This window comes from Cryptomeria japonica, chromosome 11 (assembly GCF_030272615.1).
Source record: "Cryptomeria japonica chromosome 11, Sugi_1.0, whole genome shotgun sequence".
NCBI classification, from domain to species: Eukaryota; Viridiplantae; Streptophyta; class Pinopsida; order Cupressales; family Cupressaceae; genus Cryptomeria; species Cryptomeria japonica.
Window position 1 is genome coordinate 735,973,701 of NC_081415.1, and position 144,179 is coordinate 736,117,879.

The 144,179-nt window shown below is 37.5% G+C and overlaps 1 protein-coding gene across 3 annotated transcripts; it reads left to right on the top strand.

Annotated features, from left to right (window-relative positions):
- Positions 1-30,008: 30,008 nt before the first annotated feature.
- Positions 30,009-110,750, top strand: LOC131030312 (uncharacterized). Of its 3 annotated transcripts, XM_057961043.2 has the most exons (4): positions 30,010-31,195; positions 32,232-32,744; positions 32,856-32,921; positions 110,250-110,750. In XM_057961043.2, the coding sequence occupies exons 1-4, from the start codon at positions 30,123-30,125 to the stop codon at positions 110,683-110,685; spliced, it is 2,088 nt and encodes a 695-aa protein (XP_057817026.2). In that variant the 5' UTR covers positions 30,010-30,122; the 3' UTR covers positions 110,686-110,750. The 3 variants fall into 3 exon arrangements, with proteins under 3 accessions (XP_057817025.2, XP_057817026.2, XP_057817024.2); XM_057961042.2 differs by having other exon boundaries at positions 30,009-31,195; positions 32,241-32,921; XM_057961041.2 differs by having other exon boundaries at positions 30,012-31,195; positions 32,232-32,921.
- Positions 110,751-144,179: the final 33,429 nt, after the last annotated feature.

The following is a 144,179-nucleotide window of genomic DNA, read 5'->3' on the forward strand; positions in this document are numbered from 1 at the left end:
GTAAACCCAAGTATATTTGGGATAGTTGTCAATGAAGGTGAGTACATACTGATCCTTACTAAAAGACAAGAATGAAAAGGGAACCACTATGTCACTATGAAACTAATTGAAGGACTTATGAAGCCCTCTAAGACTTTCCTTCACTAAACTTATTCTTTGCATGATTTCCCATAGTACAACTTGAACACACCATTTTAAAAATTAATACCAAGGAGTCACATGACCATATCTTATGAACTAAGTTATTGGAGATATTGGTAGTTGATATAGCCAAACCACTCATGCCATAACTTAGTCACCGAGTCTAAATGAGTGAGCAAAGATATAGGAGATTCTGACATAAAATGAGAAATTTCATATAGTCAAGACCTGCCATCGACCTTCCCCACTGCAACTAAGGCAGTGTCCTTAAGATCTCTAATCATGATTGAAGCAAGCATGTAAACTCCTAAAATTCACCTTCAATAATTTTTATTAATTTTGCATCATTCTATCCCTAATTAATTAAATAAATAAATTTAATTAACTATATCAAATATTCTCCTTGTATTAATTTTTTTATTTAATATTTAAATCAATCTCACTATTATTCTAACATTAATATGACTGATGACTTGTATACTATTAAATATGTTAATTTAAATTAATCCCATTTGTTAGGGTTAAGGTTCCATCTACCTTGTAAATCCTATGACATGTTTCCAACATCCTTGGAAAGTGTCCTAAGGCACTTAAAATGTATTGGAAAAATATTTCATAATATGTATTTTCACTATTGGTTGTAATGCATTTATAAGGGGTGATGGATTCTACCGACAATGGTTAAGTTGGGTCATGAACATAATTATTTAATATTATTTTCCCCACATGTTGACACCTTGAATGAGAAAATCAATGACTTGGGATGCGGTCAAATGAGTGACCTTTGGGCTTCTCCAAGTGGGCGATTGCAAGAGACAATGTATGTATATTGGTTACAATCACCCTTATAACATAACTTGTTGGTCAGTCGAATCCATGTCATTTATATGAATCACCCCACATAACATAACTTGTTGGCCAATAGAATTCATAGCTTCTTTATGGATCATAAATAACATAACATAATTTAGTAGTTGTTGGACCATGAAACCTTTTCTCATCACAAATTGGTTTATGATCTTGTAATCTTTTTAGAAGTCCACTTGTGCTTTTGCAATAACATTATGAGTGGTTGAGATAATTTTGATATCAAGGTCTCTTCACCTAGTTGACTTGGAGCCTTTTGTTTGATTTTGTTGTTTTCTTTATCCATGTGTATCTTACTTTGAATATTTTTGTTTAGATTAATAGGATCCTACGTTTGGGCGCTTACACCTCCCTCAACTAAGTGCCATCCTATCCTTTGTATGTCCTTCTCTTAGCTACTCTCTCTACTTTATTGTGAGCATGAGTGTAAGTTTATACTCTCACTAAAGTGGGGTCTAAAATTAGTGCAATAAATTATATCCATTTACAATTTCACACTCTATTTGGGTCCCTACTTTAGTGCGCCTTTTCCTAAATCATTTAAAGCACATTAAGGCCCTACCTTAATTTAATTGTTAAACCTGCAAATTAATTATTGTCATATGCTAATTTTGAGACCAGTTCCTATGTTCTAGATCCTTGCACATAACCACCCCTTTTGCTAGCACCTTATTGAGTGTACTAGGGTGTCTAAGTACCTCTAAAAGGGGTCCAAGTTCAAATGTGTGAGAATGCGACCTCTGTAGTTTGTGATTCGATTTTGATATTTTCATTTGACCATTGGTTATTAGCCTAAATTTAGAAATGCCTTGTGAACCCTATATAAACAACATCTTCTATCATTCATAAGTTGCAAGTGATATTTTAAGAAGACATTATTATTGAGTAAATATGTTAGATCTAAGTACTCAATATTGAGCAACAAGCTACAACACTCTACATTCAAGTATGATTTCATGTTGATGATGTTTTTTTCTCATGTTATTACATTAACACTTGGAGGATTAGTTTAAAGAGCATTGCATAACCACCATTTTCATTCCTAAGATATAATCTTGTTATTTCAACATTTCCATTATTGATTTAGCCTTTTTTTTTTAGGATAAGCTCTCTTTTTCATCAATCATTTCTATTATGAAGGTGGGAACACCAACATGAGGTTTGACTTAGGTAGGCACCTATACAACACAACCATTTTACTCATTTTTGTGTGTGTAGGTTCAAGTCTGACAATAGAAAAGGTTAAAGGAGTGCAAAGTAGACAGTGATGGTCAGTTCCAAATTTTGAATAGGTACAAAAATTAGACTAGGGCGCCTAAAACCTACGTTTGAAACTTTTTAGCTAGATTTATACTTCATTTTGTCAGTCAAGACACCTCTAGAACTAGAGCAACCATCACTCATGTTCGACACTTTTAGCTTGAGATTGTGGCTACATGTCCCTCTCTAATTTTATTTCTAGATCTGATCTATTGTGTTATTTTTTGTTTTGTATTTCATTGTTATTATCAAAAGTCATATATTTTGCTATGATTTAAACTAGTTCATTCACACACACTTAAGAATTTGAATTCCATTGAAACAAAATAACATAATTCAAATGCCTAACTTTCCTTTCAAGGCTGATGTTAGGCCTATTCGTGTTTCAATTATATGCTATGGAAATTTGAGATCTTAGTTTGCTTCCAAAGACTTAGGATATCATTTCCATGCATATTAGGCATGGTCATCTATCAAAACAAACTAGAAGGGAGATTGTTGTCAAATATTATAGTTGAAAATGCTTTGGTTGAAATTGTTAGAGTGCGCATGTAACTCCCTGCTATGAGGCCTGGAGGACTAAAACTAAATAGACAATGAAAAAATGAACATTTTTGTTCTCTTTAAATAAAGACTACTTTACACAAGCATATAGATACATACAACAAAATGAATGAAGATACACATTAAACAATTAGCAACCATCCTCAAGGCCCCATAACGATGCAACACAAGGTTGAACATCATCCAATATATCCAACAAAGAACTGCTATACAAATTACAACATAGTTCATTTACATAGGTACAAGATACATATTACATTGCTTGAGAATATACATATGAACTTCAAATACATTACAATGGATCCACAAAGATACAAACTCCAAGAGTCCCATGATGGGATGAATACAAGAATCTAGTACAAAATAACTATCTTCAATCTTCTCACGAGCCTCCTTGAACATGGAGAAAGACGAGCCAAAAGCCAATGGAGGCAAATAGAATTCCACCCAACCGTGTGGTACCATAAGGTCCACCCTTTGTGCTAGGAGGTATCAACCAGAAGCACAAGGAGGAAGCGAAAATATACAAGGGTACAAATCATGACTCACAAAAGTATCAACGAAGCTATGCTTACAAGAGATTCACATGAGAGCCCACAAAATAGAATACACATAAGGCTCACAAAGAATTAACAAGACAAAATGCACATGACGCTCACAATAGTAACAACATAGGAGTCACAAACGGTAAACCACCAACTTCTAGAGGCTCAAAACAATCTACAGGAGAAAACATAACATAAGTTACCACTAGGAAGCAATAGGGAAGAGTGTCATCACTAGGGTGGCATGAGTTACCCTAGTAGGTTTTCACTAGGTCCCAACCCCCATCCTGGGTTACCTCGGTGACCTCTCCCGACCCCCAGCCCCCATACATACACTAGTGGACCACACCAACCTTTCGTGGAGACAAGATTGATGGAAGCAATTCTAGGCCCATCTCTACTCACCCCAAACCTATACGAGCATTTGCGGGTAAAAAGAGGCAACAAAGAATTATATTTTGTAATGTGAACTAGCTACCCACCCAAGTTCATTAATTAGATTTTCATTTGATTACAAACTCTCATTGAGTTACCCTGGTGGTACCAATCATGACTCACAAAAGTATCAACAAAGCTATGCTTACAAGAGATTTACATGGGAACCCACAAAACATAATACACATAAGGCTCACAAAGAATCAACAAGACATGATACACATGAGGCTCACAATAGTAACAATACAAGAGTCACAAGCGTTAAACCACCAACTTCCAGAGGCTCAAAACAATCTACAAGAGAAAACATAACACAGGAGAAAACATAACATAAGTTACCACTAGGCAACAATAGGGAAGAGTGTCATCACTAGGTTGTCATGAGTTACCCTGGTAGGTCTTCAGTAGGTCCCGACCCCCATCCTGGGTTACCCTGGTGACCTCTCTCGACCCCCAGCCCCCATACATACACTAGTGGACCAGACCAACCTTTCATGTAGACAAGATTGATGGAAGCCATTCCAGGCCCTTCTCTACTCACCCCAAACCTATATGAGCGTTTTCGAGCAAAAGAGGCAACAAAGAATTATCTTTTTTAATGTGAACTAACTACCCACCCAAGTTCATTAATTAGGCTTTCATTTGATTAGAAACTCTCATTGAGTTACCCTGGTGACCACTTTGGGTCCCGACCCCCAATGAAAGCCACTTCCCCTTGTCTTGCACCTAGGAATCAAAATAAATCACAAGGCCATGACACCCAAAAACATAAGGTGACAAGGTTTCAACCATAGCAAGGCTCAACCCACTTGCTAGAAGAAGGAAACAATCCTGTAGGTTCAACACAACAAGAAACAATCGAACCCATGCAGGACACCAATCTCATTACCATCCAAGACAGTGGGAAACCATGCTCAAATGGGAACACAAACATTATCCTAGCATCTAGAGTCTAAAAGCATCTAAACAACATGATCATGAATCCCACAATATTAAACAAAAAGTCAACCAGTGCCAAGGTCTCATCAAACCACATATAAAAGAGCCCATTCTTATAGTAATACCAAGAGAACGAGATCAACTTCTATATATAGAATAATTCAAATTTAAAATTAAATATCCAATAACCCAATTTAAATCATTATTTTTCATTCTATTCCTATTCTCACCCAAAAGATGACATTTCGTTACTCAATCATTTATGATAATAAAATACATTAATTACCATTTTATAAAATGATTTGATCGATAACAATAAGGAGAGAATTTAGAGCTCAAGGATTCATTATACCTACACACATGTACACACACACACACACACACACACATTATATATAACATCGAATTCAAATAACAACAAAAATCGACTGTAAAAAACATACAATATTAACAGACCATAGCACAACACGGAAAGCAAAGAGTGAGAGGTGGGGGCGGGGGGGGGGGGGGTGCCGTGGGGATTACTCACGGTTGTGGTGAGTCTCCACCCTCCCACGATAGTGAGGGATGGCTGCCCCCACAGCCCACACTGCCGTGGGTTTCCCCACGACTATGGGTTGGGCCACCCACACTGCCGTGGGTGGGCTCCCCACACCGTTTCCCCCCATATGCAACTATAAACATAACCCAACTTAGATTTATTTTGCTGAATACATATTTTGATCGATACCAAAAAAAAATGATATGTAGGAAATAAAATTTCATAGACAGATTTAATCCAAAATATATATATCTATATATATATATATATATATAAACAGACAAGGAATCACAATAAAATTGCTGCAGGGAAGAAGAAGAAAATATATTCTTTTCAAATCCAAGAATTTCACACGCATAAATACAATCTTAAGATTCTTCTACCCCCAATACTATTTTTCCTGATTCCCAATCCATGTTAAATTTAACTTAGATTCTCATATTCTTTTCAATAACCCCAAAACCTATTTGACAGACATTCCAAGAAGTTTTCTCCTTTCAGAAAATCAAACAAGCTATCCATTTCATATACTCGTATCAGTGATTCAACTCATGGGTTTTCAATTCTGTTGGACCCTTAAAAATTAAAATTTTTAAGGTTCCAGATTCATACTAGGAAGCAAATCTCTCTTTGCAATTATTTAGATCAAGTATCTATTCCACTCCGAGTTCCCTGCAACTTACTTTGATGCATGAACAAGGTGGTCGATTTCCGGGTATGTATATGGTTGCAAATACGGAATCAAGCCAAGTACGCCTTTTTGAATCATAACTTCTTCTCATCTGAACTATGTTATGTCAAATTAATTATTCCTCTGTATTTTATGTATATATGAGGACCTATGTTTCAAATTTTGAATTCATATGATATCGTTTGATATGTTTTATGAGGCTAATCTAAATACAATTTCTTCAAATTTGCAATATACAATTTCAAAATTTTGTCAAAATGATTATAGTAGAATACTAATAAATTTCCTTTTGCAGGAGTATCACGCTGAATGAATTATGAAAGCCATTTTATTTATATTATATTTATATTTTTCTTGAGTATAATATTAATTAGGAAGTGTTTAATTTTGAATATTATATTTTTCCTCCAATTAATATTATAGTATTTAAATTTGTAGACACCCAAAATTGTCTAGTCTAATTAAATAAATATTTTATCCTCTTATATAGAAGACACTATATGAAATGGAGGGATAAGATTGAGAGGTGTAAAAGGAGGTCGGCTATGATTAGAGGGTAGGTAAAAGAAATAATAAAATAATGAAAGGGGTAGGTAGTGTATGAATTAAGAGATGAATGACATGTGTCATGGGTAGAAAAGGTTAATGAATTAATTAAATAAATAAAGATTTATTTAATTAATAGAGGAAGTGGGATTAATTAAATAAATAAGATATTTATTTAATTTAGGAAAAGGATAATTTAAATAAATAAATATTTAATTATCTAAGCTTAATTCTTCTATTAATTAAATAAATCCTTATTTATTTAAATTATTCATTTATCCTCTTCTAGCCTTATTTCTCATTTAAATAAATACATTTATTTATTTAAATTATCCTTTTCCTAAATTAAATAAATATCTTATTTATTTAATTAATCCCACTTCCTCTATTAATTAAATAAATCTTTATTTATTTAATTAATTCATTAACCTTTTCTACCCATGACACGTCATTCATCTCTTAATTCATACACTACCTACCCCTTTCATTATTTTATTATTTCTTTTACCTACCCTCTAATCATAGCCAACCTCCTTTTACACCTCTCAATCTTATCCCTCCATTTCATATAGTGTCTTCTATATAGGAGGATACTTCCTTCATTATCAACCCTGACTAATCAATTTATGCACTTGACTACACTACGATCCTACTTGCAGCCACATTCCGTTCTTTGTTGAGCTCTTGTGCACATAAAATCTGAGAGCAAATATATCAAGCAAGATCAATGGAGATAGGAAAAATGGAGATCCAAACCCTATTGGACATGTGATGGTATAATCTTTGTGATTTCATTTGATTTGCATTTGTCTTAGGTAATCTTCATATGTTATGGTGGATCTTTGTTGTTGTTAGGCTAGGGTTTTGTGGTTGAATTCATTTAGCCTTTCAATATCGTTATTATTGTTATCCATTTTCACCATATACATTTTGGCACGCACGGTGGGACTCTTGTCCCTTTTTTTGCATTTAACATCCTTGTTGAAGATTTTGTGTTTTTGAAGCTGCAGATCTGACGTTTTCGACAACATTTTGATATTCTCGCGTCTACGTACTTTCGGATCGCGTTTTTGATTTTCCAACGTGTCTGCGACATCTGGAATCGCGTCTGTGTTATCGGCAGTATTTTATTTTTGCAGGTTCCAGAAATCGTGTTTGAGTTCCTCAGTCGCATCTGCGGTGTTTTTATCCGCGTCTGTGTCCAGAGGTCGCGTCTGCATTCTGTAGCCACGTCTGTGTCTCATAGAACCGCGTCTGTGTCACGAAGTCGCATCTATGTTGAGGGTAATCGCGTCTGTGTGCACCGATTTCAAATTTTGAGTTATTGATTTAGTTTTGGGTCTTTGCATTTAGGGTTTCAGATCTGGTTTATTTCGAGCTAACATTTTCAGATCTAACGAAATTGGTACAGCTTGTCTTGAAAGCAAAATCGTTTGGTTGAAGGCCCCTATTTTCACAAAGTCTTTTAGATCTAAAATTTACCTAACTTATGTGCTTGCAGGAAGGGGTGATTATTTCAAACAATCCAAACTACTAATAAATCTTTGTTGCAGGTCCTTGGCAAGGGTTTTCGGATTTTTATTATGTGCGTTGTTTTTATAGACTAGCAAACACTTCAATTGGTGCACTAAAATTGAATCATTGTTTTTTTTGTCTTGAGCAATAGGCTCTTTTTGTTTAATCTTTAGAGGGCATGTCTTCCCGTGTGGTCATTAGGACTACTAGTGAGAAGAGAACGACCCAAGTGGTAGCGAGGAAAACCCACCTCTTCCAAACCACTATAAACAACTGTATTCATGGTGAAAACTATGGATAACGTGTGCTGATTAGTTCTGTATGTGGGAAAAGCGGGTCGATAGAACTTAATATGTGAAAATGTTCTAGAATACTTGTCCACACACACACAGGACTTCTTGGTACAAGCTATGGAGTAATGAAGTGTCACTCAGCTTCCCAAGGTTGGTCCCATGGTTCTCTATCTTACAATGTCCCTCAAACCAATATTTTTGCTCTCAGATCACTGAGCAAAATGGTTTAGGAATGGCAAATGTAAGAATGAGGGATGCTTTTGATAGATTTTAGAATGAAATGCATCCTAAGCTGTGCATGATTCTAGAAACGCAATAAACTAACTATAAGATGACAAGATTAGTAAACAAACTATCCTTGCATGATATATTTAGTCTATGATTGAGCTAAATGATCAAGAAAGTATTCTAAACATGCATATTTAGACTAATTCCTGATTTCAAAGAGAGGCTAAATGATGAGCATAAAAATGATATATGAAAGCTTGAATGTATTTGAGCATAAGTGTGATACTACAAATTTGGAGGATGATTAAAATGGAGGAGTGAGAGCTCTATTTATAGAAAAAACAAGGCAATGGATGGCCAGGATTGAAAGGTTTAATCAAGGGTTGAGTTTGAAAGTTGGGGATCCATGTTTGTAATTGGCACCAATGAAATAGTGACAAGCGTCAACATAGGGTTGGGTTGAGAGAAGGGGTTGGAGGCATTAAATGCCTGAGAAGACCTTAGGGTTATCTAGAAGGTAAGGGTCAAGTCTAAGTTAGGCTTACCCATTGGATTAAGAGTTAATCCAAGGATAAACCCTTGTGCAAATGATTAAGAGATAATCATGGTCAAAGCATTAAATGCTTGATGAGACCCTTGGATTGGATGAAGGTTGAGTTAAAAGAAATTCATTAACCATGTAAGAGGGTTTGAGTTAACCATTAATGGTTATTGAAGACTTTGGGGAATTAAGTGGTTGAAGATTTGAAGCCTTTAATGGTTATCAAAGACTTTGAGGAATTAAGTGGTTGAAGGTTTGAAGCCTTTAATGGTTATCAAAGACTTTGAGGATTTGAGAAGTGACCTCCACTTGCTTAGGGATGTGACAAAGTTTAGAAGATGGGTTAGGCTAATTAGAAGCGATTAGAAGAGTTTAGAAGGGATTAGAAAGGGGTTTAGGAAGGCAAGTGGGAGATGTAGGATTTTGCAAGTGGATGGAGGAATAAGAGGATTTAATTGAAACAAAGTTAATTTAATTCAATTTGGTTGCAATTAAATAAATTAGATTTATTCAATTTTAGGATAACTATTTAATTAAATTTGAATTTAATTAAAAGTGGATAGGGGGGATTTAATTGAATAAAATGATTTATTCATTAAATGGGTATAGTGAATTTAATTTAAATAAATTGAATAATTTACTTAATTAAATAAAGGAATGCAGGTAATTTAATTAAATTGGATTTAATTAAATAGAGAAATGAACATAAAATATTCATTTAGGAATATGGTCTTTTTTATACGTCTACATTTTGCCCCTCTTTGAAGTGACGTGTGTGCACATGTTATTTCAAAGAAAATGATGCGTTATCATGATTTATGATCAAATGCAATTTTTGTGTCGCTCTTTTGACTTGCAAGTCGTGCCCCAGATTTGATTTGATACGTGATGCCCCAGATTTGATATTTGATAGTGATGAGAAATGTATGCGAGAAAAGCGGGTCGATAGAACTCAATATGTGAAAAATATTCTAAAAGACTTGTCCACACACACACACACACAGGACTTCTTGGTGCAAGCTATGGAGTAATGAAGTGTCACTCAGCTTCCCAAGGTTGGTCCCATGGTTCTCTATCTTACAATGTCCCTCAAACCAATATTTTTGCTATCAGATCACTGAGCAAAATGGTTTAGGGATGGCAAATGTAAGAACAAGGGATGCTTTTGATAGATTTTAGAATGAAATGCATCCTAAGCTATGCATGATTCTAGAAATGCAATAAACTAACTATAAGATGACAAGATTAGTAAACAAACTATCCTAGCATGATATATTTAGTCTATGATTGAGCTAAATGATCAAGAAAGTATTCTAAGCATGCATATTTAGACTAATTCTTGATTTCAAAGAGAGGCTAAATGATGAGCATAAAAATGATATATGAAAGCTTGAATGTATTTGAGCATAAGTGTGATACTACAAATTTGGAGGATGATTAAAATGGAGGAATGAGAGCTCTATTTATAGCAAAAACAGGGCAATGGATGGCCAGGGTTGAAAGGTTTAATCAAGGGTTGAGTTTGAAAGTTGGGGATCCATGTTTGTAATTGGCACCAATGAAATGGTGACAAGCCTCAACATAGGGTTGGGTTGAGAGAAGGGGTTGGAGGCATTAAATGCCTGAGAAGACCTTAGGGTTATCTAGAAGGTAAGGGTCAAGTCTAAGTTAGGCTTACCCATTGGATTAAGAGTTAATCCAAGGATAAACCCTTGTGCAAATGATTAAGAGATAATCATGGTCAAAGCATTAAATGCTTGATGAGACCCTTGGGTTGGATGAAGGTTGAGTTAAAAGAAATTCATTAACCATGTAAGAGGGTTTGAGTTAACCATTAATGGTTATTGAAGACTTTGGGGAATTAAGTGGTTGAAGACTTGAAGCCTTTAAGAGGGTTTGAGTTAACCATTAATGGTTATTGAAGACTTTGAGGAATTAAGTGGTTGAAGGTTTGAAGCCTTTAATGGTTATCAAAGACTTTGAGGATTTGAGAAGTGACTTCCACTTGCTTAGGGATGTGACAAAGTTTAGAAGATGGGTTAGGCTAATTAGAAGCGATTAGAAGAGTCTAGAAGGGATTAGAAAGGGGTTTAGGAAGGCAAGTGGGAGATGTAGGATTTTGCAAGTGGATGGAGGGATAAGAGGATTTAATTGAAACAAAGTTAATTTAATTCAATTTGGTTGCAATTAAATAAATTAGATTTATTCAATTTTAGGATAACTATTTAATTAAATTTGAATTTAATTAAAAGTGGATAGGGGGGATTTAATTGAATAAAATGGTTTATTCATTAAATGGGTATAGTGAATTTAATTTAAATAAATTGAATGATTTACTTAATTAAATAGAGGAATGCAGGTAATTTAATTAAATTGGATTTAATTAAATAGAGAAATGAACATAAAATATTCATTTAGGAATATGGTCTTTTTTATACGTCTACATTTTGCCCCTCTTTGAAGTGACGTGTGTGCACATGTTATTTCAAAGAAAATGATGCGTTATCATGATTTATGATCAAATGCAATTTTTGTGTCGCTCTTTTGACTTGCAAGTCATGCCCCATATTTGATTTGATGCGTGATGCCCCAGATTTGATATTTGATAGTGATGAGAAATGTATGCGGGAAAAGTGGGTCGATAGAACTCAATATGTGAAAAATATTCTAAAAGACTTGTCCACACACACACACAGAGGACTTCTTGGTGCAAGCTATGGAGTAATGAAGTGTCAATCAGCTTCCCAAGGTTGGTCCCATGGTTCTCTATCTTACAATGTCCCTCAAACCAATATTTTTGCTCTCAGATCACTGAGCAAAATGGTTTAGGGATGGCAAATGTAAGAATGAGGGATGCTTTTGATAGATTTTAGAATGAAATGCATCCTAAGATATGCATGATTCTAGAAATGCAATAAACTAACTATAAGATGACAAGATTAGTAAACAAACTATCCTAGCATGATATATCTAGTCTATGATTGAGCTAAATGATCAAGAAAGTATTCTAAACATGCATATTTAGACTAATTCCTGATTTCAAAGAGAGGCTAAATGATGAGCATAAAAATGATATATGAAAGCTTGAATGTATTTGAGCATAAGTGCGATACTACAAATTTGGAGGATGATTAAAATGGAGGAATGAGAGCTCTATTTATAGCAAAAACAGGGCAATGGATGGCCAGGATTGAAAGGTTTAATCAAGGGTTGAGTTTGAAAGTTGGGGATCCATGTTTGTAATTGGCACCAATGAAATGGTGACAAGCGTCAACATAGGGTTGGGTTGAGAGAAGGGGTTGGAGGCATTAAATGCCTGAGAAGACCTTAGGGTTATCTAGAAGGTAAGGGTCAAGTCTAAGTTAGGCTTACCCATTGGATTAAGAGTTAATCCAAGGATAAACCCTTGTGCAAATGATTAAGAGATAATCATGGTCAAAGCATTAAATGCTTGATGAGACCCTTGGGTTGGATGAAGGTTGAGTTAAAAGAAATTCATTAACCATGTAAGAGGGTTTGAGTTAACCATTAATGGTTATTGAAGACTTTGAGGAATTAAGTGGTTGAAGGTTTGAAGCCTTTAATGGTTATCAAAGACTTTGAGGATTTGAGAAGTGACCTCCACTTGCTTAGGGATGTGACAAAGTTTAGAAGATGGGTTAGGCTAATTAGAAGCGATTAGAAGAGTCTAGAAGGGATTAGAAAGGGGTTTAGGAAGGCAAGTGGGAGATGTAGGATTTTGCAAGTGGATGGAGGGATAATAGGATTTAATTGAAACAAAGTTAATTTAATTCAATTTGGTTGCAATTAAATAAATTAGATTTATTCAATTTTAGGATAACTATTTAATTAAATTTGAATTTAATTAAAAGTGGATAGGGGGGATTTAATTGAATAAAATGGTTTATTCATTAAATGGGTATAGTGAATTTAATTTAAATAAATTGAATAATTTACTTAATTAAATAGAGGAATGCGGGTAATTTAATTAAATTGGATTTAATTAAATAGAGAAACGAACATAAAATATTCATTTAGGAATATGGTCATTTTTATACGTCTACAAGTTCATACCGACACTATGTCTCCCCATAAACCCGTTTGATCAAATTTATTTGATCAGTTGTAGGGTGTAACCCCTACCGGCTGGGAGCCTTATGTATTTATAGAGCTGAAAGTGCCGCATGTATGGCCACATGAGCAGATGCCCTTATTAGCACCTTTTTGTTTTAGAAGCCCAAATCCTTCTAGTTGTTGGGGCAGGAGGTCGGACCTCTGGTAGCGGCCCACACACATACAGTTCTTAGTAGAGATACAAAGTTCGCCACGGGGAGTTTTCGTGGGGACTAATGCTTGGCTGACCCGAGAAGTGAGTGTCGAGGGTGGAGCCAATGAGGTCAAGCATCTAAGTATCCGCTCTAAATAGCATAGCCTCGGGGGTAAAACCCCATGTGGGATCAACAACTATTGTCTTAGCCAACCATAAGAATTGTGCTTGACTTATTTTAAACATTCAAACATTCAAGACCAAACTGCAAAACATTGTGTCTTTTGTGTTTTCAAGTGTATGCAAAATATTTTTACATCAAACAACACACTTTTCTTAGAGTCATTTTGAGTCTAAACACTTGCAAACATTGGGTCTTCATCAACACTGTGTCCTCTTGTCACGATAAACAGTCAAACAGTCAGATTTGGTCACAACAAAACAACTTCACAGATTGGAGAAAATTGCACAAATTTTGCAGAAACACGTCTGTGTCTAACATAATAGCGTCTGTGTTGTATAACCGCGTCTGTGAAGGGCAGAAACGCGTATGTGTTTCCAGAATCAACAGTGCATTTTACAAAAATATCAGAAGCACGTTTGTGTTAAACAGAACCACGTCTATGTCAGGCGCATCTGTGTTCAGAATTGAAAAACTTTTACAGTCCAGCAAACAAACACAGTCAGTTTCGGAATTCTTTAGCTTCCTAGGTCATTTCTCTAGGGTTCATCTAGCATTCAACCTGTCTTTGGGTCTCACAAAGTCCATCATTGCTTTACATCTTGAATTAAATTTACATTTGTCTAAACTTGAGTCAAAAGGTCACTTGCTTGTCCTCACTATACTTTGTCAACACACTACATACAACAACACTTTGCTAAGTGGTCCCTCATCAAGGTCTATCACCTTTGGGTCTCATTTGGTCTTACTTAGAGTCAAGGTCAACTTACCTCATCAAGAGAAACTATCCTCTTTGAAAGTCACACCTACTCTACTACATACATACTTGGTCTTACACTTTGGACATTGCAAGTACACCTCAGATTCATTTACACTCCATCCATTTCTTGGTCTTCCATACTTTTTCCATTTTCATCTAGTCTCACACATCTTGGTCAATACCTAGTTCATGGTTGAAATCCGTCTTCAAAAATCTAGGAGAGAAACTAAAGAGGCTCAAGAGTCCACAAACATGAGTTCTTATGAGTATGACAATGATATCTTTTTCAATACTGATCATAACACATTACTTGACATGGATGCCTATAGAAACATTCCAAATGTTGAGAACATGGACACTACAAACAACAATGCTACACATAATGACAATATGGACAACTTTTCCGTACATTCAGCAGATGTGGAAGAATCCATTATGAATCCCCATTTCAATCGATTGGTTGAGGAAATAATGAGGAGGGATAGACAATACTTCTTACAAATGATGGCACAAAGTGGAGCCAAGATACCTCATGATTTTGACATGTCTCAAATAATGGAAAATCGACCTTTGCACCAACCTCACTCCAACATGGATCAAAGGAGACCTAATAGTGGAGGCAATAGAGGACCACATATGGTGCCTGAATCACCATCATCTTTGTTTCAAAAACCAGAGCTCCCACATACACATGGTCAAGCATATGATACTCACCTTCGCAGACCATTATGGAAGTCTTATGCAGAAAGCTATGCTCAATCACATACCAATGCTAAGGATCAACCACCAAAGCAATTGGATATTCAAAGGCATGCTCAAAATTTGGACACAAGGAAACCCCGTGTCAAATTTGGGGGCAACACATTAGAACATGACATGCCTGTAGAGTATGGTATACATGGACAAAATAGATATTTCGTTCCTCAACATGAATCTATACCAAGTGGTCCATATATGCAACGATCTATACCAAGTGGTCCATATATGGAGCATCACTATAGACCTCCTCCATATGAACATGTGTATGATCAATATCATCCATATATGCAACATGCTCCTCCTGCAATTGGTGCGTCAAGCATAGGGTACGGTCCAAGAAGTCGATCTCCACCTAAGAGCAATTTGGAGCAACAAATCAGGGACTTACAAAAGAAAATGGAGGACATAAATACACCAAAGCCAACATACACAATGAGAGACATATGTCCCTATCCATTTGACAAAAGCATTCCAATGCCTCCATTTCCTACACACTTTGTGACGCCTAAGTTTGATAAGTATAGAGGAAAAGGGGATCCTAAGGCACACATAAGATAGTTTTTCACAGCTTGCATTGAGGTAGCAGCAGAAGAGACATATTTGATGAGATTATTCCCACAAAGCCTAGGTGATCAAGCTATGGAATGGTTCTCCCAACTTCCACCTGGAATTAAGTCATGGGTGACTTAGCAGAGGCATTTATTCAACATTTCTCCTACAATATAGAGACAGACATATCAGTCACTACTTTGTGCAACACCAAGAAAAAAGAGGGAGAGTCTTTTGCATCATTTTTACAAAGATAGAGGAATCTAGCCAGCAGATGCTCTTGTAAAATTCCACAAGAACAAATGGTAGAAATGTTCACCCAAAATGTTAACAAAGACATTGGCTATGATCTAAGGAAAGCTTGTTTGTCCACCTTCAAGGACGTCATTGAAAAAGGCTTAGCAACAAAGAAGGTCCTAATTGAACAAGGAGTCATTAAGATATTCAAGGAAAACAAAGATGACTTTAAAGGAAAAGACAAGCCGAGATTTTGGAATAAAAACAAGAACACAGTCAATGATGGTGTTGTTGACGCCAACACAGTGCGACCCAAATTCATTTTTTCTGGATCAAGTTCTAGAAACAATCAAGTGAATACTCAAACAACTTCCAGATCACGAAGGAAGTACACTCCATTGGGAGAACCACTTGAGTCAGTTTTCAAAAAGCTAGTGGCAAACAAGGTAATCACTATTCCAGATTTTCCTCCATATGAGCCAAAGGTCAAACCAAATTGGTGGAATGATGACGAATATTGTGAATTTCATAAGAGCAAGGGTCATAAGACAGGAAATTTCCATCGACTGAAGAACATCATACAAGATCTCATTGATAGGGGTGACATTGAGATTGAAGGGCACTCATCCAATCAAGAACATGAGATGTTTAAGGAACCATTCCCAAAACATGACAAAGGAAAAGCTAAAGTCACAGATGATCAAACCAACTATACCAGAGCATCCTACAACTATGATTCAACTATCAATCACATCTCGATGGACAATTATGTCTCTACCATTATCATCAAGGACAAAACCCCTGAGAATTCTACCTGGAGACCCAGAATTGTCCTAAAAGGTGTTGGATCTTCTTCCGAACCTACCTTTGAATGTAATGTCACAACTCACCGAGGTAAAATCACTTTGCAAGGTGCTCCAGCCAAGAACACCGCTTCCTCATCAACCAAACCTGAGTATGACCTTGTAGAACAGTTAGGGAAGACACCCGCGCTCATCTCCATTCTTGAGCTCTTACGTATATCCCCTGCACATAAAGCTATTCTTGACAAAATCTTGAGAGACACCGCCATTCCTACTGATCTGAATGTGGACCAGTTTCAAGCCATGGTGGGATATCTTTCCATTCCACATTCCCTTACATTCATAGAAGCCGATGATGCCTTCATAAGTCAGTCACATAATGCGCCACTACACATTGAAGCCTTCATTCACAAACATCAAATAAAACGAGTCCTGATAGATGGAGGAGCTTGTCTAAACATTTGTACATTGAGCACAATTAAACAATTGGGATACTCTGATAAAGCTGTGAATTCTACAAATCAAATCACTATCAAGGCATATGATGATGAAGAGCGTTCATCTAAGGGCACAGTCACCTTACCTCTCAGAATTGGGCCAGTTACGAAGGATGTGGTTTTTCAAGTCCTAGATCTGGATCTCACTTACAATATATTGCTAGGGTGTCCTTGGATTCATGAAATAAGCACAGTCCCATCTACATATCTTCAATGTATCAAGTTTCCACACAATGGAGTTGAAGTGACCGTCAAAGCTGACCCGAATCCATTCATATATTGCAACAATCTGCGACCTAGATCAGAAATAACAATTCCAGCTAATCGAGAAGTTGTTCCATCTTCAGCATATGTGGATCCAGAATCATTGAAAGCTTCTACATCAAAACAAACAGAGCTAAAAGAAAAATTCAAGATTAAAGACATGGGATGTGGTGAGTATATCTTTCATGTTGATCAACTCCCACTATCTCCTAAGACATTCAGTCGACAAGAACAATCTATAAACAATTTACAAGGAATTGGGTGTGAACCACCTAGTGTTGTGGCTACTGAGTCTGAATGCAAATCTCCTCCAGTGGTGCAAGAAACTCTTGATATCAATAGTCCTAAGAGTGGTTCCAGCGAAGAATCTATTGAGCGTATCGCCAGGCCTCTTGAGAACTCACATAGCTTTACCATATCATCCACTCATTCCATTTCCTCTCCGCTCCCAGACTTGGATCAACAAGAATTACAAAAGCCCTTACTCATTGGGGATGAAAAATCAAGCTTTGAAAAGAAAAATCTAAAAGTCAAAACTAAAGAAAAGTCCTTTAGTCCAAATCAAAATCAAAAGCTATTGGACTCTGCAAAAATCAAGGTCAAGGATAAAACTCCTATGAAGCAAAAAGAACAAGAGTTGATCTCCCCTAATATCAAAATAACTGGGGGCAAAAGTTCTACAATTTTAAGTCAAAAAGCATACTTGTTGATCCTAAGTCTCCATCATGCTATCCTACTTTCACTTCTTTTCACAATCATAAGCCTTCATCACTCATCCACTTGTTCCACATATCCATTCCCTTATGGCGATACATCATGGACCTTTAATGGAACTTCCTCGAAGGACTTTGTTGTTAGGGATGCCCAAACTTCTTCAAGTGACACGCATATGGGCCTACGTAGTCCACACACTAGTAATTCTATCTCAATTCCTTTATCAAGGAAGACAGTCACTCAAGTTACATATCATTCAATCAAGGAACGTTGCAGTTACAATCATAAGGTTAAGCCTCACACATTTGAGGTGGGTGCCTTGGTTCTTAGAAAAAATCCTAAAAATCAGCAAGACAAAGAGAAGAAGGGCAAGTTCGAACCAAATTGGCTTGGTCCTTACATCATTACAACAACATATGGATTTGGGGCATATCAGCTCTCAACTACAAAAGGTGAACCTTTGGAGGATCCTATCAACATCATGCACCTTCGCAGGTTTTACACATAGCTCTTCAAAGTATCCTAATTCAAAAATACAAAAAAAAATTCAAAAAATTCAAAAATACAAAAAAAAAATTATAAAAGAAAAAAAATCATTACTTGGTGAAAACCTGACAAACAGGCGCCTTGTGACACAAAAAAACATTGAAAAATCGAAAAAAGTAAAGAGAAATAATTTCATCCAACTGTGAAAACCACTTCGGTGGCGCCCTGGGCAAGTACCATGGTGAAAACTGGGTTACCAGCGCCATGCGTAGAGACATTGCTCCTCCCTCCTTTAGGATTCACTTTCATCCTTTCATTCTGCACACATTCACAACCTATTCGTTCATAATAAACTTACACATTCCCATCATGGCTTGTTATTGATCTACCCAAGATTGGTTAGCCATTCATAATAAACCTCCCTTTTCATCCCTTTCCATCCATAATAAATCAGCTCCTATCTGTGGCTAAGACAAATCCTACATCTAGTGATGGGTGTGGAACTGAGAACATCACATGTTTCGAGGAGTACAGTTTCTTCCAGCTTCCTTCAGTCTATCCACGCACAATCCGCAATAAAGCAACATTTGCATCGCCAATTTGCAATAAAGTTCCGTCTTTTCCGCAATAAAGTATCAGTTTCATGGATTCAGTCAGTTTCAGATGAGACACAACAACAACAATGGGCTTCAACAAATCAAATCTTTCAACAGACTCAGACAATATTATGGTTCAGTGCTATCTATCCTTTCTGTGAAAGTAAACATTGTGACCACAATCAAATAAGACTTATACAAGTGACAACGGACACTAAACTTGAGGACTACAGTGGATGTTGGTGTCGAGTCTTGGTTTTCTTTTGATTTTATCTTTTGGTGGCATGTCTTTTAGCTTTTCCAGGATGTCTCTGACTAGAGATTCTATCTCCAGGATGTCTTTGACTAGAAAGGCGAGGATGGGGTATCGTCACCTATTTGTATTTGCTGTCTGTGGATTGTCTTTTAGTAATGCTATGACTTATCCAAGGATATGAGGACACTGTGAGTCTAGTATGAACTGGGGCATTCTTTGTTTGCAACTGTCTTATCTCCATGCAAACAGGTACAATGACTTTCTAGGTTGAACATATGCCTCGATTGTCATAACCTACTTGCCATAATAAAGCTCAATGATGATAACGCACAAGAAGCTCTTTCACTTTCATATCTTCTATCTTCCATCCCCCTTTCTTGATTGACTTTCATCATCCTTCTTGGGTCCGCGTAGCCTGCTATCACATGACTGAGTATAATGACACACCAAAAACATTTGCATTTCATGTAGTTGCACCTGCATTATCATATGTTAGCATTCCATACATACATATAGATATCACAATTGCATCACATCCTGCACACACACAACACATGTTAACACAATTTACATTTGCATTATCATATTCATTTGCATTACATACATTCACATTTACATTTGCATACACATGTAAAACATAAAAGAACAAAAAAATATGTTGCATTGCATCATATACATATTTGCATCCATATCATAAGCATCACATAGAAACATACATCATGAAACATCTCATCACATAGGTACACATGCATATAGCTGCCACAAAGATGAATCATCTCATATATATATATATATATATATATATATATATATATAAAGTGTCATGATACAATGATGCCAAAATCATATGGCTACAAAGCACCCGAAGGTGTCTACATCATCATACAAGAATGGTACAATACTGATACATAGGGAGCCCTCTACGGCTATGATGAACTCCCTCCCTCGGAGCCGCCTGGCCTCGACGGAATCTGAGCCCCTGAAGGACCCGCCCCAGGATCATCCCTCCCGTCCCCTCTATCTGGTGGTGGTGGAGGACCCATAACCCCACCACTAGATGCCTGTCTCCTCCGGCTCCCTTCCATAGCTGTCGCTATCCGCGATGGTCTATGGAAGCTCCTCACCCGCTGATTAGCTGGCACTGCACCATAATAGAGATCCCACCAATAACTGATCTCCTCCCCTTCCTGTAGAACATAGGCATATCCAGCCCCAATGTCCTCTGCCGCCTACCTCTTAGCCCTCAATGCTGTCTCAGCCTCTGTGTAGCGCTGAATGGCCTAATCCCGCTCCCGCTCAGTATCTCTGAGCCGCCTCCTAAGCCTATCCCTCTCTCTCTCCAACTCCTGGATCTCATTTGCCTATCCCTAGCAGATCTCCCTCAGCTCCGTCAGCTCATCCTCCTCTGCCTCAGCCCCCTGTGGCTCTGCCCGTGGCTCCCCCTGCATGGGTGCCTACCCCTGTGCTTGTGCCTGTACTGGTGCCTGTACTGGTACCTGTCCTTGTATCTATCCCTGTACCTGTCCCCGTACCTGCACCTGTTTGGGACCCTATGCTACTGGCACCTGTAGCGGTAATCCATCGTGACCCCCAACCACCCGAGCCCCTGTGTCCTCTCCACCCTCCCTCCGCGGTGCCACCCTCCTCTCTCCAACTCCCCTGGATCCGTCAGGTGTGGGAATGGATGCTCAGCCCAGTATGTTGTGTACTCGGCATCCATGCTGGCATCCTCAATCTTTGGCCACATGTCCCAGGGTAGGGGCATCATCTCTACGAGCTGTGTCACAGCCTGATCATATGACAATAGGGGCCCAAACTGCGCCTGATCCCTGATGGCCCGTGCATACATGCCTGAACCCCGTGGCATCCGCTGAATCTTGTCGAACTGCCTGCCCACCTTGCCCACTAGCTGCCTCTCCAGCACATAGGGCGTCCGCCCAATCAGGTACCTACTCCGGAAGGTGTAGGGAAGCTCTACAACATCGTCCTCCCACTGCTCACATCCAAGGTATGGCCTCCATATGATCATATCAATGTCATCAATCACCCGCCGCCAGTGCTCTAACCTGCCAATCCGTGGCTGCGAGGTGATCATGTTGTACAAATGCACGAAACTGCATCTATGACCTCTGCCTCTGAAATGTATCGGTCTCGTCACTAGCAGATGCTCATAGGCCCACACCTGTAACAATGTGACCCCGCAGCCCAATCCCACTGACCCGTGGTACACAAACTGATGCAGCTCATAATACAGGTGTGCTAGCACACATGGTCCCCAAACATATCTGGTGTGTTGTGTCACCAGTGTCTCCAGTGCACCTCCCTAGCCCACAGCCAACCCTCATGTCGCTCTATCAAGACATAAGAACCCACTGATCGCTCCTCCTATCACCGCTGGCAGCGCTAATCCTGTGGCTGTCATGGTGTCCCAAGCCACGTGTCCAGTCCTCATCTCCAATCCTGGGTCCTGGAACACTCATCTCAAGGCCTCCCTGTCTCCATCTCGATCGTACGGAATCAGCTCCCCGTCGATCGGTATCCTCAGGATCCTGTATACATCCTCAAGGGTGACTGTCATCTCACCCATCGGCAAATGAAATGTGCAAGTCTCGGAGTGCCACCTCTCCGCCAGTGCAGTCAGCAGTCCCATGTTCGCCCGAAACTCAGGCACATATAGAATATGTCTCAATCCCATAGCCTCAATCGCAGCTTGGTCCTCGGCTGTCATCTCAGGTCGCAACCTCTGAGTCGATGGGAATCTCTCCCGTGACTCCAACATAGGCAAATACTCCTGCAGTCAAGCAAATCAATCATGTCAGTCATTATGGCATTCAATGTTCATCACAAAATGCTACTTTTTTATCTAAGTGCATATGGTTATCTATCCTAGTGACGCTCCTTGTTCATCACAAAGTGTTGCTATTTATCCTAGTGGTACTCCCTGTTCATCACAAAGTACTACGTGTTTGGCACTCCCTGTTCATCACAAAGTGCTACTCACATTTGCACTCACTGTTCATCACAAAGTGCTGCTCATATTTTAGTACTCCCTATTCATCACAAAGTACTCTATCTTGGTACTCACTATTCATCACAAAGTGCCTTGATCTATCTTAGTCTTCCCTCGAAGACCCGCTTGAGTGTATCCTCTCAGCAGCTTATCCAATCGACAACGTATGTTCATCACAGAACTGCCGATTTGACCTGGAAGACACAAATTCACATTTTTGGATACAAACGCGCTTACCTGACATAAACGCGCTTGAAGACTGCATAGACGCGCCTGTTTTACACAGACGCGCTTGAAAGACATAGACGTGCCTATGCTCTGCACACACGCGCCTGGGCGACACAGACGTGCCTTCTTGGCATAAACGCGCCTACACATCACAAACGCGACCACATTTGGCACATACGCATTTTCCATCATAGACGCGCCTGACACCAACATAGACGCGCTTGGCACCAACGTAGACGCGCGTGGACGTTTTTTGACATTTTTGGACCCTAACCTAAAGTGCATTTATTTCCCTATCTACCATGCATTAATGACAACAATAAATGCATCAAAGTACAAGGAGGTTTTGCGGTACTTACTGGCTCTCCTGCCTCTGCTGGCCTCTGGAATCGGCAAACACGATCGAATCTGTGAACAAAGGCCATCGCTGCTGACTGCTGCTGCTCTATTTTCACTCTGCACTCTGCTCTCGTGGATGTGTGGATGACAATGAGGATGTATTTCCCTCGTGGTCTATCTTATAGACTGCCCTAGTCCTAGTCCTAGCCCTCATTTCCCGAGTCAGTCTTCATTATCCCGTGACTCTGTCACTTTATCCGGTTAGTCCTTTCTAGCCGTTCCTTCTTATCAAGAGATTGTCTGTGATCTTTTCAGACATTTTCATCCAATCTCTCGAGGGGGCATATCATTCCCATCTTGGGGCAACTCTGTATCAGTTCATCTTATCTTCTTTGAAACAACGCGACAAGTCGCATTGTCTCAAAGAGGGGCAAAATGTAGACACCCAAAATTGTCCAGTTTAATTAAATAAATATTTTATTTATTTAATTATCTAAGCTTAATTCTTCTATTAATTAAATAAATCCTTATTTATTTAATTAATTCATTTATCCTCTTCTAGCCTTATTTCTCATTTAAATAAATACATTTATTTATTTAAATTATCCTTTTCCTAAATTAAATAAATATCTTATTTATTTAATTAATCCCACTTCCTCTATTAATTAAATAAATCTTTATTTGTTTAATTAATTCATTAACCTTTTCTACCCATGACACATGTCATTCATCTCTTAATTCATACACTACCTACCCCTTTCATTATTTTATTATTTCTTTAACCTACCCTCTAATCATAGTCGACCTCCTTTTACACCTCTCAATTTTATCTCTCCATTTCATATAGTGTCTTCTATATAAGAGGATACTTCCTTCATTATCAACCTTGGCTAATCAATTTATGCACTTGACTACACTACGATCCTACTTGCAACCACATTCCGTTCTTTGTTGAGCTCTTGTGCACATAAAATCTAAGAGCAAATATATCAAGCAAGATCAATGGAGATAGGAAGAATGGAGATCCAAACCCTATTGGACATGTGATGGTATAATCTTTGTGATTTCATTTGATTTGCATTTGTCTTAGGTAATCTTCATATGTTATGGTGGATCTTTGTTGTTGTTAGGCTAGGGTTTTGTGGTTGAATTCATTTAGCCTTTCAATATAGTTATTATTGTTATCCATTTTCACCATATACAAAATTATTTGTGTTACATGAAATTATATGATGCTTTTAAAACTAACACAATTTTTGAGCTTGTATAATGTGCAGGATTATTACAAAAATAAAATAAAAGATTTTACGTTTGAGCAAATCAAATGATCAAATACTTTATAGTTGGTAGAAAGAAGTAAAAAGTTTTTATCTCAAAGGGTGAAATATTAAATCAATTTTTTTAAATAAATGATTGGGATACATTAGGGCCCGACGAGTAAAAGCCATTGAATATCGACATAGGCATTTGAGAGCCCTCCCGATCCCCGATAGGGTGGCCAGGCCATTGTTGTACAACGGGTTGACAATGAACAATATATTCATTAATAAACAACATATACATGTTTCCTTAATAATCTATTGAGTGCTCAAGCTGAAGTATTATATATACATAATGTTGTGAGCTTTTACAGCACCTTAGCAAGAAAATGATTGGGGTGATGACAAGCAACAGTGAACTGTTAAGTATATGCGATCTTCATACATAATCAAGTAAGCTCAGCAAATATTAGAGAAGCGGAGAGGTTATGATGAGAAGTATCACCAACAGCAGCAAAAGTCCATTCACGTTTTTGCAATTCAGGCCATTTTTTGGGCTTGAATATGAGTTTTAAATGGTGATTTTTGTCTCTCAACAGAGGCCCAAACCATCCACCCTACTTTGAAGGCCATTTTTACAAGATTTTTGATATTTTTGGAGTGCCGGTAAGCTCAAAAATGGCCCAGATTTGAAAGTGACGGCCTGCAACATTTCAGTAAAAAATATATATTGTTTTATCCCTAACAAAATGATTTTTGATTTGTTAGTATATCTTACTATATTTCTTTTTTTTGTGAAGATTACATTCTCCATATAAATGATTTTAAAATAAAATATATTTTTACAAAAAAGTAGGGAGAGGGAGTTGAACACTCAACCTCTCAACCCGACCTTCCTAACTACCCATACCTACCCTCCCCTTTTACCAATTGCTCTATTGTATTATTTGAAAATGTTTATTAAGGTAAATTACTATGGATAATAATTTGCAAATATTTCCATAAGATTTTAATTTATTAAAGTAATCTTAAAATGTGGAAATACATTTTGAAATATGTGATTTAAATAAATTATTTTTACCCTAAAACATTGGTAAAATATGTATTAGGGTAAAATGTTATTTCATATAAATGGATCTTATTTTGAAAAATATGTTAAAAGGTGTAAAATGTAATAATGAAGAAAATTAAATTTTGATATTGTTATTACCCTTTTTACTCTCTTGTAAATTATTTTTGCCCTTAATCACTAAATTAAATACTTGAGGGTGAATTTTATTTATTAAGAGATTAATTAAAGGATAAATATTTATTACAATGTTGTTTTATGTGCAGAAAGCTAAAATTCTTGGGCAAACATTAAAAGGGAGTATTCTTCATGGAAGATTACATTTTGATATTTTTTTGATTACCAAAAGGTGAGAAAGTATTGTAACATTATCAGAAGGGAAGTATTTTCTTTTACTTACTATACAAAATCTTTTACCTTATGTTGTTTAATAAAAACTATTATTGGAATAAATAATTACAAGTGTTTAATACTTTGATTTAAGTGAATTATTGTAAATAGGTATTTTACATAGGGTAAAATGATTATTGCCTAATCTAAAGTGGAATATATTTAATTTTTAATTAATAAGGGATTTGATTGGTTTATTTTATGTGGAGGAGATATTGAATATTTACGGGAAGTATTATCAAAGCAGAGGATAAAGGATATATTATTAAAGCTTTATTTACTGTGTATTTTAGGGATTCAAATATAATTATCTCTGTAAACCAAAGGGTGTGTCCTTTGGAAAAACAACTGTCTGTAACTCCCTCCTGTATGCGAAAGGGTGTGTCCTTTCACATATATCTTTTGGATCAGGTATTTATAGGGAGTCTTTTTCAATTAAAAAAAAGGGGGAAAAATTCACAATCTGTTAGGCTGCCAGTAGGGGCTATGGGATGTCTGTATTGGAGAAGTCTGTAGGAATGGAAGTATCATTTTGAGCAATCACTGTGTAATGGAGTATATGTAAGTGTAGCTATTGTATGCATTCACTCTCCAAAAATTAATATACAAGATTCGCTGTTTCAATTCCAGAATTCGTGTATACTTTTGTGTTGATGAATTTCATTTTGTCCTCTTGATAAATCCGATAAAGGGTTTAATACAGTGTGCCACCACAAGCTGTTATAATTGAATATAAGATTGGCTTCTTTATGTTCTTATAGCACTTAATGGAACCTCTGTATTGATAGTCTTGTGTTACAAGTTGCCTGAAAACTGTTTCAAGAGTTTAATTGAATTATTTGTCCACAAAGTATCGTGCATATTCCTGGATAGAGGCACTAGTCTATTATTTATTTCTGAGATTTTGATTTGTATGCATAAGGTCCTTACAAGGAAACATTCTTCCATATCCTATTTGAACTAATCCTTGCATATTTCATTCAAGTCCTGAAAGCATTTCATTTTCAATATACAATATCTTTAACATACACTTTTATTCATATTCAGTTTTCAGTTTTCAAAGTATTAAGCTAAAGCACATGATATAGCATAGTTGCAGAACACTAATTTGCCAGTTGTGTAAACTTGCTTAGAGGCTTAAATCCACATTTAAATAACTCTTTTGTGCTTGAGAGGGAAGGGTACACCCGCCTAGGTCTTGTGGAGCTTGAAGTGCGGAGGGATTTGGTCTTTGACCATCCCTGTTCATTGGCCAAGGCTGATTGGATTTCCTAAGGAGTTGGCAAGTCTTTGGGTTTTCCAATCTGCGGTTTTGGGCACCAGCAAATTCAACCAAGGAGAAATTTTAACATGCAACAAGAAAGAACCATAATTTCCCTACCTTTTTAACGTTGTCCAGAAAAGAAAATAGAGCAGAAGCGACAATTGCGGGGTTTTCCAAAACAGTGAGCTCCAATCGAGAATATTCAAGCAATTCTCCCCAAATTTGTTTTTCCAGAAGCAAGACATTTTCCAAAAATTTTCCCCCAATTTCTTCTACCAAAACCCCTTAACCCAGAAAGTACATATGCAAAGAAAAAGACTTCACGGGAAAACCACTAGAAAACAACCCCCTCCAATATTTTCAAAATCAATAGATATGCTTTTCCCAAAACGTAACTCCCATACACATACAAGATTCCTAAATAATTACATTCCATTAATTTCTTTAGTTTAGTAACCCCCACACATGCAAACTGAAAATAATAAATAAATATTAATTATTTCCTTTAAAATTAATTTTCAAAACAATTAAGTAATAGTTGTATTTTAATAGATTATTAAATGTGTAAGGAGAATCCTTAATTAAATGTTTATAATTAGTCAAATGAGACAACTATAATAAATGATTAATTTAATTAATTAATCTCCAAATACATAAATAGATGTTATTTTTAATTCCCTTAATAAATACTTTTTCCGAATTAATTTAAATAATTTAAATCTTTAAGTTCCACAATTTCAACTCATTAATTAATCAAATAACGACATCCAAATATCATTAAAATATTATACTAATCTTTTCACCAATATTAGATAATTATTATACTACACACACAAGAGCAGCAAAATACAACAAATCAAAACATGGAAGACTAACTAGGCTAACAACTGACATGACCGAACAAACACTAACAAGGATACCTGACATGAGATTCATTCCATAGGAACAAGGGTACGATGGGGTCTGACTGATAACTCCAATTTCCACGTTACCATTGGGTCAAAGAGCACGCTTAGACCTAAAGATTCAGGTGGAATCGATGCTCGGTACCTGCAGTTCTCCATCACCGAGAAAACATACACATTTACATCTAACATATACATGCACACCAATGTAGGAGAGTCGTGATAGTCTATGTCCCTCCAAAGTGGGTGACGAAAGATCATCTCCTCGCACCCCATACAGACTCATACCCATACAAGTAGACTAACACAAGACATATCTCATACATAAATGAGATATGTTAGTCCAAGGTCAGTATATACACGTATAATCTAACATCTAACCGTCCTTCAAGATAAAAGACATAACCAACATAATAAAAACCATCACATAAGAGAGTATCATCCAATCACATAAAACACTGAAGAAATCAACCAGAGTCAAACTAAGTTAAACAGAGTCTGATCGAGGGAGGGACATTACATCATAATATTATTGCATATCTTTTTAATTATACTAGATTTATTACACCTAGGATAAGGTTTCTTAGGTGTTGACTAAAACAATGTCACATTGTGAGGAGCATTTACATTTAGTTTTTGCTAGTCAGGGCTTTTGGTTTGTTACCATAAACATGGTAGTTTGCTTAGACCACATTGCATGACACATAAACCAAATAAAATTGCACATAATATTAACAAGCCTCCATATTTTATTAAAGCATTTAGTTAATTGCCATTGCATTATGTTAAAGGATGCTCGTAAACATTTTTGATAATAATTTTATTTACTTATACGTGAAGTACAAAAAATTAGTAGATGCTTGTAAATTGTCACTAGAATTTAGAAGAAAGTTAATGTATATGATATAGTGGTGCAAATTTTTGGTATAAAAAAAATTAGAAGTCACCTATAAAATTTACTTTGTAGTGTTGCCATGAGATGTTTGTATTAGTTTTAAACTAATCAATTTATTTATACTAGATTTTCATCACCCTCTAATAATAAAATGAGATTATAAAGTTTTCTAAAATTTTAAACTATGAACAAATATTTTAATTTTTGCCTAATACAAATTTTCCATAGTAGAAACTAATAATAAATTATAACAAGTGCCATATAGTGGCGAGTACTTGCCTCTTGATTTGTAGTTGAAATAGTAATTTTTGTTATAGTTATTGAATTTCTTTATTAATTATATAACTAATATAGTGTTGGACTATGATAAATTACAATTTTTTTGGTAGATAACCTTCTTGCTCATTTAAGAAACAAAAAAATGTCATTAAATTTTTTATAACTTATATTACATGTGAATAAACTCATAATTTATATTATTATATTATAATGCAATAAATATTTTAGATCAATTTGTTTATGCTGCTTAGTCACAATGATTTAGTTTCATTATCCTCGTTTTTATAAGATTTTATGTTTTTTTTATTATATGATATTTTTTATTTCTAAAAGGTCGTCGAATTTCAAAAATCCTCTAAAATTTAGTTTATTTTGATTATAAATTAAAGAAATTTTAAATATAATACATATTTTTAAAATATATATATTTTTAATCTTGTTCATACATTAAGCACTTATTTTAAAGAAAGAAAAATAATTGCTTTTCATTAGTCTAAATAATTTTTTTTAATAATCATATAAGTACAACAAATGAATTTTCATTACAATAATATTGCCTAACGATAAGTACTAATAAATATAAACAATAAAAAATTACAAAATATAACATCTAATTTTAACTTAAGCAAAATAATAATATACTTAATCAATATTTAGTTGGAAGAAATAATTGACCAAGACTCTTAAAGAAAACATCGCATGCGCAAAGCTGAAGCTATCTGCCAAACGAGGGCCCGGCCGCGCACCCGACAATTTCCAAGAAAGAAAGTTCAAATTGCGTTTTAATTTAAAGAAAATGTTACCCACAGGACTTCAAAATCCGTTATTTATTTACCTTCGATAAGGGCCAAAAGAAGAAGGTAATAAAGGTCCTAAACGCACATTCAATTGAATAATATTTTCTGTCCTAGTCATAGTCCATTCAGAGAGGCAGCAGACACGACATGAACTTTGATTACTTCACCTCAAAGTCTTGTTTGAAAACTAGCATAGAGGAGTACCTATTTTCATGGTGTTCGAGTTTTATCCCCAGACAATGAAAGACACGATCAATGCATGGATGACTCTGAACAAGGAAGGTGCAGAGGCCTTTTCTATCAATATAATTGAGACACAGAAAGAATTTGTAAAGCTGGAGACGGGCGGGTACACCATTTTGCTCACAGTACCCCCTACCTTCCATGATGCGTCCTCCCGTGACGATTCTTCTGTTTTTGTGGCTGTACAATCAGAAGAAGAAGGACAACAAATGGATGATACCATCAAAGAAGTCCTCCTAACGTTGAACGAGAAGTTAGAGAGAGTGAGAATTGGGCACAATTGCCTCAACAATGTACTTGACATCCTGCTGCAAGTTTTCAGGCATTACAGGTGCAAGAAAAAGCCTAAGATATGTGACTTAGATTGTCATAGTCAAAATCAAGGGCAGCCCAACGAAGCCAAGTCATCATATCTGTACAAGGTGGCTGAAGAGGCTAGAGTAGAGTGTGTGAAGGCTTTTTCCAGAGCAGATGAAAGCTCAATTGTAGGCGGCAGAATATTACCATGGTGTTCTGTTTCCGTGCATCCGAATTTAGGGACTATTAAATTGTCGATGGAAATTGATGGAATAATGGCATCTGATAATGTCACGAAGGCTTTGGGGTTTTGTTTTGGTAGCCCTCTCAAAATTACCCTGAGCTTTAAGCCTCGGCTATGGTTAATAGAAGAAGAGCTTCCACCAGAGGTCTTTCGTACAGTTGAAGTATCAGTGTGCAGTAATCAGGTGGAAACTTCAGTCCATATAGTACCTGACGAATGGGATGATAGAATGAAGGTTTCTCTTACTAAATGTTGCTTTGATAGCATACACCAGTACGGGCCTCAAGTCTTAGTGCCGGCTCTTGTGTGGGAGTTTTTCAAAGATACGGCTGACGATTTGCTCTTACATGGTTTGCAACAAGCGGAGGAGTCCAACAATGTTTTTACTAGGCTTTTGAATTTCATTGGCATCCGGTTGAGTACAATGGGAAGTTGGTGTTGCAATTGTAAGAAAGAACTTTCGCCTCTCTCCCGATCATGGTACTGTGATGCAGAGCTGTGGTACGAATCATTCCTACCATCCCTTATCCTTCGAAATTATGAGGTGCCGTAGAAGTTTAGAAATCTTGGATAATACTTGTTTACTGAGGATATAAAACAATTTCCAGTTTTCTTAAGATTTTAAGTATCATTTACAACAGATAGAATTTAATGTTGAAATTAAGGTGAAGTTTCACTTTTAGTTGGCGTTTCTATTTGTCATACTTCTGGATCCCTCATAAATCAATGTGTGGTCGGATTGCTTTAAAGAAATCGTCGTCCATGAATATTAACTTTATTGAAGCCTGAAGGGAAGATGCGAAGTTAGCTTGTGAAGAAAATTATATGACTGAATTCATGAACAGATTTTATGGCTTTTAATTTTATGGATGTTAGGTTTACAAGCATAGCTTTAAGATCCATCCATCATCCCTGTTTATACTGTGTGGTTGTATTTTGATAGCCAATACTTCTATTATGCGCCTTCTTGTATGATGATGGCAAATGATTGCCAGGCATTTAAGCTATTTAAGATGTTTCATGGCGTGTGAATGCTCTTATATAAATTTTACAATACAGTGATGTAATTTTGCACATTATTCCTTGATTCAAGTTTGAATCGTGTGAACATTTGTACTTATGAATGGACAACTTCAGGAGCAGATATCAAATACAAAGACGTGTCCCTAAGGGTGTTAAGAACATTCTGGCAATCCCAAACTCTCTGATTTTGGGTTCAAGAACTATGATCCAAAAGTTGATTTCGTTAAATATGGATGTAATTGTTACAAAAAATACAGACAAAGAAACAAGCTTGTGGAAATCTGATAAACCTAATATTTTGTAGAACTGTTTCTGGAAAGAAAAAATTGGCAAATGCAAATCTTCAATATTAAAATTCTTCTCTCCTCCATTTATTGCACTTAATTGCATTTCGAGTAAATATTAGTTAAATTAATCCAAATAGATTTAAGGAGATAGGCACTCCTAAATCGCTACATAGTTATATTGTCTAGTTCACAGCCTGAAAACACGCAATTGATTTGTTTCTTATCAGTTTGTTTAGGCATGAAGAGTTGGGCGTAGGAGCATCAGTTCTACAAGAACTTCAGAATTCTGAGCTTATCGAATTAGAGCTCTCGCTTGCAATGGCAGCATCAACAAGTGACCGTGATGTTTTTGAACCATACCCAACTTTTCTTCTCAAGCAACGAGAAATTAGGGGCCGATCTGGGTCCTTCAGCACTGATATAAATAGAAGTACAGAATCATTACAGACCAGTCAATCTGTTGGCCAAATGCAGCTTCACCACGATGTCAAGAATCATTCGACATTTAATAAGGAGAATAAGAAGATGGATGTCTTGATGGGGCTGATAAATTCATTTCCTCCAGTTGCAGAGATGCAAGAATGTCAAAGTGAATTTGAATTAAGACTGAGGCTATCAACATCACTTCAAAAATTTCTGACAATTGATAAATTTCATGCCTATGAGAGCTTGGGGGAAGAGTTTGTAAAAGACTTATGGCTTCCATACAATGTTCTCAGATTTGTGTTGTTCACTAACAGGTTGTACCTCCATCTACTTCAGGATGAGTTTAATCTGCAAATACCAAATTCCTACTACCAATTTGCAGTTTTATATGACTCTGAAAGGGAGCAATACTATGAGCATTGCAGGGCTACAAAAGGATCTTTCTTCGCCTATCATGGCAGTCCTACAGAGAACTGGTACTCTATATTAAGGTTAGTTACTTCAGAGTTGCCTTTTTTAGTTGGAAATGTCATGTGTGTTATTTTTGTTGTTGGAAATGCTGTTCTTGACTTTTGAGTTAGGATAATACTTACCAGGAAAATTCATTATAGGAACAAAGACCGTATCTCTGTCCCCTTCTCAATACCCACAATTTCCGATAACTACAATACCTTAAGTTGGTTGGCGTCTCTGTCCCATACTGGTGCCAATATGCCTATGTCCCAAGCTGATTATGCTTTGGATTAAAACGATACATCCCACCCTTTTCCCTTTGTTTAAATTTTATGTTTCTTTACAAGGAAAGTTTATAATCTACTGTACTGTTATGGGAACCGACTAGGGAAAACTACAGATACCAAATAATATGCGCCATTTAGAATTAGAGGTTAAAAATATCAATTATGAATTTATTTCCAGTGATTTTCTAGGATGTAGCAACCGCAAACAACTTCATTCTATACAGTAGGAATGATGCATTTTCATTCATCCCCAGAGCTTTGTATGTCAAAACCTTTAAAAAAAATAAAAAATATCACAAGATAGTAACAAAATGTCTCGTCTAGATCTTGGTTTAGGCTGAGACATTTGTTGATTTTATACTTTCAGATTAATGTAAAACTTAGAAATCAGAATTTAGTTTCTAATTAATTTGTTTGTTGTTAAAATTTAGAGATTTCTAGATCTAGGCATAGCATAAAAATGAACAAATAAGAACAAAACACAATTACTCTGGGAAAACCTCCTAGGAGGAAAAACCCAGCCAGAAAAGATCCTCAGATCTAATTATGGATTATATTCATATAATGATTGCAACACTTATCTCAAGTACTTGAAGATGCCTGCACTTAGGGCTGATAAGGTCTTCCACAAGACTGCACTTTCATAGGCATCAAGCCTTCAAGTCTGCCTCCTTTAACACTTAAAACAGCAATCAGGTCCACACCCTAGGTCTGCATTATATTGTATCTGAAGTCTGCACCTTTGCTGGACTGCAACCTTAGCACCTTGACCTAGATTAGTTCGCTCTCCTTATGATGATATTTGCACCTGAAATTCGTACCTTTAATGGCAGATATAGTTCGCTAATATTGCTTCTTCAACTTCGCATTTTGGCAGATGTATATTTCGCATAGAGGGATATTCATTGTGTGTTGAATGAGGTGAATGTGACTTTAATTATATGTGATGCAAGATCCATTTATGTCGGCCTATGATAAATTAATAACCTTTAATTTATTGTATCTCTTTAACCGAAATGCTTTATAGGGTCGGCCCTATTCATGTTAGCACGTTATCTTGCATGTAGCATGGTGTTTTATCATGTAGCGTGGGGTTTTATGAAGTACCGTGAGATATAGGGCCCAACCCTACACGTTGAAGAAGGGGCTGGCCCCTTGGGCGGATTCCAATGTTGCCCAAGGCAATTGGAATCCGCCATTCCCTAATTACAATCAACAACATTGGCTGATGCATCAACTCCAGTCTTGCAACAATTGGTCATGCTGAAGCCATGAAACATGTTGATATTTGATCCACATGCCTCACCCAAACCTATTTGACTAGGGTTCAACTCAGTTTAGATTACCCTGCCTTAGATTCCATGGCAAGTCAATTCGATCCATATAGAGATCAAACCATGCATGTACATGGATTTACGGATGAAATAGTGACGGATTGAGTTAAAAAATCAACTTTATTAACCATTCAATAGGAGGTTAAAGAATATTGTCTTCAAATTGTCATACATTGAATGAAATAAAGAACAGAAGGAATAATATGAATGCTTATGAATCATTAAGAAAGGTTAATGAATCTGCTAAATACGGTATTCACAGTACATCAAGGTAGTGCCGAAGTCAAAAGCTACAAATATCAAAACAAAAATTACAAATATACTGTAAAGTTGTGAGATGAACATGGCTACTATCTGATCCTCAAATATTATAAATTCTTCCTTGGCATGTTGAAGGATGTTTGCAGAGAATAAATTGTTTCTATGGTGGTATCTTGTGTAATCTTAAGTATGGTTTAGTTGTTCTTTAAGAAAATGTCTAATATCATCCAGTGCCAGATGTTATCTCCAAACAATGAAAGAAGCCTGTTAAGCCAACTCAAAAATGAAAATTTGAAAGATAGATGTAGTTTCAAAATGCAATGTAATACACTTTTCTAGAAAATAGACAGAAAGATGACTGCAGGTTCAGAATATCTGCTAAGCTGCACCGAAGTTTATTCTTATAATGACCCTGTCGACATACATCTCAGAAATATGCAATTTATTATCATCATTTTCTCACAAAATATAGATGCACATACTAATCAGATCTGAAAGGTTACCAGTAAATCACTGTGCTCAGAGGGACAGCCTGTGTATTTCCATATGAATCAGTGGATTGTTGCGCAGGACAGTTCACACTCAGACTGCAATGAGGGTTTTGGAAGTGCTGTGTTGACCTCCTGATCTGATATACGCTTGGATCCCTAGCGCCTGGTCTGGTAGAAGGTGTGGTTGAAGTTTGGGCATGGAAGACCCTAGATTTGATGTATATTTCTGCCAAAGTTGTGTGTAAGAGTTGATCTGCAGATCAGTCCTTCCTTATCTGCCACTGATGACATATGACTGAGAGAAAGGTAGCGCTGGACTGGGATTCAAGGCGTAACATCCCTCAAGCTCTGATCACCAGATGTGTGAAAGGCAGTCGAGATTTCCAGGTCCGATATACTTCTTGAAATGCTTCCATCACTGCTGAAGAATGATGGATCCAAGCCGCCTATGTTCTGTCTTCTTCACCTATTGCTGATGTTCAATATAGGGTTTGTACTGCTCCAGATCGGAATGGATCTACCGTCCAGGTATCTTGTTGAGAACTAGAATTTGTGAGCAGCAGTATGTTATGAGACTCCGCCTAGCAGCTCAAATGTAGCTGCCAACTGAAAAATTAGTAGTGTGAAAGTTTGAAACTCCAATTCTTTTCCTCCAAAACACTGCACCCATCTTTAAAGTGTCCAAGGATTGAAATTGTAAGTCCAGATGCAAACCCTGATTTGGATTTGCTCAGAAAGTAGAGACAGGGGTTTTGTCCTGACTCACTTGTGCAAGCAGGGTTTTCGTCCTCATGATGCACTGCAAACTGAGTTTGCAGGGATTCGCCCATGATTCACGAAAAATCCAATGTCCTTGAATGAAAAATAGAACTTCAATTTATACTCGAACACCTTAACACAAGGCAGGTTGGCCTTCACAAGGAATTGGCACCCAATTTTTTTTTTTTCAAAATTGACTTGGCCTCAACAGAAATATTAATGTTGTTATTAAAATAATAATAATAATTACTAATTATATAAGGGACATGAAAGTCCTGTCCCAAATATTAGTTGTCCTCAAGCAATACAAACTTCTGAAACACTGCTCATTTATCCAGCGCACTGCAATAAAAAAGACATCCTCTTTAGCAGTAATATTCACTAATTCAGGCTTCCTCATGTTCCTTGTCTTCTCAATGATCTCATCAACATGTGTGTAAGCTTCGGCATCATGTACAATTACTCCTGAATTGGTGTCATGAAATTTACCTTGGAATCTACAAATTTTGATCATGATACCCCAAACTACAGGTTCATAGCTGCACAAGGAAAAAATGAGTAGAATCATTATACTATGGCTGTCACCTTGCACCCTTTTGCTTTGACCCCGAGTTATAAAGGTTGGAAGCCATCCTTCATCATTGATTATGGACTGTAAACTCCTCCATCATGTGACTGAAAACTCTTTTTTGGCTGCAAGGAAAGTGTGGAGTGTGCTGGACATGTTGAGGATAACAGATCTAAAACTGGGAACCATATTTAAAGGGACCCTTGGCTTGTGTTTAATGCATCCCATGTTCATTCCAGCTAAGTCAAAATTTTGCTCCTCAACCCATAAGTTCCATTCAACAATTATTCTCTTTGGTGTTGATTGTAACTAGGTAGAATACGTATTCCAATTGCCTTAAGGCAACATTGGAATCCACCAAGGGCTGGGCCCTTCTCCTCTCACACGCTACTCTTGGGGCTGGGCCCTTCTCATCCCACACGCCACTCTTAGGGCAGATCCCACATGCCACTCTTAGGGCAGGGCCCTATACATCACACATTCCTTAACACCACGCTACTCCTCAATACCATGATACGTGCAAGATAACATGCTTACATGAATAGGGCCGACCCTATCTAATAAAGGGTTTCGGTTAAAGTGATGCAAATAAATTAAAGGTTATTAATTCATCATAAGCCGACTTGATTAGGAGTGGTTGCTCTCCTATAAATAAGTCATATATCTCTCATAATATGATTAATAGAGTCTGCAAGCAAATGCGAGATATATCCTCCTTGTGCAGCGAACTCCTTTACAAGCAGTAGGTCACAGCGAATGTATTCTTCTTGTGCAGCGAACTCCCTTACAAGCAGTAGGTCACAGCGAACTACATGTATGTGCAGATCTAAGTGATGCTCACAGCGAATTCCATATATGTGCAGATCCAATTAATGATCACAGCGAACTTCATGAATGAACAGCAGATCCAATTAGTGATCACAGCGAACTAAATGAACAGCAGATCTAATTGGTGATTACGAATTCCATGAATCTCCATTGAAGGCTCAAGCAAAGAACTGCAACTAGTTGAAAGGTGCATACACAGCAAGACAAGTTAGAAGGACTGTAAAACATGATCACTGTCAACAAACTAGCTGTGTAGTCTTCCATACCATCTTCCTTGTGACTGCAACTTCTATACTCCAGATAAGTGTGTAATTGTCAATTGAATCTAAAACCATAATCAGATCTGAGGATCTTTTCTGGCTGGGTTTTTTCCTCCTAGGAAGTTTTCCCAGGGTAACTTTGTCTTGTCTCTTTTGCATTCATTTCTTATCATGCTTAAATCTGAAAATCTAATTAACCTAGTTGGAAACAAATTCTGATTTTCTGAGTATCATCTAATCTGAAAGTGCTAAAATTAACATTTGGTAGCCACTTTAGAAGTGTAATATTGAGCATAACCACAAACATATAAACACCATTATAATCAAGCATCTTACTTCCAAGAAGAATTACAACTATCATTAAATGATCTTTCTTCCATTGAGCCATGACAACTCTAGGGTATCTTCAATGTCTTGAAGTGCTATCTTTTCTTTCTTGAATTTTGTCTCCATGATGAGCTCTCCCATGGGACATACCTTTGACCTGCCTAATATTATGCTAAAATCCCTCATGAAAAATTGATATAAGTTGTTGCATTCCTTGAATCCATCTACTATGTTGGCTAGTTGCTGTGCCCAATTGTTCTTCTTATGTATTGAAGGATCCTAGATACCTAGCTGAGCTTCATTACCACAACTCACTCAGAGTCTCATCCAAATCAGCTCTAGGATGGCAGAAATGAGTGTCATTCATAATGGAATTGGAAACCTTTCACCTGCATTTTTATGCAAGGAAATATTTTTACGGTGCATTGATCTATTGCTGTTTATGTCTGGAAACATCAAAATTGATACCATTAAAATAATGCAACAGCTGTAGGTATGGAACCCCGCCACACATCAAACATGTGTTTGGTGGAGAGGCACTGGATAGCCAAACACAGACTGAAAACTCTCCATTAGAGGTTTCCAACTAAAAGTTAGTTTTTCCCATGGTTGGAAACCCCAGCAAAATCACTTGTATGAATGCCAATGGGGTAGGATGGTGTCTGCTAACAATAATGACAGCAGTGTTAGGACTAGAAATTAGGTTCATTGCTGTCCTGGGAATGCTTTTGCTGTCATAGGAGGATAGCACATCACTCAACCTTCTCATGCTTTGACGTTGATCTTCTGCATAGATACCCCAATTTGGATTCAATTTATCACGCTCCTGTGGTACTACCCTTGCATTCATGAGATTTCCTTTTATCATTGTACCAAGGACTGCCATAGTCATGAAATTAGCTAGTGTGCTAGTTTATGGGGCTGGAATCCGCAATCCAAAGTCTGAAAATATTAGGGTCAACACCATAAAATGGGTACAACAGTCAATAATCAGTGATATCGACAATTTTGAAGCTGGAAATAACTGAATAGTGACCGAGAATCCCTCCAAACATAGCTGCATACTTCTGAAACCCTTCCAAATCAGGAAACTTGTGATGGAACATACTTGTTCATCTGCAAATAGTGACTTGTAATGGCTGGACATACGGAGAACAATAGATCTAAAGTTGGAAACCATTTTTACTGTGGCCTTTGGTTCATGTATCTTGCAGCCAACACTTATCCCTATCATGTTTAGTTGGTGATATTCAACAAAAAATTCCCATTTCACAAATATCTAATTGGTTAACCACCTTAGGAGAGTGATAGTGAGTAAATCCAAGACAAAACATTATCATATTGAAGTATCTTTCCTTGAAATCTTCCTATGGCCCCTATAACTTTCTTAATGGAAACACCATGCCTTCTCAACCCATGATGATACTCTATAGTCAATGGTGACCTTGAGAATTTAAGCACCATGCAATGCTGCTCCCACATAAGCCAAGTATAGTTCCAAAAGATGGCTCGCCTTTGGATATGGTGGTGATTGTTGCCTATTGATGTTCCATTCCCCTCGCTATGACACATCTTGGAGTTTCCTCTTTGATGCCTAGTGGCACTTCATTTTCCTTTTGGTTTTCAATTTCATGATGAACTTTCCCATAAAATGCTCCCCATGCAATCTCCATCTTTTGCTAATCTCTCCAAAGCCCATGATATAAAAATATTTACACATCTCTTGTTCACCTCAAAGAATGATCAATTGTCTTGCCTTCAAGGTGCAAGGGATGTGTAGTGGTTTATCTTTCATAAACCTCCTCACTTGTGTTTATTGCTATATCTGATAAATTAAACACATGAATTAATAATAAAGATGACAATGCATACTAGATATAGAAGTAATATATGTCTTTATTCACACATGGAATTATAATAGAAGAAGATCAGAGATGATTAGCTAAGGATCAAAGTTGATTTGACTAGATCATACTACCTTCCTTGATGATTAACAATATATTTAAAGGACCCAACAGTTGCCAAGAAGAACACAACCATCAACCAACTAGCGGTTATAACTACCCAAAGCCGAAAAACCATAGAAACGGGACTTAGACTTGGCACGGACTTGGCAAGGGGGACTTGACTCGGGACTCAGCAAAAAACTCGACACAAACTTGGTAGGACTTGACAAAGTGAAAAACCCAAGAAATTTAGAGATTTTTAAGGATTTTAAACTTGTTTCATGCACCCTTTATTAAGAAAACCTTAAAGACACAATAACATAATCAAATAGAAGCTAATTTCATCACATACACAAGTATACATCGATCACATTAGCATAAACACAAATTGTAGCTGAAGGAAATAGCAAACTTAGATGTATAAATATTGTCAAATGTATACAAAACTCATGAAATATGAAATCCATGACATCAAATGCTCCACACAAATATCAAAACAACTACATGTCTATGGCTCAGAGGAGCCTACATCCTTCCTACAAAGGCGTCCAAGGTAGGTCCTGGATTATTCAGCAACCATAGTTTCTGTCTGTGACTCCATTCTACCCTCACCAACATTAGTTGTTTCTGTGTCTTCTCGTGCTCTAACCTCCTCCGCTACAATGGCTACAGCCTCAGCCTCTCTATCTTCTTGGTCGATCCAATCAAGGTCCTCATCACTAAAGACATGATCTATAGCCTCAATGATCCACTTAGATTTTGGATCGACCTCCTCTAGCGTGATTGGGGTGAACTCATGGTCCAAAACCCGTCTTTGTCTAGGACGAAGGTTGTAATGAACAAAGATTAGATCATTCAATCTCTCTACAGACAGTCTATTGCGCCTCTTGGAGTGTATGTGCTCAAACATACTCCAATTGCGCTCACAACGGGAAGCACTGCATGGTTGGCTCAAAATACGAATGGCTTTCGTTGAAAATTGGGTGTTTTTGTTGCAAATGTGATGTTGATGATTATGATTGGTTGTCATTGATGTCAACATAATGGTTGTCATTAGCTTAGTCACCGCATTCGCCGAATTTCCAGTTTCAAGTTCGGAATTCAGCGAATCTATATAAAATTAATAAAGATTGAAAAAATTCGCTGGGAATTCGTACGACAAGCCCAACCGTCGCTATTCCCATGCCGTGTGAGCCCACCACGAGAAAGATCAACTATCTTAGCGAAAATGGTTCGAATGCTGGCATAGGGGCTGACATGAAGATCCACCGAATGCTATATGAAGTATTAATCATAAGAATGCTATAGGAAGTATTGATCTTTCCTCTTTTTCAAACAACACTCGGCAAAATCCTTTGTTCTCACACTGTCGGATAGAACACCTCCCATACTGTTGTCCCACACATAAGTATTTAACTTACAATGCTGCTGGTACAACTGTCTATGCCTCTTTTGAACAACATGCTGCCAAATGTTGTGAAGCTCCTCCATTCGAATCGGTTTGATCAAGAAATCATAGGTGCCATGTGTTACGCCTTGCATCACAACGCTCGTTTCTCCCTTTGCAGACATCATTGCATAGAGAAACCCGAGACTCTCTGTCATCGATTGACAGAATGAAAAATAAAAGCTACGGTGATGTTTCAGAAATAACACACAACTCTTATTTTTCCTTAGGGTTTGTAGCTTCAATCTCCAAATGCTATCACTTGATTTAAGCTTCTATTAGGTTTTCAAGTCTCCAAAGAAAAACAACACCGACAATACTCAAATACAACAGGCAAATCTGACCCCAACCCGACGATCTCCAGTAAGTTAAAGCTGTCATCTTTGTTGCAAAGACTGTGTGAGTGTACGTGGCCATGCATTTTTGTTTAAACTACTTTATTATTATTGAAAGGTGAACATAAAAGATTTTATTTTCGACCAAGAGTAATGTTATTTTAATATACTTTTATGATATTAAATAGATTTAGATTTATTAATTGTTTTATAATTTTAATTTATATTAAAAAATAAATATTTAGTATATTTAATTTATTATTATTTTAATTTTTCTTTAATCTGTTTATAATGCTTTCAAATCTATTTTGTAATGTTAAACTATTTTGATAATTTATTAGATATATTATTTAATTTAAAAAAATAAATTATATAAAGCGAATTTAATGTCGAATTTTCTTTCCTAATTTTTTGCCCTTGCCGAATTTCATCCGAATTTTATGGTTGCCGAACTCGAATTCGAACGCGGTGACTTAGGTCATTAGTGACAACATGTGTTCTTGGTGTTGGTGATCCGGAAGATATGTCCCTGGAACCTTTGGAGCTCCGGAAGATGTGTTTCAGTATGGATTAGTTGTGTTGGTGGTGATCCGGATATTTCTGTTTATCGGATATGGTGTTGATTGATTGCATTCATGGATATCTTGATTCCATTCTTATTTTTGGTGTTTTGGGCAATGATTTTTGGGTCCGGACTAAGTCCAGAATTCGAGGATGTGTAGTGGCTTTGGTATAAGAATTCGAGGATGTGTAGTGGCTTTGGTATAACATGTAAGTCATGATTTGGGTTTGGAATTTGTAATGGTTGTAACGTATTGATCTGACCGATGATGTGCATTGTGGTATGGTCTACTTCTCATTCCTTCCCACCATCAGAATGTTTAGTGTTGACCTATTTTAGATCCTGTCTTGGCCGACTTGGAAGATTATGCTTCCCGGAAGACAGCATATATATGAGAATGATCTAGATAAGTTAGTATGAAAAAGTGTGGCATTGTTATTGAAGATATGCGAGATTGGTAAGGAAGCTATAAGAACCCCAGTCCTTTCTGCACTTATATTTTTTCAATTTTGGCTGATTGACATTTGTTAAACACTTGGCATGTATTCATCTTTAGGACTGATTTCTGAGTTTGTTTTTTGTCTCAGAAGTTTAGAGTTTGAGTTTGATATTTGTTCTCAATGCCAAATTATAGATAAACACATGTAAATGATAAATAATAACATGGGAAACAAATAATGAAGGAAAGCACCAAAATTTATGATTTCTCCTTGAACAACAATGGAAAATACAACGATATCAGATTTGATACAGGTCTGAAATGTTATGATTTATAACTTCGGTCGGAGTAATCTCATCAAATCATATGTACAAGTAATGCTGATTATACCATCAACATGATTAATGATTTGTTAATATGTATATATACATATTAATATATGTAATAATAATAAGTGCTCTTATTATTATTATATATATGAATATTTATATATACATAATTTATGATTGGAATATTAAATCATTAATCATGCTGTTGATAAATCAATGAGATTACATTCATGTTGAATCGATAAGTAATATCGATTATATTAATCTAGTGATTAAATTGAATTTATAATCACGTTGTTTATACCAAATTGAATATGAGTGCCGAATTATTTAGCATTTGCTAAATGATCATAAGTATCGATTATATTGATCAAATGGAATGATCAATATAAATCGATCATCCACATTAAACAGTTCGATATTATTAATCGCTGTTTGAATCGACTATGGTCGATCTTCATATCAAAACGATTATGTGAATCGTTACCTGCTGTTAATAATAACCAACAATTATGTGAATCGTTACCTGCTGTTAATAATAACAAATGATTATGTGAATCGTTACCTTGCAAACAAACGGTTATGTGAATCGGTATTTAGAGAGGCATGTCTATTCATCAACATGTCTCCACGTATGTGGAGGCATGTCTATTCATCAACATGTCTCCACGTACATAGAGGCATGTCTATTCATCGACATGCCCAAACCGTGTTGTATATATCATGATAGATTTCGATTCTAAAGGCAAGTACAGAAATCGAAAGTGCAAGCCAATAAGACATCGATCTCTTTCATTTGCAGTCCAACAAACACTTTGTGAATTAATTTGTGTTCTCATATTTGCAGCAACCTGCACATAGAGTTCATAGTCATATAGCTTAGTTGTGAACTAAGTAATAGAAAGAAAATTAAAACTACTCACATGTTAAATTTGATATAAATTAACATGGTATCAGAGCAAGTTTGAAGAAAAGATCTGATCAGATTTGTAAAAGGAAACAACAAAGATCCGATCAGAGTGGGTTCCTGTTGTGACCTTTTTCACACATCGCCCCGTTGCAAATGGGGACCCTCTCTTTTCTTGCTTTCTAGGGTTTTGTTAGTGTCCTATGGCCTTCCGCTTCAGTTTTTCCAAGCCTTGCCCAGTTTTGAGCAGTTCAGGTCCTGACGATTGAAAGTTAGTTTTTGCAAATCATGTGATTCCATGATACAAACACCAACAAAGTGCTTAGAAAGGCCAAAGGACAAAGATCGCAATTGATTTGGGCGAATTTGGACAACTTTCTATTTTTAGAAAGTTTGTTTTTTGCTTTTTCCTATTTTTTAGGATGTTTTGTTTTTGGCATTTTTATCCCGATCCCCGATATGGCTATTTTTAGAAAGTTTTCCCTATTTTTTAGGGATGCCTGCTTTTTGCTTTTTCAGGATAGGAATCTGGGGTTTGCACTAATCCCACTGACTAGCTTTGACCGGGACCCAAAATTTCCAAGTTTTGACCTAAAAAGCTAGTTCCCTACATTTTAGGGGTTGTATCGCTTCAAAAGGTTTGCCTAAATATAGATTTCAAATTTCAAGTTAATCTGGCTAATTTTGGTTAAAATGTGAAATTTTGAAATTTTCCAAAATTTTGTCTAAGTATGGCTAATATTGTTGTGGCAGGGGTTCATCAAAGTCCGCCATGTTGGGGAAGAGGATCAAGGACCGCCATAAAGCTATGCTTGAAAGTCCGCCATGCCTTGAGAAGGTAGCCAAAGCTCCGCCTGAAGAACAAGCTTCAAAGCTCGCCATGTGGGAGCTTCATCAAACTCCGCCATACCTCGGAGAAGCCTTGAGGAGCTAGTCTAAAACTCTGCCTTGGTGGTCATGTCTCCCAAAGTCCGCCATGCAAAAAGGCTAAGCCAAAAGTCTGCCCATGTTGGTCACCTCTAAACTCCGCCATGTCATGTGGAAGGGCCATCAAAACTCCGCCCAAGCATGTCAAGTGGTGGTCATGTCTTGTCAAAAGTCCGCCATGTGGGAGTGCTTCAAAACTCCGCTCAAGGAAGACCTTCAAAAGTCCGCCCAAAGTTTGATAGACATGAGGAGATGCCATAGAAAGTCCGCCCTATGCCCAAGTAGCCCTTGGTGTTGAAGAGGTAAGTCCGCCTTAGCAAACAAGGAGATAGAGGAAGATAAACCCCGCCCAAGATGCCAAGTGTGAAGTTACAGACCCGCTTAAAACTCCGCCATGCCTTGGAGAGGTAAGGAAAGTCTGCCATAGAGGGATCAAGAAAGTCCGCCATGCATGTTGGAAAGGCTATGAAGAGCAAGCTCCAAAGTCCGCTCTAGGAGAATGTGTTCAAAACTCCGCCCATGGAGAAGGTAATTCAAACTCCGCCTTGGAAGAAGTAGCACCAAAGTCCGCCCTCCATGTTGAAGTAGATGCTTTCAAACTCCGCCCTCCACGATACATGCAAAGCTCCGCCATGTGTTGAACAAGAGCCTAAAGTCCGCCATGTAGAGGTTGACTAAAACTCCGCCATGCCTTGGAGAGGTAAGGAAAGTCCGCCAAGGTTTGATGGATATGAAGGTAAGCCTCCAAAAGTCTGCCTAAACATGAAAGTCAAACAAAATCAATAAAAATGCAAGTGATGTCATGAAAATCCTTAAAGATTTCGAACTTAGAAACCAAAATGGAAAGTTTTCAAAAGGGAATATGTGAGGATTACTAAAGATTTCGAGCTAAGTTCTAAATTGGAAACTTTTTGAAGACATTCTTTTTACAAGCCTAGTTCGAGTTAACCAACTGAAAAACAAATTAGAAACTTGCATTATTGAAAGATTTTCGAACTAGAGGACATGGCAATACTTTCCCAAAATGCGAGCTGGATTTGGAAACATGAGTTGGGCAATTTTAAGTGTTTCTAATTGAAGATTCAATTTTATTTACAAATACTTCGTTGTAACTTCATTTCTACACCAAGAAGTTCGAAGATATTAAGGAGAGCATAGTAAAATACTTTCAGTTTGGAGTTCATTTGGAGAAAGTTTTGATATCGCTGGAGGTTGGACAACTTTCGTGACGAAGGATTCGCAGATTTGTGAGTGAAGCCAACAGGTATAAGGGAGGATTATTGAATCTTTTCTAGATTTTTTGAGTGTTCTTGAGAAAATTACAGCCTTACTTCCATCCATTCGAAGGTGAAATTGAATTCATGATGCAGATTTATGTATTTTCTAAGTATTCTTCAGAATTTGAGAAATGATTGTTAGTGAATTTATTCAAATTTCTAGGGGAAGAAAGTCATTTTTTTGGCTAAGTATAAGAAATTTTCGGAGTTATAACACTTGGTGTTGATTTACGATCACAACCATCCTTGAAGATTAAAGGGTTTTAAGATGAAATTTCAGTTTTTATGGCTAAGTATGAGAATAAGATGAAATTTTCCGACACACAGCCGTTTCGCAGCCCTGTTATCTTCTTCAAATTAATTCCTAACTTAAATTTCATTGTTTGTTTGCAGATCCTAGGCATTATGAAATTTCAAGTGGATAAAGATGCTCCTCCGGAGTCAAGGATGACTTCAAAATGGAAAAATGTTAGTGACACCAACCTCAGACACATCAATCTGAGGGAATTTAAGAAGCGAATGTTTGGTCTGGACAACCTTGTGCCTACCACAACCACACGAAAGATGATGAGGAGCGGGATTGTGCATCCTGCTGTTTTTCTCCCCACCATGCAATGCACTGAATTAGTGGTTGAATGTGCTAAACATTACAACCCCACTAGTAAGGACATTGTTGCACCTGATTGAAGAATGCTAGCGAACATCAGTGATGAGGCCATCAGAGAGGCCTTCAGGATCCCAGAGTATCACAACACGGTGTATGTGACAAAGGACGAAGCTGACAGTTTGTATCAAGACCACCTGGAGGAATATGATGCCATAGTCAACCATTCCTGGCTAGACAAGCCAAGGAAGGGCACCTCCAAACTTTAGAGGAAGAGCCTAGTGCAAGCATACTTCAAGGAAGACATTGGAGACATGATCGTCCTGCTCAATAGAATAATGGGAAATCCTCAGGGAGCCCCATTCGAGCCCTGGATGTATTATTTCATTAATGAAATAATGAATGGAGTAAAAATGATAGACTGGGCCAGGATGATTAGCGACAACCTAGACAACCAGCTGAGGAACCTAGAGGCGAATAGGACTTTCTTCATGAGTTCGTACCTATTTTATTCCTTGGCTAGGACCTACAGATACAAAGGTCTCACTTGTAGAGGAGAAGTAGGGAACAAGGAGAACCAGTTTCCAGTGTATGATTGCTATCCCCAGCTCCACATGGAAGAGAAGTTCCATTTTAAAAGAGTGAATGATACCTTCCTCATGCACATCACTCGGACATTGCAAGGTGGACTACACCAGAGATTCTCTCAGGAGTCTATGGACTTCATTAGTCGATTCGGGTATTGGTATATTCAATATCCAAAGTTCACTTACCTTATAATTCAGGGATTCTCTGGGCCTCCCTACAAGCTTCCAGCTTACCCTACAAACCGAGTTGTGTTACTCGAGGTTGTAAGGCAATTGGAAGAGTATATGGTAATTCAGAGGGAAAAACTGAAGAAGGCAGGGATTTCCTCTCTTAGTAATGGGCTGGAAACATGTCCATTGACACAAGCTATTGCGACAGCTGAGAAGGAGCTAGCTTGGTATCTCTTTTATCAGTACAAGGTGGGAAGGAATTTTGATCCATTCCACAGAATAAAGAAGGTCGAAGGGATAACGTATGAACACAGGGCTGATCTAGAAGATTATTGGGCTAACGCAGCCGATAGCTTCAAGATCAGGAAGAGGATTTGGTCGAGAATCCCTTTGAGCATGGTGAGGGCAACAGAGGTATTCAGAGTTGCTGATCAAGTAGAGGATAGCCTAGAACTTCAGCAGCCAGGTTTTGAAAAGATGAAAAATGAACCACTAGTTTCGATAGATTGGACAGAGGGGGAGAAAACAGATTTAGCAGACCTCATGAGGACGATGGTTGAGTATTCGAGGTGGTGGACATCTGAAAGGACAAAGCAATTAAAGGCCAAAGGTGTAACCCTGACCTACGAATTGATGGGAGTAGATGATTCTTTGTCTGCTAATCCTTGTACCTCTGCAGGTAATGCCTGGAATCTAGAAAGTGTTGGGTCTCGGAAAAGAAAGGAGTTGGTTGGAAGCTCCGTAAAGGTCACAGGGAAAAAGATTGGAGGTGAAAGAAGGGAGTGCAGTGAAGGCTAGTCCATCCTAAGTGCCGCTTCTATTGTGCCCGATCAAAATGCAACTGGGGAGTAGGAGATGAATATGTGCATGATTGACGATGAAGTGAGAGTGCCTTCTCCTTCGGTTGAGGAAGTTATGAAGGAAGTTGTCCAAAGTCCGGACAAAGAGCAAATGGAGGCGCCTACAGTCTTCTTGGATGGCATACCTGCAAACCCAGGAGGGAGAGATGATGGATTTGACCAGAACACCATGGAGCAGTCGACTATCCAGGATTGGCTAAGGGAAAGAATAAAGGCTAAGGCCCCCAAGGAGGCCTGTTCTGAAGAAATTACAACAGCATTTCTGGAGAGGGTAAATGAGCCAGTTGTAGCCAAACCGCCTAAGCCTGCCAGAAAGTTTTCTTTAATCTAGAGAGACAGTGCAGGATACAGGACAGTCCAAATAGCAGTGCCTAAAGAAGGAAAGACTAGGGACAACGTCGTTGCAGATGACTACAAGATCACTACCATAGAGCTGGGTAAGCCCACCCATTTCGATGACTCTTGTAACGCCTTGAAGGCAAGTTTAGCTCAGGAGAGAGAGAAGAGAAAGAAGGTTGAAGAAGAAAACCATCAATGGAGAAAGTATGTTCTCCATCTTATCAGGCCACTTAACCATGAGATCTCGGTTACCCCTCCATAGCCTCTTCAGCAGGAATCGATGAAGGATTATGAGGATATGAAGGGTACATTCACACAAGCCAAGGAGTGGATTTCAGACGCTTCAACACGTGCAGACATACTGGTAGAGAATTTAGTGTCAGCACGTGAGTCGGCCTCTTCACTTGTCAGCCGTATCTGGGACTTAGCTGCCAATTGGGAGGACGTGGAGGAAATTCAAGATGAAATACTTCCCCATCTGAAGGTTATCCGAGGTTTGTCGAAGAGAAGTCTCGTAGATGCAGGTATCATACAGGCTGGAGACAGGTGCGACTTCAGCACCTGGTATTATGCCTTGGTTATCCAGATTGAAGTTCTGAAGAAATCCGAGACCAAGTGCTTTGAGACCGAGGAAAGTGTTAGGGAGATCCTGAGCAAGGTATTTCATGTAGCGTCTGAGATCTGGAAGAAAAAGAGTATAAGGGAGAAGCACTTGCAGGTAGATAACCCGAGAGCCAGGATTCAATCAAACTTCTTCAAGGATTCTGGGATGATTGAGAAGGGCGATCTTTCGAAGATTGCAAACTTTCTCTTCATCAATGAAAACTTTCTTGCCTAGGTGGTTGAGTGGGAAGGCGTCCTCGCCACATGTACCGATGATGTGGATATCATCGACTTCCAAATTAGTAGTTTGCCAAGTGTCACAATGGAGGAAGTCAGGCTTATTGTGTCCATGTACATCGAATCTACGAAGGAGGAAAGTAGGCGCTCACCCCAGTGAGGTTAGCAGTTGTGCCATGTGTCACTTTCTTATTCACTCAAACTGATGGTGTTTTGGGAAACCCTAATTAGGGTTTATTGCTTTCAATCTTGGTCCTTGATCACTGTTTGATCTCGGCCATTTATTTATTTTTGAAAACTATATAAGGTTGCCTCCTCTCATTTGGAGAGTGTGAGGTTTTTGATGTATTGTTGCGTAAGGTCATTTCCAGATAATATATTGCATGTGCGCTTGCTTTGTAATCCCTATTGTTTGAATGATTTGCATGGTTTCAATTTCCTCAACACCTAGTTAAAATTAATTTAGATTTGCTTTCATTGTTGTTAATTTGAATGAAGGATTTGATGAGTGTCAATTGATGGTGTATCTCCGCTCATATTTTGGTAAATGGATGATTTCCATTTTACCGTGCAAAGTTAGTCTGAGCCCATCCTCTGTGCATGCCAACATCTTAATCATAAGCACAATCCATCGAAGATTGCACCGGCTTTGTGTAGTTGTCTCTAGCGTGGCGAAGCAAGGTTTGGTTTCTTGAGAGCACCCAATTGATACCATCTTTGGAGTTCGTAGGATTAGATTAGCCTTCTCAAACCCTATCCCTTTTTCCTTTTCTTTTGAAAGTCCAAATCCTGGAAAATCCCCCCCAAAAAAGAAAGAGCCCAAAATTGCTAAATCCATTTAAGTCCAGCAGTTCATAGACATTTGTTAATGTAAGTCCCCCTTGAGATTTTCAGCATACACTACCCAAGAAGCTATTTCACTAAAGTCGCTTGTTCGCACATATAGACCTTGGAATCAGTAGTGATTTTTCAGGAGATGATAGAATACCTTCGGGTATCCTATTCTAATGTTTGGTAGCTGATAAAACAGACACCAATAGTTCCCAGAGATTCCAGTTCATATTAAAATTGAATTGCTGGAGAACTTGACTGTTTTACATCAAGTCGTGAAGATGGAATATTGGCTTGGGATCGATATTGTGACCAGAATCGAAGGGTTGTGGAGAGACTAATTTGTGCATTATCTTTCAGTGATTCTTATTCATCAACATCCCTTCTTGGAAACATATAAATTAACACGGCGGTTTGAATTGAACGACATAAGGGAGATATTCCTTGTGGCACGGGTGCATATTGTTATCATTAAACATTTACGCCAGGCGCCATTTATCTTCATAAGCATGGTTTGGGTAATGATTGTCGATATCCAATATCAATGGGTCTTCTTTGTTTGGTGGCATATTGATATTCTAAGTGGCGGGTCTCATCATTTTTTGATCAAAGCGACTAATGGAGAGTTATGGCCTTGACTTGTAGACAAGTGGTACGATATAATCTTCTCTTGCCATGAAAAGCATTTATATTGGAGAAACTTACTATTGAAACACATCGAGTATTAAACAAAGGATTCAAGAGGGTTGGAGCACAATAAGAATTCCACACAGAGGTGCCGCACGTGGGTGTGTGTTGTGTTAATCATTATTGAAATGATTTTGTGCAAAATAAAACGTTTTGGAGTTACAAAGGAGTCAGACTGTATCGAACAACCCAACGTATGATTCTCATTGACTTCTCAGGCACTTTTGTGTTAAGCAATGGGTGTTTGTTTTTGGTTGGAGCCTGGGGGTCAAGATTTTGGAAGCAAAGATTATTGTTATTATAATGGATATAAAGAAATGTATCTGCACTGGCGTTGTTTTGATTGGTTAATTCGCTGATATCGTGATTATTGGATGGTAGAATTGTTTCGTCCTTTGCGGAGTTAAGTCTTCTTGGCATAGCATAAATATTCATGCCTTAGGTGCGAGTCTTCCGTTCAGACCACAGTGGAAGTGTCAATCCACTCATTCTTATTTTAGCATGAACCAGTTTATCCTAGAATTTGCTTTCTAACGTTGTGGTGTGAGAGTTTTATTGGAGCCCGACTTTCACATTGCATTGTGGTTGATGGTGACTAGTGAGGCTCATGACAAATGAAAATCAGTTCTTCTCATATTTGTGTAGCTTCTTTAAAGGTCTCTTAGAAAATTCAAAAGATTTGAATGACTGGTGCGATTTGTTCTTGGCACAGTATTCCTAGTATATGCATGACCATTCTGGTGAGAGTAATTCTAAAGTTAGTGGGAGGAACCAAATCTCAATTATGACATTGGAAATGGTAATAGTTGGGAGCCATTAATATAGTTGCAACCTAAACAATAAGCCGTTTCAAGAGCCCTTCCCAGTGAAAGTGAGTTGCATGCCATGCATTGTATCTATGTCACTAACTAACAACAACTTGACGTTTATGAGTCTTTAGTCACTAACTGGAAAGGCCCAACTTCCAACACTCAAAGAAGGTTGGCGTGTCTCAGGCTTGAAGGACGATGTTCCTGGACTGAGTGTCTCAGTGGATGAAAAATTTCAGACACAATTTCAAGATTAATAAGAGATAAGTATTTTTATGGTTGAATAATGTTCGTGAATTTTTTCATGCTGTCATTAATTCTTGCTATTGGGATAGTGAATCATATATGATGGTATCATTGTCTGAATCATGTATGATTCTGACATTGATATTTCTCTTCGAGATAGTCTTGAACTATTAGTAATCTCTCTTAATGCTTTCAGGATAGACTGGGGTGCATAAGGATGATGAGAGATTGCATTCAAGGAAGGGAAATCTTGAGAATTGCTTGCATTTCTTCGAAGAGGAAGAATCATCATTCAGAGGGAGCCTGACAAACCTACAGAAGCAACCTTGGACGAGAAGGTTAGGAGGTTGAGGTTAGTACTTCAAGCTTCAGAGGGAGCAGCTAGAGGATCTTGATCATATTGATTTAGAGGGAGTAGACCATGTCGAGATGGTTTGTCTAGTGATCAGGAAATTGCAGCAGCTAGAGGAATCTATGATTCATGAGATAGAGCTCCATGGATGGATGGATACTTGGTGGGCTTGGGATTCACCAAGGGTGATGCAAACCTTCAAGACAAGCTTGGAGATATGGAAAAATGAAGCTCTAATTGAGAGGGAGGCTCAACATTAGTGATCTTCTGTGATTTGATAATACATTTCTCTTTGAGAGAGACTTGAGGTGAAAGTCCTTATCTCCACCCTTAGATAGAGTTACATTTCAGAGGTAAGCTTGGTATGATTGAAATGTAACTTCTGAGAATTGAGTCTTTTAACATTTTTTATTATTGTACTAATAAATTCTAAAAGAAGTTTAATATAAACTCTTTTGTCATGTGTGTTTTTTCATGACCTTATGGGCACCTGTGTGCATCATTAAGAAGTGACTACTTCTGAATGATAATCACTTGTACTTCTAGTAGTTATTGGAAGGTGACAACTTTACAATAACTCTACAGTCTATCATGATAGATATCATATGGTTGATATCTGTGAACATGTCATGATAGTCCATATCTCTTAAAACAATATCGATTGTATATCATAAGGTTGATATCTATAGGTTGGATTGTTGAGATATGTCATGGTGGATATTAAGTGCTTAATATTTGTGGGTATACCATGATCTTCTATATCCCTACATCATGTGGTTGATTCTAGTGCACATACCATAATGGATATTGTGAGCTTTTGGTGAATATCATAATTGTTGATATTTGTAGACCATTGCTCTTGATATCATATAATGATATCTACTACACTATGTGTAGTTCTACTATGAGTACCTTATGATCCTCCTCCCTAGCTAAGAGGGAGTGTTGATGATTTATAGCTTGGGTCGGAGTAATCTCATCAAATCATATGTATAAGTAATGCTGATTATACCATCAACATGATTAATGATTTGTTAATGTGTATATACATATTTATATATGTAATAATAATAAGTGCTCTTATTATTATTATATATATGAATATTTATATATACATAATTTATGATTGGAATATTAAATTATTAATCATGCTGTTGATAAATCAATGAGATTAAATTCATGTTGAATCGATAAGTAATATCAATTATATTAATCTAGTGATTAAATTGAATTTATAGTCATGTTGTTTATACCAAATTGAATATGAGCACCGAATTATTTATCATTTTCTAAATGATCATAAGTATTGATTATATTGATCAAATGGAATGATCAATATAAATCGATCATCCACATTAAACAGTTCGATATTATTAATCGCTGTTTGAATCGATATGGTCGATCTTCATATCAAAACGATTATGTGAATCGTTACTTGCTGTTAATAATAACCAACGATTATGTGAATCGTTACCTGCTGTTAATAATAACAAATGATTATGTGAATCGTTATCTTGCAAACAAATGGTTATGTGAATCGGTATTTAGAGAGGCATCTCGATGAAGAGACATGTCTCCACTTACGTGGAGGCATGTCTATTCATCGACATGCCCAAACTGTGTTGTATATATCATGATAGATTTCGATTCGAAAGGCAAGTACAAAAATCGAAAGTGCAAGCCAATAAGACATCGATCTCTTTAATTTGCAGTCCAGCAAATACTTTGTGAATTAATTTGTGTTCTCCTCATATTTGCAGCAACTTGCACATAGAGTTCATAGTCATATAGCTTAGTTGTGAACTAAGTAATAGAAAGAAAATTAAAACTACTCACATGTTAAATCTGATATAAATTAACATGAAATTACTACAACAGTGAACGAGTTCCTTCAGATATGAGGGTTATAATTAATCAAAAAGATTTCAGACATACCTGAATGCATAAATAGAAGCCCATTATCAAGTGGAAAGCACAACTGCCTCAAATGGTGACCGAATATGAAGTAGCTGGCTGATATAGGCAGCAAATGACCCTTGAAATTCTGATATATAAAGCTGACCTCCAAACTCTAGCTGAACAATGCCAAACTCTACGAAAATATGCCAAATCCTTCTTCAAAAATCTCCTCCAAACCCTATGCACAACGTAGCAATGAAATACTAACAAATCCTGGCTCAAACAAATCAAAACCTGCTGCTAACACTGTTCACGTCACTGTAGCAGCACTGTACATGTTCCTGTTCACGGTAATCTGACTTTTGGGCTTAAAAAACAATAAATTTTGAGCTGCCTTTGTTCTAATTTGGCCTAGGACTGCCTTAGCGTGAGCTCAAAATGGAGCCCATTGAATGATTTTTGCACATAGAACATCTTTAGCAGTGATGCTTATTCCTTTTCGAAAGCCAACCACCGAACTTTGCAAAGGAAAGCCCAAGATTCCTTCCTCGGCCTGGGCTGACCTATAATTTGGGGGGGTGAATTTAGGCCTCGTTCCTTGCGTTTCCTCTTCACTTGCTTTGTTCTCCTTATGCCTAAGCCCTCAAACTCCTATGTTGCAGTACAAATACAGGTCCATGGACCTGAGTTCACCCCATTTCCTCTTGCTTGGACTTCACCCTGACTCCCTATACCCCCAAAGCTTTCTCTCTCTCTCTCTCTCATGGCTAGCAAAGCAAAAAAAGGAAGGGGGTCCCTGTCGAAGACATGGAGTGTGTGCATAGCACAACAAAGCAAATACAAGGATCAACATCAAGGAGTCAATCGCAATGAAGAAGATCAAGGAAAATTAATGGAGATGTCAAGATACACATTTGCAACATGTTCCACTATTCAAGTACATCAAGGAAAGGGCAAATTTGTGACATGAAGATGATAGAAAAATAAGAACTACATCAAGCTATACATTTTGAAGTGAAAGAATTTGGGAACAAGCTGAGGTGGCATCCTAGTCATCATCCAACCCGTCAGATTGTGCCACATCAATATGTCCATATGCATCGCACTTGACTCTTTCAAAGAAATATCAAGTGACACATGGTAGTGCATTGAAGTTGGCCCAATATACCTAACCTCATCACTCATTGGCTGACATTCAAAGAAGGACATGTGCCCTATTTATTGTAATCATTTTATTGGCTAGAAGGAAGTTTGTTGTAACAAACCCTAATTAGGGTTTTGTTGCGACCGTTGATTTGAGAGTTAATTTGAACCTTTGAAATGTAATGAGGCCCCTGTATAAGGCTCTACTCTCTCATTTGTAAAGGTGAATAGTTAGCAATCATATCGTTAGATATCAAGTAGAGTAGAATAGGAGAATAATGCCTTATCATGCGATTTATAAAGAAATCAGATTAAAGCTAACAACCAATAACTAAGGGTGTGATTAGAATTTATGAAGGGTCATGATTTGTAAAGTTATTTCAATTTTAATTAAAGAACAAGTTATGAACTATGAATGCTATATATGGATATGAGGAATTATGTCAATGTCTAATAATTCTGATTTTTATCTGCAGGTCTGAAGGAGAGAGATCATTTAATATTTTCTCTGTCTTCTCCAAATGAATTCAATTGGCATATATATCATTTAGGCAACCGGTCAATTGGTGTATTGACCGGTCATGCCTTTTAGGCATGACCGATCAATGCACCCATTGATCGGTGCCTTTACAATTATACCATTAACACAATGCTGATTATGGGTTCAAAAACCCCCGATAGCATATTGTAATATCATAATATAATGACTGATCAATTTAATGAATCGGTTCATATAAACACCGATGATTCAAAGTGCACAATGTATATAATCCAACCGGTGCATTTGTTAACCAATGTTAATGCCAAATGAAGCAGTGTATTCATTAAACCCAATAACAAATATGCCCGATATAATTAAGCCCGATAACAGATGTGAATCGGTGCCAATGTTTATGCACCCGATAGCAAGTATGTATCGGCGAATTTAACCCGATAACTTATAGCATTTAATATGCTATCGGGTTAATACCCCGATAGCATATTAATGCCAATTAACAATTGACATTAATATGCTATCGGGTTGTTAGCCCGATAGCATAATGATAAGCAATGTTTGTACAATCCGATAATCATATGCAATATAAATCAGACATGAAGCATGTAGATAAATAACAGAACAAGGAAGGTTAGGAAGATCTTATCTTGCATAAGCTACCATGCATTAACATGATTGAGGAAAGGTTTGATCTCCAAACCCAAGGATACAACTCCCCACTGTCACAACCTCTCTTCACATATTAAAGGGGTATCATATCCTCACAAATGGGCATTGTGAAATTGGTATATATTCTTTATTCCCAGATTTGGAGGAGTTTGTGGTGAGCAGGATGAAGGCCAAATTATCGAGTGCATGAACAAATCAGCAATTCATTTGAAATGGGACATTACAAATTGAGGCATAGCCTCTTATACATACAGATGCATGATCTTAAAGTCATAATTCAGAAACAACGATTACAACCGCTTATCAATCATCCATTCTCGAACTAGGAATCAAATCAGACTTTCTTATTTCAAACAAACTTCTGTATTCATTTCAGAGACATAGCATCATTATTATTGACATAATATCTTCTACTATTAATGTATAAGTGATCAACAATCAAGATTAGTGTCAATCAATTCAATTTAGAAGTTGTTCTAAAACAAGTCGAAAGTTTATATCTATATCCCCATTTATACAACTTGATTTAATGCCATTAGTTCTTGCCATATTGGACATCTAAATCTCATAGATCATAAGCTGAATTTAAGCGTCTCTACAAGGGACATTACAGTGATTCTAGCAAAACCACATCAACACACTAAGTCTATCCACATATAAAGTCGAGACCTAACTATCAGAACCTTGGAGTCGTCTCATTTGATCGCATAGTTTAGCATCTAAGAGATCTTTGTTCAAGAGAGGATATAATACTTAGTATTTCATTTTGTGTTGCATGGTGTCATAGAAAACACATCAACAATACCCTTTTGCTTTAGGTAGTCGGTGTCTTTGTGGTCACCCGATCCACACCATTTCTATAATAATTGTACTTTGTCTTGCTTGTTCTGGTAGTCTCTCGCAAAGTGTCCCCACTCACTACATTGTCGACACTATATGATAAGATGTCCTTTGGAGTCTGTATTTGATTTCACCCTCTTTGTTTTCAATAATTGCTCGGAGATGCATTTAGTGGCTTCAATGGAGTGGACTCTCCTTGTGTGAAGAGTACTTGTGTACTTTTGGTCTTCAAATTTTATGGGCACTCCTTTATTGAATGACCCATAACTTGGCAAATTTCACAAAACATCCTTCAAGGACAATTACCTTTTGCATGCCCCTCAATTTTGCACTTAGTACACCATAGTTCATTAGTTTCTTTGTTGGTTTCTTTCTCCACCTTTGATTCTTTCATCATTCAAAGCATCTCCCTTTGGAGTATTTGTACCGTTCCCAATTCATTGTCATTATTGTCATCGAAACTTCCATCTCCCTCCTTATTGTCATCGAAACTTCCATCTCCCTCCATTTTTCTTTTACCACATGAGGACATTTTATCTTCACTTTCTATGTCCATCGATCGATAGCATGCTTTAGAATAGGACGAGGGTGGTATTGCTTTCATTTTTTTCTTAATGATGGACGCAAACCTTCAATGAACTATCACTTTTTTAGGCCATCAAGTGGTTTTGTTTCCGATTTTACTAGCAATTCTTTAAGTCTATGATTATAAGCTCATACTTTTTCGTGCTTACCTTTTTTATATTGTAAATTTTTGCTACTATTTTGTTATCATCTAGAAGCAATTTAAATTCTTCTTCAAAGGATTTCTTTAATCTCTCCTATGTATTTATGGAGGCTTGCTCAATTTCTGTATCAAAGGATGGATCAACTTGCTCAATTTCTGTATCAGAAGATGGATCATTTGGTTACTCGACTTCTTTAATGATGGATTGGTGGTGGTCCAAGTGGCTTGCTAAGGATCAATGTTTGGTGGAAGAATGAGTGGCGACACAAAAAAACAACTCTTAAGTTCAAACAACTCGAGGAGAGAATTAGAGGTAAATTACCTGTCAATCGCTACACCTTGTAAGGTGGTTAGAAAAGATCGTAGACAAATTGTTTTATCATCTTGCCCATTTGTTGTCCAAATTGTTTCATAAGTCTTACAGTGCTTGATGGGATCCTTCGATTCATTGCCTGTAAACTTGGGCAACTTTTTTTTCTCCACTAGGGCTTGCCATGGTTTTATTTTGATGCAAACCTTGCGCTTGGAAGTTGCTTATTCGGGAGTTTTGATTCAGATGTTCCGTTGCTTCTTTTGCACTCTTGGCCACATAGGAATCGTCAACTCTTCCCTCAGCTTTGTTGTGACCTAATCACGCATCACCCCATTCCAAATGGGGACCCCTACTTTTAAGGTCCTCTCGGTCTTTTGGTCTTGGTTTTTGGGGTCTGTTCGCAACAGTCTCTTCGATCTCTTTGTTTTGCAAGTGTTTGGGGGTCAATTTGATCAATTTTGCAGCTCGTTTGAGCAAATTTGGCTAAGTTTGGAGCTCATTTTGTCATTTTTAGGGTTTTGTCCTTCAGACCTAGATTTTAGGGTTTTCGAAAAATTGAGTGTTACATTGAAATTAGGGCCCTTTAAGGATCCTGCACATGAAATTTGAGCGAATTCTGAGTAACTTTTTATTTTTAGAAAGTTCCTATTTTTTAGGGATTTCACTGCCTCCCGGATTGGTCTAATTTTGCTGAAAATTAAACTTACTATTTTTAGTAATTTCTATTTAGTAAGTTTCTATTTTTAGTCTCCTTGCATCCTATTTTGCCCTAATGTGGACATTTTGAAACACTTTCTATTTTTGGAAGGTCTATTTATGGTAGGTTCTTCGCAGGCAAGTACTGAAGACCAGATGTTCATGATCATTTCCAAATCCGGAGAATTGGAAAAGCAGGGTATTGATAAAAAATGGTTAAGTGTGGGAATCATTCCAGGAATGAAAGCATTGGAAAATCTCCAAAGTCTGGTAAAATCCACCTCAATTCCTAAAATGGCATCCTAAATCTGGAAACATTCAAACTGGCCAAGTCTGGTAAAAACTTGAAATTCCTTCATCAAGTGAATTTGGCACCCAAGCCCAAGTCAGGGCGCCAAATGAGGTTGGCCATGGAAAATTCCAAAAATTGAAAATTCCTCCCCTAAGTGGAATTGGCGCCTAGGTCCTGACTAGGGCGCCAAAATGACCAAGTCATGGAAATCTAGGAAGTTGCACATTCCTCCATGTGAGCGAAATAGTGCCCAAGGAGCAGAAGGGGGTGCTAGGCAAGGTTTGTTGTGGAAAATGAAAGAAATGTGAAAATCCTTGACCAAGTGCTTTCAGTGCCCAAGGTGGTTATAGGGCACCGATTCAAGCTTGTCATGGAAAATTTTGAAAAATGGCAAGATTCCTTCATCAAGTGAGTTTAGCGCCTAAGTGAAGTAGTTGAGCGCCAAAATTAAGTGGTCATGAAGGTAACAAAAATGCAAAATTCCACCACCATAAGCATTTAGCGCCCAAGTGCCAAGTCTAGCGCCAAAAGGAGGTTGCTATGGAAAATGTTCAAAAACCAAAATTCCTCCTCCAAGGAGAAATAGCGCCCAAGGAAGGAGAAGGGTGCTAAAATCACAAGGTCAAGGAAAACTTAAAAATTGCAAAATTCCTCCTTAGTGTAGAAATAGCGCCCAAGGTAGGAGTCTGGTGCCAAAATGAAGTTATCAAGGAAAAGTGTGAAAGATAGAAATTTCCTCCATGATCAAGATTCCACGCCCAAGTCGAGAAGGTGAAGATTTTCCAAGGCAAGGAGCAAATTGAGGGTCAAGGATGAACAAGATGAGGTGGCATCCTAGTCATGAACCAATCTACCTGCAAAAATATCATTCCACCTCATGAAGTTTTCAGCACATCTCTGCTGTTGCAGGCGAGGATAGTATTCATAGACCCTTATCCCATCAATCCAGGGTTCATGGTGTAAGCCATTCCAATCTCGAGTGTAGGCAAGCATATAAAACATGTACGAGGACATATAAAAACCACTCATCCTTGCAAATTTGTTTAAACTCTCATGCAGTCTCTCTGCAACAACTTGTCCCCAATCTAGGTACGCGCTTCCATTCAACATGACTTGAATGTAGAAATACATCCACTCTTCCCAATAAAAGGCATGGGCATTTCCCTTCAATCTGTTCAACAGAACAACAATATCTCGTACTTCTGTTATGAAATGCTCTCTGTTGAGTGGCCTTCGTAACCTGGAACCTCCTTTTTGAATTTTCAACCAGTTTCTAGCAATTACGCTTCTGTAAGTTCTTTTCTTCTCAGAAAAGAAAGAGTATGAAGTACCAATGGTCCAATCTTCATACGGCTCCTTATGAGGAATGCCCATGGCTGCCATTACGGTCTCCCTATCAATTTTCAACAACACCTCACCATTGATGGCCCTAATACATCTGTGTTCTGCATCATATCGGTTCATACATTCTAAAACCAGCTTCGGGCATGGTGCCGCAACAGGAAATGCAATGGCCTCAATGAGACCACTTCTTACAATTTTCTCCATCATGGTATTTTGGGCTGGATTCTTAACTCTTTCAAGGAAATCAGTGAGGTCTGCTTGTGCTAGTGAAGTGTCACCCATCTCTGGAAGTTAGCTAACCAAAAAGGAAGTACGCCCCAATTTCGGCAGAGTTGGCCTCATGATGGCCCCTCTCATATTTATCAAAAAATTTAAGGCATAAAATGAATTCCTCTACACAACAAAGGAAACAGACAACAACTAGCTTCCGAACAAGAAAATACAGCAGAAGAAGAAACAATTGAAACTAACCTGATCCCGGCAGCAAATTCTCGAAAACCTTCTGAATGTAGATACAATACCTCCGGCTTCCTTCGTTTTCACGACTACTGAGAAGGTACTAGAAAGATTGCTAGCTTTTGCAACAAAAATGAATAAAATCTCACTCAAATCCTAGCTAGCTGTACTAATTAAGTAAGCTTGTGTGAATTGACACCTGATTTGATGGATATCCGACATACATTTAATTTCAGGTCATTCCATTACATGACACACGAATTACCATGATTATTTGTGTAACATGCTGGGAATTGAAAGAAATTTAAATTCAAATAATCTAACCGTTGCAAAAGAATAGCTGTTAACAAAAGCATAGCAAGATGTATATATATATATATATATTTTTTTTTTAAAAACAGAAACACGAATAACGATAACTGAAGATTAAGTACATTGGACTCAAAATTAAGCATACATGCAATATTAAGAATTAATTAATGTGCATGAAATGAAAGAGATAGGGTTTAGAGAGTACTTTTCAACTGAAGCTAAATTCTGAACTTCAAACTCTGCCATGATACTGGTGGGGAGGGAAAGTATCATTAAGGCGCTTTTCCGCCCAACCACGGACTATCTAGTCCCCCATGCCATATCCTTCTGGACTAGCCCGACCCTTCGCAGGGAGGTAAAGGAATACGAGAACTCAATGCCATCTGAGACTTGGTGTTAGGACCTACACACTTAGTCGGTCATGCACTAAGGGTAACTCCCTACTAGTATGACGCTCTGACTAAGGGTGTATCTGGTGCTAAAGATTAGACTAGTGCATGCATTACGCAACATCACCTTGGCCAAGTTTTTACATTGTAAGAACGAGTCTTCGTGCTGTCAATGATCTCACCCTTCTCGGCAAAAGTTTGGGTTGAGGAGTTCAGCTGAACTCGAAAGTAATTCTAAGGACCTTCTTGGGTTTAGTGTTCAATAGTTATAGTATAGATATTTCAAGTGTTAACAACCATTTCTTTCTCGCACAACTACTATGTTTCCAACAGGTTTCGACTGAACCCCTGGCTTGGTACAAGTCTGCATCGCTATACTGGAACGTGTCTATCCGTGCATGCTAAGATATGCGTACACGGACACGTGAGTACAATTACCCTTGCATATACGTCAAATATTACTAGTTATAACTTCACTGGTACATACTTGCCGGTATATGCCCAAGTACTTGCACTTATGTGTACGTGTACCCACCCTTCACATGTACAAGTGAGTAATCACGATGTCTAAGGTTTACAACTTATTTTTATTTAGGATAGACTTCACAATAGCCTTGACCTTTGTATCACAAATACATAGATTTCAAGAAGGTAGAGATTCTGAGGATAAGATTTACTTCAGTAGTTCAGCTGAAGAATACATGCAAATCTAACACATAAACCTGCAGTTGACTATACACAATTATATCTAGTTTAGGGATATATGTACTCGCGTAAAGGTGTATAATATATTTATAACCTAAACCTGCGATTATAAACTTTATGGTTTTTTGGTTTAAGTTTGACCAAAAGGAGCCGTCCCGCACCTCAATATTAATTATGTTCTTATGATTTTCAGATTTCAGTAGCTGAATGGTGTGAGTAAACATAATTTCCAGGCCTACACATCATTACTTAGATATAACTATATTTATATATATAAATACACACCTAATAGTGTATTTATAGATATAATTACATTTATATATTCATTCATAAAAGCAAACCTTAATCATGCTGGTCTGATAACAGTGTGACCTTGCTGTCTACTCTGGTTATGAAAACTATTTAAAATAGAACAATGTTATTGAGGAATTTGGGCACGTGTTGGGTTACCCACTATAATTCCAGATTTATAACGTCTGAAGGAATAAAAACACCTTACTGGTTTAATTCCATACAACCTTTCAACACTAAAATAATTTTCCTGACCTTTCATAACATATACATTCCAAAGTTACATCTATACACATAAATATATATATATATATATATATATATATATATATATATATATATACACATACCCATGTATACATATATATATTTATGAGCATATATATATTTTCCCCATAACTGTGCAGGTATGAGAACCAGTTCATAATTTCATAACCATTCTAATTTTACCAAGAACAACAAGTAAATCTGGTTTAATACCGGAATAAGCAGATATATTGCGTATTTTGTCATTTAAAGACTGCATAAGGATTTGCCCTTCTCCATTCTAGAATACTTTTCAACATTCACACCACTAAATGAAAATAATTAAGAAATTTCAAGACATAAAGGAGAATACACTGCATTTCGTTCTTTTCCTCTATTTTTCTAGAAACTTGAATGAGAAATGGAAGAAGAATTATCAAATTCATAGGGCAGCCAGACTACATGACCTGAGAAATGTAGAACCTTGTCAAAGAATGCACTCCAACGCCCTTCTCAAACAAAACCCTCTATATTTCGTAATGGCTGAGCTGAACAATAACAAAATAGCAGAGCAAAACCCTCTTTCCTTGTAATGTCCCCACTTTAGTAGTTGACCAAGTGCATGTGCGTTAGCCTAGCTCTACATGGTCCCGAGGGCTAACGAAGGGTTTAAGGGGATCCTGGAGTGTTTTGGCCTAGTCATTTCCAGTTTGGGCCAAAACGGAGTTGATTTACTTAGTTTCAGGCATACTTACTATTTTTAGTAAGTCAGCAGGACACAACGGAGGCTAGTTTTGGTGATTGGATTCGATACTCCACAGCGAGAGCTTTCCGACGAGCTATCACTCACGCTATTCGGAGTCCGATTGCTAATATATTTTAATGCCTGGAGTGTTAATAAAGTAACATTTAATTTAATTGTAAAATATTAAAGTGTTACTTTAATATTTATTTTATAGGGATGTGTGCAAATCAAAGGGGCACCCAAGGGAGACATAAGTGAATATTTTAATATGTTTTATATTGCACATCTTTTATCCCACATTGCTCAAGTGAGTTGGGTCGACCCTTGGAGAAAGAATAAAAGGAAGCTTTTGTGGCTTCATTCAGCATGTTGAGAAGAAATTGATGTGTGAGTTGCACGTCCATTCTTGGCATTAGGGGACGTCTATCCTCTCTTGTGACATTCTAGATGTCATTCCTTTGGGGTTTGGCCTTTGGAATCCATTGCTATCAGCTTCATTAGCAGGTAGATTAGGTCCATCTCCAGCTACAAGCAGATTTGGTGTTTTTCTCATACCTTCTTCACTTCTTGTCCGATGCTTATGCCATTCTGAAGGGACGATTTCTTGAAGATATTGGACTGATTGAAGACTAATTAATACTATAGCAGCATTGTAGCGCAGCACTATTCAGGTTACTGTAGCACGACACTATTCATGTTACTGTAGCATGACACTATTCATGTTACTATAGCAGCAAGATGGGAAGTCATTGTTGGAACATTATGTCAAAAATGCTGGAGTATTTAGTGAGTTGAAAAATCTGCTATGTATTTGATTTAATTAATTCTAGAAATAATATCATATCAGTAGTAGTTCAATCTTCATGTTGCATATTATTGTAATTTCCTTCTAGTTCATGTTATGTGATTTCAAATCTATGCAAAGACTTAAAACAAACAAACATTTCATTTCCGAAGCCATAAGGGGTTTAAACATTAAACGGAGAAATAAGGAGTTGGATGCAAACTATTTGACTAAATTCCTATTAGCAGTTGGTTTAGTTTTTGGGCATTTTAGGGTGTCCATTACATTCTTGCCGTCAAGAAGAAGATGAATCCCTTTAATCCCTCCTCCTTTGTTTATGTATTCACCCTAAAACATATTACTGCTTGCCACGCCCTAATACCAGGCGGAATTCAAAACCTGCCTCATGATTCTCGTGACTGCAGCCCTCACGCACTATGCAATTTTTTTTGGCTTCTTCACCAAGCTTTTTCTCGTGAAAATATCTCTTTTCTCTTCTTATGAAGTTTTGCGATAACTATTCAGCCCCTCCTTTTTCCAAAAAGGCTTGATAAAAGATATATATGATGTGCAATATAACATGCTTATTATTTTTTTTTTAAATTTGCTTTGTTTTCCTTCATCTCCTTTATGCCCGATAAAAATCATATGCAAGGAGGAGCGATAAATTAATGGTTTATTTTAAAACTTATATTTCTCACTATTGCCATAATATATTCTTAGCCAAATCACATAGCAACTTTAGGTGGGCAATTTTCATAAACATTGCCATTAAATTTATAATTTAATTTAAAATTACATATTTATTTATATTTATATATATATATATACACATGCGACCTATACTCCCTACAAATACTTGACTGTGGTAGTACGTATACGACCAGATATACGTACTACCATACCCAGGTACTCATATAGGATATATTTGTGACGTATATATATAAAAATATATATATCTATGTAATAAAAGTAACATTAGTCCAGTCAACTTAATTAATGATGAAAGAAATATTTTATTAATATTTATAATTAATAATTATTAAAAGCGACAAACCCTAGGTTCTATGCACTGACCTACCAGGTTACCTAACGCATTGGCTAATCAAGGTCCGACAAGATCAACTTAGGTTTACCTGGCTTAGGCTAGGGTTTTCAAACGCCATTGAGTTCTCCCATCCTTTCACCTCCCGACTTGATGATACTTTCCCTCCTTTTGTGGAGGACGACGGTCTCCTGCATACACTTGGCCCACGGAAATCGGTTAGATCAAATCATGTCTAGTTCTGACAATTAATAAATCGTGATAAAAGTGAAACATGATATCATATTGCTAAATGAAATTCCTCAATTACTAAATCAAAGTACATCAATTTTGCATAGAAAACATAATTATCATTATTCCCATATGTATAATCATCTAAACAAATCCATCATTTAAAGCATAAAACTAGGCACATTATACATCATACGAGTATATCAAAAACGCATTAGGGTTAACATGTATCAGGACGTAAATACTGCACAAAATCATTACGGCACAAGTGGGATGTAACAATTTGCCATAATTAGAAACTAACTTTTCGAACTACCCGGAATATTCCCCTTTCTCGCCGCCATTTTTCCTCCATGATATGCGCACCACTTCTAAATGAAGCCTCGAACTATGAATTTCGAACTTTGAACCATGAACCAAGAACCGAAAGGTTCAAAGGTTCAAGTTCAACTTTGAGGAATAACATAGAACAGAACATAAAACAGTCTTCACGACATAACAACGAAAGGACAACGAACGAGCAAAGACATAACTGACGCATGATCAACTTTGAACCTTAACCTTGAACCAAAAGGTTCAAAGGTTCAAGTTCAATATGAATTTTCAACAAAGCGCTCGCCTTTACCATGATACAAAGCCACGAAGACAACTGTCTTTAAAGTGCGCTTTGAACTTCAACTTTGAACTAAGGCAAGGTTCAATGACTTGAGTTCAAAGGAAGGAAATATACAACCGAAAAGGAGAATAAAAATTAAAGGACGACCTTCAAATTGAAACTCAAAGAAAAGAAGGGAGGACTAACAAGGTGTGAACTCCACAATTCTCTTTGGTGCCCCATGTGTGATTTGATAGATGGAAAGAAGATTGTTTGTCAAATGGGGTACACACAACACATCATTGAAGGAGTTATCCCCAATGGCAATAGTTCCTTTCCCAATCACATCCATGTATGTATGATTGCCCATCAAAATCTGCGGCATGGTACAATGCTCAAATGTAGAAAACATAGACTGCGAAGATGCCATATGATGAGAAGCCCCTGAATGTAGAAGCCATCTCCCTGAATCATGACTTGTAGTAGCTCAAAGAGCTTTTCCTTTTCTTGTCCCAAAAGAGTGAGTCTTCCCACTTGTAGAGGCCATGAATGCTTGCCCTTTCCCTTTTGAATGTGAGGAAGTGGAAGTTGATGAATCCTCCTTCTTGTAGGAATTAGGCAAATCAATGTTGTGCTTTTTGAGGATGTGTGTGAGCTCTTCAATCTTCTTAGAATGACAACGACGCTCCTCATGACCAACCTTTTTATAATAGGCACAAGTAGGTCTCTCTTCTTTGGTGAATTGTCCTTCTTGGAAGAGGATGAATCTCCTTGTTGTGGAGAAGGTGATACTTTGTGCTTAGGCTTTGATTGCCATGTCTTCTTGTTTGAGTTGTCCTTTCCTTGATTTCCTTTGTTCCTTTGATTTGCCACTAATGCTTGAAACTTAGAAGTCTTAAGAATGCCCATGCTTATCAACTTAGTTTGTTCCATCAACATTTCGGCAAAAGCATCAAATGTAGGCATTGTGTAGCTTGAACCCATTGTCATCCTATGGGTTTGGAAGCTAGAAACAAATGCTGCATATTCTTGTGGAAGTTTGCCTATCAAATTGAAGATCAACTGAGTATCCTTTTTATCAATGCCACAATCTTTGAGTTGTGCCCTCAACTCTTTTGCTTTAGTGACATAATCTTGTATAGTATCAAAGTTCTTGGGATCTAACATGGTGAGATCACTATCAATTTGATATCCCCTAATCTCATCAACTTGACCATACAAGTCTTGAAACTTTTGCCAAGCATCCTTAATTAAGGTACATTTTTCAATATGAAAGATGAGATCCTTTGATACATACTTTCTTAAGGTACCAATTGCCATGATGTTCTTAGTGAGCCAATCCAAGTGAGCAACAAGATCAGCCTTAGGATCAGCGGGAGCAACAATAGTTCCATCAATGTAATGAGTTAATCCTTTTTCCATAAGTTTACTCCATGCATCAATTTTCCAAGTAGCATAATTATGAGGAGTTAAGAGAGGAAACTTAGGAGAACCCATAGCAGGAAAATGGAAAGAACACGAGAAAAAAAACACAAAAGACACCCCCCCAAATTCACTCAATCAAAGGACCCCCCCAAAATGATGATTTTGACACTTTATATATAGTGCGTGTACAATAGGCCACTTGCAAACAATGGCAAGGTGGACTTTTGATTTTGTTTTACAACTGCCCCAATAGGCTAAGAATTACAATGCAAAAGACCAGAAAGATAGATCTATGCAATACAAGTGCCAAATTGGCCAAAAAAGACCATATGCTGAAAGTACAATTTTTACTCAAAATCACTGCAAAATGATAGCAGATTATGAAAGTAGACGAAAAATTATGCACTTTAAAAAAAACGGCACCTGAAAAGGAGTTCGTATGAGCCCAAACAGAGTTTTAGAAGTTGCAGAAACGAAGATTGGATAGGTACACTCACCAAAAACTGAGATTTTTGAAATATCTGTCCATCAAAATCAGAAACTAATGCCAGCACGAGAAAGTACATGAAAAATTAGCCCATTTCAAAAAACATTGCACCAAAAAAGGAGCAAAAAAGAGCAAGATATGGCCATTTGAAGTTGAATTGCAAAATCAAAAAGCTCAACGGGAGGAGCTTGCCAAGTTTTCAAAAAAATGATGACGTCAACAATCTGGGAGGTTAAATTTGACGGCCATATGGACGTCACCAAAATGATGATGTCAGCAATTTGGGAGGTTATGACATGTGGTAGAAAATGATTGGTTTGCCCTGATGACGTGGTTGTATGGTTTGCTGATGAGGCGACTGCGTGTCATGTTGACATGGCATCGTATTGCGGATGTGGCTGTCCAAGTGGCTGCACGACAAGTGACTGTGCGTGCCAACTGGGTTGTTTGCGTGACACTGCTAATGCTGAGGTGGCGAATAAGTGTGCGCCACGTGTATGCCTGCTATGTCGATCGTACGACTGACGTTGGAGTTGAGGCACGAGTGGAAATAGGGTCACTGGGGAGTTGCAGCGATGGCTGGCGGTAGTAAGTGCAGTGACAGACGGGAGAAGATCCAAGTACAAGCACAAGCACCCACTAACAATATAAATTTTTAGCTTAATCACCATTATGAAAATATCAAATAGACAAACCACAAACACAAGATATACTCTAGGAAAACCCTCATGGGGAAAAAATCAAGCCTCCAAATGCATCCATACTTCATGTATTAATCATCCGTAAAGCAATGCAAAGCACTTACAAAATTACAATGAATACTCTCAAACCATCAAACCCTCTAATGCATTCCCATATATCCAAGCATGAATCCATGCCATGCTCCATGAATGGAATCCTCCAAAGGAGATCAAGTCTGTGTGCTGTAACAGAGTGTGGATTTTACTGAAGACTGAAGTAATGCTGAAATGCATTAGCAATGAGCTATCATGGATCTAACCAAGCAAACTATGCTATTTGCTAGATCATTCACTTGTTGATTACTCACATCTTCGACAAGTCTGAAACCCTTAACCGGGTAGGCCCAGAAAAGCCTTTGTAAAAATCCTCTAACAAGGTGGTTCACATATGTGGATCGGAAATCCTCTCACAAGGTTATCTTTAATCGGACTTATCTCCTAACAGAGATTGAGATTCCTAACAGGATCTGTTCTGGTGAAGAACATTGTATGACCTTAACCGGTCTGACCTTAACCGGTCTGGTTACTATTTTGCAGATAGTTACTTGTGAGGTTCATCTCACCGTGGTTTTTCCCATTTGGGTTTCCACGTCAAAATCTCTTGTGTTATGGTGATTGTGCTTCTGTGGGTGAATGCCTTATTTGTTGTTTGGTTTGCATTTGTGTTAACCGGTTTGTTAGTAAGACTGTTATACCGGTTTACTGCTAAACTGTTTAAGTATTTGAGTTCAGTATTTTTTGGTATAATAATTCACCCCCCCTCTTAGTATTCGTCGTATACTCCTTGCATTTATAGCTCAAGCCATGACTCCATACTTGTTATTGCATAAAAAATTATGATGACATAAAATGTTGACTAGTTTCAAAATTTGCCAATTGATTGTGCAAATTATCACTTGTTATTTTACCCCAAATAATGAATTATTGTCGATGGCAAGTTATTGTGATAAAATGGCATGCCTAGTACTAGAAAAAAGTAGTTTTATCCTTCCTCATTATTCAGTCCAGTATAGTAACAATGTCTGAGATGTCCTCATTGAAGTGAGATCAATACAAGTTCTTAAGCCTTTATTGTGTACCTTCATCAAATACTTAGTAATATTAATTTGGCAAGTGTCCTCGAGAAACAATTGATCTAAAATATCCATGTTCATCTTAGCATCCTCATCTTTTCATGAAAGCCTAAAAATGATACTGGTTGAAGGACCATCCAATTTTGTAATCAATTGATCATCTACACATCTAACCTTCCTAGTATTAGGCATGCAATCTTTAATGCATGCTAAAAATAAGTCCATATATTTGATTGAAATAAAGAAACCAACAACATAAGCTGATTCATTAAACAAAGTCATTTCACCCAAAGGGGTTCACAAGTTTTATTGCATCATGTTCCAAAAATCTTTTATTCTTATGTGCTCTGATTATGTATCCCCGACTTCTAATAGAGAATCGCCTAAAATAGAAACATGATCATAGCCCTCATATAAAACTTCATTTTGGGAGGTTTGGATAGCAAGAAAAACAATTTTAACTAGGGTTTCTAAAAGCAATTGACAAGTTAGGAATCAAAGCAACTTTTATTTAGGCAAGGAATAGTGAAATTGAGTAGAGTTAATGAAGCAATGAGTTTGAAATTTTATCAAAGAATTACATGCTATAGAAGCCTAAGTTGCTTATTTGAAATTCTGTAGAAAAGTATAGTAATAGTCTCAGCAAGAGTGGAATACCTACCTCTAAATGCAAATTGGAATTTGATGAGAAAAAATATTTACTGATCAAGCACAATGAGGTTTGGTGAAGTGTTGGACTTAGCTGAGTAGCAAGTACACAAGAGTTTCATTGGTGTTTGGCTACATCATGTTTGCAAATGAACCCAAGAAGATCCTTTTGTCAACATTTTTTACTATTCTCAAACCTACTTCCACCTTCACTAGCAATGTATAACTTTAAAATGTACCAACATTCTATTTGAATTCAATATTGGCAACAATCTCTTCACCATCCTAAACTGGTAACTTATAGGCTCATTGGAAGAGTCCTTGAAACCTTATTAGCATTTGAAGAGTTTGTGACAAACTTTGAATTTATCAATAAAACTGAAAGGAAATTGAGTGTGAAATAACACTTCTAACGCAAATAAAAAAGGACAGTGAATGTAAAAAAATTCTTGAAGGACCTTAAACAATTACATATTAGATGCACATATAAATTTCATATTTAAACAAATAAAAACTTAACACCATATTTACATGGTAAAAATTCCTTTCATGAAAAAAATCACACTCCAAAATGGAAAGCTCAATTGTATTACAACAATAAAGGATTGCAATACAAAGTACAAAGTCAATGCTCTTCACGAGTAGTTATAACAACAGACAATTCTAAAGCAATTCAAGGAGCATAATGACATCTCAGAAAATAATCAACCCGACTCATAAAATACACTAAGGCACAAAAATATTTATAGAGCTCAACATGAAGAGGTAGGTTCCCATGGCGGCTCCCATGCCTAAGAGGTAAGTGGTGTTGAAAAATAAAATTGCCATTTGCATGACACATTGAGCATGGAAACTCCCAATGCACTAACACCTATCTCGTCCAAACGATCATCTTGCCTAATGCAATGCATGCTCAACATAGAAATTGTCATAACCAAGAATAGGTGCCTTCCTTACCTCACACCATTCAAAAGTAAACTCCACCAAAAATATTAGTTGCCAAACATTAACTCTCCATGACTCTTCCACCGAACTAGCAATTGTCATAGTGATAATAGGAAACTATCATAGTCCCAATATAGCATCTTATGACACTAGTCCCCTAAAATTGGGGACCTCTAAAAAACAGGAATCTATGTCATAGTCTCACCTTCCATATAGGATACCACCTCATCAAGAGGTCCCACAAAGGTGATATGACAAGATGGAGTTATAAACATAGGTGTTGATGTGTATTTTGTACACGACCAAACTGTTGTCCTCAATTTTTGATTTCAAAAATTGGACTATCACATGGAAATTTTAATTAAAAAATGAAAAAAATTACTCTATGGCACGCTTCTCGAGGCAAAAATTCGCCCCATCCTTGGACTGGATTGATCGTTGATCCATCCCCAAGCTACGTTTCGAATTTCGTCGCGTTTCGAGTCCGTTTGCTATGTTTTTGCTTCAATGTAGGGGAATTTTTCGATAATTACCAGTAACTGGTAATTTGTTTTTCAAAACCCCCTTGAAGCTTTTGGTCTTGTAGGGGAATTTTTCTCCAATTACAAGTTTTTGGAAACTGGTAAAAAGGGTTTTAAAACCCCCTTTACTAGTAGAATGACTTTTAAGTGTTTTGTAAAACTTGTAAATGGGTTTTTAAAACCCCTTTACATGTTTTTATGACTTAAAGTTATTTTTATTTTTAAATAGAACTTGTAAATGGGATTTTAAAATCCCTTTACATGTTTTAAGTAAAATCACTTGTAAAGGGAATTCTATTTCCCTATTACAAGTGATTTAACTTGTATCTCCTTTTCTAAAACCCGAAATTTGCCTTAGAGGCAAAAATATGAACATTTTGAAAACTTGTTGTTTCATTTCTTAAACCCGAAATTTCTCCCATGCCTTTGCAAACTGATTTGGATTCGAATTTTTTGGAGGAAGGATAGGGATTCCTTCCAAATGCGGATTTGCTGCAACTTTGAAGGATTCAAACCCTTGTTCTATGCATCTATCAAACTGATTTTCGCCATTTGTCTTCTTCAACGTTTTTTTTTTCTGAATCTTGTATTCGTGCCATTTGCCATGGTTTGGAGGTTCGAATCTACCCATTCCTAAGGCGTTTTTGATTTAATCATAAATGCGTTGGATTCCAAACTTCATTCAAACCGTTTTGTGCGCGTTTTGGGTAATCGATTTGCAAAAATGCCCTAAAAACCAGTCACGTTTTTTGCAAGTTTCGCACCTTTCTCATTCAAGGTATGCTTTCAATTCTAAATCATTTTTGCTTTCTCTTGTATTTAATGATGAATCAAATCATTTTCGAACTACTTCCTTGGCATTTTTCATGGCATTTTTATAGCAAATCGGTTTTTCTTTGGTCACCATGTGTGGCTAAGTTTCTTCCTTTGTTTAAATTCTATTTAAAGGGTTTCATCTTCCATGTTTGGTTGACTCTACAAGCTTGGATCTCTCCTCATCTTTGCAAGGTAATTTTTATTTTTGTATTTCTTTCTTGTTTCTTTCCTTGCATTTTCTTGTTTAAGTTTTAGTTTTGTTCATGTTCATATTGGGTTTATGAGAGGAAATTCCCCATTTTACAAAGAAATTTGTAAAGTAAAAGTTGTTCTTCCCCTTTGAAAATTCTCCTTCTTTACTTGCATTCAGGTTTTAAAACCCGATTGCAAGTAAGAGGAAAATTTGTGTTCTTCCCAATGTGTTCTTCCCAATTTACAATCTTCCCAATTTGCAAAGAAATTTGCAAGTGTGAAAAATTCTACCTAAAGATATGTTCTTCCCTTTTTGGACAAAGACTTAACCTTCTTTAGTCCAAAAATCAAGTTTCAATGACGAAAAATCAAGTTCTTCCCAATTTCGGGTTTTGAAATCCGGATTGCAAGTTGAAAGTTCTTCCCATTTTGGCATGACAAAGTTCCAAGTGATCTTCCCGAAATTCATTTTTATCTATCCGCTTCCAATTCCCTCATCCGTACTTATCATCTTCGTCATTTCCTGCATGCCTAAATACCTTTTTTTTTTGTCCATTCCTTCGATTTTCAGTTTGTAAATAAGTTTGCATTTGGATTTAGAAAACCAATTGCAAATGTGTTCTTCCCAACTTCCAAACTGAAAATTCATTCTCCTTCCATTTATTCATGCTTCATGTGTTGCAAGTATAATTGCATTCGGAATTTAAAACCCGATTGCACGTTCGTACTTCCCTCTTGTGTACTTGCAAAACATGTTTCAAAACCCGAAATAAGTCAAAAGCTTATTTTTCCACCTCTTATATCTCCTCTCACAAAGCCAAAATACGAAATTTGAACTTTCTCATTTGGAGGAGTGAAAATGTCTAAAGATACTGACTTTGATATTGCCTTGATACTCTTGGATTTACATTGCAGCATTCCCAGTTGTTTCCAGATGACAGATGTATCATCATCTCCCACTCCAAAAAAGATGAAATACAGGTATGATAAATACCAGAATGAAGTTCCGCAGTCACAGATCTCCTCCTCCCTTGATCATATCAAGGATACTGAGATAGGGCATGTTGACATGTCCGAATTCATACAAAGGATTGAAGATCCGAAGGAGGGTGATATGCAACGGTTGCTAGACAGCCATATCCATCATGCCACATCCTTTCTAGTTGCTGCCCTAGAACCAGAATTTATTCTAGCATGTGCTCATCATTTTGACAAAGAGACATGAGTCATTAAAAATGATGATGGGGAAGTGATCATTCGCCTGGATGCAGAAGCTAGAGAGAGGGTTTTCAAAATACCTTCTGAAACCATTTATATAGAGATCTCCAAGCAAAGTGCAGCTGGATACTTTGCCAAAAGGGAGAAAGACTGTAAGCTTCATATCAACAAATGGATTCATGAACCTCGCACTGCACTTACCAGATGGGCAAAGTTATATTGGTCTGATTTCAAGAATGAGATCGGTGATACTATTACTCTTCTTAGCCGTATGATGGGATTGGAGCATTCCAATGTTTTTGAACCTTGGATGTACCAATTTATTATGTTAGTAAGGCAGTCTCAGCACATCTGTTGGGGTGAAATCATCAGTGATGCTTTGTGTGAGCAACTTGTAGGCATCCCTACTACCTTCACCTTCTACATGAATTCATATCTCGTGTATATTGCTGCGTCACTTAGACATTTCCCAGGTCTTTCCACCAAGGGTGACCGCATGCTTGTACTGGTTTGGGAATACTATGATCAGTTGCCTCTAAGATCAAGTAGGTCTCATTTCAGAAGGGTTCAGGAGGCTTTCTTTGGTCATTATTTGTGGCAATTTGACAAGAACCTGAAGAACAAAAGAGTCTCAGATGAAGCATGGGAAAAGGTGAAAGAATATGGTTGTTTGTTTCTCCAATTTCCAACTTTTACCTACATGAGAGTTGGATGCTATGGCGGGCAGCCTTACATGCTCCCACGGTACCCAACAGATAAGATTATTCTCATGGAATTGGGAAGACAAATCATGGCTGTGCATACACATCAGTCAGTTAAGCACAAGGTTGGCATGGGTATTTCTTCCAACAACCCATTGAAGATTGGTCAATATTCTCTAATGACTTCAATCAAGGCCAGGGCTATGGAGACTGAGTTGCAGGAAATTAGACTCAAAAGATTCAAACCTAGAGCTGATTTCGATTACCGAGGCATGAAGGAGAAGATCAAGAAGACCTTCATCCATGTACACCGGATAGAAGATATCTGGGCTGATCTTCGTACCGAAAAGGAGATTCGCAAGATGGATTACTGCCGACTCACTGCAGAACAGATTGTGGATCTAAACCTCGTGAACGTGCCACAAGGTATGATTGATGATGACAGCGTTCTTGATCCTGAGTTTGTCAATCAGAATGTTGATGAGGCTCCGCTTCCTTCTATCCACTGGTCCCATAAGGAAGGCACTTCTATCTTGGATAGATTTCAGTCAGTTCTTGCCAATACCAATATCTGGCTTAAGAATAATGGTGTCAAGCTCATTAAGATTAAGGTTGGGAAAGAAGATGATTCTACAGGTCCTCTTGGGCGGAAGTCTGAAATTCAACTAGACAACAAAGAAGGTGCATCCTCTTCTAGTACGAGGATTAAATTGCGAGTCAGCCGTGCAATGGTGCTTCTTCCTCAGGAAATAACAGTTCAAGGCAAGGAGAAGCCACAGTTGGAAATTCATGTGATTGATCCTGAAGCTTCAGAGGAAGAAACTCAATTTGATAATGCTCCTCAGTCACTTTCTACAAAGTCCCCACATAATTCTCTTTCTTCACTTCCTATTGAGGTACCCATGTTTCCTCCTGTGATAGATGTGAGCTCTCAATCTGCCCCTTCAGTTTCAGAATCTCCGCAGAACGTCCTTCCACTTTCAGCAGCAGAACCATCTCAAGGCCATCCTCAGGAAAATTTGTTGAATATCTTTTCGGAAGATCCTTCATATGTACCTGTGTCTGATATTGATACTTCTATGACCTGTTTTGATGAGTTCATGACATCTTCATCACATCCTGTCGTCACTCAACAGACTATGGTGGCTATCCAGACGGACACTTCTCCCAAGGTCACCATAGTTATTCAAACAGAAACTGCTTCTCCCTCTATCCCAGAATCAGAGTTAATGGCTTTACCTCCATGGCTCAGTTCCTTCACTGCAAAGAGGAAGAAGCAGGTGATCTCACCTGATCCCTTTGACCACCAACAGTTGAAACAATTAAAACCTAAAGCTGTTAAGAGGGCAAAGACAGTTTCAAGGGTGACCGTTGATGAAAATCGGATGAGAGTGGCAGAGATTGCTGAACCAATATCAGATAAACCAGTTGAAGAAATGCAAGCAGTTGATTATCGGATACCAAAGTTCAACTGGGTAAGCAGACTCATGAGGTTGTCAAGCACGATGCTCAACAAACAGTGGCTACATTGGTACAACGGTATGATGAGGTGTTGACCAAGAAAGATCAACTGGAAGTAGAGAATCAAAGACTCATGGCAGCCATCCAAAGTATTACTCAACCTTCAAGTGGAGAAGGCCAAGTACCTATTTCTTCCAGGGTCAGCGAACCAATCCAAGGTATCGAGAGAGCCGCCCAAAAGGTTCAAGCCTTAGACACCTGGGTTGATCAACTGCAGGACTTATGTTCACAAGTCATAAGACAGGTATTTGAAACAATGGTTAAATTGGAGATCATTGAAGATAAGTTGAATCAAATCTTGGGTGCTTTCAAACTAAATTTGGAGAAGGTTGAGGGAAATTTAGTTTCTTGGCGAAAGATGCCTCAACATCAGTTGGGCGTTCTTCAGGTGCATGACGTAATTCCTTCCAGGGTCACGTACATTGAATATGAGGAACTTCTGGAGAACAAATCTCTTGTTCTCAAATCACTCATTGAAGAAATTGATGAAACCTTAAAGTTGCGTGAAGCAGTCTTTCAAGATGTTACCTCCCATTGTAAAAAGGCATCCTGCGACATTTTAAATCAGAATGATGAGCTGCTGCCCGAGGAAGAAGTTCTTGCAGATCTGCAACTCAAGATTCATGATGAATGGAGAAGTGAGCAATTCTCAGTCGCTTCCATTCAAATATTGATTAAGTATCAAACTGAGTTGCAAGAAATCCAGTCAGCATTGGAAAAGGGCAATTCCACGCTATGCCAATGCCATGATGTCATCGTAAAAACTAGGGTGGTGGCTATGAACACTCATGAACCAGATCCTGATGAATTGCAGAAAGTTATTCAGAAGTTCGAATTGTTCATATCTTCAAGAGTTGCAACTTAAGTGTTTTTAACACTTGTAAAATTTTAAAATTGTAATTTCAGAATTGTAGTTTCCCTTTCGGCAAGTTGTCATCACTTGCATTTTTGTAATTGCAAGTTGTCATCACTTGCATTTTTGTAATTACTGGTAAGGCAACTACAAGTTGTGTCCGATTAGGACTGTAGTTGGAATAAGTCTTAGTTAGTTAATGAAGTCATAATTAGTTGTTGAATAGGTCTTGGTGGTTGAGGGAATTTCTCAAGTTAGTTAGGATCCTCCCACCTTTTTCTCAAGGCTCCTCTCCTATAAATAGAAGAGAGGGTCCTTTGTAATCGATATCTTTTGGGAAAGCAAGCAAAAACTCTGCCAAATTTACAGCAAGAAGTCTTTGAGCTTATGTATGTGAATTGAAGGTTTTGAAGAATAATAAAGAAGGATTACTCAAGTTTTGAGTCTTTTGAGCTACAAGTTTGAGTTTCATTCTTTTTATTTATTCTATGCAAAGTGTTTCTAAAGGAGCTTAGTCCAATCTGATTTGAAGTCTTTGAGCTACAAGTAGAGAAGATTAATTAAAATAGGAAATCTCTAGAAGGAGCAGCAAGTCTTTGAGCTTGTGTCTGTTCTTGAGGAAAAATTATTGTTTGATAAGAAATAGCAGCAAGTCTTTGAGCTTGCATTAATTCTTGTCTTTGTGTTAAAAGAATAAATTATTCCAGTCTTTGAGCTGTCGTCTTTTATTCATTGTAAAATTTAGTATAGCAAAGGGTAGATAGGACTTCCAATAGTAAAGTCTTTGAGCTTGATATTGTTGTCCCGTCCCGAAGGAAGTGGAAGTCTTTGCGCTTTCAGGAAACTTCATTTCCTTTCTCTCATTTTACTTAAAGTGGTTACTATTGTTCATATTCAATCGCTAGCCTTTTCTGTGAAGAGAAAAGGATATTGTCTTTTTTGAAGAAAGAAGGAAGACTGCTGTACCATCCTGTTTTTATTTCAGTTTTAGTTAGATAGGGGGAGCCTTCCCTTAATTAGGAGAGTTTTTACTCGTGTGCTGTGGTTGAAACCACAATTTTGTATATTTCCTTAAGTGTACAAAATTTTCAACCAACACAAACACAAAATAAAATACCTAAAGGTACCGTATCCTCTCTTGAGCAAAGTTTCTCGATTGCTGAAGATCTCGCTGAAGGATCAGTCGAGGCAACTCCAAGGTTCTTGTATGTAGGATCTCTACTCGTGGATAAGCTCTCTGCGGTACAATGTGATTTTGTTGGAATCACAAGGGGACTTACACTTGATGACTGAACGTCTGATTTGCTTTGAATATTGCTGGAACATAGGATTTTACTAGTCTAGATTTTGAAAAAAAAGGAAAAGGATGAGGGCGAGGAAAGGATCTAATTCTGACACTAAGAATGTAGGAGCAATGAATAACCTTTGATGAAATTCTAACTAAGTCTTGTTTTGACATGAAGAGCACACGATTATACTGAGAGGGGGGGGGTGAATCAATATAATGAAACTTTTTCAATTTAATAATTATATGATAGAATTGATTATCCAAAAATAATTATGCACATGAACACAATAAATTTTAAGTGGAAACCCAATGCGGGAGAAAACCACTGAAAAATAAATATTATATATATTTATGTTTGCTCTGTTACAATTTTGTGAGCACCAACCCACTGGAAGCACCAACCCCCTATCTCTAAAACAAGGCACCAACCTTCTTGAATTGATGAAGCACCAACTTCACAAATGAAGCACCAACTTCTTTCTATCCAGAGTTATTCTTTTCACTGCATAATTCTCTTTATATTTTTATAGTCAACGCATCTGCGTACTTCTGAACTTCTTTCAGCATTTACATATCATTTCTCATATTATTTTATTCACGTCAATAATTCTGATTATCATTCTGCTGCTATCTATTTACACCATTCACTTCTCTTTTTATTCTTCTCAACTCACACCCCACATATATCCTTCCTTTGTATTTTTCAGAATTATATCTGCATTAAAGAATTCACACACCACACACTTTGAATCTGCAGATATATAAATTCTTTCTATCGCACATACTATATTCCTTGCCCTTCTATACACATGCACTACTATTTTTTTAATAGCTCCACTATTTTATTTATATTGTTTCGGACCATTGTATCTTCTGATAGAATGTCACGACTTTTCATTAAGTCGTTGTTTTATTTTATCGGAGACATTAATATCTTTGGTTATGTTTGATTAAAGACTTTATTGCCACCGAAAAAGAAAAACTTTATTTAAAACACCACCGATAAATTTAGATGCTTTATTTTAATAATCCCGCCAATAGTTTATAACAAGCTTCTTTATAATTATCGTAACTAAAGTCACGATGCTTTTACTTGTCTAAAACTTTGATATCGCAACCTTTTTTAATTATCGGTCAAAGCATTAATCACCGTAAATTTATTCATTATCGGTTTTGATAATATATTAAGGGATTACGATATGGATCGTATTTTATTTGCCTGTGATGTAATCTTCGGTCTTCAACATTGGAAACACCCTTTGTGTATTTGCCGCTACGGATAAATAAATCGTATCTATTAAACGATACATATTTGAGCAAATATTGTAAGAAACTTCTATCATAGATTTCCGCCGTGCATAGAGATTACGGTCTCAAAACTACCACACCATCGTTTTATCTTTATTTCCACATTCTCTGTAAGGATTGAGATATAACTCTGCATATTATGTGTTTGCTTGATGGATTCTAAAACTGTTTTGTTCCTGCTGAGTGTATTGGCACGGGATTATCTTTTATATCGTTTTTACCTCTTCAACATCAATGACAATTTTTCTTTCATGACATCCCAAGACCATCTCCACAAGGTTAGTGCGATCTTCAGAGGAAAGCTTTATGATGTTCAGATCATTGCTACAGGCATAGACACCATTAGGTTGATGCATATCAGTGAAGAAGCGACAATTGAAGTTAGGCTTAAGCTGGATGATTCCAGTTGACTACACAAGGCAAGTCTGCAATCAACAAACTGCTAGTAGTATGGATATACGAATTTCACCATCAATCAAACACATTTCTTCCACTCATCTAATAACATGAAATCAAATATGAGAAGTATAGAGACCATGCAAATTGTTGAATCGACCCATAAATTTCACCATTTCTTCAATGAAGTTTAACAAGTCTTTTACAACAACATCTTGGCAACAATCTTTGCCTTCCCTTTCTATTCTACTTTAATTGTTATTCTATCAACTGACTATTCACTATTTCTAACTATTCACCTGCTAACTACTGACTAACTATTAGCCTTTACAAATGAGGAGCCAGGGCTTATATAGTGCCCACAATACAATTCAATGGCTCAGATCAATTTGAGATAAATGGCTGAGATTTTACAATAAAAACCCTAATTAGGGTTTGTTACAACAAACTCAATTCTGACCAATGAAATAATTGCATTATTTGGACACATGTCTTCTTTGGAATATTTGACCAATGGATAACCAGGGTAGGTACATCGAAGTTAGTGCCATCTTTGATAAGTCAGGTGCATTGAATCTGGACATGTTGAGGTGGACCAATCTGACTGGAGGAGTGATGACTGGGATGTGTTGTGACCATTTCACACATCGCCCCATCGCAAATGGGGACCCCCTCTTTTTGCTTGTTTTTCGCTTGTTTTCGCTTTCGTTTTTAGGGTTTTGTTAGTCAGTTAGTTGTCTGGATTTAGGGCTAAGCCTTAGGGTTTTAAATTTTGCCTTTTCAAGCCAAAATCCAGTTATTTTTGAGAGCTTTTGAGCTTTCTTTTCTAGAATGCAAATTTTGAATGCAATGAATTCGCCAGAATGGTCTAATTTTCAATTGGAATGTTCATGCAGAGCTTAAACTTGTCTAAGTGTTGACCGTCAATGTGAATTTTTGTCTGATTGAATATTTTGACCAAATTTTGACTTTTTTGAATTTTGATCCTAGGTATTGGAATTGATTTGTTTTCGCCTCGTGAAGTGTTAAAATGTGAAAAATCTTGTTATTTTGGCCTGTAGGAGCAAAATCGCTCCTGTCCCTCAGTGAAGGACGGGAGCTCATTTTCAAATATCTCATCATCCTTGCAGAGTCCGGACAAATTTTACGTTTGAAGTGGTAGAGAACGACAAGATCTTTCATTTGAATATAAATTGAAGATTTTTATGAGCACAGACATGCCTCCAGGAGGAAAATCGCCCCTGTCCCTCAGTAAAGGACCGGAGCTACAATTCAAATTTCGCCTTGTCCTTGCAAGATTTTGAAAACTTAATGATTTGAGGACGTCCGAAGGAAGATACTTTGCCAAATGAATATAATTTGAGATGCAAAAAACAAAGGAAAATGACCTATATTGACTAAATCGCTCCTGTCCCTCTCCAAGGGACCAGGGCGAGGTACCTTGTAGCTCTCGTCCCTCTCCCAGGGACCAGAGCGATTTCCTTCATTTTGCAAAATCCAGACAAGGGTCGGGGCAAGTTTACGTTCAAAAACAAGGGAAAACATGAGATGAGTACATTGAATATAAATTGAAGATTTTTGGGACGTCCATACCAGTGTTAAATGCCTAGTTCGCTCCTGTCCCTCAGGAAGGGACCAGAGCGATTTTTGATATAATTGCCTTTTTTTTTGCAAAATTACAAACAATGTCAAGGCATGGGCGGATAGAGGGAAGAAGGACGAATCCGTTGAATATAAACTTAGAGCATGGCAAAGTGAGATGAAAGCCACAAGGGAAGGATCGCTCCTGTCCCTCTCCAAGGGACCAGGGCGATACAATGATGATGATACGTCCCTCCAAAGTTCAAGGTCGTCCCTCCAAGGTTCAAGGCCGATCCAAGTCAGGACGAAGGGTGGCGAGGACATTTCAAGGCATTTCCATCAAGCGCAACGTTGCAAAGGTCATCACATGAAAAGATTTGCACTCTAAAAGACCTAGATCGCTCCTGTCCCTCTCCAAGGGACCAGAGCGATATCTACATAATGACGTAAATTTCAAAAGGCAAACAAGTTTCAAGTTACCAAGAGGGTCGAAAGGACATCATTCCACGCAATGAAGATAATTGCAAGTTGGTAAAAACAAGAACAAGCACATAATGATGAACTTCGCTCCTGTCCCTCAGGAAGGGACCAGAGCGATATTGGATGTATTGATCATTTCATGCAAAATTCACGTAAGGACAATATATTGCAATGTTCTGGAGGGTCCATGGTATGACAACAAGGTGATAAACAAGAGTTTTGAACGTCCAAACATCGCCAAATGGTGTAAAGGCCTCATATCGCTCCTGTCCTTTGGACAAGGACCAGGGCGATTCTATCTAAAGCGCTCATATTCCTTCAAAATCGAAACAAGGCAAGGTTAAGCAAGACAAGGGACGGCGTTTGGAAAGCATCGCAATGATATTTCGAAGGTCAAAGATACAAGATGAACATGAAGACATGGAGATCGCTCCTGTCCCTCTCCAAGGGACAAGGGCGATGTTAGATAGAACACATGATATTTTTGAAAATCACATTAAGACAAGGACGCACAAGGTTCTAAATGGCATCTGGAAGATAATACAAGGAAAGGATCGTACCAAAATGGAGAATTTCAAGCAAAGAACTTAGGATCGCTCCTGTCCCTCTCCAAGGGACCAGGGCGATAATGGTCATGGGATGCATTTGCTCGCACAAGAAAAGAAATCCAAGTTCGAAGGACCACCGGATGATCGATTTGGGACGTGGAAATGAAGGAGTTGAACGTTGAAAACGCAAGAATCTAGATCAAAATCATGGATCGCTCCTGTCCCTCTTCAAGGGACCAGAGCGATGAGGTACGTCCCTTTATTTTCATATTTTTGGCGCCAAGTTAAACAATTCAAATTTTCTTTAAATGCTAAATCAATTTAAAAAAATTGAAAATCCATTTTTTATTGGCATTTAATATGGCGTTAACATTTATTAATTATTTTTGCCTTATTTAAAAATCGAAATTTGCAATTTAAAAAACGCAAGGCATTAATAGTTAATTATTTAATTAATAAAAAAATCGATTTGAGCGCTCATATATGGAGGTCGGCCTTGTTATGTCATTGCAAATCGTTTAAAAAATGGTTTTATTTTTATTAAGTCGGCCTAAGGGGTAAAGGATGCAAGCGCTATATAAGGGGGGTAGAATTATCATTTTCTACATCATTATTTTACCTTCCTTCATGCGAGTTGACAAGAGGCGAATATAGTGCGAGTTTCATTTATCCAAGGTGGCGAAGACACTCCAAAGGTGGTGCGAATTGCATTGAAGACCAAGGGTGGCGTGCTTAGACATTCCAAAGGTGGTGCGACTTCAAACCAAAGGTGGCGTAGACATTCCCAAGGTGGTGTGAGGCGTGCGAAGTGTGTTTGAAGAGGTGCGAATTGCATTGAAGATCAAAGGTGGTGCGAATTCGAAGACCACACCAAGAGCGAATTTGAAGATCCATCCAAGACCACGCCTAAGGCGAATTTGCTAAAGACTTGGAGATTTATTTAGGCGATAAGTGAAGATCACATTCTATCCAAAGGTGGCGAAGTCAAATTTGAGGGGATCATATTGAAGATTATCTTTATACCTCAATTTTGCCTAGGCAAATTCTGTTTTTGCATTCTAGAGTTAGCTCTATTTCGAGGTATGGCGATTTAGTTATTATTGTTTTATTCATTCATCGTCATATTTCAAATTTTGAATTTTAAATCTCTTAGCTCAATCGTTGTATTTTAGGAAATGATAACTCTAGGGACTTATCATGAGGTTTCCTAAAATCTATCTCTCTTATCTACGTTATTTATTGCAAAATCTATTTCTTATAATGAAATGTTGTGTAGGTATGGCGACCCCAAAGGCGGGAGCATCCACCAGTCGCTCGGCTCTCATGAAAGAAGATCAGAAGACCGAAGAAGTGGAGACCAAGATCGTGTCCAAGTGGAGCAACGTTGGAGATACAAACTTGGGAAACTTTAGCACGAAGAAGTTCCGAGAGGTCCCTTACATCGGCAAGCCATCACCTGTCGCCCGGAGAATAATAGAGAGTGGCATTATCAAGGCGGCCGGTTTTCCTCCAGCTATTCAGTGCCACGAGTTGATGATCGAGTGTGCCTGTCATTACAATCCACAGTCCAGGACAATTGTGTCCAAAGAGGGAAACACTTTGGCGTACCTTTCAGAGGAGGCCATAAGTGAAGCCTTCCATCTTCCAGAGCACAGGGACATGATATACAAGAGCATTGAAGGAGCCAGATCAGTGTACGATGATGATCCAGATGCTTGTCTAGGCATAATCAACAAGAACTGGCTACTCAAGAGTCGTCCCCGTCTGAGCAAAGTACCGAACACACCACACCGGATTGATTTCCAAGAGGAGTACAGAGATTTGATTACCATGCTCAACAGAGTTACAGGAGCACCTCATGCCTTCTATTTTGAGAAATGGATGTTTTACTTCATCCAGGTGATTGTTCAAGGTAAGGGTACGATACATTGGGCTAGAATAATTAGCCACTGCTTAGACGTACAGTTGAGAAGACTCAGGGCTACTAAGTCCTTCCACATGAGTTCATACGTCATCTATGCCTTAATCAGGAGCGTTGAGTACGCAGGACTACCTCACAGAGGAGTGATTGGAAGAGGACCCGGCGAGGTCAGAGTTTGTGAATCCTATACCTACTTGCATCATCCACCAGGGAAGAACTACAAGTTAATCAATGATACTTTCACGATGAACATCACCAGGACGTTGCAAGGAGGGATTCACAACAGATTATCTCAGGATGCCCAGGAGTTAATCAAGAGGTACGGTGCTTGGTTCATTCAGTTTCCCAAGTTCACTTACATTAGAGTGCATGGATGTCCTTTACCTCCATACATGTTGCCGAGGTACCCTACAGATAGAATTGTGTTACTTGAAGTAACAAGGCAATTGGCAGCATATGTGAAGGCATTCAGACACAGACATCAGAATGGAGTTCAGGTACCTATTATTTTGGGTAATTCAGTTGAGGTATGTCCCAATGTCTCAGCCATGGATGACGCAGAGAGGGAGTTAGCCTTGTATCCTTTTTCATCTTTTGCTTGGAGGAATAGTTTTGACCCTCATGGACATTTAGAGGAGACGGTCGGTAGAAGATTTAGACATGAGTACCAGATTGAAGATTTTATGATGAACCTCCTAGATGATCTCGAAGTGAAACGAAAGATACATTCTAGATTGCCTTTGGATTTCATCAGGAAATGTAAGATTTACAGAGTGGCCGACCAAGCTCAGGACAACGGCAGGCACATCCAATCTTCATATGATAGAGAAAGCAAAACAATAAGTTTGAATTGGAATGAGCCCGAGGCCGTGGATTTAGATGATTTGATGGCACCAGTCTTGTCTTGTACTCGCAGATGGGTAGACGTTCAGCATCAGAAGTTGAGAGAACAAGGCATAGCTATGTCTTTTACTTTGGAAGAAAAGCCAGCCGAGGGTGGAGCCAGTGTTAGTGAAGGCAATCCTAATCCTAGGAATTCAGGTGAAGGTAACCTTCGATGTGCCAGTGAGGGCAATCTCCATTCAAGAGGTTCGAAGAGAAAGGAAAGATCAGAAAAGAAAGAGTCTTCCAAGAAAAAGCTAGGTGCCGGCAAAGATCAAACACCAGGTACTTCTTCCAGACCAGAGGATAGAACAGTTCGAGTGGAAGAGTCCATGGAATCGATGGTACAGAATGACAGACAGGAGGAAGAACAGGCACAGCATGTTTCATCCGATGGATCCCTCCAAGACTATGATTTAGATAATGATAACGAAGTAACATCTCCTCCCAGACAAGAAGAAATAGTACATAAAGAAATTCAAGTTCAAGAGACAAGATCAAATATCCCAGATTGGTTGAAGGAAAGATTGACTAAGGTGATCGTAATTGAGGACGAGGACAGTGCAATTGATTTAGAGAGCCTTGTTGGGCGTTCACATATGACAACAGAGAAGAAGAAGGCTACAAAGATGTCCAAGATGATTCGAGATGAGACTGGATCTAGAAAACTGCAGATAGCTACACCGGCAGCAGACAAATATGAGGGTGAGATCCTAGCAGAAGACTATCATATACAGACTATTGAGTTGGGACCATCCACAGCAGAGCAGACTCTAGATGATGCCACCGACACATTTGAGGCATTGAAGGGCAAGCTTAGAGAAGAAGTAGAAAAGAATAGAAAGCTTGAGAGAGAGGTCGGTGCATGGAGGACATATTTCAGTCACATCAATGAGCCTTTGGGACGTCAGGATCCAGTTAGATCACCGTTGCAGGCATTGCCCCTTCAATCAATCAATGAAGCAGAAAGATTCAGGAACCTGGTCCAGCGTACATGTGGTTGGATGGATAGATCTCACACGGTGGCCATTGAGTTTATTACAAGGATGTCGAAGATCACCCATCAGGCTATCCAAGTTCTTGAGATAATCCACAGATTGATGGCAACAGTAGCTGCATTTGCCCATACCAAGGACGTTGTCATCCCTGTCTTGAAAGTTATAAGACACACATCCAGAAGAATTTTAGCACAAGAGAGGATCTTGGAAGGTGATTCTCACAGTTTGTTTCAGTGGTCAACCTTACTCCATATAAAGAGTGTTCTCTTTGAGGACATCAGTGTTAGATGTGGTCAAGTTGAGGAGGTGATCAATCCGATCCAGGACAGAGTATTTGAGGTACTTCGTACCATTCTTGGCAGAAGGATCGAGGTCGAGACAGATGTGGATTTACAAGAGTTTGAGGATAGAATCACGATCATCTTTCGCAAGGACGCAGATGTCACAGATGAGCAGTATGATCAGATGTATGCCACCATGCTCCTGATTGATAGAACAAAGGAACTTGAACCTACTTGGGATGCAGCTCTTCTAGATGCATTTGATCAGGTTATCCACTTAGAAGAGAGTATCAAGAATCTTCCCGAGATTCCAAGCACAGAAATCGAAGGAATCGTGGCAAAATTCATTGCATATGCTAAGAAAGAGAATTGGAAAGGGAATAAGATTCTAGATGAAAGGTTGTTACAGATGACATGACATCTTATTTCTCATTGGTTGATACCTCCTAGATTTTTGTGCCAAATTTAATATTTGGCTATGTATTTAATGTTGTTCAGTAAAAAGGAGGTCATTTGTAACAAACCCTAATTAGGGTTTAGGTGTCATGATCTTGTCCATTGATTTACTTTCAATCTGGACCTTTCATTGTAACTGGGGATGCTATTTATACCCCCATTTTTCATTTCAATAGTTAATAGATGTAATAGAGTAAGAGAAGAATAGAAAAATAGTGAAATAGAGAGATTAGAAGTATAAGCAATTTTATTTTGTAGCAAGATTGAGTCTTGAAGAGAGAAGTTCAAGCAATTGTTGTATATGATGACTTGGAAATCAATAAAATATTGAAGTTATGGTGTTTTGTTGCAAGTTTCTTGAGTTATCTTCATGGTTGTTGGATGTACTTGAATCACGCTCAATCAAAGTAGTTTGTTAATTTGAAAGACTAAGTGTGAGATTTGATATTTGGTAGGATTCGCAATCCAAACCACTAGCTTCTTGCTGATTGTAGGAACGCCTTGCGTGGTCGACTGGAAAACACTTTGAGTCCTTAACCTTCAAGCATTTTCGCATCTAGGATATGTACCTTCGTAGTAGTGTCCTTGGTCTTTGATGCATTGAACACCATTATTACCTTAGAAGATCGCACTAATTTCAGTTGAGTTGTTATCTTATGGCAAAATTGAAATTGGTTGAGTCTTGCCAAATCTCATTCATGCTAAGTCGTTCATAGGGTTAGGCTAGATTAGACTTTCTTAAACCCTGTCCTTTTTCCATTTTTTGAAAGTTCCTTTTAGATTAGTGAAATCTTCGAACCATTGAATCCGTAAGAAGCCTTGAAGGAAACAGCAAATCACATCATACCACTAAAAAGCTTGTCCACACGTGGAGACCCCACTAAAAGAACCTTGGAGTCCATCTAACTGATCCTTTTTGCAGATCTTCAGCAGTTAGAGACTATTTTCTCAAGAGAGGATAAGATACCTATTGGTATTTTATTCTGTGTATGATTGTGTATAAAATACACGTCAACAGGATGCCACCTTGTCTGACACTTGTTCAATTCGATGATGCTGAGAAGATAACTTTAATTAACTCTTTTGAAACTATCTGCTTCTCCAACAGACCCTTGCTTTAACCCCCTTTGTCTTTGATGTGTAGGATGGATGTGTTGTGACGTTTTCACACATCGCCCCATTGCAAATGGGGACCCATGTTTTTTTGCTCGTTTTGCTCGTTTTCGCTTTGCTTTTTCTAGGGTTTTGTTAGTTTGTTAGTTGTCTGGATTTAGGGTCAAGCCTTAGGGTTTTAATTACCGTCTTTTCAGGGCCAGAATCCAGTCGGTTTTGGGAGCTTTTTGATTTTCCTTTTCTAGAATGCAAATTTTGAATGCAATGAATTCGCCAAAATGGTCTAATTTTCAATTGGAATGTTGATGCAGAGCTTAAATTTGACTAAGTGTTGAAGATGAAATGTGAATTTTTGTCCAATTGAATATTTTTGACCAAATTTTGACATTTTTGATTTTTGATCCTAGGCATCTCAAATGATTTGTTTTTGCCTTGTGAAGTGATTAAATGTGTAAAATCATGTTATTTTGGCCTGTAGGAGCAAAATCGCTCCTGTCCCTCAGTGAAGGACGGGAGCTCGTTTTCAAATATTTTACTATTCCTGCAGGGTCAAGATGAATTACGAATTGGAAGTGATGGAGAAAGGCGAGATCTTTCCATTGAATATAAATTGAAGATTTTCATGAGCACAGAAATGCCTCCAGGGGAAAAATCGCTCCTGTCCCTCAGTGGAGGACCGGAGCTACAAATCCAATTTTGCTTTGTCCTTGCAGGATTTTAGCGTCTTGACGATGTGAAAAGGTCCAGAGAGGTGCATTTTATCAAATGAATATAACTTGAAGCGTCGCCCAGGGGATCACATAGGATAGCAAGTCCGGCTTGAGTGAGGTCCTGATCCTGAAATTTGGCTAAGTCTGGAATGTCCTGACCCTGAAATTTGACTAAGTCTGGAAACTGAAAAAACCTCCAAAAACTAGATTTTGCAATATAACTCCTGGAGGTCTGAAACCACTCTCAAACATCCTGAAAGTATATATGGAATATAACTTAAAGTATAAGTGTTCTTATACTTAAATGTTATATTCCATAAAAATTATCCTGATAGAGAGTGCGAAAAGTCAAATTTCGCTCGTGTCCTTCTCCAAGGGTCCAGATCGAAAAGCGCTCCTGTCCCTCTCCAAGGGACCAAGGCGAATCGCTCGTGTCCCTCACCAAGGGTCCAGAGCGAAAATGCTTACTTGAGCCATTCCTGACCTTGTTTGGACGAATCGAGACATCAAAGGCATGGTGAAGGACGAAATGAGCATGATAGAACATCCAGACTTGATCAAAAACAATGAAATGATGAAGTTTTGCCTAGAGGGTCAATTTCGCTCCTGTCCCTCACTGAAGGACCAGAGCGAAGTTCTTCATAAGGTACGTCCTGAACAAAGACCAAGCAAATTTTATGTTCGAAGGCAAGAAAGGAGGTCAATTGAACCCGTTGAAGACAAATTGAAGATTATCAAACGTCAACAAAGGACCAAAATGCTTAAGTTCGCTCCTGTCCCTCAGGAAGGGACCAGAGCGATTTTTGTTATAGATGATTTTCTCGCCAAGTTACGACCGATTTCAAGGCATGGATGAATGGAAGGACGCATTATGAACCCGTTGAATATAAATCTGGAAGCTAGCAAAGTGAAGTGAAGCATACAAAGCCAAGATCGCTCCTGTCCCTCTCCAAGGGACCAGGGCGATATGATGATTATATTGCCGTCCCTCCAAGATCAGGACACTCCAAGGCGAAGAACAAGGTACCAAGGACGTTTCGAAGCATCTCCATCAAGCACAAAGTTACAAGGATCGCCACATTGAGGGATTTGCTCTAAAATATCCTAATTCGCTCCTGTCCCTCAGGAAGGGACCAGAGCGAAATTTCCATAAAGACCAAGATTTTGAAAGTTTAACAAGTATCAAGCCACCAAGAGGAATCAAGGGACGTCATTTCACGCATTGAAGGTAATGGCAAGTTGAAGAACGCAAGGACAAGCTTAAAAACTTGAAGTTCGCTCCTGTCCCTCAGGAAGGGACCAGAGCGATATTGATTATATTGGCCAAGTCTCTCAAAATTTACGTCAAGCCAAGGTTTTGCAAGGTGGTAAAAGGTCTAAGGCGTCTTTTGAAGGTGATATACCAAAGTGTTGAACGTTAAAATGCTACCAATTTGCACAAAGAGCCTATATCGCTCCTGTCCTTTGGACAAGGACCAAAGCGATTTTTACTAAAACACTCATGTTCTGTCAAAACCAAGACAAGGCAAAGATAGGCATGGTCAAGGACGTCCTTTGGAAGACAATGAATGAAGAACAAAGATCAAAAGTTTGCAAATTTGAGCCAGGACACTAGGATCGCTCCTGTCCCTCAGGAAGGGACCAGGGCGATATTACATCCAAAGGCACTCATTCACACATGCAAGTCAATCTAACTCAAAGGACCCAGCTAAAATGGCGATTTGGACGTAAGGATGAAGACCTTGGACGTAAAAATTGCAAGAATCATGACCAAATTGATGGATCGCTCCTGTCCCTCAGTCAGGGACCAGGGCGATGAGGTACGTATCTTCTCACTTTTTCATTTTGGCGCTTAAAACACATTTTTAAATTTATTTAAATGCTTGGAAAAAATCGATATTTAATTAAAAGCATTTAAAAAGCGCATGGTATGTATTTATTAATTATTTTTGCCTTTGTAAAAAATCGAAATTTATTAATTAAAAATAAAGGCATTTAATAATTAATTATTAATTTAATAAAAATCAAAAGGGAGCGCTTGGGTTTATTTTGTCAAGGTCGGCCTTTATTATTTATTTAAAAATCGTTTTAATTGCTATATTTTGCAAAAAGTCGGCCTAAGGTCAATATGAAGGTGAGCGCCTATAAAGGAAGGTGTTTATTTCATTTTCACATCGTCATTTATCATCTCTCATATGCAACTTGGAGAAGGCAAAAGAGGAGCGAATTTCATACAAAGGAAGGGCGAAATTATCATTCAAGAGGAGGAGCGAATTCAATCAAAGGTGGTGCGAAACTACTATCCAAAGGGGAGGTGAACTTGAAGTTTCAAGTTAGGCGAACTTGCCAAGGACATTGAAGAACACATCAAAGATTCCAAGGGTGGCGAAGTTGATAAGAGGAACGTTCTTTTGAAGATCACATCAAGACCATCTTATTTCAAATTTTGCCTAGGCAAATTCCTCATTTTGCATTTTAGAGTTAAGCTCTTAAGAGAGGTATGGCGATATGAATTTATTGTTTTGATTTTGAACGTTGATCGTCATAGCTTAAATTTTGAATTTTGAAATTTTGAATTTCAATAAGCTCAGTCTTTTTTAGGAAATGATTAATAAAGGACTTATCATTAAGTTTCCTAAAATTTGCTCTCTAATTTATGTTATTTATTGCAAAATCATGGTACTAATTTTGAAATGTTGTGTAGGCATCAAATGGAGATCTCTTCAAGGAAAATCAAGCCGGATCCAGGACGGTCTTCGCCAGGACGGTCTCCGCCAGGACGATCTAGTAAGGACATGGGCAACCTCTTTCAATCCAACTTTCCAAGGCGAGGTACATCATCATCTTGCAAATCAAGGACAAAAGGAGTTAGGACAAGAGTTAATTAAAGATAGCCTCTCAACGACATCAAATTGAATATCTAGCAAGCTACAAGTGTCAGATGAGGTGGCATCCTAGTCATCACTCCTCCAGTCAGTGTGGTCCACCTCAGCATGTCCAGATTCAATGTACTTAACTCGTGGAAGGTGGCACAAACTCCGATGTACCTACCCCGGCTATCCATTGGTCGATTTTTCTAGAAGGGACATGTGTCCAAGCAATACAATTTTATCATTGGTCAAGCATTAAATGTTATGTAATGGTTGTAACAAACCCTAATTAGGGTATTCATTGTTGAATCTTGGCCATTGATCTTGAATTGATCTAAGCCATCAAATTGTATTGTGGGCACTATATAAGCCCAGGCATTTCATTTGTAAAGGCTAATTAGTAATGAGCAATAAGTTAGAGATAGCATGTAAATAGTTGGAAGAGTTAGAATATAGTTGATAGAATAGTAATTAGAGTAGAATAGGAGGACAAGGCAAGAAATTGTTGCCATTGATTGTAAACAAACTCCATTTTCATTGAAGTAATGGTGAAATATGTCGTTTTCTTGCAATTTGCATGGTTTCTTGTTGAGTCTTCAATCCTAGATGGTAGATGATTAGATGAATGGAGGAAATGTGATTGATTAATGGTGGAAATTCGTATATCCATACTACTAGCAGTTTGTTGATTGCAGACTTGCCTTGCGTAGTCAACTGGAATCGTTCAGCTTAAGCTCAATTTGAATTTGTCGCTTCTTCATTGATATGCATCAACTTGATGGTGTCTATGTCTGCAGTGATGATTTGAACATCATAAAGCTTCCCTTAGAAGATCGCACTAGCCTTGTGTAGATGTTCCATTGATGTCAAAACAAGATCTAGTTAGAGTTTCATCAAAAATCAAGTCATTGCTCCTACATTCTTAGTATTAGGATTAGATCCTCTCTTCGCCCTTATCCTTTTTTCATTTTTTTTTCAAATCTAAGTTAGTAAGAAACTGTGTTCCAGCAAAGCAGATCGGAAGTTCAATCATAAGTCCCCTTGTGATTCCAGCAAATCACATCACACCACGAAGAGCTTATCCACACGTAGAGACCCTACTAAAAGAACCTTGGAGTCTACCTAACTAATCCTTTTTGCAGATCTTCAGCAGTTAGAGACTATTTTCTCAAGAGAGGATAAGATGCCTATTGGTATTTTATTCTGTGTATGATGGTGTACAAAATACACGTCAACAGGATGGTGTACCTTTCCTTGGAATGTTGGACTGGAGATGTCGCCCTTAGATGATGCTAGACTGCAGAAGGTCGTCCTTGTTGATGTTGGACTGGAGAAGGTCGTCCTTGTCCCGGCCTGATCTTCTCTCATCTGCAAAACAAACCAAAAGATGATTAAGGACACATGATAAATTCATTTCAACATTGCATTTTCCACTTAAATCATCAATAAAAGATATTAAAATGAAGCTCGCTCAAGATTATCCCTAGGGACAGGCCCTATAAAAATTTCGCCCTAGACCCTCTGAAAGGGTCAGGAGCGAATTTTGCATTCCTGGCTCAAATTGTTCTCACTTTGCAACCGTACTTGCTTAGATACATGCCCAAGGACACCCTCATTCTCAACCAACACCAATCTTGATGCAAATTTGGGGCAAAAGAGAGGTTTTTGAGAATTTCGTTTTGGACCCTTTGGAAGGGTTAGGAGCGAAATTCATTCCTAGCTTGTCTTCCCTCACTCAATTCCACTCTTCTCACTTTGTCTCCCCTGAAGGCTTGAAAGGGAAAATTCGCTCAAAATCAAGGCCAAGGACAGGACCTATCTAAGATTTCGCCCTGGACCCTCTGGAAGGGTCAGGAGCGAAATCCTTGTCCTAGCCTAAAATTCACATTCTTGGTGGTAAAAAATCATTCAAGGGCAATCCTAAGAGTTTTTCTCACCTTGGTCTAGGCATGGCTTGGCACAAATTTGAGAGGAATAGGTGGATTTTAGGATTTTCGCTCTGGACCCTTTGGAAGGGTCAGGAGCGAAATTTTCATTTTAGCTCAAAATTCACACTTTTGATGGTTAAACATCTTTCCAAGGCATTCCAAATAGTTTTCCTCACCCTAGTCCAGGCCTGACTTGGCACAAAATTTGGAGAAAAGGATGGTTTTAGTGCTTTTTTCTTTGGACCCTTTGGAAGGGTCAGGAGCGAATTTCTTCCCCTAGCCCAAAATCATCATTTTTGGAGACCAAAACCCATTTAAGGGCAATCTCAAGGGCTTCTATCATCTTTGTCTAGGCCTGGCTTGGTCTAAATGTGAAAGGAATAGGTGGATTTTAGAATTTCGCTCTGGACGCTTTGGAAGGGTCAGGAGCGAAATTCTTGATTTGGCTCAATTCCTTCAATTTCAATGTTTCCTAGCAACTTGAAGTTACTCCTAAAGACTTCTTCCATCCCAATTCACTTTAGTTTGCAATTGCCTTGACACAAATTTGGAAAAAAAGGTGGTTTTGGTGAAATTTCGCCCTAGACCCTCTAGAAGAGTCAGGAGCGAATTTCTTAATTTAGGCTTATTCCTCCATCATTTCAAGTTGAATTCACCTCAAAAGGCTAGAAAACACTTCTCCTCTCACATCCAACCCAAGTTTGACTTGATTTTGCAAAGGAAAATAGGTGGCTGAAGAATTTTCGCCCTGGACCCTCTGGAAGGGTCAGGAGCGAATTTCTTCATTTGGCTCAATTCCTTCAATCTTGATAATCATTGGCAATTTGGAGACATTGCTAAGGCCTTCTTTGATCGTGATCCACACTAGATTTGGCATGAAACTAAGGGAAAAGATAAGTTTTGCACAATTTCACCCTGGACCCTCTGGAAGGGTTAGGAGCGAATTTCCCTTTCTTGACCAAAATCATCATTCTTTCAATCCCAATCTCCTTTGCAAGGTAAAATCTCCTCTCTCTTCGCCTTAGGAACAAGGTTTTAAGCTCAAGCAAGGTTAAAAATATAGGCTTGTAAGGAATTTCGCTCTGGACCCTTTGGAAGGGTCAAGAGCGAAATTTCCTTCCTTGGCTAAAACACTCATTTCTCAACTCTTTCAAACATTCCCAGAGGCTACAACATGTTCATTCTCCCTTTCAACCTGCCTTGGACATCAAAATTTGGTCGAACAAGGAAGGGAAAAAGGTCTAAGTAGATTTTCGCCCTAGACCCTCTGGAAGGGTCAGGAGCGAAAATCTCATTCTAGGCTTGATATTTCATCTTTTACTGCTTTCCATCATTTCTCAAGGCAAGAATATGTCTATCCCTCCTCCATCATGCCTTGGACACTAAGAACTTGGCCTAACAAGGAAGACAATGAGGTCCATGAAGATTTTCGCTTTGGATCCTTTGGAAGGGTCAGGAGCAAAAATCGTGATTTTGAGCTTGATTGTTCACTTCTCCAACTCCAAACCACCTCAAGAGGCAAAGACATGCTATCTCACTTCCATCCACACCATAAAAACCCAAGGACTTGACCTTATCCAAGGAAAAATAGGTGTTTTTAGGAATTTCGCTCTGGACCCTTTGGAAGGGTCAGGAGCGAAATTCTCTTTTAGGTTAAAACCTTGATCTTCAAAATCATCCAACTCCATCTCAAGGCAAGAATGTACCAATTCATCTTCCAACATGCCCTAGAGACCAACAGTTAGCCAAAATTAGGAAGGAAATGAGAGCTACAAAGATTTTCGCTCTGGACCCTTTGGAAGGGTCAGGAGCGAAAATCATGTTTTGGGTTTGATCCTTGACTTTTCCAACTCTCATCCTCTTTGGGAGGAAAACATAGATCCTTCCTCATGTATCTCCACCTTGGTCCTGACTCTTGCTAAAGGAAAAATGAGTGCTTTCAGGAATTTCGCTCTGGACCCTTTGGAAGGGTCAGGAGCAAAATTCCTTTTTTGGGCTAGAATCCTTCATTTTTCACCTTCACTCACTCCCTAAGGCTAGAACACTCAAAAATACCTCCAAACATGCCTTAGGAACTAGGAATTTGGCCATGATAAGTGAGAATTTTGAGGTCTTCAAGGATTTTCGCTCTGGACCCTTTGGAAGTGTTAGGCGCGAAAATCCCACTCTTGGCTAGCTTCTCACTTAGGTTCACTTCATTCTCCATCGAACTTGATCAAATCAACTTCCTTCTTTCACTATCAAGATATTCCATCACCCAACTGGGTCCAGGCAAGGTCAGACTAGGTTTTAAGGCCAAAGGAAGGCAAAAAGGGAAGATTTCGCTCTGGACCCTTTGGAAGGGTCAGGAGCGAAATCCTCATTTGAGGCTATCTTTCATCATCTTGAGGTCCAAAAATTCCTCTTCAAGGCAAATATACATCAGAACCTACCAAACCATGTCTTAGAAGCTCCTAACTTGGTCAAGCTAAGAAGCAAAATGGAGGAAATATGAAATTCGCTTTGGACCCTTTGGAAGGGTTAGGAGCGAAATTCACCTTTTGAGCCAACTTCTCACGTATTTTCTCCTCCTCACACTTTGGACAAACTTCAATAGGCCTCCTTTCCTCATGATCATGCAAATTTCTCCTTTAGGCTGACATATAGCCCCAGTTTTTGTAGAAAATAGGGTTTTACATGAATTTCGCTCTGGACCCTTTGGAAGGGTCAGGAGCGAAATTCCCATTCTAGGCTCAATTCGCCCTTAAACCGGCTTGACTTTGTCCTAGGCTAGATCCTTGATTCATTCCTTCCATATCTTAGCCGAATTTGCTCAACCACTTACTGACTCTGAAAAGATAAAATTCCCTCATCAAGATTCAATGACCTCCTGACACCACTCATCATGCAAAGGCTAACAGACAAAACTCTAAAAGACCAAGAAAGCAAACCCCAAAAAGCAAAAAGTAGGGGTCCCCATTTGCAATGGGGCGATGTGTGAATACATCACAACAATAGGATATAACAATATATGCAACAAATAATTAAAGAATTCAACATATTAGGACTATAAGGATGAGACACCTTAATCACCATTATGAAAATATCAAATAGACAAACCACAAACACAAGATATACTCTAGGAAAATACTCATGGGGAGAAAATCAAGCCTCCAAATGCATCCATACTTCATGTATTAATCATCTGTAAAGAAATGCAAAGCATTTACAGAATTACAATGAATACTCTCAAACCATCAAACCCTCTAATGCATTCCCATATATCCAATCATGAATCCATGCCATGCTCCACAAATGGAATCCTCCAAAGGACTCAATACAATAACAACCCAAACCACCATCAAACCTTAACCACTCAACATGTGCTTTCTTTTATAGACACAAGCTCATACACATACAACCAAGTGGTATAGTAAAACCATGTGCCACAAAATCATGTGTTACCTAATCATTGACTACTCCACATTTAATAAAGTTTTCTCTTTTTAAATATCTTTCTCCAATATTAAATAATTACAATATAATAAATACAATGTTACAATACAAAATAAAAGTGGCCGCCCTAAGAATATTCCAATGGAATCTCTACATGTTACACATCCATGTGCGGCTCGCATAATAAATAAAATATTGCAATTATAAATATTATTTTACAAGGTATAGGACATCTATTTCTCAAGCATTCTCCTACTTGTATACATTGCATAAGGGTCAACCAATGAAATACAACATCATACCATACATGAAACCACATTAATCTCCAACATGCTTTCTTACTCCAACAAGATACCTACAATAAAACTAAATGACCACCATCTAAAGAAATAAATCCTCTCATTCATACCAACACATGTTAATAAATCCAACCATCCATACCTCCTAGGTATAAAGAACATTAGTAAACTCGTGCCAACATCATATCAACCTATAAACATAATCAAGCTCCCTGTATCAACACGTATCAATGAAGTACATACATATTCAGGAACTCCCAATGCATTAACAATACCAAATCTGAAATGAAGTTCAAAGCATATCAAGTCTACCAATCTATGTTCATATGAAGGTGTGATAAGTAAATCAAAACATGTAGTACTAAGAACAATCACACTGATCCACACATACAACTCAAATGATGCATACTCCACTATATGTCACCATCCTCCTAAAATATAAGAGAAAACATAGAATGAAGAGAGATAACCTGTAAACCATAGCATGTCCTTCTACCAACACCTCAAATAAGCAACCTAAGTCAAATATGATCTCCTTGAAAATACCCCAAATAAAAAGCCATAACAACACCCAAAACTCCATTCAATCTCTCAGATCAAACAAACATATAGATCATGTAATGCCAATGTGGGTGTAAGCCTCTCATAACCAAGAATATAAAACTCAAAGTAACCATTTCCAATGAAGGAAACCAACCCACTAAACCATCTCCTAATATCCTCATAATGATATCATAAAAACAACATATGCACAAGGAGATAACCAATGCCAAACATCACTCAAATGAATCTTCCAGAACTAACAAACTCCATAGCTCAAGATCCATATCTATGAAAGATGAGCATAAACATAATGCACTTGAAAGCAATGAGAAATACCTCTCAAGTAGTAAACTATTGAGTAGACCAATAGTGGGGAATAAGAATGCTCATCAAGCTATCCAAGTTATCATACTCGCGCTATCCAAGTTATCTAGACTCACACTAAGAACAATCTCCTCATAAGTATATACCAAATGAATACTCCTCAGTCTTCTTATTGAAACAATCAACTATCTCAACACAAGCCTTTAATCACAAGACAATACCAGCATTACCTATGTCTCCATGTATCCATGAGCACCTGTAACCAATCAATCCATCTCAAATTTCAAATACAACATAACACCATCATGAAGTAACTAAGAAAATGATTATGCCCACCATACAAAGAGAAGCACCCAAGATCAATGTCAAAGCTCCAACCTCGAGAACCAAGAACATAAACATGACAAAATGATCTAACCATTTCCTAGGAGATCACATACTCCAAGTAAACAAATCATGGGCTCAAGAGAAATGCATCATGCCAAACTCTAAACTAGTAATCATAAGTAAACCATGACATAATAACAAAAATACTCCAAACCAAACATCAACTATAACCATCTCCAATCCCATGAAGATAACCATCTCCTACCAATGCACCTACAAATGTGAAAGAACCTTCTGTAGTAACAGGATCTAAAGACTCCTCCAAACATCTACACACTAAGAAGATCATCCACTATCCAATGGTGAATTCACATCATTGCTAATAATTCATACTAAACTGTGATACCGAGTAACACATGGCATCGTGACAACCATCTCCTATATGAAGAACATCCAAGTCTACACACATACAATTGAAAGTCAAAAACATCGAGTGTAACAATGAACTCCAAGACAAGAAGATACATACAACCGCCAACAAACCACCAATTATGAATCAATCCTACATTGCCAATGCATCGCTATCGTAAGCTAACATTGAAAATATAACCAATAAATAACCAAGCTATCATGACATCATGACAAACCACATGCTACAAGTCCCAACACTAACTCTCTAGGTACTATAAACATCATCCATCTTCTCATCTCAAAGCAAACATACCAATGCACAAATGACCAAAGACAAGGCCAACTAACGAAATCAACAACAAATATAAATCAAACCTGGTGGATGTAGATAGTCCACATACAAGTCATCCCATTGCAACTAAATAGGTGATCATCCCACACAACTACATAACTTGTAGGTCAAACATTGAAACATGTAAACTCATCATAACATTAGTAAAATACAAACTAAGATATGAAAAAGAATAATCATGTAGACTACATGACTCAATCACCAAATTAACATCTGATTTGATTTGCCAAACATGTTCACATCCAAGTACCATGATCAAGAAACCAAATATGCATCAACAACCTGCTAACATCAAACCAAATCACCACAAACATGACCATGTCGTGCCAATGCAAAAAGTATACCTGCATAACCATGACACCATAATCATCACCAATGTTGTACCTACACTCAACTATCACCCATATGATACTCCAAGTCTCAACCCATGTCCAACCATGTGCTCAAAATGAATACAAATTGTGACTTGTCACCATCAAAATCCAACACTGAAAAACAGCTATAAAATTGTACCAAGAAGCACCAAATCTGATAATCAGCTATAGCATCATAAATATCTGATAAAAAAAATGTCTTTCCTCAAGTTTTCGCCTCTTGACTCGTCTGGGTCCTGTTGACGTGTATTTTGTACACCATCATACACAGAATAAAATACCTAAAGGCATCTTATCCTCTCTTGAATAAAGTCTCTAACTGCTGAAGATTCGCATGAAGGATCAGTTAGGATGACTCCAATGTTCTGGTTAGTAGGGTCTCTACGTGTGGATAAGCTCCAGCGGTATGATGTGATTTGCTGTGTTCTTAAGGGGCCTTACACTCCGAAAGTCTTACTAAACTAAAGAAGGTTTCAAAAAATAACAAAAGGATAGGGTTTACAAGAGATCTAATCTATTCTAACCCTAAGAATGACTTCATGTAGACAAGACTTGGCAAGATTCTACCAACTTCAATTTCGCCATAAAATAACAACTTAATTGAAATTGGTGCGATCTTCTAAGGTAACGAAATGATTTTCAATGCATCAAAGATCAAAGACACTACCACGAAGGTACATATCCAAGATATAATAATGATTGAAGGTTAAGTGATTCAAATATCTCCAGTTGACCACGCAAGGCGTTCCTACAATCAGCAAGAAGCTAGTGGTATGGAAAGCGAATCCTACCAAAGATCAAGTCTCACACTAGGTCCTTCGAATTAACACACTACTTTGATTGAGCATGATTCAAGTAAATTGAACAACCATGAAGATAACCAAGAAAGTTGCAACAAAACACCATAACTTCAATATTTCATTGATTTCAAAGTCATCATATACAACAATTGTTTGAATTCCTTTCCTCAAACTCAATCTTGCTACAAAAGTAAAATTGCTTCTAACTCTAATCTCTCTAATACATCAAACTTTCTCTCTAATCTCTTAACTATCTCTCTTATAAATGAAATGAAAATGAGGGTATAAATAGCATCCTCAATTACAATGAATGGTCCAGATTGAAAGCAGATCAACGGTCAAGATCATGACACCTAAACCCTAATTAGGGTTTGTTACAAAAGTTCCCCTTTTATTGCACAACATTAAATGCATAGCCAATTATAAATTTGGCACGAAAATCTAGGAGACATAGACCAATGACAATTAGGGTGCCATGTCATCTATAACAACCTCTCATCTAGAATCTTATTCCCTTTCCAATGCTCCTTTTTAGCATATGCAATGAATCTTGATACGATTCCCTCGATCTCAGCAATTGGAATTTCGGGAAGATTCTTCATTCTTTCTTCCAAGTGGATGACCTGATCAAATGCATCTAGAAGAGCTGCGTCCCATGTAAGTTCAAGTTCCTTAGTCTTTTCAATCAGGAGCATGGTAGCAAACATCTGGTCCTGTTGCTCATCTGTGATATTGACGTCCTTGCAAAAGATGACCTTGATTCTATCTTCCAATTCTTGTAAATCCACATCTGTCTCAACTTCGATCCTCCTGCCAAGAATGGTACGAAGTACCTCAAATACTCTGTCCTGGATCGGGTTGATCACCTCCTCAACATGACTGCATCTAGTACTGATGTCCTCGAAGAGAACTTCCTTCATCTGGAGTAAGGTGGACCACTGAAGTAAACTGTGAGGTCCTCCATCCATAATCTTTTCCTGCGCTAAGACCTTCCTCGATGTTTGTCTAATTACTTTCAAGACAGGAATGATAACCTCCTTGGTATGAGCAAAAGCGGCTACCGTTATCATCAAATTGTGGATGATCTCAAGAACCTGAATAGCCCTATGAATAGTCTTCATCATCCTTGTTGCAAATTCTAAGGCAACTGTATGAGATTTGTCCATCCAAGTACTCATACGCTGGACCATACTCCTGAATCTCTCTGCCTCACCAATTGATTGAAGGGGAAGTGCCTGTATGGGTGATCTTGCTGGATCCTGACGTCCTAAAGGCTGATTGAGATGGCTGAAATATGTTCTCCATGCACCGACCTCCCTCTCAAGCTTTCTACTCTTCTCCATTTCTTCCCTAAGCTTGTCCTTCAATGCTTCAAACGAATCGGTGGCATCATCTAGTGTCTGCTCGGCTGTGGATGGACCTAGCTCAAATGTCTCTATATCATATTCCTCTGCTAGGATCTCACCTTCGTACTTGTCTACTGCCGATGTAGCTATCTGTAATTTTCTGGATCCAGTCTCATCTCTAATCATCTTGGACATCTTGGTAGCCTTTCTCTTCTCTGTCACTTCCTGGGAATGTCCAACAAGGCTCTCTAAATCAATCACATTGTCTTCGTCCTCGATCACAATCACCTTTGTTAATCTTTCCTTCAACCAATCTGGAATGGCTGATCTTGTCTCTCTAACCTGAATCTCCTTATGCAATATTTCTTCTTCTCTGTGAGGAGATGTTACTTCGTCATTATTCTTGTCTTCATGTAACTCATAATCTTGGAGAGATCCACTTGGCGACCCTTGAGGTACCTGTCCTTCTTTATCATTCTGAACCATCAACTCCATAGACTCTTCCACTTCGAGTGTCCTTTTCTCTTGTCGAGAAGATGTACCGGATGAACGATTTCGGTTGGCCTCTTGTTTCTTCTTGGAAGATTCTCTCTTTCCAGGTCTCTCTTTCCTCTTCGAGCCTCTTGGATGGAGATCGCCTTCACTTGCACTTCGAAAGTTGCCTTCATTTGCATTTCTGGGATTAAGATTACCTTCACTTACACTAGCTCCACCTTCGGCTGGCCTCTCCTCCAAAGTGAAAGTCATAGCTATGCCTTGCTCTCTCAACTTCTGATGCTGCACATCAACCCATCTGCGAGTACAAGACAAGACTGGAGCCATCAAAGCATCTAAATCCACGACCTCGGGCTCATTCCAATCTAACCTTACTGATTTGTTTTCTCGATCATAGGATGACTGGAGATGTCTGCCACTGTCCTGAGCTTGGTCGGCCACTCTGTAAATCTTGCATTTCCTGATGAAATCCAAAGGCAATCTAGAATGCATCTTTCTTTTTACTTCAAGATCATCCAAGAGATTCATCATAAAATCTTCAATCTGAAACTCATGCTTAAACTTCCTACCGACTGCCTCCTCTATATATCCATGTGGATCAAAACTCTCCCTCAAAGCAAAGAATGAAAAAGAATACAAAGCTAACTCCTTCTCTGCGTCATCCATGGCTAAAGCATTAGGACATACCTCAACTGAATTGCCCAATATGATAGGTACCGGAACTCCATTTCCATGTCTGTGTCTGAATGCCTTCGCATAAGCTGCCAACTGTCTTGTTACCTCAAGCAACACAATTCTATCTGTCGGATATCTTGGCAACATGTATGGAGGTGAAGGACATCCGTGAACTTTGATATAAGTAAACTTCGGAAATTGGATAAACCAAGCACCGTACCTCTTTACTAGTTCCTGTGCATCCTGAGATAATCTGTTGTGAATCCCGCCTTGCAACGTCCTTGTGATGTTCATAGTGAAGGTATCATTAACTAACTTGTAGTTGCTTCCTGGCGGATGATGCAAGTGAACATAGGAATCACAAACTCTGACCTCGCCGGGTCCTCTTCCAATCACTCCTCTGTGAGGTAGTCCTGCGTACTCGAAGCTCCTGATCAAGGCATAGATGACGTATGAACTCATGTGGAAGGACTTGGTAGCCTTGAGTCTCCTCAACTGTACGTCCAAGCAATGGCTAATCATCCTAGCCCAATGAATTGTTCCTTTACCCTGAACTATCACCTGGATGAAGTAGAACATCCACTTTTCAAAGTAAAAAGCCTGAGGGGCTCCTGTGACTCGGTTGAGCATTGTAATCAAATCTCTGTACTCCTCCTGGAAATCAATCCTGTGTGGTGTGTTCGGTACCTTACTCAGGCGAGGACGACTCTTGAGTAACCAGTTCTTGTTAATGATGCTTAGGCAAGCATCTGGATCATCTTCGTACATTGACCTGGCTCCTTCTATGCTCTTGTAGACCATATCTCTGTGCTCTGGAAGATGGAAAGCCTCACTTATAGCTTCCTCTGAAAGATACGCCAAAGTGTTTCCTTCCTTGGACACGATCGTTCTGGATTGAGGATCATAATGACGAGCACACTCGATCATCAACTCATGGCACTGAACTGCTGGAGGGAAGCCGGCCGCCTTAATGATGCCACTTTCAATTATCCTCCAGGCGACAGGTGATGGCTTGCCAATGTAAGGGACATCTCGAAACTTCTTCGTGCTGAAGTTGCCCAAGTTAGTATCTCCAATGTTGCTCCACTTCGACACGATCTTGGTCTCCACTTCTTCGGTCTTTTGATCTTCCTTCATGAGAGCTGGACGACTGGTGGATGCTCCCGCCTTAGGGGTCGCCATACCTACACAACATTTCACAATAAGTAACTGGATATTGCAATGCATAACATAGATTAGATTAATTTTAGGAAACCTCATGATAAGTCTTTGAGTTATCATTTCCTAAAAAACGATTGAGCTAGTGGAATTCAAAAATTTCAAAATTCAAAACTTAAGCTATGACGATCAACAATTCAAAATTAAAACGATAAAACCATATCGCCATACCTCACTTGAGAGCTAACTCTAGAATGCAAAACAAATGGAATTCGCCTAGGCAAAATTAATGTTAGAAGCCTTCAACGTGATCTTCAAACAAACGTCCTTCTTATCAACTTCGCCACCCTTGGAGTCTTTGACGTATTCTTCAATGTCTTTCGCCTTAATTCAAACTTCACGTTCGCACTCCTTAGATGATGTTTACGCCTTCCTTTGATGAAATTCGCACCTTGAACACCACTCGCACCTCCTCTTGAATGATAATTTCGCACCACCTTTGGATACTCCAAATCGCACTTGAATGTGGATGATAAAATGATAATGTGAAAATGAAAATCTCCACCACCCTTTATAAGCGCTCACACCACAATTACCTTGAGGCCGACTTGGTAAAAATAAGGTAATTAAAACGATTTTTAAATAAATAATAAGGCCGACCTTTCAATCCAAGTGCTTCATTTGATTTTTAATTAATTAATAATTAATTATTAAATGCCTTTGTTTTTTAATTTAACAAATTCGATTTTTTACAAGGCAAAAATAATTAATTAATATCTTGCGCAAATTGAATTTTTTAATTTATCGAATTTAGCATTTAAAATAAATTCAAAAAAAATGTTTGTTTTGGCGCAAATGTTTGTTTGCATAAGTTTCTATGTTTGATTTGTGTCACCACTTTGACTATTAATACAAGACTGTCTTTTGATCCTCACTGTATAAGATCGCTGTAGTTGACTAATTTCTTTAATCATGCAATGGGTGAATAAAGAAGCTCCACCTCACTATGCTGCTATCTCTGATTTTACTCAATTGTTCCCGCATTGAGTGTGGAGATCCTCTATTCATTTATTCCTTCTCAACATGCGTCAATCGTCTTGTTGAACAATGGAATCACCACTTTTACTTTACTGCCTAAGAAATCTCTATGAATGCCCCCGATCTGTACTTAATGTGCTTGTAACTGCCCACAGCCAACTAAGCAGATGCTTGAAGAGCAGATCCAAATACGATACCAGTAATAAACCAAAAATAATATATGATCCTTCCCCCAAGTGACATTGATTTCCATCTTATACCTTGTATGATAGGAATGGATGCAATTTGAGTGACATGTCTCTTCTCTCCATGATTAATTCGCACCTCATAATACATTAATCTAATATGCAAATGGTGTCTCTTCTTGATTAAGAATTTACATGAAGTCTTAACTAATAGTTGTCTTTTAATTATTCCCATCGCATTTGTTATCTCCACCTTAGCCGATATTTTTTTTTGATGCATTTTAATCTAATCGATCATACCATGCTTACCCTTCCTTATTGATTATGAAATCGGTAATCTGATGTTTATGGTTCCCCAAGTCCAATTTGTTAAGTTTGGATCAGATTTATAAATTTGGTATTTTTCAAACTTATTGTTCCTTAAACTTAGAATGAATTCAATTCGACTTATACAAGGTAGGAATTGAGTCTGAATATTATATTTGATGTTCAATGTTTATATAGATATAATCACGATCTCAAATGATCTAGGTTTCAATACCAATGTTCACGTACTGCTGAGTATATTAATGATCTTGATTTCGATATTAATATCCATGTACTGTTTCTCACGACCTTCTCTTGTAATCTTCGCTGTGTCACCTCCAACCAAATTGTATCAAATATATATATATGATGCCCGAAGACAATAGAGGAGATGTGACTCTACGTGAAGAGTCTTGAGGCCAAACCGATTCATAATTTAATCGATTCAATTATAATCGGTTATGCTTTAACCAATGATTAACAAATGAATCGATAACTAATCGATTGTAGAATAATGCAATAATAGAAGCAGGTTAATGATGATGATTCAGTTTGATCATTGATCGGGTTAACTAAAGTTATGACTAATATCATTAACCATCTGCAGATATACATATCACCGAATATGATTTATATATATATTGGTCACAAACTGTTATATTGTATCCCGACTGTACTTCGATGATCTGCAATTGTATAACCTTTATATATATCCATCTACAATGATCGTATCATCTTTGATATATGATACTCAAGGGTTTTCATTAATCAATTCCATTATGATCGGTTGATTAACTTAACACTAACAATTATAGATTAATAGATCGGTTTATTATAACTGATGTGCTTTAAGCGATTTAACCAATGTGATGATCAAACAACAGATTGTGTAAATCTAACTTGATAATGGAGTCAAGTCAATTGTCATCGATTGGCATTAATTCGAAATTGCTGCTTATGGGGTTTAACGATATTGATAACTATTACTCGTAATTGTCTAAGGCCAAAGGCCAATTAGACAATTATGGTGTCTCAGTCAGTCCTCAAGAATTATGACAAGCTACCTTATCGTCAACATGATTTGGTCAATTGCTGTCATAAGATCTTCTATATTTATTATATTGATACCACTAATTGTTTTATGATTAATCGGGGATAGTGATGACACAATAATATCCTTGGTTTGATGAACGATTTCAATATGCTTTGCTGATTTCTTGATATGTTGATATATGGTTGACTATTGCTTTCTGCTGACTTCAGGATACGTTGATACAATTATCGCCTTAATAATAATGCATGGTATTGATATTCAATGGTTTACATCGTCTCCTCTCGAGACTTCTTCCACTTGCCTTTCATTTGTCTCACATAATTCTACTATTAACGTGAGGAGGTCTTGGCGGCTATTTCCTATTTAACTGCTCCGTTGATATTCATAAAGTAAGGACTATGATCCCTTATTTCCTTCAGTCAACCAATCCAAAGTTCATAGTGTCCACGATTCTTCCTCGAATCATTCCTATTTCCCCCGCAAATACTGAGAGTGCAACTTCAAATGGAGTTGGCTTTGGTATGGTTGTTATACTCTGTCGATTTATTAATAATAAATCCCTCGATGCTTACTGATGGAGATTCAGTAACTTAGTGATTGCTATATACATGGAACTTTCCTTATGATGGTTATATGCCTTTAAACATGTTGATATGTAATTTTGCCTTAGTACCCAAACCACGGATATCTAATTTGTATTCTCGTCTTGATTTTAATCATTGTATTCTTGTCTTGACTTCAGCCAGTGGCCTTTGGCCCTATTTCCTTCTTCTAAAACATCTTCTTCAGACATCAATGTGGCTAGTGTTTGATTATAGTTTGATTATAGTTTCATCTTTTATGGATGGTCCTTGATCCAAGGTGGGTCTCCCTCATATTGTGAACTTGGATGCTTGCAAGTCTTTATTCTTTTAACACTGGGTCAAAGTATAAAGGTTATGTCTAACATTAATGGTATAACGTCAAGGATGGGGACATTACAGAGGGGGTCCCTATTTGCAATGGGGAGGTGTGAAAAGGTCACAACAGTACCCAGCTTGCTATTATAATATTAAATTAATGAGTATTCAGCTGACTATTATAATCAAAAGGATTTGTAGAGTTTAGATCCCTTATCACATGTTCACTATATGTTGTTACCTCGCCCTCTTGGGATCAGAAAGTGACAAATTCTTGACTCAAGCTTAGACAGGAATCTTGAAAAGTTGCAGGTTTTTTAAAATACTGGAAAAGGATATTACAAGTATCCACCATACAAATGATAATTAATTTTACGCATGCAAACATTTTTATAAGCTTACGGTGAACACTAAGCAAGAATTCACTAAGTTGCGTGCCTAGAATGAATTCTAGTCCATTTATCAGTCCCTGATGCAAGTTTTGTAGTCTTGTCAAAATGTGAGAATCTGTAAGTATTAGGGAAGACTATATATGGCTTTACTTGGATCTTTTCACAAAACACATTCTTCAAAATCTGTTCTCATTAAAAAGTAGAAAATAAATTTGACAGTGCTCTGTATCTGATCCTCTTCCATACAGATCACCACCAACATTTTGACTAACAAAATAAATTGAATTGCTTTGATGCCAAATTTAAACCACTGCTAAGGAGCTACACCAATAAAATTACACCACAGATAATTTTAATGGGCAGCTTAAGATGTATTCTCTCATGCAACTATTCCTTGCCATTGTGTTGGCCAGCAAGAAACTTTGTCAATTCTATAGCACAACACCCCATGAAATATTCCATTGATCTCTTAAACACTTCTGTAATGCTGATTTTTAAAAGGATATTTGTGCTTTTATTTACTTATAAAAGGTTTTTCTAACATATTTCATAAATGCTCTATTATCCTTTCTAACCTGGTCTGCAGAGGTCCTCAGCAAGGCAACATTTTTCAGTCTGGGAGCCTCACATTAGGTTGTGCTATGGCCAATTTTATTCTGACAAGCTTGAATTCAGTCCTGGATGGTAGAAGAGTTATTGCTCCTATCTTCTTCTTGGTGGTGTGGAATATACTTGATTTTTTTGGATTTTTGTTGGGATACTGGTAATCTCGATATTGTTGACTTACTCTTAAATTGTTTGAGTTCACTATTGAATGATGAAAAAGTAATTGAATCTTCTCTTTCATGCTATTAGAGGAGGAATGTACTTGACATGTTATTGGCTTTAGGTTATTGTTAGTCTCATCATAGTTGTCTCGCACTAATGCCTTCCTGCCTTATATCCTTGTGATATTGTAACAAGCATTTAGCAGTCATATTGACCATTTGTAGTCATCAATGAAAATTATTTAATTTATCTAATGTTCTTTTTTCAGTTTTATCTTCTTAATGTTTTATATGGTTATGTATCTCCTCTCTATGGACCATCCTATTCTAAGACAATTTAAAATTCTAAAAAAACCGAATTTAAACGTATTTCTCTTATGATAATCTCAATTGTAAGTATGCAAATCATGTGTTGGATAAGTTCCCTGATGCATAAACGGGCTATGTTTTCTTTACAGGAATGGCTTAAGGTGCTTAAGTGGGACCCAGTACATGTCTAGCGGCATGGCACATGGACGAGGAATTTATTTTTCAGACAACATAAATGTTTCAGCTGGGTATTGCAAGACTCGTTATGAATGGGCAAATGGAAAATTTAGAAATTGCAGTGTGATAGCTATTTGTGAAATTTTCTTGGACACGGTAAATCGTGGCACCTATGCCACTGTGGTTCCTCCTGAACATGAAAATAATGTAGTCATCCGATATTTGATTGTATTCTCGGGACGGGAACATAATATACTGGAACCCACAAGCAATTTAGAATTGCACGAACATTATAAGAAGGTGAGAGCCATGCATTTGCAGAAGCTTGGCAATAAGGACTTGGCTATGCAGAAACAGCGCTTGGCTGCCTTTAATAAGAGAAGAGGCAGTACCCAATGTTCTTTCTAATTTCTGGGTTGCGTACATTGTTTATATTAATAATTTAATATTTATAAGTTATTAGATTAGTTGAAGTATCTCTAAATATTTTATCTAGATATTTAATTGGGTCTATCCTATGGGCCTGGGTCTTTTGTCCTCGCTAAAATTTCTCATCCAGTTTGTATCACAGAATTAATGGGAATGTCATTCATAAAGATACAATTAGAAAAGCACAGGTTTATCAATGGCTGGAAAATTTTCCTGGACATGTCTATAACCTCCTAATAATGATGCTCATAACACAAACCTTTTATACCTATTTTGATATACAGATTCACATTAAGCATATGAAGCATTAGACAAAACAAGATCCAGACTAAGGGACTGGGATATCCAACAGCTAAACAACGAGAAAAAGTAGACTTTCGCATATTACTTTATGCATCTTTGAGTTGGAGACATTGTTGCTCAGCCAACATTGTACTGTCCTTGATTTGATTGTCCATTTAGATGCTAAGTTATGATATGACTTGGCTTGTTGGTATTCTAATTACTACAGAATGTTCTGCATATGACGTGGCCTTGGCTTGTATGGGAGTGAAAGATGCCTTCGTTGAGTTCTGAAGACTTACTTGTTTCCTGATAGGTAGCTACCATGTGTGAATCTCTCTCAAGAGGTGAGCGTGTTGTTACCATATTTACAAAAGAGAGAGACTTAAGCTGAGCCACAATGAATCACTATTTTTGTTTCCTGAAGCCTCCGTTGATTGGGCTTGAATTGTATCTTGTAGCTATTGACATTTATCCAGTCAAATTCCATGACATCTGATGGTTGGCTATGTCTTCAGATTTCAGCTCCTCACATGTTCACAACTGGGTGTCAAGTTCAAAGAAGCAGCTGGGAGACTTTCTGACCATCATTTTTGATCTATATGATTTCTGAATGTTTTCTACCTTTGCAAGATGATGTTTATTGGTAGTTCCTGGGGTATAAAGAAACCATACAACCCGATCAGTCCGGTGAAGGGGTAAACTTTCCTATTTTGTAAGATAGTATCTATATAGTAAGGAATACATATATTGTAATGACAAAAATCAGTGCCAAATAGAAGTTGCTTTGTTTCAACCTTATACTATTTAATCTGCCACTATTGAGGGTTTGGCCTACCTGCACTTGCTTTTGAGGTCGTCTTGATATGTTATTTGTGAAATTCTCCAAAATTTTAAGTTTAAAAAATCTTATCTAGCTTTGTCAGGCCTTTTGTGCTCTCTCAAACCTTATTGGCACTTTAGATAGCTATCATAACTTCCTAAACCCCTGACAGATTTCCTCAAAGCTTTGTTGGTGTTTATAATGGTTTTCACAACCAACAAGCTTTTTGAGAGCTCATAGGGTTCTAGCAAAATTTCGAAAACTTCTCACAAGCTTGATCAATAAAGAATCCACTAGAAAAATATTAGTCTCAGATTTAGTAAAGCTTTGTTAGTGTTTTCAATGGTTGTCACAACTCAAATTTTTCTTCAGGTTTTCAATAGCTCATCATACATGGACGAGGGTTTCCAAAAATCAAAATCTTGACCCAAAGTAAAGAAACAAGAAATATCAACTCTTCTATAAAGTTTTTGAAATATTTTGTCAATATTTCCAATGTTTCTCACAACCATGTTAGGTGCCAACAAATTTTTTGCAATCTTAAAAAGATCGGTGATGGGATGGGGTTAGGGATAGACTAGCCTAGTCTATGCTCTTGGATCTTTTCCTTGGATCACCTGGTGTTCTCTACACACCCTAGGGTCTCTAGGACTTCCCTTGACCTTGCCCAATCCACCCACCAATGAGTTGCAATGCTGCTCCTAAGGTCTCACCTACTCATGAGACTCAAAACCCCTTACTTTGGCTAATAAGGGCTAAGCTTGTTCCACACCTTCCAAGGTCTTAGCAAGGTTGTATCAGGTCCATTTCATGGTATTTCCACCCATTCATGTGCCCCCAAGAGGTTTCAAGATTCTAACCCCTTACTGATTTCACAAATTTGGGTTTTTGCCTTCAAATAGGGCTACACGGATTAGGACCAATTAGGCCTCCTAACCGGTCTTCTAGGGCTCCCTCTCACAAATGGTGCACAAACAACCCAAACTCCCAAAATGGACTGCCATTCATTTGGCAAGGACTCATGGATTTTCTAGGTTTTAGGCCTCCAAGTGTTCGTACACTATCCTAGGTGGATTTTAAGGTTTTCAAGGGTTTTTGTGAGGGTTTTTAGGGTCTGTCTGGGTCACAGTGAAGGTTTTGTGTTTTAGCCACCTTGTTTGGATTGGTGGAGGCTCCTCCTTCACACCAATGATGCTTCACTCACTCCTCTACACCTCCTCCAAAGGATGCACTCTCCACTAACCAACCTTGCTCTCCAAGACCTTTGCAATTCGACCTCTCCTAACCGGGCACTATCCAGTCTCTCTTAAGAGTGGGTCTTTGCTTGGCCTCCTTGCATTTTTAAGGGCCCTTCTTGCATGGGACTATAGTACAGGGTCTTCACTTCCATTCCCCATGGTTTCATGGTGTTTCCACAATGGGGAATGGAGTTAAGACTTCATTTGCTCAAACCAGTCCAAAACTGGATAGTGAGACTGCAACTTACAAATTATTTACAAACACACTCAACCGGTAAACAAAAAGCTAATCTAATCACTCACAATGAAGATATATACACCAAAGAAGACATTTCACACAGTTTTGCACGTAGTTCAATACATTTACTTGCCTGGTAACTTCATTCAATCTGACTGGTAACCAACAAACAGTCACAGTCAAGCTCTTCTTGCTTGGGCCGTACAATCTTTGACATCCAACCCATGCATTTAGGGTTTTCAAATAGTTATACCACCTTTGCCTCAGTCTGTGTGCCCATATTAGGGTTGTCCACGCCAAACTAAGGATTTTGGCCTCCTGGTGGAAAAGTTGTCAAGCAACTTTTGCAACTTTTGAGCAACTTTCCCAATGTTGCTCTTCATGACTCCTAGACCCACAATGGGCCAACCTAAGGACACCACCATGCTATGAAGGACCCCTAAACACCACAAAGACACACATACCCTCCATTTTCAAGAAAATCTCAATCTTGACTTATGACCCCTAAGATCTCCACTAGGACCCTAACTAGGACCTATGAGCACATGGCTCATTATTTTATATACAATGGCTTCATAAGAAGCATAGTAGCAACAAAACAAAAAGGAGGGAGAGCTTGGAAGGGTGCTCCTGCACCAATCGGTAGGCCCTTAAAGGCTGAAACTAAAGGAAAACTCTTGGGCAAATGGGTTTGGAATAGTCCATTAGATGTCGATGAACAACTTATAACCTTCATGGAAACAAACATTCAAAGAGAATCATAATTTAATATGTTGAATTATTTAATTAATTGTTGCATCACCTCTTGCTGAGGTGGTATCCTATATGGAAGGTGAGACCATGACATGGATTTCTAATTTTTAGGAAGTTGGCATCCACTTCAAAGATCCTAAATTTTAGGGGACTAGAGTCATAAGAAACTTTGTTGGGACCAACGGTTTCCCATTATGACTATGATGACTACTAGATCGGTGGAAGAGTCATGGATAGTTTGTTGGAAACATGAGTTGTGTTGTTATTGATGTCAAACTTGTTTGTATGGAAGATTGTTGGAAACACCAGTTTGTGTTGTTTGTCATTAATGTGAAGTGAAAGTTGTAGTTGTTTTGTTGTGTAGTTGTGGCCATTGTTGATGTATATGGTCTAGAAATGAGTGCTCAAATGTTATGTTGTTTGGTGATGATGTTGAGTGAGTATGAGGTGTTTTCTTGAAAGGGTTTTCTGACGTAAATATGGTGTCATGCTTTTATTTTTTTAAATCTAAAATTTATATGTGCATCTAATTTGTAATTGTTTAAGGTTTACAAGAATTTTTTTTGTGTGCACTCTACCTTTTGATTAGCGTTACACGCGTTATTTTGCACATAGCTTCCTTTCAGTTGGTATCAAGGCCTAGCCAACCTTGTTATCTTTGTTGGGTAGAAGGGTTTTTTGTGTTGATCTTGTTTTAGTGGGAGTTTGTAGAGAAAATTTTATATAACTTTGTTGCAGTTGTGAGATGGAAAGCACATCCAACAAGATTGAGATGGAGAAGTTTAATAGTGACAATTTTGAGCTATGGAAACTCAAAGTGAAGGATATGCTCATGTATAGAGATTTATGGATTGCAGTTTCTTTGACAAAACTCATTGTTACACTGCAAGTTGATTGAGATACAATGGATCAGAAAGCCAAGGGTTTGATAAGACTCTATTTTGCTAATTCATTGCTCCTTAATGTCCATGAAAAGAAGACTGCAGTTGAACTTTGAAAGAAACTTGGAGATATTTATCAGGGGAGGTCCTGGTTAAATTAGGTGTTTCTGAGAAAAAAGTTGTATTCTTTAAAGATAGAGGAAGGAGGATCCGTTGCAAATCACTTGAATGCATTCAACATGATTGTTGACCAACTAGGTTTTGTTAGTGTGAAGAGTGATGATCAAGAAAAATGCATGTTTTTGCTATGTTCTTTGCTGAACTCAGGGGATCACTTGGTTATGGCTATTGGAAGTATAACAACCACTTTCAAGATGGAGGATGTGGTTGCTTCGTCGTTGTTTGAAGAAATGTGGAAGAAATCTTCTGAGATGGCCAAGGAGGTCCTAGTTGCTCGTGGTAGATCAATGGAGAAAGGCAAGAAGAAGAACAAAAAGTCTAAGTCTTTGGGGAGATCTAAGTGTTGAAATGTGGCGACTGATCAGCAAAGTACTGTACACTCAACATGTATCCTTGCCAGGGTCCGGGGCCGGGTTGGGCCTCGGGTAGGGGTTCGGAGGCGGGAGCCCCCGAGAAAAGCGGGGGTTCAGGGGCGAGAGCTCCCGAGAAAATTTTTTTGGGTATTTTTTTGTTGATGAAAACCGACATTGTAATAAAACCCTAAAAAGGCCGACTTTGTTTTTGCCCTAAAAATGCATGTTATAAGCGGCTGGGATGCTTAAGGCATTGTAAAGTTGATGTACTGTTTTTGCTGGATAATAAGAAAGATTGGACGGCTATGTATGGTGGACGTAACTCATTCTGGGTGAACCACGTTAAATCTCTGTGTTATCTGTGTCCTATTTTATTTCTTTATCTTTTGTATTTAAATCTGCATATAATTGTTAGTTCATATTTGCTTCGGATCTGCTTGAAACCATAACACTAAGTGTCCTACAAAGTCCAAGGTGAAATGTTGGAACTGTGGCAAATCTAGTCATATGCAAAAAGAGTGCAAGGAGGAGAAGAAAAACAAAGGTAAAAAAGATTTATCTAATTCTTACTCCAAAAAATCCTCTCAAGATGATGCGGATGCAACCATGTATATTCTTGGAATTGAGATTAGAAGAGATAGAGTTAACACAAAACTTTTGTTGAGCCAAAGTATGTGAACTCTATGTTGGAGATATTTATCATGACAACTTGTAGATAGTTACTTGTTCTAGTGTTATAGGGGACAAAGTTTTCTATTGAACCACGTTAAATCTCTGTGTTATCTGTGTCCTGTTTTATTTCTTTATCTTTTGTATTTAAATCTGCATATAATTGTTAGTTCATATTTGCTTCGGATCTGCTTGAAACCCTAACACTAAGTGTCCTACAAAGTCCAAGGTGAAATGTTGGAACTGTGGCAAATCTAGTCATATGCAAAAAGAGTGTAAGGAGGAGAAGAAAAACAAAGGTAAAAAAGATTTATCTAATTCTTACTCCAAAAAATCCTCTCAAGATGATGCGGATGCAACCATGTATATTCTTGGAATTGAGATTAGAAGAGATAGAGTTAACACAAAACTTTTGTTGAGCCAAAGTATGTGAACTCTATGTTGGAGATATTTATCATGACAACTTGTAGATAGTTACTTGTTCTAGTGTTATAGGGGACAAAGTTTTCTATTGAGGATTGTCCAAGAACTCCTATTGAGATGGAGGACTTGACTAGAGTTCCTTATGTGAGTGTTGTAGGGGGTTTAATGTATGAATGGTCTATATGAGGCTAGAAATTGCCCAAGTAGTAGGAGCCCTTGGTTTATGACTAATCTTGGATGGGTGCATTGGGATGCAATTAAGAGAGTGTTCAGGTATTTATGAGGTACATTTGAGTATTCATTGTGTTTTCATGGTTATCCCATTGGACCTTGACATCCAGTTTGCATTTGTGGATATGTGGATTCATATTTGGCTAGTAATGTTGACATCAAAAGATCCATTAGTGGTTATGTATTTACTTTGTTAGATGGTGTTATCAATTGGATGAGTAAGCAACAAGCTGTAGTCACTTTTTTCACTATAGAAGCAGAGTACATGATAGCTTCTCATGCTTGTAAGGAAGTCATTTGGCTTAAACGTTTGTGTTTAGACATTGGTTTTAATACAAAACAGATTACTATATGTTGTGATAGTCAAAGCAATTTGTTTAGCAAAGAATCATATCTTCCATGCCATTATAAGGCATATTGATGTACAATTTCATTTTTTCATGATATAGTAGAAGATGGAAAGGTGAAGTTGGAAAAGGTTGATTCTTTGGTGAGTGTTGCAAATGTACTGATGATGTCGGTGAGGACAAAGAAGTTCAGATGGTGTGCCAGTTCTATGAGCCTTGGGGTCCTAAATATAGATGGTGAAGATTGATTCTTGACAGGTCTTCGACAAGTGGGAGAATGTTGTTGGAAATTAAAGTGTTGTACACCCTGTATAATAATGTTTATAATTATAATATTTTATTTATTATGTGAGTTGCACATGAACGTGTAATATGTATATTCTATTGGAATATTCTCGAGGCCATTTTTAACTATTTAATATTGGAGAAAGATATTTAAAAAGAGAAAAAATAGTATCCAATATTAAATGTGGGGTCGATGGTTAAGTAGCACATGGTTCTACTTTACCACTTGGTTGTATTTGTGTGAGCTTGCATCTATAAAATCAAGCACATGTTTAATGGTTAAAGTTCACTAGTGATTTGAGTTGTCATTGTATTGAGTCCTTTGGAGGATTGCATTTGTGGAGCATGGTATGGGATGTGTGGATTTATGCTTTGACACATGGGAATGCATTGAAGGGTTTGATGATTCGAGAGTATTCATTGTAACTTTATAAGTGAGCTTTGTATTGTTTTATGACTAATTAATACATGGAGTATGAATGCTTATCTATTTGATCTTTTCACAATGGTGATTTTGTAAGCTTGTATACACATTTTTCTCTCATGGGCTATGTAGGAAATGGATTAAATGTATGGAGCATTATTCCCTAACAAGTGGTATCAAAACTTTTATGGTTGATCTAGAGTTATAACCCTAACTTGAGTGGAAGAGGTGCGAAGGTGAAGCCATGGACATGCATGAAAGATTTGGGACATTACATTGTATGGAACACACTTGCAGGTTGTTTTATTGTAAATTTGAGGGTTTTGGATTTGTTGGTATGATGGGTTTTTTGCATATTTGAGGTTTATAAAACATTAGGTCAAATAGGTTTCTTGGTTGTGTATTTAAATGAGGGCTTTGTGGGGGAAGTTTGTAGAATTGACCTCCTGGGCAAAAATGGACCTCACCATTAGATCTAGGTTGGCTGAGTTATGAATTTTGATATAAAATTTGACCCATTTTGACCAAAGTTATGTAGACCTCCCCATGGGCTTGTGCATAGTACCATGTGATAGTGGTACTCGTTGTCAGTGATACTAGCAGGTACTACTATTAGCAGTGCCTGTCATGCCCATCGCCGTCAACATGGGTCAAAACCGCCCAACGAAAATTAAAAAAACCGTTCAAAATATTTTAAACTGTCGTTTGACCTTTTTAATTGTGCTTTGAAATTATTTAATGTAGTTTGGAATTTATTTAAAAATCTGCCCAATATTAATACTATATTGCAACGATCATTGTAAAAAGGGTTGGCCCAAATGTTTTGGGAAAACAAATAAAATATTAAATTCTACAAAAACAATATATGTTAGCTTGGTATAAACAAAAAAAAAATTGTCTAACATTCGAAAAAGTAAATATTTAAAATTCACAAATTATTTCCATATAAGAAAATTGACATTTTTTTCAAATGGACATAACTTTCACCTGGGATGTCAAATTTTGGACTTATGCTTGTTGGAAAGTTGGTTCCAAGCACTACATAGTGGTACAGGTTTAGTTCCATTATTTTGCTATCTTGATCAATTTCTGGGGCCAAAAAACATATGTTCTCCACTACACGATTTTGTTCCTAACTTTTGCATACAAAATCAAATTTTCAATTTTGAATAGGCATTGAAGAGAACTCTCAGTTGACTACATAGTGGTACTATTATTTTATCAGTTTGATGGGAATGAAGAGTTGTGTACTTGTTTGATCACTTGTAGGTGCTTGAGATTCGTGGTGTGATTGTGTGAGGACCCAGATGAGTCAAGAGGTGAAAACTTGAGGAAAGACCACCTTTTGCATCCTAAATTCCATGTAGAAGCCACGCCAATACCACTTATGCATCCTGTCAAAGATTTATCAGTAAAAGCTCTGCCAGTAAAACCTTAAACCCTTACCAGTATAGGCTTACTAGAGTGTATGTTAGCATCCGATCATCAAGTCGATACCAACTGACCAAAACATACTCTAGAAACATCAAACCAAACATATTCCATTGATCCAAACATGTCAGTAGTATCCAACTGATAGTCCCTTCTACCGGTAACACTAGTTCTTCTACCGGTAAGCAAAATTTGTTTGTCGGTAACCAATCATAACAACTAGTGTTAACATCAATGACAAAACATCAATGCAACACATAATCAATTCCTTCATATTGCGAACAATGTACTTGTTTGATCACTTGTAGGTGCTTGAGATTCGTGGTGTGATTGTGTGAAGACCCAGATGAGTCAAGAGGCGAAAACTTGAGGAAAGAAATATTTTTTATCAGATATTTATGATGCTATAGCTGATTATCAAATTTGGTGCTTCTTGGTACAAGTTTATAGCTGTTTTTCAGTGTTGGATTTTGATGGTGACAAGTCACAATTTGTATTCGTTTTGAGCACATGGTTGGACATGGGTTGAGACTTGGAGTCTCATATGGGTGATAGTTGAGTGTAGGTACACCATTGGTGATGATTATGGTGTCATGGTTATGCAGGTATACTTTTTGCATTGGCACGACATGGTCATGTTTGTGGTGATTTGGTTGATGTTAGGAGGTTGTTGATGCATATTTGGTTCTTTGATTATGGTACTTGGATGTGAACATGTTTGGCAAATCAAATCAGATGTTGATTTGGTGATTGAGTCATGTAGTCTACATGATTATTCTTTTTCATATCTTAGTTTGTATTTTACTAATGTGATGATGAGTTTACATGTTTCAATGTTTGACCTAGAAGTTATGTAGTTGTGTGGGACATGTTGGCATATGTGCAGAGTATGATGACATCATGATATTGTATGTTGTCACTGATGTCAATATGCTGAAGAGTGAACCGGTAAATTGAAGTTTGCAACAGGCAAGAGAACCGGTATGATACCAAGAACCGGTATATGTGAGAACCGGTATAACATTGTGAACCGGTATATGTGAAAAGGTGAAGCGGTATGTTTGTTTGAGGTAAACGGGTATGTTGGTATGAGAACCGATATATGAAGGTTTTGCATGACTACCAGTTGGTAGTCTCAACTTCAGGGTTTCCGGTTGAAGTGTTCCAAGTTTGTGTGATGAGTTAGCATTGTAGTGAAGATCAGATCGTGTTGCCACGTCAGCTTGAGCGCGTGAAGGATCTTGCATGAAGGAGATAGATCCTATCCACCTCGGGAATGTGTGAAGTCTCTGTAAATGGTGGAGAGCGTGTGATGGGTTATCAGCTTCCTGAAGCGGCAAAGAATGAACGATGGAGAACGTCTTGAGATATGTTCAAGACTGTTGTATTCAATGAAATGTGATTAACGGTCAGGATTGAACCGACTGTATTGGTAAACCTAAATGTTTAGGGTTTAGGGTTTATGCTGCTGACCTAGCTGTTTTCTATAAGGTCGATGTTGTGTTTCATGTTTAGGTTGTTGGCAAATGTTGTGTGTGTATCTAAGTGCAGAGATACATGATTCTTGCTAGACCAGATAAGAGGATTGATGCCTTCATAGTGTGTGTGCAGAAGGAAGGAACTAAAGCGGATCTGCATTGACATTGAGTGCTATTACTAGATCATTGTAATACCTGTTGATCTTTAACTACTTCAATAGTTGGAAAATCCCTTAACCGAGTAGCTTTAACCAACTTGCTGTAAATCCTTTAACAGGGTGACTCAAAGCCATTGAGTTCATAAAATCCTCTAACAAGGTAACCTCTAACAGGGTTTAACCCTTAACCGGGTATTCTAGCCATCCCTTAACTGGGTGATCCCTAACAGGATCGGTTCCTAACAAAACCTTTTGTAACAGTCTTTAACCGGACTAGGCTCCTAACAGAGTGGATTTCTAAATAGTTCAAAAACAGCTTGTGGGTATTCATCTCCACCGTGGTTTTTCCCAGATGGGTTTCCACGTGAAAAATCTGTGTCATGTGTGATGCTTTTCATGTGATTATTTAGTGTCTTGTGTCAAGCGGTAAACCATGTTGATCTAGCTATTTATATATATTTTTGATGATAGATTACCTGTTCATGTATTAGGGTGAAATGGAAATGAAGTATTAGATTGTATGAAAAGATGTGTCAACCGGTTTATGCCTGTCTCAGTTATTCTTGGTTTTACCGATTGTACTCTGTGTAAGACCGGTGTTACTGTTTGTTTGCCAAAGTGCAGTATCTGCAGACAAACTGGTTCAAAAAAAAGGTTTTTGTGCCTGTACTGTTTCACCCCCCTCTCAGTACCGGTTTGGTACTCACTGTTCATCATTAAGTTATCAATTGGACCTATTAAGTTGCAGTGGGATGACTTGTATGTGGACTATCTACATCCACCAGGTTTGATTTATATTTGTTGTTGATTCCGTTAGTTGGCCTTGTCTTTGGTCATTTGCGCATTGGTATGTTTGCTTTGAGATGAGAAGATGGATGATGTTTATAGTACCCAAAGAGAGAGTTGGTGTTGGGACTTGTAGCATGTGGTTTGTCATGATGTCATGATAGCTTGGTTATTTATTGGTTATATTTTCAATGTTAGCTTACGATAGCGATGCATTGGCAATGTAGGATTGATTCATAATTGGTGGTTTGTTGGCGGTTGTATGTATCTTCTTGTCTTGGAGTTCATTGTTACACTTGATCTTTTTGACTTTCAGTTGTATGTGTGTAGACTTGGATGTTCTTCATATAGGAGATGGTTGTCGCGATGCCATGTGTTACTCGGTATCACAGTTTAGTATGAATTATTAGCAATGATGTGAATTCACCATTGGATAGTGGATGATCTTCTTAGTGTGTAGATGTTTGGAGGAGTCTTTAGATCCTGTTACTACAGAAGGTTCTTTCACATTTGTAGGTGCATTGGTAGGAGATGGTTATCTTCATGGGATTGGAGATGGTTATAGTTGATGTTTGGTTTGGAGTATTTTTGTTATTATGTCATGGTTTACTTATGATTACCAGTTTAGAGTTTGGCATGATGCATTTCTCTTGAGCCCTTGATTTGTTTACTTGGAGTATGTGATCTCCTAGGAGATGGTTAGATCATTTTGTCATGTTTATGTTCATGGTTCTCAAGGTTGGAGCTTTGACATTGATCTTGGGTGGTTCTCTTTGTATGGTGGGCATAATCATTTTCTTAGTTACTTCATGATGGTGTTATGTTGTATTTGAAGTTTGAGATGGATTGATTGGTTACAGGTGCTCATGGATACATGGAGACATAGGTAATGCTAGTATTGTCTTGTGATTAAAGGCTTGTGTTGAGATGGTTGATTGTTTCAATAAGAAGACTAAGGAGTATTCATTTGGTATATACTTATGAGGAGATTGTTCTTAGTGTGAGTCATGATAACTTGGATAGCTTGATGAGCATTCTTATTCCCCACTATTGGTCTACTCAATAGTTTACTACTTGAGAGGTATTTCTCATCGCTTTCAAGTGCATTATGTTTATGCTCATCTTTCATAGATATGGATCTTGAGCTGTGGAGTTTGTTAGTTTTGGAAGATTCATTTGAGTGATGTTTTGCATTGGTTATCTCCATGTGCATATGTTGTTTTTATGATATCATTATGAGGATATTAGGAGATGGTTTAGTGGGTTGGTTTCCTTCATTGGAAATGGTTACTTTGAGTTTTATATTCTTGGTTATGAGAGGCTTACACCCACATTGGCATTACATGATCTATATGTTTGTTTGATCTGAGAGATTGAATAGAGTTTTGGGTGTTGTTATGGTTTTTTATTTGGGGTATTTTCAAGGACATCATATTTGACTTAGGTTGCTTATTTGAGGTGTTGGTAGGAGGACATGCTATGGTTTACAGGTTGTCTCTCTTCATTCTATGTTTTCTCTTATATTTTAGTAGGATGGTGACATATAGTGGAGTATGCATAATTTGAGTTGTATGTGTGGATCATTGTGATTGTTCTTGGTACTACATGTTTTGATTTACTTATCACACCTTCATATGAACATGGATTGGTAGACTTGATATGCTTTGAACTTCATTTCAGATTTGGTATTGTTAATGCATTGGGAGTTCCTGAATATGTATGTACTTCATTGATACGTGTTGATATAGGGAGCTTGATTATGTTTATAGGTTGATATGATGTTGGCACGAGTTTACTAATGTTCTTTATACCTAGGAGGTATGGATGGTTGGATTTATTAACATGTGTTGTAGATGTCATTTTCTATCATGTCGTTTTTCTCTTTATGACAACAACTTGGAGTTTTTTTTATCACATTGGATTTGATGCTTGTGTTCTTGGATTGGTACATCTTCACCTTGGTTTGTTCCTTTTCTTCCATAGATGGAATGTTGGAGAATGAGAGGTTTTATTTCTTTAGATGGTGGTCACTTAGTTTTATTGTAGGTATCTTGTTGGAGTACGAAAGCATGTTGGAGATTAATGTGGTTTCATGTATGGTATAATGTTGTATTTCATTGGTTGACCCTTATGCAATGTATACAAGTAGGAGAATGCTTGAAAAATAGATGTCCTATACTTTTTAAAATAATATTTATAATTGCAATATTTTATTTATTATGGGAGCTGCACATGGATGTGTAACATGTAGAGATTCCATTGGAATATTCTTAGGGCCACTTTAATGTTGTATTGTAACATTGTATTTATTATATTGTAATTATTTAATATTGGAGAAAGATATTTAAAAAGAGAAAACTTTATTAAATGTGGAGTCAATGATTAGGTAACACATGATTTTGTGGCACATGGTTTTACTATACCACTTGGTTGTATGTGTATGAGCTTGTGTCTATAAAAGAAAGCACATGTTGAGTGGTTAAGGTTTGATGGTGGTTTGGGTTGTTATTGTATTGAGTCCTTTGGAGGATTCCATTCATGGAGTATGGCATGGATTCATGATTGGATATATGGGAATGCATTAGAGGGTTTGATGGTTTGAGAGTATTCATTGTAATTCTATAAGTGCTTTGCATTTCTTTACAGATGATTAATACATGAAGTATGGATGCATTTGGAGGCTTCATTTTCTCCCCATGAGTGTTTTCCTAGAGTATATCTTGTGTTTGTGGTTTGGCTATTTGATATTTTCATAATGGTGATTAAGGTGTCTCATCCTTATAGTCCTAATATGTTGAATTCTTTAATTATTTGTTGCATATATTGTTATATCCTATGTTTATAACTCCATCTTGTCATATCACCTTTGTGGGACCTCTTGATTAGGTGGTATCCTATATGGAAGGTGAGACTATGACATAGATTCCTGTTTTCTAGGAAATTGGCACCCACTTTAGAGGTCCCCAATTTTAGGGGACTAGTGTCATAAGATGCTATATTGAGACTATGATAGTTTCCTATCATCACTATGACAATTGCTAGTTCGGTGGAAGAGTCATGGAGAGTTAATGTTTGAAAACTAATATTTTTGCTGGAGTTTACTTTTGAATGGTGTGAGGTAAGGAAGGCACCTATTCTTGGTTATGACAATTTCTATGTTGAGCATGCATTTTATTACGCAAGATGATTGTTTGGATGAGATAGGTGTTAGTGTTGGCATTACAGTAAGAAATATTGTTGATATTCAGTAATGATATTGAGAAGGTTGTTGAAGATTATTGATATAACGGAAGAAGGATGATAATTATCTTTATAACATTATTTTGTCATTGATGTCAAGAAATTGATTATCTGATTCAGTATGATGTTGCCATATCTTGAGAAGATTGATTAGAAGAGAATTAAGATGTCGGTAAAAGACACAGAAAGAATGTGATGAATAAAGAGAGCAATAAGTTATTCAATGGGCAACTATTACCGAGTTAGACAATGATGAGATCATGATGTTTAGATTGTTTTGATATCCTACATATGTTGTTAATTGTAAGGTTAATACTATACTATGAAACCAAGCAAAGAACCTAGTCGGTAAACCCTAAGGTTATCGATATCGGTTAATGAAGGCGAAATGTCTACCGAGTAAAGTTTAGTATTTACCGAGTTGCAACCGAGTCATGACAGTGGGCATGGAATGGATAAAAGCATTATTTAATAAAGGACAATGATTAGCTGGAGATGCATACATGATTGGTATGTCGTGCATGAAGTTTGTTAAGGATCTATGTTAAAGGAAAATCGACAGGAAGATCTACAGCGCAGATTGAACCGCAATAACCTTATGCAAGTTCCAAGAAGGGAATGCAAGTCCCGAGGTAAGGTAAAACGTTTTCAGATCGGAATAATACATTGAACCTAGCCAAGTTTGAAGATCTGATGGCTAAGATTGATCATGGGAAATGTGATCAAGTAGATTTAGCGGTTAGCAATTGTTTATAAATAAGAAATTGTTAATAAACAATGTATGCGAGCAAGTGTATGCACAAGGATGCTACATAGTGATTACCGAGCACAGAAGCTTGAAGACCTGTTTGAATAATAGAGTAGAGAGCCTAGCAGAGGGACAAGATAAGTCCTATGACTAGATTGTTTTGAGCAAATAAGAATCTGCTTTAGCATTTTAGATGTGAAGTTGCAGATAGATTTTATTACTATTATTTTGTAAGTAACAGAAAATCTCTTAACCGAGTGGACTTAACAGTCTTATATGTAAACCCTCTAGCAAGGTAACATTCTAAGTGAGTGTTTGAAATCCTTTGACAAGGTCACTTCTAACAAAGTGAAGATCCTAACAAATCTAAGGGAAATCCCTTAACCGGGTCACATCTAGCAATGTGTTTGTAATCTTTAACAGGATTTGCTTTTAACCGAGCGTACTCTAGAAGAGTATATTTCTTAGTGGGTCCGAAATCCCATAGTGGTTTTTCCCTATTCGGGTTTCCACGTTAAATCTGGTGTTATGAGTGTTATTATGATTATGTGTTCATAAGTTTGCATGTTTAACAGTTTTTGGTTAAGTTGCTGAAGTATAAGTTACCGAGGTTGAATCTGTTGATTTTATGGAAGTTTAAGTTTGTATGATTTACCCCCCCTCTCATCTTGTTATCTATTGGCATCTGTACTTTACATTAAGTATCAAAACTAACAATTGGTATTAGAGCTTTGGACTCTGGAAGAAAAAGTTTAAAGGTACTTGAGGCAAAGATCCGAAGATGTATAAAAGGGATGCACCGAAGCTGAATAAGTCAAGTTTCCCCACATTGCAGAAAAAGGATGAAGCTACATTTATCAGGAATTGGAGAATATGCAACATATTATTTGGAGAATGATTACATTACACCGAGCACCAACCCTATGACCCTGGAAGAGATTAAAGCAAAGCAAGAACATATTCAAGCTATGATTGAAATAACATCAGCATTGACCGATTCAAAGTTTAATGGTCTAGAAGGCCGCAATGATGCAAAAGCAATGTGGACTAAGCTCATATCTGTGTATGGAGGTGATGAACATTTTCAAAGAGCAAAAGTAGATAGTCTAAGAGGACAATTTGAATCCATGAGGATGAATGAAGGTGAGAACATAACCCAATACAGTACAAGACTAAAGGAGATTGTCAATCAAATTAAAGGAGCAGGTGGAACTATTGAAGAAAATGATATAACAAGTAAGTTGTTGATAACCCTTCTACCAGTTTATGCTATTTGAGTCTCTGCAATCAATGAATTGAGGTCTGTACCTAACATGCCAGTTTCTTTGGATGCTACTATTGGTAAGCTACATGCATTTGAGTTAAGTAATTTTGATAATAGTGGGTCTTCGGTAAATAAAGTAGAATCTGCATTCAGTTCTTTTCATATTGGTGAATCTGATGATTATAATGATAGAATGAGTAAGTACTCTGAAGGGGATCACAGTGGAGCAAGTGAAAGATTTTGCAAGAACATGGAAAAAGTGCACAAACTGTATGAGGAAATCAAGAAGCAAGAAGAATTTGAAGCATTACTAGCCAAAAGGTTACTAAGAGGAAAAGGTAAGTATAAGGGAAAGCTACCTTTAAAATGTTTCAATTGTGATAAAATAGGACATATGGCTTCTAACTGCCCTGACAAAGAATCTAGTGAAAAGAGAGAATACCGAGATAACAGGCAGAAAGATAACCAATACAGAGGACACTGATACTCAGAAGAAGAGATAGAAAGACACGTCTACTAGCAGATGAGGAATCCAACGATGACAAATCTGATGAAACTGATACTGAGGAAGTTGTTTATGTGGCTATTAAAGATGGATTTGATGAGGAAAGGTATGAAGAAAAAGCCCTAATATCTCACATAAATAACAATGATTCTTGGATCATAGACAGTGGATGCTCACATCATATGATAGGTGATAAACACAAGTTTTTTAAATTAGAAGACTATGATGGAGGCTATGTAAGATTTGGTAATGACGCACCTTGTTCGGTGAAAGGTAAAGGATCTATAACACTTCTTGACAATGCTAAATGTGATGATGTATACTGGGTTGAAGGTTTGAAATATAATTTGTTGAGTGTAGCACAACTAAACAATACAGGATACCGAATATAATTTCAGAAAGGAATTGTCAAAGTTCATGACAAACATGGAAAGTTAGTTGCTACCGGGACACAAACAAAAGGTAATACATTTCATCTTGACTCAACTCGGAACAAGTGTCTTTATGCAAAGATAGATGATACCTGGTTATGGCATAAAAGGTTTTGTCATGTAAATTTTGATAATCTGATCAAAATAAATAAGAAGCACCGAGTAAGAGGTCTACTGAGTCTTGAAAAACCTAAGAATGCTATGTGCCGAGGATGCTAGATGGGTAAGATGACAAGATCAAGCTTTACAAGTAAGTCATACACTTCTAAAGGAATTTTAGATCTAGTACACACTGATCTTTGTGGTCCTATGAAAGTTCAAAGTTATTATGGTGATAAATATTTCATATTATTTGTGGATGATTACTCAAGGATGATGTCAGTTATGTTTTTAAAAGAAAAATCAGAAGCTTTTCAAATGTTCAAATGGTACAAGGCAAGAGTTGAAAATGAAACAGGAAGACAACTGAAATGTCTTAGATCTGATAGAGGAGGAGAATTCACTTCTGATGAATTTAACTTTTACTGTAATGATCATGGTATAAAGAGGCAAGTATCTGCACCGAGAACACCTTAGCAAAATGGGATAGCCGAGAGAAGGAACAGATCAATTGTGGATTGTGCAAGAACCTTGATGATAGAAAAGAGGGTACCTCAAACATTTTGGAGAGAAGCAATCAGTACTGCAGTTTACACCCTGAACCGAGTTCAACTAAAGAAAGGAACAATGAAGACACCATATGAGATCTGGTATGACAAGAAACCTAATGTAAGTTACTTTAAAGTCTTTGGAAGTAGATGCTACGTTCACAAAGATGATAGAAATGGAAAGTTTGATCAAAAAAGTGAAGAAGGAACATTTATTGGTTATTCTTCTAGAAGTAAAGCATTTAAATGTCTGATCAAATCATCTAACAAAATAGTGGAAAGTGCAAATGTGAAAATTGATGAATTTGTAGAAAAAAATGATGAAGGAAATTCCAAAGAACTAGAAGATTATGAAGAATTTGTTTATGTTCAATCAAGAAGTCCTACCGAGAAAGCTGCTAAAGAAAATGAAGATAATGTCCAATTACTGAGTGATGAAGAAGATCATACAGAACCTACCAAGCCTATATTAGCCAAATATGTCAGAAGACATCATGCATCAAGTCAGATTATAGGAGATAAAGATGATCCAGTGATGAAAAGAAACAAACTGAGACAGAACACATGTCTGATTTCTGAATTTGAACCGAGAATAGTGAAAGAGACATTTAACAGTGAAGATTGGGTAAATGCTATGACAGGAGAAATTGATCAAATCAAGAAGAATGACACATGGACACTAATCCCAAGACCAAAGGACAAAAATGTAATCAGTACTAAGTGGATTTTCAGAAAGAAGCTAAATGAAAGAGGTGAGGTCATTCGCAACAAAGCAAGACTAGTTTGCAAAGGATATGCTCAAGAAGAAGGAGTAGATTATGGTGAGACTTTTGCACCTGTGGCTAGACTTGAGGGAGTAAGAACATTGTTGGCATATGCTACTTTCAAAAATTTCAAGGTATATCAAATGGATGTTAAATCTGCATTTTTGAATGGTATACTAGAAGAAGAAGTTTTCATTGAACAACCTGAAGGATTTGTTGAAGACAGGAGTAAAGATCAGGTATGCAAACTGAATAAAGCCTTATACGGTCTGAAACAAGCACCTAGAGCATGGTATGAAAGATTGCACTCTTATTTAATCAAGATTGGTTTTATAAGGACAAGTGAAAACAACAATATGTACATGAAAAAAGATGAGAACAATGGAATACTGATCTCAGCCATATTTGTTGATGACATTATATTTTGTGGTAATGACTTCTTTTGCAAGAACTTTGGAAATGAAATGTGCAAAGAATTTGAGATGTCACTAATCGGTGAGATAAAGTATTTTATAGGTTTATAGATAGTGCAAATGAAAGATGAGATTTTCATTACTCAATCCAGGTACATAAAGGAAATCTTGAAGAAATTTGGAATGGAGGATTCTAAACCAGTAAGTACTCCTATGACTACTAACTATAAATTATCAAAGAATGATGAATCTGCATCTGTTGATGAGACACTTTACTGATCTATGATTGGAAAATTGCAATATGTTGTGCATAGTAGACCGGATATAGCACATGCAGTAGGTATTGTAGCAAGATTCTCTACAGATCCCAAGGAAACTCATATGCCAGCAATCAAGAGAATTTTTAGATACCTGAGAGGCACTGAAGATTATGGCTTCGTATATGAAAAGAGGAATAATTTTGATCTAAAAGTTTATACTGATGCTGATTGGGCAGGCAACATAGATGACAGGAAAAGAACAAGTGGTGGAGCTTTCTTTTTAGGAGAAAGACTAGTAAGTTGGCTTAGCAAGAAACAAGGATGTATTTCTCAATCTACAACGGAAGCTGAATATGTTGCTGCAACATTGAATTGTACCAATATAGCATGGATCAAACAACTGTTGGAAGGTATAAATGAGAAAGTTACCGAGCTAGTAACTATATTTTGTGATAATACTAGTGCCCTTAACATTTAAAAGAATCCAGTGATGCACTCTAAGACAAAGCATATATCTATAAAGTATCACTATCTCAAAGAAGAAGTTCAAGATAAGAAAGTTGTGCTGGAATATATCAGTTCAAAGGAGCAATTAGCAGACATTTTCACAAAGCCACTGCCAAGGGACACTTTTGAGTATCTCTGAAACAAGTTAGGGGTCCTACCCCTATCTTCTACTCACTGACCGAGTTCAGTGAAAGCATCAATTCGATGACTCTACAGAATATTATGTGTGGATTGATGCCAATTTACGCACTTTAGAAGGTTTTCTAAAGGTGTGCAAGAAAAAATGAATAGAGACAAGTTGATCTGACCGAGACTGAGATGTTACACAACAAGGCAAATCACTTCACAGAGGAAGAAATCATGATTTAGTTCTTTTACTTTTTTGGCATTGTTGTCAAAGGGGGAGAAGACTAAATGGTTGAAAGACTAAAATGGTTGACTGCATGGTAAAGCCCTGAATGATGGAAATAATAGAAGACTAATGGCAGAGGGAGTAGATTGCAAAAATGGAGAAAACTAAATGAAATTCAAACAACTCAGAAGCCTAATGAAAAATGGAGAAGACTTCAGAAGACAACAGATCAAGGATAACAGGAGAAGTCTAACAATAATTTGAATCCAAATCAATTTGAATATCTTGTTGGTATTACCATTTAATTGTTGGTTTTACCATCAATGCCAAAGGGGGAGATTGTTGGCATTACAGTAAGAAAGATTGTTGATATTCAATAAGGATATTGAGAAGGTTGTTGAAGATTATTGATATAATTGAAGAAGGATGATAATTATCTTTATAACATTATTTTATCATTGATGTCAAGAAATTGATTATCTGATTCAGTATGATGTTTCCATATCTTGAGAAGATTGATTAGAAGAGAATTAAGATGTCGGTAAAAGACACAGAAAGAATGTGATGAATAAAGGGAGGAATAAGTTATTCAATGGGCAACTATTACCGAGTTAGACAATGATGAGATCATGATGTTTAGATTATTTTGATATCCAACATATGTTGTTAATTGTAAGGTTAATACTATACTATGCAACTGAGCAAAGAACCTAGTCGGTAAACCCTAAGGTTATCGATATCAGTTAATGAAGGCGAAATGTCTACCGAGTAAAGTTTAGTATTTACCGAGTTGCAACCGAGTCATGACATTGCGCATGGAATGGATAAAAACATTATTTAATAAAGGACAATGATTAGCTGGAGATGTATAAATGATTGGTATGTCGTGCATGAAGTTTGTTAAGGATCTATGGCAAAGAAAAATCGGCAGGAAGATCTACAACGCAGATTGAACCGCAATAACCTTATGCAAGTTCCAAGAAGGGAATGCAAGTCCCGGGGTAAGGCAAAACGTTTTCAGATTGGAAGGATACATTGAACTTAGCCAAGTTTGAAGATCTGATGGCTAAGATTGATCATGGGAAATGTGATCAAGGAGATTTAGAGGTTAACAATTGTTTATAAATAAGAAATTGTTAATAACCAATGTATGCGGACAAGTGTATGCACATGGATGCTACATAGTGATTACTGAGCACAGAAGCTTGAAGACTTGTTTGAATAATAAAGTAGAGAGCCCAGAAGAGGGACAAGATAAGTCCTATGACTAGATTGTTTTGAGCAAATAAGAATCTGCTTTAGCAATTTAGATGTGAAGTTGTAGATAGATTTTATTACTGTTATTTTGTAAGTAACAGAAAATCTCTTAACCGAGTGGACTTAACAGTCTTATATGTAAACCCTCTAGCAAGATAACATTCTAAGTGAGTGTTTGAAATCCTTTGACAAGGTCACTTCTAATAAAGTGAAGATCCTAACAAATCTGAGGAAAATTCCTTAACCGGGTCACGTCTAGCAATGTGTTTGTAATCTTTAACAGGATTTGCTTTTAACCGAGCATACTCTAGAAGAGTATATTTCTTAGTGGGTCCGAAATCCCACAGTGGTTTTTCCCTACTTGGGTTTCCACGTTAAATCTGGTATTATGAGTGTTATTATGATTATGTGTTCATAAGTTTGCATGTTTAACAGTTTTTGGTTAAGTTGCTGAAGTATAAGTTACCGAGGTTGAATCTCTTGATTTTATGAAAGTTTAAGTTTGTATGATTCATCCACCCCCTCTCATCTTGTTAGCTATTGGTATCTGTACTTTACATTAAGTATCAGAACTAACAGTTAGTGCATTGGGAGTTTCCATGCTCAATGTGTCATGCAAATGGCAATTTTATTTTTCAACACCACTTACCTCTTAGGCATGGGAGTCGCCATGGGCACCTACCTCTTCATGTTGAGCTCTATAAATATTTTTGTGCCTTAGTGTATTTTATGAGTCAGCTTGATTATTTTATGAGTTGTCATTATGCTCCTTGAATTGCTTTAGAATTGTCTGTTGGTGTAAATACTCATGAAGAGCATTGACTTTGTACTTTGTATTGCAATCCTTTATTGTTGTAATACAATTGAGCTTTCCATTTTGGAGTGTGATTTTTTTCATGAAAGGAATTTTTACCATGTAAATATGGCGTTATGTTTTTATTTGTTTAAATATGAAAAAAAAAAAATTTGATCGATAAAAGGCCGAAGCCAAAATTTATTTCTTTTATAAAAAATATTACATCTCCATTCAGTGTGGGCACCGGTAGGAAAGAATGGAGATAAGAAAACCTCCGGTCTAGCCCAGATCCCTTATGGGATCAGATATCATAAACAACTGTAATTTTTACAATTCCTCTTCTGAGGATGAAGGCTGCCTTTTTTAGACATTTTAGTTTCTTTCTATACATAAAATCTTGCAAATCTTTTCCCGGTTGGATCCATCCTCTCAGTTTTGGTGAATCCTCTTATACTTCGAGCTTTAACTTTTGTCCTGTATCCCGAATCTGCAAAACCTTATTGCATCTTACTCTGCCAGACTGTTAGAAGCATAGTAAACATAATAACTTGCAACAATCATTCAATGAATAATAACATCTTTTCTATCTTATGTAAGAGGATTATAGCCTGGATATCCCTTAGCTTGAAACCATCTTAACCTTTTGGGTTTCAATTTAAGAGATTATCCAGGATACAATTCTGCCTACACTAATGAAAAGGATCAATTTCTGTCAGTTCCTTAATTACTTCTAACTCTGCAGACATCTGATTCACCAAAACATAAATATATTCATATGCATATGTATGTATATTGATATGCCTATATGCGAGATAATCTATCATTGAGTCTGACAGAGTTGTCATGAATATATACAGATGCACACAAAAATATGTATGTATGGAAAAAGGAATGAAATAACAAAAGAGAAAAGAGCCTATCTAGAGGCATATCATATATCGATCCTTCTAAATATCTGTATCCATATCTAAGCCTGGACTTATCCTCTTCTTCCCTTCACATTACATCTGAAAAAAAAAAACATGCAACCCATTCCTCAGTAGTTTGTTAGAACCCGAATGAACCCCATACTGAAAAGAAAGGGCACCTCAAAATCCTCAGAGATGTCCAACACTGTGGCATTCTATAAAAACCTCTTCTACCATATAACCAACGTAACGTTTAAATATGAAATTTATATGTGCATCTAATATGTAATTGTTTAAGGTCCTTAAAGAATTTTTTACATTCACTATCCTTTTTTATTTGCGTTAGAAGTGTTATTTCACACTCAATTTCCTTTCAGTTTTATTAATAAATTCAAAGTTTGTCACAAACTCTTCAAATACTAATAAGGTTTCAAGGACTCTTTGATGGGATGGGGTATGGGATAGACTAGCCTAGTCTATGCTCTTGGATCCTTTCCTTGGATCTCCTGGTGTTCTCCTCACACCTTAGGGTCTCTAGGACTTCCTTTGTTTGAGGAATCCCTTGACCTTTCCCAATCCACCCACCAATGAGTTGCTATGCTGCTCCTAAGGTCTCACCTACACATGAGACTCAAAATCCCTTACTATGGCTAATAAGGGATAATCTTGTTCCACACTTTCCAAGGTCTTAGCAAGGTTAAATCAGGTCTTAAACCATGTTTTACATCCCTCCATGTGCCCCATGAAGTTTCTATCTTCATCCTTTCTACCGCTTTCACTGTTTTGTGTTTTTGCTTACAAAACAGGGCTACAAGGATTAGGACCAATTAGGCCTCCTAATCGGTCTTCTAGGGCTCCCTCTCACAAATGATGCACAAACAACCCTAACTTCCAAAATGGAATGCCATTCAATTGGCAAGGGCTCAAGGATTTTCTAGGTTTTGGGCCTCCAAGTGGCCGTACAGTGCCTAGGGTGAATTTTGGGGTTTTTAAGGGTTTTGTGAGGGTTTCCAGGGTCTGCCTGGGTCACAGTGAGTACTTGAGTTTTAGCCACCTTGTTTGGATTGGTGGAGGCTTCTCCTTCACACCAATGATGCTTCAAACACTCCTCTGCACTTCCTCCAAAGGATGTACTCTCCTCAGTCCAACCTTGCTCTCCAAGACCTCTGCAATTCAACCTCTCCTACCTGAGCACTGTCCAGTCTCACCTAGGAGTGGGTCTTTGCTTGGCCTTCCTGCATTTTTAAGGGTCTTGCTTGTTTTTCAATATGGTACAAGGTCTGCACTCTCATTCCCCATGGTTTCATGGTGGTTCCACAAAGGGGAATGGAGTTATGCAGCCATTTACACAATCCTGTCCAAAACTGGATAGTAAGAAGACAATTTACAAACTATTTACAAATACACTCACTCTGCAAGTAAAAACCTAAACTAATTGCTTGAAATGAAAGTATTTACACCATGACAAACATTCCACATAGATTTGGATGTTTCTCAATCCGTTAACTTGCTTGTTTTCTTCATTCAAACTGACTGGTAATAGTTTTACAATCTCAGTTTGATCTTTTTGCTAGGGCCATACAATCTCTGACATCCAACCCTTTCATTTAGGGTTTGCAAGTACTTATACTACCTATACCTCAGTCTATGTGCCCAAACCAGGGTTTTCCACGCTAACCTAAAGAACTTGACATCATGGTGGAAAAGTTGCTTGACAACTTTTAAAAGTTGTCATGCAACTTTTGCAACTTTTGAGCAACTTTCCCAATGTTGCTCTTCATGACTCCTAGACCCACAATGGGCCAACCTAAGGACACCACCATGTTATAAAGGACCCCTAAACACTTCAAGGACACACATACCCTCCATTTTCAAGAAAATCACAATCTTGACTCATGACCCCTAAGATCTCCACTAGGACCCTAAGTAGGACCTATGAGCACATGGCTCATTATTTTATGTACAATGGCTTCATAAGAAGCATAACAAAAACAAAACAAGAAAGAGAAAGAGTTTGGAAAGGTGCTTCTGCACCACTGTTCCATTGAGCCTATAAGTTACCAGTTTAGGATGGTGAAGAGATTGTTGCCAATATTGAATTCAAATAGAATGTTGGCACATTTTAAAGTTATACATTGCTAGTGAAGGTGGAAGTAGGTTTGAGAATAGTTAAAAATATTGACAAAAGGATCTTCTTGGGTTCATTTGCAAACATGATGTAGCCAAACACCAATGAAACTCTTGTGTACTTGCTACTCAGCTAAGCCCAACACTTCACCAAACCTCATTGTGCTTGATCAGTAAATATTTTTTCTCATCAAATTCCAATTTGCATTTAGAGGTAGGTATTCCACTCTTGCTGAGACTATTACTATACTTTTCTACACAATTTTCAAATAAGCAACTTAGGCTTCTATAGCATGTAATTCTTTGCTAAAATTTCAAACTCATTGCTTCATTAACTCTACTCAATTTCACTAATACTTGCCTAAATAAAAGTTGCTTTGATTCCTAACTTGTCAATTGCTTTTAGAAACCCTAGTTAAAATTGTTTTTCTTGCTATCCAAACCTCCCAAAATGAAGTTTTATATGAGGGCCATGATCATGTTTCTATTTTAGGTGATTCTCTATTAGAAGTGAGGGATACATAATCAAAGCACATAAGAATAAAAGATTTTTGGAACATGATGCAATAAAACTTGTGAACCCCTTTGGGTGAAATGACTTTGTTTAATGAATCAGCTTATGTTGTTGGTTTCTTTATTTCAATCAAATATATGGACTTATTTTTAGCATGCATTAAAGATTGCATGCCTAATACTAGGAAGGTTAGATGTGTAGATGATCAATTGATTACAAAATTGGATGGTCCTTCAACCAGTATCATTTTTAGGCTTTCATGAAAAGATGAGGATGCTAAGATGACATTGGATATTTTAGATCAATTGTTTCTCGAGGACACTTGCCAAATTAATATTACTAAGTATTTGATGAAGGTACACAATAAAGGCTTAAGAACTTGTATTGATCTCACTTCAATGAGGACATCTCAGACATTGTTACTATACTAGACTGAATAATGAGGAAGGATAAAACTACTTTTTTCTAGTACTAGGCATGCCATTTTATCACAATAACTTGCCATCGACAATAATTCATTATTTGGGGTAAAATAACAAGTGATAATTAGCACAATCAATTGGCAAATTTTGAAACTAGTCAACATTTTATGTCATCATAATTTTTTATGCAGTAACAAGTATGGAGTCATGGCTTGAGCTATAAATGCAAGGAGTATATGATGAATACTAAGAGGGGGGTGAATTATTATACCAAAAAATATTGAAGCCAAATTCTTAAACAATTTAGCAGTAAACTAATATAACAGTCTTACTAACAAACTGGTTAACACAAATGCAAACTGAACAACAAATAAGGCATTCACCCATAGAAGCACAATCACCATAACACAAGAGATTTTGACGTGGAAACCCAAATGGGAAAAACCACAGTGAGATGAAACTCACAAGTAACTATCTGCAAAATAATAACTAGACCGGTTAAGGTCATATAATGTTCTTCACTAGAACAAATCCTGTTAGGAATCTCAATCTCTGTTAGGAGATAAGTCTGATTAAAGACTACCTTGTGAGAGGATTTCTGATCAGAGGATTTACAAAGGCTTTTCTAGGCCTACCCAGTTAAGGGTTTTAGACTTGTCGAAGATGTGAGTAATCAACAAGTGAATGATCTAGCAAATAACACAGTCTGCTTGGATAGATCCATGATAGCTCATTGCTAATGCATTTCAGCATTACTTCAGTCTTCAGTAAAATCCACACTCTGTTACAGCACACAGACTTGATCTCCTCTTCTAAGATCGCACATACAAAAACTCATCAACCACCAAAAACCCTAACAGCTACATCTTCTAAAACCCTAGACATGATGTCCTTTAAAAAAGGAATCTGGTTTCATGTCGGTCCAATAGGATTATATTGCAAGTTCCTAGGTTCATTGCATCTAGACACATTTGGTAACACGACAGAAAATCACCGTCAAAGTGTCGGTGGATGGTAACTGATCACAAAAACAATACTGGTTGGTAACTCATCACAGAGTAATACCGGTTCATACATTTACCTATTACCAGTTCACATTTTATCAATTATCGGTTTGACAAAATGAAGACTGGGAAAATGATAACTGCCACTTCAGTTCCTTCGTACTTCTTGAGATTCTCGAACCGCTTGAGGTCTTCATACCGCTTGGGATTGGTAAAAAGTTTCTGCAAAACATCGATAGTCTAAAGACTATAATACATAATACCGGTTTGGAACACATACCGGTTGAGCATAACTTATACATACAAAAAGTGATCTCAAAGCAAGTGTGTGTCCATCAATGACAATCACAACATTATTATAAAAAATGCCAACAATCTCCTCCTTTGGCATTGATGGCAACACTTAGGAAAACTTTTGACATCTAAGTGTTTTACAACAAAAATATGCCATAATCAAAATTACTCCCCCTAAGCATATACACTACCCTTTTTATAGAAAATACAATGTATAGTACTCCCTGATAGAGATAAACATGAAAATATACATAACATACATCAAAATTTTAAATACAGAATACTACTCCCCCTTTGCCAACAATGACAAAGTACAGCTGAATAACCCCTGTTTCTATTATCATTAAAATCATAAGAGTTTATGACAATAAAGAGTGAAACTTGTCAAAAAGTGATTTAAAGTCATGCATAAATGTCTTCATGGATATAGACCATGACTCAAGCAATGAGGTAGCAACCTCACTTTCCGTTGCATTTGGAAAACCTGTTCCTCCATGGCATCCAAGGTACCCATCTCTTGAGTGACCATTAAGGCATCCAGATTGAGATAGCATTTATGAAGTATTTGCAGTTGTGGTAGTAAAACCAGTTGAAGTTCCTGCAAATCTATCAGGGACACTAGGCCTGTAAATCATTTCAATCCTATATGAATTATCCTTAAAGTCTGGATGCGGTAACAAAAGTGAAGCTGAGACGGCCAACGAATCTGCCCTACTATTTTGTTCCCTCGGAATGGCTTCAATCAAGAAAGCATCAAAGAATTCTAACTCATCCCAAACCCTATTTCTATAATGCCTCAATCTGTCATTCTTAACTGTATAAACATTTCTCACCTGTCTGACAATCAACTCTGCATCACCTTTAACTTTGAGCAATTTGATAGCTTTACATCTGGCCTCATTTAATCCTAATAATAATGCCTCATACTCTGCAGTATTATTAGTATTCTTAAAATCCAACTTGTAAGAAAACGGAAAAATATTACCAGTGGGTGACAGCAAAACTACCCCTGCTCCAGAGCCGGAGTTGGTGCAACTTCCATCAAATTCCATCTGCCACAACCCGCCAAGTTCATCAATAGCTTCTTTCGGTTCCCTTTCGTTAGGTGCAAGGATGAGATAGTTTCCAAACTCGCATTCTTGAAACAAAATCTAGGCTTTGGGGTTATCCGAAGGAAAAACAGTGTACTTATTTTTGGGCTCAGGTTCAAGCTTGATTTTCTATTTTCCAAGAGGAATAATAGCTTCAGACCAATCCATCTTGATTTCGTCTCCAAGGTCTTTACAAAAATTTCTACTCAAGAGCATCCCATAACTTGCAGGAATGTCAGCAACCAGGATAGTTAATTTTACTCTTTTATCAGGGCATGCTGCTAGCACTGCCTGGATGTCTTTTGCCTGTCCAATAAGAGGAACCTGTTTCCCATCCATCGAAAAGCATCTCCCAAATGTTTTCGTGAGAGTCAAACCTAGAGACCTAGCCACAGGTGAAGGCATTATGTTGTCTGATGCCCCTAAATCTATTATGCAATTGCTAAGCTTCTGACAATTCAAGAGAAGGGATATATAGAAAGGTTCAAGTTTCAGAATCTCAACCTCAAGCCCATTTTTAGCATTATGAAAAGCACAAGGATCGACCAAGTTATCTAATGGGCACGGGACAGATGAAGATTTTTCAGCAGCAATCAAATCACTATTCTCCACACATCCGGGCACCAAGGACTCCGAAGAAGAGTCTCCCTTAACATATTTGACCAGCTTATCTTGTTCTTTTGGATTCAGTTTCAAATACTCAGTAGTGGGAAGTTGAATAGTAGAAGCTTTACAAAACTAAATGATGTCAAAGGAGGAGGAAGAGGAAGAGCTATTGTTATCTTCATGATTCTTTTGCAAAATCCTAACCTCAGGGGTCTTTGAAAAGCTATTATTTGGGAGATCTTTACCTTTGAAATTGCCTCTAGAAGGGTTCACAAAAGAAGAAGACTGGGAAGTTCATTGATTCCTTGTTAGAATCACACATGCAGGACCTTCAAGGGTCACCAAAATGTTACTACATCTTTCCGAATTCGACTCATATTTGAGGTAGAATGATCCAGAATCGCTAGGTACCTCTTGAATTTTTTCTGCTTCAGTGAACTCACCTAATTCATCTTTTGTGTTTTGCATCTGAACATGTCTTATCATATCGGGACAAGAACCCCCATCATGATCTGTGGTAAGATGGAATGAACACGTGACACCCTTGTCAAGAGGTGCCTCTATTTGTAATCTTTGTGGAGCAACAGGTAATTGCAACGATCATCCATAGTTATACTAATTTGGAGTTTTCCTACTTATATCCTGATAAGGCTGCGGATAGGAACTTCCAGGCTTTGGTATCTACCTCTTCAAAGCAATCATATCATTGACAAGCCGCTGAACAACTGGGTCAGTGGAAGAGGTAGATGCCTGAGGTTGACCCTTAGGGGTTTGTACATCTTTCCTCCATTTCCCGGCTGTTATTAGATCATCTTCAGGCTGTATAGCTTCATTTTGTGCAGTCTCAAGATCAGCCGGCCTACTTCTTCTAAGGTGAAAACCCATGTTAGGAGGCATGGAATTTATGAAGAAACATTGTTGATTATCAGCAGTTGGCCTTTTGGCTTGAGGAATTTTATGGATAATCTTATTATACCTGGCTACATAGTCCCTAATTGGCTCATGAATTTCCTTTTTCATTTGTGTGAGCTGAGCTAGTAACAAATGTTCATCATCAACACTTTTGAACCTTTTCTCAAAAGTGGTTTTCATTGTTTGCCAGTCAGTTATGGATCCTACTCGCAGATGACTGAACCAATCTGCTACCCCCTCAGTAAGAGTTTGGGTAAAAATCCTAATGGCCACATCTTCATATTGGACTACCAGAATCCCAGTGGCTACATTAAAAGAATTCAAGTGCTCTTCAACTGAGACTTTTCCGTCTCCATTATATTTAGGTAGGACATCCCTTGCCCCTTTTGGAAGTGGATTATGAGCTGCGAGAGCAAGAGGTCCAACAACAACACCCCATGGTTGGGCCATAATGAACACAGGATAAATGGTTACTAGAGGAGGATCTTGAACTCCAGTAAGCGTTAGTGCTTGCCAAGGGTTTGAAGAAGAAGGTATAGGAGTAACTCTTACAGGAGAGGAAGGTCTACTTTTAGCGTTTCTTTTGGGAGTAAAGTTTGTGGCGAACGACAACCCTTGTAATTCTTCAAAACAATTATCAATTATTCCTTCTCTCCTTTGCAATCTGGTATATGGACGAGAATCTAGTGTTATCACCCTTAGGAAACTTAAGCTCTTTTAAGCAAATTTCAATCTCAACGTTTTTCTTGAATTATAGAGTTGTGTCTTTGACAAAACAAACTCTGTGAATTTTTCTGATTATAGGTTCAATTTTTTCATGTCCATGGCATGTTGGTCTACTGAAAGTTCAGTTTTTCTTTGCTTCTCCCCAGCAGAGTTGCCAAAAATCTGTTAGTGAACAGATTTGTCTTTTCTTAACATGATCAATTTTAAACTCTGTCGCCTTCTTTTAAAGACAAGTGTTTCACTAAACAATTGGGTAAGTGTTGTATAAACCACTTCCCTCTGAATTTTCCATAGGTACAACCCCTTATTTTAGTTATTCAAGGAATGATTTTAATTAATTTGATTTGAGTAGTAGCTTTTAACCCGAAAGCATGTAAGGCTGCCTACCTCATTCTTGGATGAGAGGCCAATATTTCACACATGTTTCTAAAAAGAAGAAAACAATCTTTCCTATCTTTTCAATACAAGAGATGAAGGTAACTGAATCAAAGTTTAGTACACCATTTCCAAAGGTTTAATAAAGAATGAACAGATTAAAGAAACCAAATCTGTTCTCAAACACGAATCTTTTCTAAAAGAAAACAAACACTCAAAGGAAGGAATACCAGAAGAATAATAATTTTCTGCAATGGAAAGATCGTTACTATTATTTGATTAGATAAGCATATGCAAAGATATGTGTCTACACAGATTCAAAACCCACAGATTTTCCTTCTCCCAAGAACAACATGATCTTTGTATATATATATTCTTATGCGACAAAGGCACGATAATACATGTATAAATTTTTTTCCATTCCAGATTTAGCAGTCTAATTCTTCCTTCTACAAAATAGAAAATTCACAAAACAGAGGGAAAAATAAAAACTAACCAAAATTGGTCACCCAATCTAACCCCTATTCTATCTGTCTTTCCTTAATTTATAGTTTTTAGAATAGGGGAGGTCTCCCTGAAAACTCGACCTCCTCCAAAACAGTTATGAAACCAACAAGATGTATTCTAGGACAGATGTCCCGAAGTTTTTGCATAAACATGAGAAATTACAAAATAAAGGAAACCAGGCCTGAATCAATGCATTATGTCACTTTTCCATCATCATCATCCTCTCCACTTTTGCGGTTGTCATGGGCGGTTGTGAGTTCTTGAATAATAGATTGGTTCGGTACTTTCATCATGTTGAGCTTTGCCTTCGCCGCCTCCTTATTCCATCGGTGCTTCACCATCTTTTCAGTGTGTTTCAGCAACTGATCATTTCCAATAAAAGTCATGGACTCAATCCTAGCCACCCTTGTTATATCTTCCAGGGTGAAATTACCCTTGGCCTTGATTTTCTCCATGTTTATCCGGAAAGCCCTGATTGCATCCTATGTGTTCAACCCGCAAATTCACAACTGCCAATCATGGTCAGGGTTAACCACCTTGTTATCTTTAACTATACTGCACTGGAGATCCTCGAGCTCGTAAACAAAGGTCTTCAGCACAAAGAGTTGACATTCATCCGCTACCAGTTTGATTGAGTGTTCCGTCAAAAACCTGATAACTCCATATTCTTCTATTTTGGCAAACAAGGGCAAGATATTCTGCCATTTGTGTTCCTCTTTCTCCCATGGCACAAGCTGATTTTGAACTTCGGCGATAAGACTCTGTATCTCATCGCATAACCTCGAGGAGTCGGTGATGTACTTCTCCCCGTCCTTGATTATTCCCTCAATCCATTTCTCCATGGCTTCTGCAATACTCTTGGCCCGTTGAACTTGGCTCATTAACTTTTTATTTTTTGGTGAAGTTGGGTCGAAGTTCTCTATAGCATGAGATATTGGGAGTGCCCCAAAGTAACCAATACTGTCAATGAACTGGGCAAGAACATTTATGTTTCGCTTTAGCTCTCTCTTTTCTCACCCATCTTTCTCCGATCTAGTGAGAATTTTCTTTGTCGATACCTGGAAGAAATGATTGTCTATGTCTCTACTCATATTTCCTAGTTCCACCTTCGTGATCTCGAAATCATCGGGGCTAGCCTCCTTGTTTTCATCCTTGGGTTTGTACAAGGTGATTTTAGCAACCCATTTTCTAGTTCCCTCATCATTGTCTAGGCGGGCGGTGGTCTTGAACCTTTTTGGCTTAGGACTCTTCTTTGTGTACTTAACGACCATTTCCTGAATCAGAATAGTCACGGGAAGAAAACTCCACTTTTTGTTCACCGAAGTGGTCAACCACTTAGGAGTTGCACTGGAGCTAGTTGTCCCTTCGATCGCTTTGGAAGGTGGCGTCATAGCCACAGTCACCGTATGAGAATCCAGGGCATTAGCAACATCGCTATCCAAGTCTTCAACTTCAAATATCTGGGCATCAAGAATTGTATCTTTCACCCTTGTATCCTTTGCTTGATCCATCTTTCTTTGAGCGGCACTTCGGGACCAGGTATGCTGAGGAGTACAAAAATCCAAAGCTAAATTAGACCTATATCTAAGTTGGGGTGGCTTGTTATCCTTACCTGCACGAACAGACATAGAATCATTGTTAGAAAGATGCTTTGGTGAACGTAGAGGGTCCTCATTACTTCTTGCAGAGTTAGACTTAACGTCTAATTTCGCTGCTTTCTTACTGGCAACCCACACCGTGGTCGTTTCCAAAACTCCTTTGATCCTTAACTATATATCATCTTTCTCTTCCTCATCCCAGTCAATTGGAGGCATTTCAATTTC

Excerpts from the sequence above, each read along its gene's own strand:
- LOC131030312 (XM_057961041.2), top strand. The coding sequence starts at position 30,123 with ATGGTGTTCGAGTTTTATCCCCAGACAATGAAAGACACGATCAATGCA. Across the intron at positions 31,196-32,231 it reads TACTGTGATGCAGAGCTGTG|TTTGTTTAGGCATGAAGAGT; the intron begins GTACGAATCATT and ends GTTTCTTATCAG. Across the intron at positions 32,922-110,249 it reads AACTGGTACTCTATATTAAG|GAATGGCTTAAGGTGCTTAA; the intron begins GTTAGTTACTTC and ends TTTTCTTTACAG.